This window comes from Falco rusticolus, chromosome 7 (genome assembly GCF_015220075.1).
Source record: "Falco rusticolus isolate bFalRus1 chromosome 7, bFalRus1.pri, whole genome shotgun sequence".
Taxonomy (NCBI): Eukaryota; Metazoa; Chordata; class Aves; order Falconiformes; family Falconidae; genus Falco; species Falco rusticolus.
Window position 1 is genome coordinate 12,930,521 of NC_051193.1, and position 144,179 is coordinate 13,074,699.

At 39.8% G+C, this 144,179-nt stretch overlaps 3 protein-coding genes across 3 annotated transcripts; 1 reads left to right on the forward strand and 2 right to left on the reverse strand.

The window, feature by feature from the left end:
• Positions 1-22,344: 22,344 nt before the first annotated feature.
• IL16 (interleukin 16) lies at positions 22,345-54,476 on the forward strand. Its single transcript, XM_037395190.1, has 20 exons — positions 22,345-22,800; positions 32,362-32,498; positions 33,165-33,297; positions 35,005-35,074; positions 35,531-35,673; positions 37,783-37,893; positions 39,260-39,374; positions 39,585-39,658; positions 39,762-39,975; positions 41,069-41,186; positions 42,368-42,500; positions 43,326-43,413; positions 44,146-44,621; positions 47,053-47,194; positions 48,363-49,452; positions 49,925-50,102; positions 51,675-51,776; positions 52,486-52,738; positions 53,625-53,750; positions 54,003-54,476. Exons 1-20 carry the CDS (start codon positions 22,432-22,434, stop codon positions 54,194-54,196), a joined length of 4,266 nt encoding a protein of 1,421 aa, XP_037251087.1. The 5' UTR covers positions 22,345-22,431; the 3' UTR covers positions 54,197-54,476.
• A 2,478-nt stretch (positions 54,477-56,954) lies between these two features.
• Positions 56,955-62,141, reverse strand: STARD5 (StAR related lipid transfer domain containing 5). The gene is made up of 6 exons (XM_037395191.1): positions 61,879-62,141; positions 61,751-61,800; positions 61,513-61,645; positions 60,072-60,189; positions 59,002-59,095; positions 56,955-58,436 (listed from the first exon to the last, which is right to left on the reverse strand). Exons 1-6 carry the CDS (start codon positions 61,966-61,968, stop codon positions 58,289-58,291), a joined length of 633 nt encoding a protein of 210 aa, XP_037251088.1. The 5' UTR covers positions 61,969-62,141; the 3' UTR covers positions 56,955-58,288.
• Positions 62,142-62,362: 221 nt separating this feature from the next.
• Positions 62,363-84,958, reverse strand: TMC3 (transmembrane channel like 3). Its single transcript, XM_037395192.1, has 22 exons — positions 84,708-84,958; positions 83,385-83,528; positions 82,015-82,090; positions 78,964-79,045; positions 78,154-78,260; positions 77,031-77,129; positions 76,796-76,938; positions 75,182-75,329; positions 74,373-74,416; positions 74,069-74,216; positions 73,198-73,307; positions 72,929-73,007; positions 72,198-72,443; positions 70,456-70,584; positions 69,710-69,777; positions 69,341-69,469; positions 68,418-68,528; positions 67,776-67,901; positions 66,307-66,385; positions 66,067-66,109; positions 64,662-64,959; positions 62,363-63,933 (listed from the first exon to the last, which is right to left on the reverse strand). Exons 1-22 carry the CDS (start codon positions 84,815-84,817, stop codon positions 63,093-63,095), a joined length of 3,360 nt encoding a protein of 1,119 aa, XP_037251089.1. The 5' UTR covers positions 84,818-84,958; the 3' UTR covers positions 62,363-63,092.
• Between the last annotated feature and the right edge of the window lie 59,221 nt (positions 84,959-144,179).

Consider the following 144,179-nt stretch of genomic DNA (forward strand, 5'->3'; position numbering starts at 1 on the left):
TGCCAAAAGGGCAGGTGAAATTTGGTCTTCAAAACTTCCTTATGGAAACTCCAGCTTTGGATCAAACCAGGCATTCTGGCAGAAATTACCATATTCTACAGGATATTTATGACCAATAAAATATTTGTAGACCCTGAAAAAATGTTAAAAATTTGAGCAGGTTTCTGTCATATTGGCAAAACATTTTTGGGGAGTCTCAAGCAGGCATAGTTGAATCCATCAAACATTCAAACTCTTTAACGGAATGGGCAACTTGAGAGGTAACTAGAGTGCCTCCTGCCTTATTTCCTGGAGAAGGGAAGCCAACCAGCATAAAGGGGAAGGGCTGAACATGAAACTGCAAACCTTATAGACTTAGTGCAGTTAACTGGCCTAGCAAGTTCTCAGAGAAAGTGGTCTGCTATGGTAAGCACCAAGACACACATCAGAGGGTGAGGCAGTCACCCAGTGATCAGGCGGTCACATAGCTGTGTAGCATTACAAATTCATGCTTATCCCTATGGTGAAGTAAAATGTATACTAGATCATAATTACAAAAATAGGGGGTGGGCTAATTTCTTATGTACGTGGTAAATTCATGAGCTCAGGTGAGGGACAGTAACTATGTCTTTTGTTTTCATGATAGCAACGATCGGTGGTCATAGTAGACAGAGGTAAAGAGCAAAGAGACTAGCCAGGCCAAAAATCCCCTGCATTGAGCCTTCTGTCTCTGGTCGCTGTTTCAAACAAAACTCCTTCCATTTCCCTAGGTAATACAGGCAATGGTATTCTATTCTGCGCTTTCTCATACACGTATCATGTGCCTTTTCATCCCTCATTTACCGTATCTGTGCATCAGCATCCATCTCTGTTAAATAGGCATATCTCTTTCCTAAAGAAAGATATAGGAAGTATTTTGTGGGTGTTTATTAGATGCTCTAAGAAAAACACAGAAATATTACAAAGAAAATATTATCATTGCTCTTAAGTGTCTTCGCATTCTAGGATTTACCATAAAATTTGTCTGCATGTATTTGCTCTCAAATGGCACCAGATTTCACAGGTTGAATAATAAAGCTACCATTTTGATTAAATTATCAATTTATCCAGAAAAAAATTCTCTGGACTCTATCTCTTTTCTCCACATCCCTTTTTCAGAACAAAAAACGACAATTTGTTTAAAGGGATCCATGTAGCTATCCTCAGTAATTAGAATATACGACAACATGTGACCTGTGATACAACACAGCTTATTGTTCTCACTGCTCATTGGAAATTTTGATGCTTCCAGAAGTACTTGTAATTCAAACGTTTTCCTCTGTCCCATGCTAATTAATATCTACTATTCATCAGCTGATTGTACCACGTTAGGCGGTTAGGAATTTTGTCCTTAATGTGAACTGATTTAAACAGTGTCACACTTTGGGACTTGTGAATGGTTTTCTACTGAACACTAGCGTTATACAGTATTCAGAAACACCAACACAAATTCCTGCTTCCTATGAAAATTAGCTTAACAAGGATTGGGGAATAACTATTTGCCTATATGGCTGATGTGTGCAACATTTAATCTAAGCAATTATTTCTGAGAACAGAATGTTCATTCATCACAGAAAGAATTGAGGCAAAGGTTGATTTACCACCAAATATTTAGCCTATTACATGACACAACCATTAGCTGTTTGGCTTTAGAAGTTAAGCATTACATATAAGCCAACAAGTGATGAAGGGGTTTTGGTCAGCCCATGTAACCTATAGTAATTTTAAGTTTTCTGCAATAACACAAGGTTCATATTGTAAAGAAAGGTGGTGTCAGAATTGGTATAAACACACAATAATGATTTTTCAAACATATTTGAAGCTCTTCTACAATTTTTTCCAAATTTGCAGCAATTTTCCCAAATAAACAGTGCAATTAAGTGAGCACAATCCTGCTGTGTAACTGTCATGAAGAGGGTATTCATCACCTAGAGTTCTTGTGCCTGCCACACAACAGCATTGTTGGCTTAGACAGGCTTCCTGAGGGTGGAACAATGAAGCTAAATCTAAACTGACAGGCAATGAGTTAAAAAATGCACCCGTGAAAACAAAGTTACAGAGAAAAAGAACACAAACTAAACCTGTTCAAAATAGAAGCAATCTTGTAGAGTTATCTGTCCCTGGGGAGAGTCCAATATGACATTAAGCTTCTGAGGTGAACATAGGTTATTTTCCCCACAGGAATAAACAATGATCACCTTTACAATTTAGTAGTCAAAAATAGCCATAGTTATATTCTTCAACAACAGTCTATGAAGTTTTGGATTGATACTTTTCTCTCTTGTTGATCAAAGTTTACAAAGTTCACTTGAAAGAGAGTTTTAGAGATAAAAAAACCCAAACCCAAACAACCCTTTTTCACAGTTAAAACCAGTTTGCCCCATATGGTTCCTCTACTGCAAAAAGATCATGGTATGTCAAAACCACTGGTTATGAGATAAAAAGCGTATTGGGTTTGCATCTCAAAAAACATTAATCTATGTAATGTTTGCATGCTGAGTACAATCAGGGCAACACCTAATTAGTTATAATAGCTTCACTTAGTTAAACAAACCATTGCGAGGTGAATCTATTTTACCTGATTTTGCCAATTGCTACATTACATTCTTCCAATCCAGGAGAATAGTAATGCAAAATATGAATGGCTGAGCAGGCTTTTGAAAAAAGAACTAAACAGAAATGTAGCTCTCAAAGTTGGTTATGAGAGCATTGCTGTTGAAATGTGATTAGCCACTATGCCCAAAACAGTACATCAATATGGTGGTAAATTGCATAGAGCAGAATAAGCATTCCAGGAAGTTCTAATTATTGATGAACTTTCATTCAACTGTATTTCTGCCTTCACAAATGCATCTGCCTTCACAACCCAGTCCTCTAAATTCTGTCTAACAAAGGTCACACAGACAGCAAAGAAATCACATTGCAACAATCTGCTGGAAGAAAACAAAATACATTCTTCAGTCTCTTACTGCAAAGCACACTCCTCAGACTTCTTATAATTGCTTTCTGAACTCTTCCCACCTTGTTAACATCTGTGCTAAAAAGAGCAGATGCCAGAATTTGACATAGAGTAGCTTGTTTAATGCTTTATTCAGTAGTAAGGATGCTGTTAGTCCTTGATGCTTTTTGGCACATGCATCCATTTTCAAGGCTACATCCAAGGCCACAGTGAGGGTGGGTGGCCTGAGGGTAGCTAAAATCTTGCATCCTCCACCCCCTTCCTATTCTCACTTCTTTTTGCTTGAGCAGTCGGAGACCAGCATCAAGGAAGCAGAGAGGGGAAGGTGGAGAAGTGAGATGCATTAGGTATGTGCTTGGGCTCAATAGGCTAAGGACACCTGGGAGGTGCTTTACTGAATTCAGCTGTTAGTGAATTGCTCCACACTGCTCTTGGGAGACCAGAAGGGACTCTGCTTACACACTGAGATTACAATTTTCTCCCCTCACCACTCTGCTGCTCTTAGGTAGATGCCAGCTTTGCCTATAACTACTCTGGCTGTACTTGTCCGTACAGGCTTTTAACTGCCAATTACCATTGAACTCTTTAAGAAAGAAATTAAGATAATGGATGAAAGTATAAAGGGGTATAACCTACCCGTATATTTTGAATGGCATAAAATGCTTAAAGGTAAAGAATAACTGAGGACTAAGAAAAATACTATGATTCTAAAAGTAGTGAAGACCAAATTAAAAATACAAGTTAATGGCTGTTTTCAGCTGGGAAAGATTAACAAGCAGAGATCCCAAGACCTACACCAAAACTGGGATTAATTTAGCAAATTTACTACTCATCTGAAAAGTAAGCATGCAATAGCAGAGACAGCATACTTGGGAAATTATATGTGATCATTTAGAAAAGCCACAGCTTTAAAAGAAAAACACAGCCCTGAAGGAAGGGATTGGACAAGATGGCAGCTGAAACTTAGCGTAGGTAGGTGTGAGGTAACACGTATTGAAAGGAACAATTTGAACTATTCATACACACTGATGGTTTGCAAAATCACTCAAGAAAAAGTTCTAGGCGTTACTGTGGACTGCTTAGTGGAAACTTCTGCTCAGTGCACAGTAGTGGTCAAAAAAGCAAACAAGATGTCAGGCTGTATTAAAGATGGATTGGAGAATAATACTGGAAATAACACCACCACCATCAAATATATCAATAAAGTATTCTTCATTTTAAGATTAGCTTATTTTGCTTTCATTATGTGAAAAGAAATAGGAATCACCCAGGAAGATAATTAAAAGGGATTCAGGGACACAGATAAACTTCTATAAAGTGAAAGATTTTTAAAGGGTGTCAGAATCATGACTTTTTTTTTTTTTTTTCTCTAAACTTCTCTGCTCCTCAGTTCATCAGTTTGTAAACAAGGATACCGGGAGCCACTGACCTTTGTCATATCTACTGAGATGAATGGATGAAGTGTGGCATACAGACTGTGGATGAACCTCTTTTGAGCACAAGGGCTGAATATCATTTCCCTGCAGTTCCAGAAAAAAAAAAAAAAAAAAAAAAAGGAAAAGGTAAGTTCCACCCCAGACCTCTTCCCTGCTCTCATCTGAGCTCAGCTGGCAGGGCCCAATCCAGCACCATGTCTTACCCAGCTCAGGCTGAGCTGATGTCTATATCCAGCACCTTCTACTCTGTCTTTACCCACTTCCTCAGATTCAGTTTAGCACCCTAGCTTGAGAACTTTCCTCCTTTAATCCCTTCCTTCCCCTCATGCCCTGCCCTTACATATCTGAACTACCCTCTGCTGCTTCTACAGTCTCACACCAGTTACCCCACTGCTCCCCACATGGCTTTTTAGCCCACTCTCCCCTCACAGCAGGCACAGCTCACCAGTTTAGTTCCTTCAGTGTCTGCTGTCAGGATTATCAGCACTGTCGGACACCCATTAATTTGCCTCCCTTGCAGCACCCACGCAGCAGGCCACTTCCCCATGTTCTGCAGATCACTGATAGAAGCGCATGATTCTGTTGGCGTTATGCATCACTATTCATGGTCAATGAGAAAAAGTAAAATCAAAGGTTAATTTACAGCAGAGGAACACCCACACACACATGCACACCACCCAGCTTAGGACTATAGAATGTCTCAGGGCATATATTGCTTAGATATTAATCAAGGCAGGAGGTTTCTCTCCTAATTACTTGACATGCCAGGCTGAAAGCTGTCCTGTGGATTACAGACAATTATATACACCAACCTCTGTGGTTCCTAGGGTAGAGTGCTTGCTATAAATAGATGTCAGATTTGTAAATTTAACATTGTTTAGTCTGAGGATAAGTGAGGAAAATGGGAAACTCATTTGCTCAGCAGTGGAAGGGTGTGGAGTGTTGTTTTCTGCTGAGGGATTTTTATTTTTATACTAAACTCTTGAAAGCCTAGGGATGTCACAAGGTCCTTTGCTGTTCTGGGCTGTGAAACCAGGAGGGGAAAATAGAACTGATGCAGTTTTATATAACTTACAAATGCATTTAGCATTTCTGTGACAGTGAATGCAGTTAGAAAATTAACTGTTTCTTTGTGAACTTTGTTTTGTTTGTTTGGAAGTTTTCTCTGTTCCAGAAGAGCTGTCAATAGCCTTGTCTAGAGCAGAGGCAGTACATTTCCTTCCATAAGCAAAATACATTCTAATTACAATAAAAAGGGGAGGAAAAAAGAAAAAATTGAGTTATGCTGTGAAATGGCATTATTACCTCTCTAACAGGAAGCATATGGAATAGTAGCATGCACATAGGTCTGAAAGCCAGGAATAAATCAGTGCTAGTCTAGACATGCTGATTCCAGCTGTGGTCCTGAAACAAACTGTTAGGGCTAGAATTTGATTAAGTCTAATCCATCTGGAGAGGATGATCAACAAAGGCAGAATAACGCTGTCCCATCAGAGTTGTGCTAGAGGTACTTATATTATGGCTGGGACACAGGCAGCGTTACCCATTGTAATTCCCACTTTCTAACAGGGACTGGATTCACAACCAGTATCAGAAATCAGGGTGTACATCCTATGGAATGGTAACTTATCACATAGCCCAATTCTCTCCAGTATAGAAAAATTAGCAGAGGAAATGTCTTTACTCAGTCCTGTCTTCCACTTCTTAGAATGGCCATCACTCATTATTTCAGTTGTGCTTTCCCCCCTGTGGCTATAACATTTAGTTAACTAATATTTATAAGCACCAGAAGATGGAAAAGCCTGCATATTATCTATTTAGGGTGGGTAATCACAAAAAGACATAAATAAATCTTGACTGATGATGTAATTTCAGAGAGAAAAGCACCTAGCAGAGTCTTACAACTCTCACAAAAACACCTCCTCTCTCATCCTGCCTCCCCTCACTTCCCCACAACAATGAATCTGTCTCAAGTGATCTGATATGAATAACAATTGCACCTCTTTACTATCTCTTGTTTTCACACAGCAAAAGGATCCTAGTTTGTGTCTGTTTGCTTTAGTTTGATTTCTGCCCTGCTCAGACAAACTCCTCCTCCACTACACAGGCTTTATTCACCAAGAAAAACCTCTCAAAGCCCTTGCAGACCTTATGAAAGGCGTTTTGACTCACTTGGGTTAAGAGCACTGTGTGTTTTCTTTCTTCTTCCTTTTTTTTTTTTTTTTTTTTTTTTGTGTGTGTGTGTTTGTAAAAATTAATAAATTAATCATTTCAACTTTGGGTGAGAAGTTAGGTGTTGTATTTGTACCATGCAACTACATAAACACAGAACGAGCCAGTTAACCAATGAATTGCAGGAATGAGAAGTGATGAGATGATCTAAAACATTTTAACACATTTTTCCATATATTAGCCCTTGAACTAGCTGTGTTTTGCTTTCTTACAACAGACACAAGTCAGTAAAAGTCCAAAAGGAAAGTCTGAGGTTTTATATTTCTGTTTGTGGTACAGGAAAAGGGTTACGATCTCAGTGGTTGATTCAGTGAAATAACATCTCTTTTATACACATCTGCCTAGCAAGTAGGGCGGTAGTTGGAAATACCCAATCTAAAGCATTAAGATTTGCTGGCAAATAGCAGGCATTTTCTGCAGAGGAAAAGTTGTTATACTGAGGTAGTCACTTTGAATGCTTAGGAGTTACAGTCAAATATCCAAACACTGTGGAGTTACACTGCATTATTATTTTGTCAAGTATTTAACACACTGGGAATTGACTCTGCTGCATGTTTCATATCCAAGAAGGCATGATAATAGTGGACTTAATAAGAAGATACTTGGCAATGGTACAGTGTATTTTTATAGCACGTTATTAGGCATCATACAGTCAGCTCTTTTTCTATGTTAGTATGCATCATTTTCAGCTGTTTTAATTTCAGAATTTGAAAAAGAAAACAGAAAAAGGGTATTAAACCAGAGATGTTTCACAAACTATGTTTTTGTCTGCCTATTCACTGTCATCACTGTTGTGTTTTTAAATTAGATAAGAAATTGAAGGTAAATTATTGTTTTTCTATAATCAGCATTATGACTTAAAACAGATGCTCTACACGGAAGTACCTTTATTTAGGACACTTTTAGTTTGCTGTGTAGTATTTCTCCTGTTTCTCATGACACATATAAAAGCCAGCAGAGTGGACCAGGGACTTTTGTGTCTTGGTAGCTATCTTCAGTTTTGAAGGCCTTTCTAAACCTGTGATATTATAAGAGGCAAAAGAGAGACAAAATCACAAACCAAATGTTTCATTACTCAAAAACATTTTAAATCTACAAAACCTCTCTCACTGGCAATTAATATTCATATATAAGATAAATGAATTAATTTCAAAACCAGATGAAAAGGAGAGGAAATTAGATTATTAATATTTTTTTTAGCTTTTGCGAAGTCCATTTTTTTCCAGAATTGTTTCTAACCCTTTCTACTCATTTCACATCTGCCGTGTAACTGCAGACAATATTCTTTATATATTTTATTATCCTTTAAAGAAACAATGCAGAAAAATGCATTTCTTCATGGGAACTGGATAGGGGTAGTATCTAATCCTCTGAAAACATATATACATTTCCAAACCCTTTTAAAGCTAAACATTAATATGATTAACTACTACAGTTTCAGAGCACAGTTCCAAGCAAGACATCCAAATGCACTATTTACTTGAATCTCTGTATGAACTAGCCTATACAGGAAATCAGTAAATTGCTCCAGAGTCTCAGCCTCAAAGGGGATATGTATTTGTTTAGTCATATACTATAAATAACATCTGTAGACTTGAAACCTTGCCAGCATTATTAATGTAGTGTTCATTCAATAGTATCCTTTATTATGAGCCTCATTAGTAACTGATTCATACAGTACGAGCCTACAGAAAAAACATACAGGACACACATATTGATGATATATTATCCATACTGCCAGTGTAACCTCATTTGCTGTAGAGCTGGTATGCTCTGAGCTGAGCATACACCTCCTGGCAAGCAGCCCCTTGGGAGACAGTCAGCATGGGAGCTTTGGAGCACCCCTTGCTGCTCCTTTGCAGAGGGATTGTTGTCAGGATGGAGTTTGGGACAAAACACTCCCCTCTTCCCCCACTGTACCACCCTGTGGCTGTGAACAGATGACAAAGCTGTGGGGCTGTCAAATTGCTTCAATTTATGCTGAAGGGCTGACCTAACAGAAGATGGCCTTTTCATCACTTTTAAAGCTCTTTGCTATTAATGAGCACCAGTGAAGTGTTCTGCTGCTATTATTTGCCTAGGGCTGCTATGACATAATATTTGTGCTGTCAATATTACAGTACGACACATACTGTACACTGTAAAATAACTTGCATGCTTTATCATATGCAATAAGCTTTGTACGCAATAGATTCTGCATATGAGATGGGTTGGTGTAGGATGTCATTACTTACCACCAGCAAATTCTTATTGTTTTCTAAGAGTAGTTAATTGTTTCATTCATTGTCCTATTAAAAAAAAAAAACACCACCCACATTTAATTATCTCATAGTACTTTTCATCAGAGAAATCCCCACTCCACACATCCAAGAAGGAAGATGACAGCCACAACTCATTTTCATTGAGGAAGACAAGGATTCAGAACTGCAGGAAAGTAAACCTACCTCAGATCAAACAGAATGTCACTATCAGAACTGGAAGGAGATCTCCAGACTCAGTAGAGTGTTCTGTCAGAAACTGAGCAGATTGTTACTTATTTATAGCGAGTGGTGTATATTAGGAGTGGTTGGTAAGATTCAGTTATAGGTAGTTTATGCCTTTGCCCAAGATTAATGCGGAGCCTAAACTGATACTGTCAAAGTCTTAACATTTTTCCTCTACTGTTTTATGCATTTAGGGTCCTCTGTTTTGGCCAAAAATAGTTAAAAAACAACTTTAAAACCTCCTGTTCTTGTATGCAACCTTCAAAAGTCCGGGTATTCTTACCTTTTGAACATTTAAGTCAAGTCTTTTAAAATTCACTCCACAAATTAAAAGTAAAAAGTCAGTTCAAAGGATGTTGAAGAAAAAGGAAAGAAGAAGAACAGAAATCCTGGGTTATGGATGAGAAGCTCAACATGGCCCAGCAGTGTATGCTTGCAGCCCGGAAAGCCGGCCCTATATCCTGGGCTGCATCACAAGGAGTGTGACTGGCAGGTCAAAGGAGGTGATTGCCCCCTCTTTTCTGCTTTCACGACACCCCACCTCCAGTGCTGCATCCAGCCCTGGGCCCCCAACATAAGGAGGACATGGACCTGTTGGAGTGAGTCCAGAGGAGGGTCACAAAATTGATCAGAGGACTGGAGCATCTCTTCCATGAAGAGAGCCTGAGGGAGTTGGGGTCATTCAGCCTGGAGAAAAAAAAAGGCTCTGGGGAGACCTTACATCACCTTCCAGTACCTAAAGGGGCCTGCAAGAGAGCTGGAGAGGGGCTTTCTGGTAGGGCATGTAGTGACAGGACAAGAGGTAACGGCTTTAAACCAAAAGAGGAAAGATTTAGATCAGATATAAGGAAGACATTCTTCACTGTGAGGTTGGTGAGGTGCTGGCACAGGTTGCCCAGAGACGTTGTGGATGCCCTGTCCCTGAAGTGTCCAAGGCCAGGCTGGATGGGTCTGGGAGAAACCTGGGCTGGTGGAAGATGTCCCTGCCCATGGCAGGGGGGTTGGAACTAGCTGGTCTTTAAGGTCCCTTCCAACACAAACCATTCTATGATTCTATGTGTGGTCATCTTGGAACATGACTGCAGACAAGTACTTGGGACCTCAGAAGAGGCTGCTTCTTTTGGTAAATCCATACTGAGACAAAGGATATAGTTAGTACTAATTCTTTGGGAGAGATGGCTAGATGTTCTTTGGATCAAAAATGAGCATACATAAGGAAAGGCCACTGGAAAATCTGACCTCCCTGAGCACATCTCTGGTCCAGAGTCAGGGTCATTCAGTGGCTGCCCTCAGGAATAAGCCTATACTGTAGTACCTGGCATTGTGTAAGCCTCAACACACTGTTTTACACATTCACAGACATACCAGCTTTGTGTACATACCCAGACAGACTTTCCATATAGTCTACTCACAAGACAGACTCAGTCTGGAGGCAGACAATTTGTCACACAATCCAGTCATATAGCTGCTCTTGTCCCCTCCATCAGCTGCAGAATAAATATAGTACCTGTGATCTGAGTTATGCCAATTTGTTACGGATTAAGGTATCCCTTCCACTCCCTAATGCTATGGAGCTTAATTACTATCTGGTAGCCCTGGACTACAGACACTATGGACCTAACAGTTATTTTTCCGATGTTTAAACTGAGGTCATCACAAAAACCCCAAAGCAATCAAATATTAGGTCATGCAATAAAGTTCCATGAAAGCTCCCACCCCATGGTCCCTCTTATCTTCACAAAAAATGCTGGGGAAGTGATCATGTGCCTTTACTGTGCCATAACAGTAATAGTCAGGCTCTTTTGGAGAAAGACAGAAACAAAAGCAAATGAGCATCAGGATGCAGCAATGTTTGAAAGAAACAGTAACTAACCAGCGTAACAATCTATCTAAAGGCATATCAAGTTTTCAAGACTGGCGGATAATGTCTTTACATTCAGATTTGGTGCTTATTTTAAAAGATACGCTTTATCTGGAGCAGAAGTTACTGCCATCAGCACAAGAGTTATAGGTTAAATTTTTCTCTTTGACAGGTCAATTAGACTAGCTATTTAGAATAACTTTTTCTGGGCTTGAAACCTGTGAATCTGTAGGAAAAACACAAGATCAGGAATTTACCTTTGGCCTCTTCAAGGACCTACTTGGTGGAATCCCGTGGATTAAGGCTCTAGAATGTAGGGGGGTCAAGAGGATGGTGTCAGGCCCTTTTCAGTAGTGCCAAGTGACAAGGGGCAACAGGCACAAACCACAGCACAGGAGGTTCCATCTGAACATGAGGAAAAACTTTGTTACTGTGAGGGTGACAGAGCACTGGAATAGGCTGCCCAGAGAGGTTGTGATGTTTCCTTCTCTGGAGACATTCTAAACCCACCTGGATGCGACTCTGTGCAACCTGCTCTAGGTGAACCTGCTCTAGCAGGGGGTTGGACTAGATCTCCAGAGGTCGCTTCCAACCCTGGCCATCCTAATTAGATTCTGTGAATCCTCAGCTGAGAGCTACTCAGTCACTAGCTCCAAGCTGTTTAACATTAGATACCACTCTGAAGGTGCAGGCCAATTTCAAAACAGAAGTCAAGTCATCTCCCAAAGACACTAGATCCTAGGCTGTTTAGGATGCTATAGCTGACTCCAGCACCATCTATTGCATTTATGAGCAGGTTGTAATCAGATCTCATGAAGCACCAGCAGCATTATATTTTATGCCTTACCAGGGAGCTATTTATGTGACAGATTATACTGTTTCACTCATGAGATACCTGTAAAATAATCTAGTCTCACTTTGCTGTCAACAATAATGCTAGTGAGTAACATACGTGAGTAACATTATGACTAAAGTTAGTATTAAAAGCTACAGTATCACAGAAGTTAAGAGCAAGAGAGCTGCTATTGGAGCTTTATACTGTTATCTTCAACACCACAAATAAAAAACATCCGCTTAGCTTCATTCTGATTGTCACTGCCTTAGAGATAAAGTAAAGCAGCAGAACTGTGAAGGGTCCTCAAGACCCATTTAATGCAGAGTTAAGCAGCAGCCTGTATTAAGTAGCTTTGCCTCTGCCAGGCACCAGGAATGACAAATACTCAGAAGTAGCTACTGCTAAAGCCTTGCAGTTGAAATGACATCTCTACTTATAAATGTGGTAAAGTCATCATATTCAGGCATAGATATCCAAGAGAAGAGATTGCATAATTTCTCATCAATCACTGACAATGCTAATTAAAAAAACCCAAAAAACAAAAGACATCCCCCCCCAAACTCAAAAAATTCCACAACTTTTTCCCCCTCAAAGAAATGGCCAGACCAACAAACAAAAAACCCCACCAAAGAAACCAAACCAACAAACCCAGGAACCAAGACAGGATCATGCATACTGCCTGTGAAATCTGAAGGATAACAAGCCCCTGACTTCAGTGAGACTGAGATCAGGCTGCTGTGGAAAGTGGTGCCTGTACCAGAGTGTAAAATATGGAGCAAATTCTGCCACTGGCACTCAGATGGACTAAATATATTCACCTTTCAGTACTTCCATTCAGGGAGAAAGTGGTAGCAATGAATATGACAGAATCCAACACAGACTCGCTATAAAATGTAAAACCAGACAGGTCTAAATACACCTTTTATACTGAAGTCATGAAAAATACAGAGAAATTTTTTGTATGATTTTTGTATGTAGAGTAAGTTCATATTTCTTTTGCCTTTTAGTTTTTTTCCTGATAAATCATAGTTTTAGCAATTGATAATTCTCCTTTCATTCCACCTAAAGGGCCCCTTATGTCAGCCTACAGTTCAGGGGAATATAAATCAAAAGGAATGCAGTCAGATGAAAAAGGAACATTATGTGACTGAAAATGTGGAAAGAAGAGGTAAAGTCATAACTTTTTAAAATATTTGTTTTAAATTAGAATGACACCATACAGGGGAGCTCACATAATGTTTTTACTACTCTGGTGCTGCAGTAAGTTACAAACGGTGTATGGACCAATGGCTTTAAAAAAATCGATGGACCTTTTCTTCAGTACCAGGTATTTAGCAACTTCATAGCTGACACAAATATTCTGTAGTGTTTCTCTAAGCCCAACGTAATCTCTTACACAGTCTATATACCCAGTACAAAAATATTAAAATAACAAACACAACCCACAACACTTCATTAAAAGGGTACCATTCTCCCTATGCCTCATATACCACACCATGGCTACAGTCAATGCTCTTTACATTGAGAATGCTGTAATTTTTCAGTCACATACTCTTAACACAATACTTTTATAGATCACATAGGCTACCTTTTTCTGTCAACAAAATATTGTATGTATACAGTAACACATTTTTTATAAAGTTCCAGAATACATTATCAAGATGAGGTAAAAATCCTTTTTGATGGGTGTACATTTGGTATTAGACCCTCTTCCATGGAATTATATAAGCAATATTTTACAGCTATGTCTAAGGCAGTGCAACAAGTAAGAATACTAGAATAAGGTTAGTAACCATGCAGAGTGTGAATGCATGTCATGCAACACAAAAGTTTTTGGGAAGACAAGGCCAAGGAACTTTTATTAAGTCACAGTAAGGCAGTTCACTGGAAAACAGACTAGAAGGCTGCAGAGCTGCACACCATCATGAAAGAGTCAGTTCACAAAAGCAAGTGGATTTTTTAAAAAGGATCTGAAGAAAAATGAGGAGATCCAAACATATGAAAGAGGCATGCAGGTGAGAGAAAGGAGGGGCAGAAGAAGAAAAGACAGAAGTTTCTAGAAGACAGAGGATGACATCAGTATAGAGATCAATGAGAAAACGATCCTACAGACTTGAAGATCAGTATACTTTTCCTAGTACAAGAACTGAACAAATCTTAGAGGAAATAAATTTAAAACAATTACAAGTACTTTTTTATTTAACACATGAAACGCATTGCCTCTGGATATTCTTGAAATTAAAAGCTTAATGGGAGCCAGAAATGGATAAATTACAGTTACATTACACAGGATTCATTTCTTCTGTAGAAGAACAAAAATTTCTTTGTGCTTCCTGGCAAAAGTTAGGTACTAAGTGATGAAAGGAATTAGAAAAAGATTTACCTAATTTGATATAATGCAATACTTATCCGTTATGGGGAAGCCATAGCTTCTGCTAAAACGAGACTAGCCAATCATAATGTAAAAAGCTCCAACAATTTTGGAATACATGGAAAACTCAGAGTGCCAGCCTAACTCTTAGCAATAAGGTAATCAAAAAGAAACTCTTACTGAAAGTGAGCTCTCGCTGGATTATTATTTTTTTTTTAAGGTAATCCCTTTGAAGCAGTTGCTACTAGCTATTGCTGAAGAAGGATACCGGATTAACTGCATTTATAGGGTGACTCAACATGCCATGTTGCTATGTTTTGATGGATGGAAGGATAGAGAGAAAGTTGCAAAACCCAAAACAGAGATGACTAATCCAGTCCTGGCTTAGCAGCAATAAGGAGACAGATTGTACTGTGCAACATAACTGTTATCCAGAACATGGCAAAAGGTGAAAATTGTAACTGTGTTTAAGGCAAAAGTAATTAATCAGTTTGCTAAGCAATGTAAGGACAGGGCAAAAACTGGAATACTCCAAAGTATTGGCTTTCTTTCCTGTTAACACAAGCAGTCTTTGGAGTTGGGTGGAGATCAGGACTGAGGCTAGGTTCTATCATTACTTAGATTTGCTTTGCCCAGTACTAATGTTCTGTTTAAATTTATATGCTCTTTTTTGGAAAAGGTTATCACCAGTAGCAACAGGCAAAATATTTAGTACTGAATAGTCTGCATATTTGTCCTTCAGAATCCAAAACTTTGGATATGGAAAATAATTTGGGGAAAAGAGGGATCATTTCTTGTATCTGCTATGGTTCCAAAGACATCCTGATTTTAGTCAGGCAAAAGAGAAGAACTGTCATAAAAAATAAATTCAATGGCTTCTCTATTTCCTTTTCCCACCTCCAATAGACACTAACTCCATATGTCAGAAAAGTCACTCTGTTTTATGGTAACTAGGACCTTATCCCACAGCAGAAGTATCACTCTGCCTGTGAGTGGTACTTTGACTTTTCTTCTGAAGCAAGAGTTGCTGCCCCTTCTGCATGGATAAAACTACAGATATTATCATCATCAATTCAATTCTTGGGGTGAAATCTCTGTACCACTGAAATCAAAGGCAAAACAGCTACTAACTTCAAAGTGCTCATGATTTCTGCTATCTTCTTGTTCCACACATTAATTATGCTTTAGGGTTTAAGTACTTCCTTTTATTTGTCTGAACTCTCTTCATTTTAGTGCATTCTTCTTTCCTGTCCCTCACATGAGAAGGTGGTAAAGAAACAGCTGATTTTGCTTACAGTACCTATTATTTCATAAACCTTTACCAATGCAGCTCCTTTCTGCAAAGGAGCGCCCACATAATTCCAATCTCCTAATACAAAATTCCAGCCTCTGATCAGTGTTCCTTGCCCTTTTTCTCATACAATACCTTTGAGCTAAATAATGAAGATTGACCACAGTATTCAATATCAAAGCATACCGTTAATGCAACACAGCACACACAGCAGAGGTTCTCCCTCTCTCCTTTTCCTTATGGCTTCTAAAAACCTGCTTTTCTGTTCACCACTAGGCACTGAACAATTACTGTACAGAGAAGATGGAAAAAACTGCAAAAGGTTAGAGTGAAACAACATGAAAAACCAGCCCCTCCTTGTGATATTTATGTTTCTGCTGCTGGCCCTGGCAGAAGTCCAGATTCTGAATGAACAAAACTCCCAGTGGTTTAGGGACTGGAGTATTCAGCCCATAGTCAGGAAATGCAACAGCATGTGACAATGGGAAGAAATAAAAAAAGCTTTCCAATGCTTTTGAGCTTCTAGCTCAACTCGTTTGGATCAAAACTCAGGGGCTGTTGAGATTTTGTGTGAATGAGCTCTCTATTACTAAACAAAAACATATGTGTGTTACAGTGTAAGACAGTTAAGTGGTAAACAGTATGTGGCTTTGCTTCCTCATTGATATTTCATTTTTATAGCACTAACACTATAAAACCCCATTTTATGTACAGGGCCACTGTCCTCGCTATTCAAATACAGTGAGGAACTCTTTCCCAAAACACAAAGTCAGCTGCCTATTTCTCCTCCTTTCCAGGGAAGCTACTTGTATTGTACTGTTGTACAGTATTCAAGTGTCAAATCTTGGGTCTTCTACAAGATTAGAATTTAAAAGATTCGGGTAATGTTCCATGTTTATTGTCATCCAGTGATCCAGGTTACCGATGTCTTTATAAAAGATTTCCTTTGGGGAACTAATACCCTAAAAACTTAATTGTTGGGAAAAGAGCATCAAATTATCTTCTTTTTGTAAACATTTAAAATATAAATTAGCTACTTTTGTATTATCAGGGACAGAGTGCTTTGGGGCTCCTTTAGACACTGTACAGAGCAGAGTTTTCATCTTCACTTTTTCTCCTCATACGTACATGATTCTCATGGGGTAGATGCTTGTCTTCACAGGCCATGTTTAATCTAGAAGTCAGAGGACCACTAAACATGATACCATATCAGTGCAGTATTTTAAATCTGGTTTTATAATTTCTCTCTCTTTTGTGAGTTTAGTGACAGACCAATAAAACCAGGGCCTCCAAGCCACAGAACACAGAGGGCAGCAGGTGTCTAAGCATTCTCTTGTTTGACCATTTCCATGACCAGACAGGGCCACATGTAAAATTCAGGTTTATGTTTACATTTTCCTGAAAAGTATAGGATTTATAGTTTGTGAAAACATTCCAAAGAGGCCTCAGGAATTCAATAAACTAAAATTAACTGCTTCAGAGACAATTCTTTCTTTTATGGAACTTTTTTTTTAATTTATAAACTTCCTATATATCTTATCACAGAAATTCATCGAGAGAAAGTAGGTTTCTACAGCAAGATTACTATTTGTCAGTGTGTGCAGAACTGAGGATTGGCAGGTAGGATCTGTGTGATCAATGAAAAACAGCTAAACATGCCTAGGGACATGGCAGAAAGCTGGCTGCCTCTTCCCACAACTGACGGTGGATGCAACTCAAGCAGTGTTTTGTGGAGGGAGTTGCCACAATAGTAGAATAGACTGTGAACAATTTACTTTGCAGCAAATGGAAGGTGTAATAGAGGCAGTTTGGCATCCATGACATAGTTCTCATTTCCCAGATGCTCTATCAAAAAAAGCAACAATTATACCGAGTCCTTGATCAGGTTGTATCACAAAGATCAGTCTAGCCCGTAAAGAGGAGAGTATTTAAGAACTGGTAGGTTAAAGGGACAGTGCCACATCATGATGAACAATACAAGGGCTTGGCATTCAAGAGTGGATCCTATCATGTTTTGTTCCTGGGGCAGAAGTGGCCTATGAAATTCTTACTAGCTTAATGTTTAAAATATCTGCTAAAAATTACAAGAAACACGTTTGCCATCTCAGCCTCCAGCAGGAAATCCTGCACTTGATTAGCACAGATTATGGCTGCCCCCTTGCCTCCACCCAAGTAGGTTTAATACGCCTGAACCCTATCAATCCTAGGACGAGAGCGATGGGTAAAAACAAATGACAAACTCCTTAAATGGTCTTGCCTTCTCTGGGTAGCTGGGAGCCTGCTGGAAACAGTTTCCCCAATACTGCATCCCATTGCTTTTGTTTATCTATCCTTGCTGACATTTTCTTCAATTAGGAAACAATAGCTCCGTTCCAATGTACTGAGCAGAATTACTGAAACTGAGTCACGTGACACCATGAGAGTGTGTTTTCAATTATTCACTCTGTCTTTTTTTGCCAGGCCTATGAAGAGGAACAGCCTTCTGCAGGAGTCAGGTTTGTCTGCCTCGCTGTTGTAAGTTCCTCCTTTTGACTTTTTATTTTACAATTAAGTATTTTTTATTTTTTTTAAAAATTTAACAGTAAATTCTACTGTCCAAGAGTTTCTTACTCTTTATTAGAAAACTTCCAAATGTCTAGCTCTTCCTAATGCCTGGAAATCCTAGACATCTGCAATAGTTCAGTGCTAATAGTACTGCTCAGTAATGAATCTGACAAAGATCACAAGATCTAGATTAAAATGGGATGCAAGATATCGTGCTGTTAGCACTTGGTAATGTAAAACTCATCTTGTTCTTGCTAGTAAAGAAAAGTTCTGTCTTTCCTACTGTCTGGTTAACAGCAGAGCATTTGCATTCAGCCTGGGAGCTACACCAATTTATTTGCATCTTGTAAATGCTCAGTTTAATATCCAACCAAAAATTTGAACCAAATGGGCACAGCTCAAATCATGTATTTTCTTTGCAGAAGACAGGCTGAGTTAGGGCTTTTTAGACTTAAAGCTGGAAAAATAAAGCTGGGGACGGGGGATGGGAAAGAAACAGAGAAGGAACATTTGGTTTGCATTACAAACCACAGACAACTTCCATCAGGCATGCTGGAGGTATAAGAATGGCAAGAGAAAATGACAAGCAGTGAGTGCACTGGAGGAAAAGATGAATGGTCTAGGGAATTGTCTTTGAAGTAATTGTCCATGCCACCAATACCTTGAATTAAATTTGGTGGGAGACAGCAATGAATCATAAAACTTCCCTGGACTTCTGATATTATTATCTGTGTAAAATAAAATTTCTGGATATTTTTATCGGAAAACTTATAGACTATGTTTTTGGTATCTCCTATATTTTTGTCACTTATGCAACCTGAGCAGCAGCTCTGGAAAGGATGTTGCCTTGGTTAAGACTTGGGCTGTGATCTAATGTTTAGAGCAAGAGCAAGGATTTAGCTGGAAGTCTTCAGGTCTACTGGGTTTATTTTCACCTCAGCCAATGGCTTGCTTTGAGATATTAGGTAAGTCATTTAGAGTTAAACTTGGTCTTTGAGCTGATGGAGCTCTGATGGGGTTGTGGGGGAGGAGGAAATAGCTGATGCAGCAGGGCAAAAGAGATGTTTTCTCTGCATAATGTAAAATTCCTCAGGAGTGTTGCAGGGGAGTGGGATGGAGAATGCACTTAGAGCAATGTTTCCTTCACTGTTTCAACAGGTGCTTCTATGTGCTCCCTGCATCCCAGATGCTTAGCATAGAAAGGCAGCTCTTGGAGCATTTAATACTGATGGCAGTGCTCCCTTCTTAAGCTCAGCAGCTTTAGGCAGAGTGCGAAAGGGCTCCTGCTTCTCTCCAACCCTCATTCTAGTATGTCAGTCTCTAGAGAGCTGTATTTTGACCGTTAAGCTATCAAATCCTCTGCTTACCCAGGTGCTTAATAGCTCTTTTTTTACTTCTTTCTCTTTGGGGAAGTAAAAGTGCAATTAAAGTTTGTACAGCATTGAAATCCTTGAATGAAAAGTGTTATTTCTTCTAATTTCCCTCCATAGGCAAGATTGTTTAGGTCTGAATGTGCAACATGGGCTCATTTCTGACATTCTTATTGCTAGTGCCTAACAGCAATTGCCAGAATTACTAGGAGCACCAATCCCTATTGCAGCATTTCAGGTGATGTGTATTCCACATACCTTCAGCAAGCAGCTCAGTTGCTTCCTACCCAAGTGCTGACAGGAGGTACTTGCAGAAGCTCCCCTCATCCTACCCATCTTTTTCAATGCTACATTCTGGTCTAATGGGCCAGACTACATTTTTACCTGCCTTGAAACAAACAAACAAAATCTCCAAAACTTGAAAATCTTTACATATTAGTAGGGATAAATGTCAGTCAGCCTTTAACAACAAAAAAGCATACTAAAAATTGCTAACTTGTGATGCTGAATTACATGACCAACAATGACTTATTTCAGTTCTCAAAATTATATTGTTTTAACATAATTCATAGCACTTTTCATCTCTGTGCTCCAAAATAAATTACCACATATAGGGTCTAAAAACTAGGTTCTTTCAATAGTGCAGGAGGGAAGATTAATCCTAGAGAAATAAGACCCCATGTCAGCCATAAAGCCCATGTGTTAAAGCTGAGCTTCATCTATGTCATACCTTTCCCCGTCCCCTCTGGCCTCTGTGTCCTTACACATAGACTTAGATGCCCTTTTATTCAGTGTGTGCTCTGCATCATAGGAAGGGAGCGTGGCTGTGCTGTTGGCCAGTAGTCCTGCATCCACACCAGGGCTCCATTCAGCCATGATTGAAAATCTTGTTATTCATAAGAAGAGAAGCTACTCTGAAAAAAGAAAAAAGTAGAACATTTTATGTACTGAAGAGAATGGAGAATATGCTAGTTCAGTTTGACCCCGAAAGCTTCCTCCATGCGAGTGTGGGAAGGCTAGGAGCCCAGTGATTTTGGTTCCAGTGTTCCTGTCCAGTGGGATCAGACTCTCCCACAGGAGCAGAGAGGACAGGGGAGAGAGACAGAAAACATACCAGCTTTGGAACGTGACATGTTCTCTAGATACTTTCAGACTTAAACTTTGCTCTGGAATACTGTCCTGTTTAGAAATCCAATGAGTTCCAGTGCTCATGGCACAAGTTTCTGAAGTCTAGGGTTTTTTTTTTTTTTTTTTTTTTTTGAAAAGAGACATCAGAGAGCAGAGCAATATTAGGGCTAGTATGATGGAAAATAAGGTATGATGGAAAGCTACAGGAGCATTACCTATTAAAAATACCAGAGAGGACTGCACAAATAAACATCCTTCTCCCTGAGAGATGCAGGGACCTCTTTGCTGATCCTGAAAAAGCTACATGCAAATTTCTTTTTCAAATCCAAACAATTCAGATACACACTGAATTGTATATTTATCCAGCAATGCCATATAGCTCCTTCAGACAGGTATTCAATGGCATAGTGTTTATAATCTGGTTTTTTCTCTGCTTTTTTTGTAGGGGAGGGGGGGGGGAAATAAAAATAATCCTGTTGATTTATTGTAAGGCTGGCTTGGATTTATTATATGAATCTGGCTTGGTCAGAACTTGCAGGCCTGTGTTGATTGTTGTGGCTGTCATGAGCCTTTGGAAAATCTGCCTTTTTATATTTCTGCATCACCAGTGGCATTTCAGGTACAAAGTGCATACGTACCTACCTAATCCTGCATAAAAGCGACGGGGGCGGGGGGGAAGGAACAACCCAAAATAAACACAACCACCCAGTTTAGAGCACAATGTACACATTTTTTCTCCCAATAATATACTTGAGAAGTGCTTTTCAAGTAACATTGATTTTCAGTTTTGTGTATAATACCTACAGCATCTTTGATTTATCCAAATTCTTTAGTTCAATAGGTATTTTCTCTAGAATTGCAGCATACAGTCTCAGGTACCGTGAAGAGAATAGAAAAGTTTGTGCAATAAATATAATAAAAATTAAGTGAGAAAGTCAAAGTAACTAATTTAGACTTGCTTTTGTTGAATTCTCAGCACTGGTACATACCTACCAAAATATTTCCAGAAAACTTTTTCTGATATAAAAAGGAAACAGTTTTACAAAGCTCCCTTTTGTTATCTTAACATGCTGATCACTTTACTCATTTTACAAAAGCTCCAACTTATGCCACATTTTGATTGTATAGTATTTCTTTCATTTTCTCTTACTTGTGTATGCTGAATCATATGCTGAAACAAACCATTTCTTTAATAGGACACTTTTTCATTGATATATTGGAGCTGTATTCCTTTATAGAGTTAAATTCCTAATCAGATATTCACATCTTAAGTGCTCCACTGGATCTCTCTATTACTGTTAAATGCATGGTCTTAAGTGAGTTCTGATCTGCAAAGGTAGGCGTTTTATAGCAGCCTGACATTCCTTATTCTCTACTTTTGCTAAACCACTTACAAATCAGATCTGCCAGGCGGAGAACCTAACCTCGACAATTTGATTAATCTTTTTTGAATTATAGTGGTTTCATGAATCAAACTTCAGAAGGAGCTTCCTCTTTCCAAATAGTGTTAGGAGGATAGAATAATGCTTCTAAAGTATCTTCCTTTTCAATTTGGGATTTCAACATGCAAATTCAGCAGAAGCCCAAAGGAAGCAGCACAATGGAAGCATCAAAAACATTTATTAAAAGCACTCCATTGTGCTTGGGGAGCATGAGAAGAGAATAAAAAGGTGAAGGAGAATTTAGTAGAGCACTGCACAGAGACAGAATTAGCAAGTCATGAGATACCACGTGGCTGTTAGCAGACTGAAAGGCTCTGTTGATTCAATTTATTCATTAGGGCTTTTCAGTAGTGTAGGTTATTAAGTGGGAGAAAGTGGGGTATATTACAACATACTTTTTATATTTCCTTTCCTGGAGGATATTTAGCACCAGAGAAGCAGAGAAAGTTACTGAAAGTAACATGCCGCATAAATGGGAGAACGACAGGAAAAAGAGCAGCACCACCAGCTCTCTGAAGATGGATCGAAAGAGCGATGCTGGGAACAGGAAGTCAAGAAAGTTTCGCTCCATTTCAAGATCACTTATACTTTGCAATGCCAAAAACAGTGATGACGGGTCAAGTCCTGATGAGAAGTGCCCAGATCCCTTTGAGATCTCTACCAGTTGGGGTCAAGAGGATTTTGACTGCTGTCCTAGAACACAACTACCATGCACACCAGAGACAGAAGACAGCCCACCTGATCCTCCACTTGTGATCACCAACATGGTCCAGTCCAAAGCTGCGGCAAATGAGAACTGCAACAACATGAGAAGAAAGCTAATCATCAAGGTAGGCAGCTTGGTGCAGTATATCGTAATGTTTCCCATTGCAGTAGTTCCTAAATGGATTAATTCATATTTCTCAGAAACATAGGATTCTACTTGGCTTTTTCAGAGCCTATGAGCCTGCAGTGCTCCTGCTCTGTATAAACAGCATGAAAATGTATTAGCTTCCCTGCTGTGCTGTTGCATCCTGCTGATTGACGTTCTGCTGAAATCAGTGACTGCTAGGCCACTTTCAAGTGTATTCAGACTAGCACAGCTGGTGCTTTCTACCTGCAGTATAGTATTCAGCTCAAAATATAAAACTGTCGCTATGGTATAGTGCATTTGTAAAGTGTGATAGCATGAGATCTATCGAGCTATGCAAGTATGAATTATATTAATACGATGAAAGACCTAGGAGATTCAGCAGGCAGATTGTTCTTTCCTTCTGATTCAGGAAGGAGGTAGTGATGGCTCTAAACCTACTAGAGATATCACTTTTTCCTAGGGATGTAAGAAGTCTTAACAGCCTCATATTGCAACATTATTCTTTAATCAAGAAGTAAGTACGTTAACTCTACTGTTCTGAACAATTTTTCAGTCTGAGCAATATACTTTAGATTCCTTTAGAAAGTTCCTTTTCAGTGACATATCCTAATTTTCCCACTTCCACTCTACCTGTTGGCATGACGTGTAGAAGGGACCTCACTGCAAGTATGACGTGTTTTAATACAGTTTGTGTACTTCTGGCACTTTACTTATTATATGCCTTTTACCTGCGCAAATAGTGGCTTATGTGAAAGAACTGATCCTTTCACCTAGAATATTTTTCTTGTATATTCTATTTTATTTTGCATACATTCAATAGAAACTGGCTAAAACTAGACCTCTACAGCTAAACATACAGTGGTACTGAAAATGAGAATCTCCCCTTACCCTTGGAGTTTCATGCTAATGAACACAGTGTGCAGCCCAATATTGCAAAGACTGCAGCAGAACAGAGCTCTGGATGTGAAGTGTTTCAGCCCCTGGCAAAGTCCCAGCATGAGGACAAAAACAAGCCAACATTCTATTACATTCTGACAGAAAATATAAATAGCTGACACTGACCCAAGTCCCATAATACACTCAGTCACCTGCAAAACCATCCACCTCCTTCCTTTTGGAAACAGTCCATATGCACTCTGCTGATTTCCTTCTGCAAGCAAAGTAGCTGGCCTCTGTGGACTCCCCCCTCTCTTAACAAAGCTGAAGCACTTTAAGTGTGTGTCAGATGCCACATTCTACTTGATTCCATACCTTCAAAATACGCAGGGCTCCAATAATTGTTGTGATACATATATGAAACTACTCAGTATCTGTAAGTTTAGGTCATTTGCTTCTATAGTTGGCAAGCAGCTCAAACAGGCATCTGGGGAGCAGAGTAAGTCTCATAACTAATGCTATTGCACAGATAAAATATAACTGCTAAGGGCATAAATCCACTGTTAGGCTGGAGTGTTAGTGTCCCTGAACAGGATGGGTCAAGACCCTGGATGGACGGTGACATATAATTATTCAGCAACTGGTTGATTACAGCAGCATTTGGGTTGCTTAGTGCCATTGTAGACACTGGGTACATAAAATTCCCTCTCTGGCTGTCATACCAATGGCTAATCTTCCATACCTCTCAGTGTCATGGATCAGTGAGTGATTCTAAAAAGTCTTATAACTTGCTAAACAGGATGAAATTTGGTAACAGCTACAATGACCTTATCTTGTACAACTGTTGCTGAGGCTTTGCTGTGTATTAGGAAAGCAGTGATCTCTGTCTTCCATATGGCATAAGCCTGTCAGAACAACCTTCCTGTACAACGTGTCTTAGAGAGCTTAAGCTTAAAACCTCTCTCTTTAAAAAAGGAGTCAACAACCATTTTTCAAGTCCCAGTGTGACATTCACTCTCTCCACGTGACACTTCCAAAATTCACGATGTGTGACTCAGAGCTGAAGGATCCTTGTCTTTGTTCAAGAAAATTGATTCCATTCTTTCTGTGGTGTTGCTGAGGATATTCCACTAATATTCTGCTTTCCAGTGCCTGCAGCCCTAAGCATGACTCTGAAGGTGCTAATAACTCCCACAGAACTGAACAACTTAATTTTTGCTGTCACATTGTAAGGAGAGAAGAATGTTTAAAAGTGCTGCGTGATTTAATGTTCCCCATGCATTTCTTCTCCAGACCTAAGGGGGAACCTGGAACATCAGTATTCCAAACACTAGTCCTCTGTTCTGTTCAAAAACTTAAGTATCTCTCTGAGCCATGCTGTGCCAATTGCATGGGACTGACTGTAAGCAATAAGCCATGAACATATCAGTGTTTCAGGACTTCTGCAAGTGCATGAGAGGCATGTTTTGCTGATTCCAAAATCTTTAGGACCCCAAAGAATAGTCCTATGTCCCATTACTAACAGTATGAGAAACTGGATGCTACTTACAATCAGGATAGGAGAGGTAAGAGGAGGATTTTTGAAGAAAGGGCATCTATCCATCATGACATCAATTCCTTTCATTTCAGTCTTCAATAGAAAATGTTGCTGTAGCCACTGAGGGAAGCACAGCAGCATGAGCACAACCTATATCAAACTACAGAGAATCCCCACAGAAAGACTTCGTTCTCATTGCACTACCTGTAGAAAAGACTTTGAGCTGGAACTCAGACCTTATTATATATACACCAGAGAATTACAGAAGGCTTAAATTCTGTTGATACCAGGTTTTACTCATTCTTCTTTTCAACAAAATATGCACAAGTTTTGGTGGCAATAGTACTACACTGATTGAGGTGGGACTACAAGTTGACGTTTCTCTATCATCTGACTCACAGCACAGTGCTAGCATGTGTATGTGAAGGGACCACAACCTTGCATCTCAGGTAAATTGGGCTCATATAAGGAGTATTGCAAAGATTGGCCCGAAATGCAAAAAAAACGACTTGTACCCTGTGCAGGTATTTTTGTTTTTAACTGAAGCATCCATAGCCTGCATTTATGCCACTAATGCCCCAACAGGGCAGAGGATGGAAAGTATTTAACTGTAATGCTGCCTACCACTTTTACTGTGATGATATGTGGGCAGCACCAGAAGGGGTTTTGGTTCATAACTGCATCTTCTAGGCAACTTCTTTCCAAGAGTATATGGCACAGTGGCACAGTCAACATGTGAAGCTGCAAGCACTGACCTTTCATCTTCCGGTTTAACCCCAGCCAGCAACTAAGTACCATCCAGCTGCTCACTTTGTAACAGGTGGAAGGAAATAAGGTTGAAACAAGACTTAAATAGGAGCCCATCAACAACTCTTCAGTGGTTCATTACATTCAGGGCAAAAACCTCAGTCAGTGCTGTGTCCATGTGAACTATGCAGTTACCTCAGGCATTTGGGTGACCAGATGGTCATTCACATCCTGCCAAGACATGGCACTATATGTCGCATAGCCTCCCCCACCGTGTAACAGTCCTTAGCAGTTATATCCTTCTTTGACCTCAGCCTACCCTACTGTCACAGATTTCTCACTTTGCTGCTGGAGTCCTATTTCCAGTCATTTTTTTGTCACAGAAAAGCCACTGCCATGATGTGCAGAGAATGGGAGAAAAGAGGAGATAATGTGGGAAAAGGGAAATGGAGCAGGAAGAGAGAGTGTGGAAATGAGGAAACAGTTGACCATGGAGCACTTTGTGAAGCAGGGGAGGAGAAAGCAACAGTCAGGAGCAGTGAAGGAATCATCCGTGCAGCAAAGCATATCAACTATCTGCTCCCCGATTCCTATCAGATGACACATTCTTCCTTCTTCTCTGTGTCCTCAGCACATTTTGTGCATTGCAACAACAGCTTCATTCATCTATATATTGCTCAACAGAAAGGCAAGTAGAGACGTTCCCACAAGGGCTATCATTTCATGAACTTCCAAGCCATATCTCTCCTTCTGCCCAGCTGATTGTACAGACAGCTGTAGGAGCAAATAATACGTCACCATACATACCTAGGCAAAGAAAAGCTGTATCAAAATCCTACAGCACATCACAGTTTATGGTTTGTGAGATAGCACCTCACAATCTCAGTTTGATCCATTAATCTCTACACTCTCTTCAAAGTATCTCCTTTCATTACATATTCTAAATAACATATATTCCCCCCTCCCTTCTCTAATGTACTATCAGCAACAATAAAATAAAAGTCTTTTAAGTAATTTGTTTTCTACGTGCCAATATTAAGTCATATTGACTATTGCTCATTGCATCAAGAGCACCCAGGACCACGTGGGTGTCACTTGTTCAGCTAGCTCCCAGACCACCTAACTTCCAAGATGAGGTGTGCTTGGTCTGGTATGGACAGAGCTGGAAAGCCAGCTTGTCAGTGTAAAACCAAGCAGATCTTTGCAGTTTGCTTCTCACAAAATAAGCAATTTTCAGGTGGCCTGAAAGAAAAAGAAAACAAAAAAAATGTAAGCAGCATCTGATTCCTTGCACACTGATGCTGCAAACCCTGTGGCAGATGGCCTTGCCTGATCAGGCCATTACAAGGTCTGAAACTATGCCAGTTATAGGGAGAATGGACAGGAGTAGCTTCTATCAACTATTCTTCAGAGAACAGCAGTCTGCTGGGTTTGAGAGCTGCTTCAGGAAGCATTCCATTACCTCTTTCCTGCACCACCAACACCGTCGGAAGCACCCAGAGTTACCAGCCAGGGGGGCTGGTAGCAGGGTTAAACATCATCTACAATAAACAATAACAGGGAAGAGCTGACTTTATGCAAACATTGGATCCAAGCTGATCTGACTGCATGGCTTTAGAAACTTCTCTGTCCTTGCTTCCTTTGGTCCTTGTCCCTCTGCTTGGAGGGGAAAAAAGCAAAAGGTCATTTTTTCTCCCTTGGTCATCACCAGAATACATTAACTCGCCTTTATGCAAACACCAGTTAGTTGGCCCTTTGGTACTATGACAAACGTTATGGCAACAGACTGTAATGTCTCAAACACGAGCCTATGGGCAGAATGGAAAAACAAAGCCAGAAGAGGAGACTGCATTTATTTAGACATTTACGTGTTCTCCTCCCTTTTCCTACTTGTTCTATCTTTCTGTCTTCCCAGCCTTCTTGCTTTTGTGACGCCAGGGCCATGTTATCCCCAGAGCAAGTTGGGAAAGAGGTTGTTATTTTAAGATAGTGTGTGCTGCAAAATGCAGGACAGGGCAAAGGCTCACAGGAAAACATAACAAAGGCCAGATGATGGGTGAAAATGTCCCTCTGTAACATCAGATGTGCTGAATCGTCTGTCTAGGGCAGAAACTTCATCTAATGCCCTGCTTCTTGCATCATGCAAAGCTTTCTAGCTTCTGCCATTTTATTAATTGCAAAGGGAATATGCTGCTGGGAAAATGAATCACACCTACTATAAATATTTTGAAGAGACCAAGGCATCAGCTAGGGTAAGTTAGAATCGGTGGAGTCAGGTCAGTTTATGCCAGAGAGACTCTGGCTCTTTCTCTGTTAGAACTGATGCAGAAAAAAATGCTTGTTGAAGAAAATCCTCAGAGACTGTATTCTCTTAATCTTCCACTTGGAAATCCCAGCCATTTCACAGTCAGGAGGTCAGAAAAGCTAAATATTTAAATTCATTATTGTACTGCTGTTCATATTTTTTTTCATTTTATTTTTTTGTCTTTTTTAAAAAAAAGTAGTCAATCACCTCATTGTCATATGCTTGGTTAACTGAGTCAAAGACCTTACTTGAACTAGCCTTGTATAATACTTTACTTCATTTCAGACAATCCAACTACTGTGTCTTACGTTAAGAGTGCACAAAAGTTTTTCAGTTTTCCACAGATGCCATGGTTACCCTTATTTCTAAACAACATCTGGAATTAGATGTTTTGAGATGGGACTCTGGGCTAGCAATATCTAATAAAAGCATGAAGGAAAATGTAATCTTTTAAATGGCAGACAGAAAAACATCCTCAGAAGCTTTGTATTTTGCATGACAAAAAAAGGGGAGCAGGAGGACAGAGCTGGCCTGGACCTGCAAATTACTTTTCCAGAGCTAAACACATGAAAAATTAATCTACTCTCACCTGTGACAAAAATGCATTCAAGAAGGCTCTTGAACTCCACCTTTATTTTTTATCTCTCAGCCAAACAGATAAATTTTAGACAATTTTTGCTTATAATGCACTCCCACAGACTTTCTTAATTTTGTTTTCACAGTGATGAGTGGATATTATGATGCAGATACAAGTTTCCCTGGTGTCTTGAAGTGCTTGGTGGCAAAGAGAGATTTTATTCACTGGCAGCAAACATGCATTTTGTTTTAACATATGTTCTGATAATGAGCAGGTAAGGTTGACCTGGAATCCACCTGCCAAACCTGCCAACCTTATTTTAGCAAATTTTCAGCATTCACTACATTCAGAGCTATAAATCACCTTTCAAAATAAGCAGGACAGTTTAAAACCAAGGAGGATACAAAATAAATACTGTCTTTACTCTTGGAACCATCAACAGTATTTATATGTGTAAAATAATAAGTGAGACAAGAAATAAAAGATACTAAAGAACAAAACCCAAAGCAAATTGACTGCTGGCACATGAATTGGTCAAATATTTATTTTTCTAAAGAACAGCTTTTATGAATTTTCTGTCATGTCGCAATAACTTGGATGTGAATATAGTCTTCTATATCCAGGACCCAAAAAAGTGCAGATGCTGACAACATACAGACATTTTCCACATGTCCCTACAGCCCAATAAAAACTTTTTTTTTTTTAAAGTAATTCACATAAATGAATTGCAGAAACGATTGACACACAGCTTATTTGAAATATAGCCCAACTTGGTAAGACGACTACAGATTTAAACAAAAATTGTTCTCAAGATTGTTCTGCAGTGCACGATAAATTTAACCTCTACTTTCCTTCTGACTAAGTGCATGCAACTTGTTGCTCTTGGAAAGAATATTCGTATCAGTTTTTATTTTGTGTAATTTCACATGTATGTCCCAATACAACCCAGAATTTTCAGCCTGGCGTGTGTCCCATTGTATAAAATACAATGTCTTCCCCAAAGAACTTACATGGTGCTGCAATGCAAAACCTCAGAGCCAAACCCACTGCACTCTGCAGTGTCCTGTGAAACTGTTGAGAGCCATATAACTACTGGACAATTAATTACGAGGATTTTTATAAACACCATGAACGCAGCAGCTATGTACTGTGAACTAGTTATAGGAAGGGCATAAGCATGACTGTAATCTTAACAGAGATGAGTTGGGGACAGTCTGAAATGGCCCACCATTAAGTTAAAATCAAGAACAAAATGAAGCATGGAGAACAGCTGCGCGAAGTTCTCTGTGTGTGCCTCACCAGTATCTGTGAGAAGAAATATAGATATTTCATGGGAGCAGTACACAAGAGTAAGGACTCCTAATGAGATAAATTGGCAAGTCCAAACTTGAATTCTGACTACAGAAAAAAAAAGTTAACAATTCTTTGAAAACACTGACTCTATCATACAATTATTCTTTAACAACAACCTGAATCCACAATCAGCTGCTATCTCAAAATACTTAGCCAACTAGCAGAATAATTTCCTATCTTTAATATCTAGCTTATATTTCTCATGTTTCGGAACAAATACACTACCATACTGGAAATACTGTGAGTTTAATGGATGCTTCATGTATGCAGAATCTGGCCTGTAATTCCTTACTGATACTTAAAACAAAGGACCAATGCAAACAAACAGAAAAGGTAGCTCACATTTTTTGCTCCTCAAGATCTGACAGTTTAAGACATCAGAATTCTAATCTTTATTTTGTTACCATGCCAAAGACTTCAAAGCACTGCCATAAGATAAAAAAAGAACATAACATAGTCCTGGTTTCAAGTATGTATTTCCCAAGATATTTACCTTGGGTGAAAAGTAAATATAGAAGCTCCAAAACTAATATTAGAGTTTGAACAAACTGGTTTAAAATAGAATTCTGTCCATGCTTATACACTTACCCATTACTCACTAGAAGCACTCTTCATGAACAAAAGAATCTTCGTAAAATGCAGACACTCCTCATTAATGGCAGACAATCTGGAATGCAAATAAACCCAGAATTAGCAAGTCAGTCAATACGAGTACAGCTCTTACCCATTACCTACTGAATTCAGCCTGAAGTGAGCCTAGGACTGGTTAAATATTGAAATTAAATATTTCATTTACTCACAGCCTTAGATTTACTCTGGCAGGTTTCAGAATGGGAGCCAGGATTCAACAGTCAGCCTGGAAGATAATGACTTTTATTGACATTGCTGTAAATTTGAAGTTTGCGTTTTCTGTCAGTCAGGTATGATGTGATCCCTATTGATTTGTGGTGAAAGGGCATAATGATTGTAACCCTCAGGGCTAGATGAACTCTGCTTAGGGCAGAAATGAAGCCCTACGGATGGTAAAGAAGGTGGTTACACAGTTTTCCTTGTGCTGTCAGAGAATTACAGACTGCTGGCAATAGTTCATGCCACTCTGACCAGGGGACCCAGAAGCAATGCAGACAGTTGACCACTGCTATATTTTGTGGCCTGTCCTAACATATGAAATTTGCCTCTCCTTCAGAAATCTATACCTCAGTCATACAAATCTCTTGGGAACAAGCCTGGATCCAGGATACACTGAGAGCCCTCTTCACTTTGTGGAGTATGGAGAGGCTGGCGAGGGCAGAGGAGGTGGGTTCAGTTGGGAGCAGAATGAGTGAATATTTGAATCAGGAGATTTACTAAGCAAATAGAAAATAAATTATGTGCTAACTTTCCAGCTTTCCTTGTCTCTTTAGAACATTGAAGTGTCCACATGTTTGTGCTACAGGAGTGTATTTCCTAGACAAATGTGCTGTCCTTCACATGCTTAGTCAATCCATTCTTTGCTTTGCTTACTCATATGACTTAAGAAACTATTTCTCTTTCTGTATGGCCATATGTTAATGATTCATAAATGTGTCAAAAATGTGCTTACAATTAGTCCTCCAGATGCAACACGCAGACTACAGCAACCTCAACCAGTCTGGGGTGGACAAAGAATCCTCCACTGTTGCAGTCCTCTCTGCTTCCCCGCCCCCACTTAACAAAGTCAGCAGCAGGGGTGGAGCTTCTAGTGGTTTTATACACTTATTTTCCATTTAGATCTCTTCTGTTTTCCAGAGTATTTCCTTTTCTGACATATGTTTATTTTCCTCCCTGTCTTTTCTTATAGTAGCTCGCATAGGCAAAATTTATCCAGTTACTATGAAAAGTCTGTTATCTGTTCTCTTCCTCTCTATGCAAAAGGACACTATTCTAATATCTCTTGTAGCCAGAAGCCACTGAAGTCCTAAGGAAAACAACTTTTTTTAAACATTGACTCTATAATACAATCATTCTTTCACAAGTGCACACTGTTAAAGACCTGTTCCTGTTCTACTTGGAGGCAATCTAAGATCATTTTCTGTATTTCATAAAAAGGCTCAGGATGAATGGAAGTAACTTTTAATGTCTTTGTTACATTTTCTTTCATGCAACCTTTCATCTTCTGAATCAGGACAGCTGCATATGCAGGCTGTGTACAACCACAGGGAACAGCAGCTCAGGAATCAAACTCTCCAGGAGTCCGAAAAGTGCATCTCTCTGGAAAGGGTTCACAGGCAGCCACGTGCCTGCCGGAGGCACAGCAAACAGGTACAATGCATATGGAGTCCACAAGCTTATTAGGGAGCCATTTGTCTGCACGGATTTTGCATGACCTGCTTTCTGTGACAAGCTATGCCTAGAAGCTCATTTTCAGAGAAAGGCAACGATGTTTGGGAATCATTTCTTACAATGTTTCCAGTTGGAGAGACAGGTCAAGATTCTAGAAAAATAAAACTGTAACCATTCAGGAATCTAATGCTTCTCAATTACACTAAGAAATAAAACCTGGAAGATGAAAGATTGTACATAACATCAAGTTTCCAGTGTTTTCCTAGTTGCTCTATTGAAGGGCAACGTAGGATGTCACCAGCTTAGCAAGACCACTGGAAAGCAATGTCAGCCAAAGTTCCTGGAAAGAAGTAAAGCGTATAGTCTCTGATCAGTTTGCATATGCAAGATGGTGAGAGGGGAGAAATATTTTGCCTGGATGTAAGACATATGTGGACAAGCAGCCGCTGATCATCAGGACTGAGCAGAAGAGAGCAGCAACAGGGAAAAATCTTAGCAGGCGGCAGGCTTTTTCAAAAGCAAAGGGAGGGTTGCAGCAGACTTCTCAGTTAGTGAGATGTATAGCACAATGGTGCCATATTGTTCTTTGTAAAATGCTATGTGAGCATGTTCTTTTTTTTTTTTTTTTTTTTTTTTTTTTTTAAGGGATGGTTGTCTAAGCCCAAGGGACGAACTGTTAACGCTAAGTGGACAATCACTTAAAAATCTGTCCAGAAAGGAGGCTGAATCTCTCATTCACCCAACAACACGGCTGGTGAACATCATGATGGCTAGCAAAGTAAGCATGAAACTTGTGGTCCCCTCCCACAGCTGTGGGGTGATTTGGCATTTACTTGAGAGAGAAGGGGAATTTGTGCATCAGACATTTAAAGATCATGGTTTTGCTCTTCCTGACAAAACCCCAGACCTCTTGTGGTCAGACTCTGGTGACTTTCAGCATAGCTTTTCCCCAGATAAATAGAGGCTATGGGAAGGCCAAGGCCCTGGGAAATTTTAGCAAGGGCTGTACAACCCTTTCTTTTATACACACATAGCATGCCAATGTTAATACTCCATTTGGAAGCTGAGCAAAGGCAGAGGTGGATTTAAGGGAAGACGCATGAATCCAGAAGCCAGAGAGCAGGCTCTGTACTGAAGTTGTTTCATGGATCTAGGATCTATAGCCAAAAAAGTCCCATGGTGAATGTTACTGGAGTTTGCTACAGAAAGAGAGAAACAGGAGGCAGCATTAACAGGTCAGCAACCCCAGATTATCACCAAATCTTTCAGTGGAAAACCCTTTTGATCTTCCTTTTCACAGAGTCCATTTCATTGGATTAGACACACTTCATTTCAGGCTTCTTGTCCTCTCATCTCCACCAAAACTAGATGACACCAAAGGCTTTTCACTTGCAAATTCTGGAGGAAACTTGAGGATGAGGGCTGGACAGTTAGTCCCCTACCACACATTTACCACTCTGAAGACAATAGAGCTCAGCCAGAGATTTGTTGCAGGCTTCAGACCTTGATATTAATGGAAAAAAGCACTTTCTGCTCATTATCTCCACATGGGTCATACAGAAAGCTCTGCTATAATCCTAGACTGAGAAAACACCCTTGGCCGGAGCGGCTATCAAGTCCGAATGTACCTCTTTCTAGGACAGCAGTGAACTGTCTCACCCAGATGTCTGCTGGATTCTGCCAAAATTTTTGTTTACTTTCTCTCCTTTGAATGCCTAAGTGTCCAGAGATGAACTACATTACATTTTTGCAGCATAGTACCACTCAAGAGGCAGCCAGGTGAACTGTGCATTTAAACATAAGCCGACACCAAATTAATTAAGGGTTAATAGCAAAGGCTTTTCAAGCTAGCTAGCTTTGTAAGAGAAACGCTCCAAAATACTTTTCAAAATGTTTTTTTAAGGATCTTCTCTGCATTTCTTATTCTGAAGTGTTGCCTAGGGCCATGGGACTGGAAAGCCCTAGTATGATTTTGCTACTTGGCAATGCTTCCACCTGCTGTCGAAGAGGAAAATTATCATTCATTAATTCTTGTATCCCCAAATAGCACTACTAAAGTCAGGCTTCTGGAAAAAAGTGTTTGTCTTGGTTGGCTCCAGACAGATTAGAACATACAGAACCTGCTCTGATGCTGCTCTTGTGGCCTTCCTAGTCCCTGCAGAATATTGCTGAGCATAATTCTTACATACATATATATATATATATAAGCCTGTCTGAACCCACTGGGGGTGTGCAATTAATTTCCCATCCATTTTGATTAAAGACCAGAATCTATTTCTATGTTATTACCTTGGCAAGTTATAACCATTTTTATACCAAAGTTTTGAGCTGCATCCTTTATTATCCTATTTACTTTAAATTAATTTTGCTCCATATTTTTTGATTCAGGTTGAAATTTGTGCAAAACAAAACAGGAGAAATTTTGGTTTTAAGCTTAGGTCACTTTTGAAAATTTCTTGCATTGCAATAGTCTTTTTCTTTTTAGGAAAGGCCAATCCAAAACGGTTTTCTGCACAGTAAAGCTGTATGTCAACGGACTCGCAGTAACTCAACCAGTAAGTTGCAAAGAAGTACTTTTTTCTTCTGTAATGCTCAGGGAGTGCACAGCACAGCACATCATCATGCGATGATACTGCACTGTTGAAAGAAACTGCAGCTGTTGTCCCAAGTTAGTCTGGGATCCTGAGCTAAGAATTTCTGATGCATAAAAGCATCAGCTTTTATATTCACAATACCCTACAGTCAGATGTTTTGTGCATAAGCATTCAATTTTACTTTTTTTAAAGTGTATTCTAAGTAGGCCAATGCTCTTTTGGGAAAGAAAGTTTGCTTTTTACTATATTTAACACTGACGGGTATCCCCAAAGTGAGGACTGAAAAGATCACTCCCTCCACAGAGAGATTTACAGCAGGAAAAAGAAATGTCTAAATAACATTTACCTGATAAAACGAATGTGCAGAAACGTTCAACACTTGAGAAATAACCCAGCCTCCGTCCCCACAACTGACAGGTGTCAACCCGTACTGGATCGGGGAGATGGACTGCGCTGCGCCGGGGAGAGCCGTGCCCTTCAGAGACCGCCAGCCCCACACGCTCCACACCAGCCGCAAATCTCTTTCCCAGCAGCTGGACTGCTCCGGAGGGAAAGCCCCAGTAAGTGCTACGGGAACTCATCTGAAAAACAGACAAAACTGTCCCCAGTAAGAATCTCTCAATGACCTTGGCAGTCACTTTCCCGCCAACAGCTACCTTTCCTTGCAGGCCCTGCCAGGGAAGGGGACATTGCCTCCTCGAGCTGGAGAGCGGGAAAAGCTCTGTGCCAGCAACACCCCATTTCTTCAGCAGCTTCTCCCTCCCATTGCCCCAGCAGTTTTTATGGTGTGCGGAAATCCTGCTGTGTGCTTTGCACCTCCTCAGAGCTCACCGCTGGGGAGGCTCTTCCCGGGCATCTCTTGCCGCTGGCCCTGGAGACACTCTGTAGACATGGCTGATAAAACCCCGGCCTGAGCTCTCGGCCCCACTGCCGTGAGCCTCCCAAGTCGCCTCTGCTGGCTCAGCCATGGCCACAGGCAGGTCTGGACTCACCTCAGGGCTGGTAGTGGCTGCCCCTGGCTGCACAAGGCGTCCCGCTTTCTGCCCCACAGTGAAGCAGACATAATTAAAGAACTCATTAGTGTAGGCTAGAGACTGATGGCCTCTTACTTTCCAGATGGATGCCAGCAATTCACCAGTGGCTGGGGGAGTGGAGGCTGGGCAGGGTGGAGAAGGTGTGGGTGTTTATGGCTGAAAGTCCTGTGGCTGAAGCCTGCAGTGAGGAGATGGAGGTGAAGCTCCTCACACTCAGCTGCCACTCCTTGCCCTGCCTGAGGGACTCACTGCTCCTCCCCTGCCTTTTCCCGGCCAGCCCCTCAGGTCAGGGCACCACAGCCCAACCTAGGGCTGTAACAGGGTGTGGAGGTGGCAAACTGCAGTACAAACCCCACCAAACAACACCAGTGCAGACAGATCGACCCTCGGGGATTTGCTGGGCTGCCTCCTGCTTGAAGGTCCTGCATGGCAGACGCTGCCTGTTGGTAGGGGATCTTCAGTGGCATCCTGGGTTTGGGTATAATCACCCGCCACACGTAGAAATACAACATACACCCTCTCACACAGAAGCAAAAGAAACCTGAAAGCTTCCAATTTCAGATTCAGAAGCAACGGAATGAGCAATCACCCTCATCCGTCAGAGGTATACTTTTTGGAGAGGAGGCTTTTGGTATGGCACAGACATTTCCCTCTTAATCACGTTCCCAGTCCCATGTTGAAAAATAATCTTGTTTTCATGTCAAACCTGAGACTTATTTTCTTGCACATACAGAAGCTGAAATTTTGGCTGATGTTTCACATGCTTCAACACCTGTTGGTTTCACTTTGCTGCATTAAAAAAAAATGCGTTGAACTCTCTTGGGCTTGTAATGAGTGCAATTAACTCTGGCCCTGGTGAACCTCATGCATAGTTAGCTTTAGGTAATGACTTTTGCTAGTGCTTAAATTAGTTTGTAATACCCAATTCTGTGTTCAGGTAGGAGGCTTTTATTAAATATTTAATTAAAAGGTTCATTAAAATTAGTCCAATCTCAGGGACTGGAGTTAAGAAATCCACTGTCTGTGGAACGGAGAGAGGAAGAGCACTGAGAAATTGCTTACCTTGGTTATGAAGCAAAAGGGATGTGCTTCATGTCTCTCAGCTGTAGAAAGAAGCCTATGATGTGGCTTAAGAGAGGCAGCGCAGGGTAGTTCACAGTCTGAAGAACATTTTTGAGCACTAATTCATATTTTGGGGGAAATGCTGAAAACAGGTTCTATTTGTCACAAGATTACTTAGTCACAAGGTGAAGGAAGGAGTTAGAATTTCTTGTTCCTTAGTTCAGTTCTTAGAGGCAAATACGATATTTGTTTAGGAACCCTAATGGCCACAAATGGGATTTTGGCATGGAGAATCAAGTGAGAGCAGAAACATATCTACACCATGGCACTACTTCAAGGGCCAACATTCTAGTTTATTTTTAGTTTAGTCACTGTGGGACAATTTCAGTGAGCAGTGATTGTCTGAATAACAAGTGGCTTCTGAAAATTAGAGAGAATTGATTTTTTCAAAAACACAACTTTAGTACCATCAGTCATAAGGAAGACAATTTGAAATAAACAAGTTGTCTTAATGTATGTCCAAGAATTTCTGGTCCTGCATTAAAATGTTACATATTTTTTTTATGTTCACAGGCAATTTCAAGGCCATCTAGATCACTAAGTACAGCACAGCTAGTGCACACATCCTGTGGCTCACAGGCTTCAGTCATCTCAAACATTGTATTAATGAAAGGACAAGGGAAGGTAAGATTGCCTCTGTTGATTTACCAGAGAGTTTTACTTCATTTCACAAATGCAATCTGTAAAGTGCAGAGATGTGACTTCAGGTATTAAGGTTGCTACTTCTGGGTTGCCAATTCACATCCAGGCTTTGCCAGAAGTGATTAGTTTTTGTTCACTTGCTTCTTAACCTTCTGAAGTATCTTTGCTAAAGCAGTCTTCAGGTTCTAAAAACACAACCACATCAAGCTAGCAACACCAACACTGACATTCATTGCTACCCTTTTGGGCAGCTGGAGATAGGCTAGAAATCATAGACTGCGTATCATCCGTAAGCTGCACTAGCACAGTGACCTTAGAGCTTCCTTCAAGTCAGTTTTGAACATAAAAACAGTTTTGTTAGGAAGGAAAGTGAAAGCTACCAGGAACACACAAGACCTCAATAAAAACCAAACATCTGCAAAATCCACAGCAAAGTCTGGAGAAAGACAGAAGATAGTCGTATCTACAAAAGTAATGTCACTGAAGATGCTTAAAAAGAGAATACAGAAACTATGAATTTAAGCACATAGCTTTTGAACTTGATGAATAAGGTTCTGAATTTGTTTGTTAATAACTTTCTCAGTTAAAATATTTAATATTTCATTTATAACTATTTAACCTGTGAGATGACTCTCAGATATAATTCCATGAAGTATGACCATTGCCATCATTTACAAAATAATGATTTGTTGTCTATATTTTGGGAGCCTACGAGGATGCCATCAGCACAGTAATTTCACTTTTCATTTGAGGGATGTTATATGGCTTGAGAGCTGAAATTCAGTCTTGTAACATCTTTCTAAGTGCAGCAGGTGATGTTTGACTTTACAAAAGGGGAGGATGGGCAAAGAATAAGTAGATGAGAAGTTATCTACCTATGAAGGTCTACTGGTGGTGTTTAAACTTACAACACACATTAACTCTGTTTGGTAGAGGGTGAGAGAAAGCTATCTCCATGAGACCTCTGTCTGTGTGTCTGAAATTAGTAGTACTATCAAGATCTTATATGGTGTTTTTTATCAAACTCATATATGGGAAAAAAAATTAAGGAGAAGAACATCTAAATTTATCTTTCAAGGTTGCTTATTGATTCAAGAACAGACACAAAAAGAATAATTTAGACACCTTCCTATGTGTTTATAATAGTGAATGAATTGATTGCAAAAACCAAAAAGCAAATCATGAGGGTATTCTGCTGAAATTTTCATTTACTTTTGCTACTGGCACATGGCTGACTTTTTTCATGGATTATACTACTCTGTTGACTACACTGTCCAGAAGAAACTGTACATGAATCATTATGAGACCTGAACATGGGCTGTCACACCGTTTTTCTTCCATAAATTAGGGTTTGGGCTTCAGTATTGTTGGAGGGAAAGACAGCATTTACGGACCTATAGGCATCTATGTCAAAACCATCTTTCCTGGTGGAGCTGCTGCTGCTGACGGAAGGCTACAAGAAGGTGGGAAATCCCCCTCTCTCCCTTTTCTCATTTCCAAAGAATGATACCTAAAGGCAGATTAAAGTGAAGGTGAAATGAACCATAACTGTCTTTTACAACTGCATCCATTACCGCATTTGCAAGAGTCCTTTTGAGTACGTGTATGTATCATATAACTTACTGCATGATATAGTAATAGTAATATAGTACAATTTTTCTCATTGAAAACAGGTGATGAAATCCTGGAACTGAATGGAGAATCCATGCACGGATTAACACATTATGATGCTTTACAAAAATTCAAGGTTACGTACTCTCCTTCCAAATCAGTATCTGTCTACACACAACATGGGTGTGAACTCAGCCCATTCAATCATTCATTCATTCATTCTCTTTTCTTTCTAGCAGGCCAAAAAGGGTCTTCTGACACTTACAGTCAGGACAAGCTTCAGCACGCCTCATTCTGCTTCCAGCTGTCTGTCACCCCACTTGTGTCAGTCACTGAACTCCAGTACATGCATAACTAAAGAAAACAGCTCTTTCAGTTCAGAAAGTGCAACATTCTCATTAAATGCTACAAAGCCCAATGACAGGGTCATAATGGAAGTTACCCTAAACAAAGGTAAATGCTAAAATTAACTGAGCACTGGGAAACAAATCACTGATTGACAAAACACTGTTCATTTGCTCTCTGAATGTCTTTCCTCACTAACCTGATTCTTTTCCTGAACTCAGTTTTTTTAATACACAAAATCAGATCTTGGTGCCTGTCAGTGCTAACAACTATCTATCAACAGCAGGATTTTGAGGGCCATCTGTCCTCAAGAGCCAATCATTCATTTTCACTCAAGCATTACATTCATATCCTCCATGTGAAAAAGTAAACCTCTTGGCAACAACTACCAATTATTAAGCACATTATGCAACTCTTACCCATAATTATGCAAGCAGTTAATTTAATTCTTGAAAAGCTTAAACCCAAATAAAATACATATTTATACCCTGTGCTTCTTTCACCTCCAAGTGTCATCATCTTCTATTTATAAACAACCACTTGCAGAATGAAATAAACTTTAAAATATGGCAATATCAAAACAACAAACAAAGCAAAGTCTCGATGAGGTAACAGTATGACTTACCAAACACAGAGTATGGGATCTGACATCAGAGTGATTGTCCAGAGCAAAAAAGGGTAAACTCACAAAGATCTTAAACTGTAATATATAAAACAGAAAGGGGATTAACATGATATAGCAAACAATAGCCACATATCCTAATTTTTGTTTGGTTCCCCACTCCCCCACTTAATTTTTGTTCTTCTTTTCTTTTTTTTTTTTTTTTTTTTTTTAATTATGTCTCCTTGTAAAGTCATTTGAATTCTTCTGTAATGACAGATAAGTTTGCAAAATAAACCTGCATTGCATTGTGTCTCTGACACACCAGTAGTGAATTGTAAACCAGATGTGGGAACTCCAGAGGCAATATTCATGTGCACTACTTTAATCGTGCGGTGGGGGAGAAATAGAAAGAAAAAAAAGAAAAACCAAACGAGTAGGAACTGCAGCTAATATTGAACACGAAGCGCTTGTGAACACAAGACTGGTTCTGGTTTGTATAGAAAAAAAATAATAAATCGAAGACAGTTTTTAAAAAGGTCTCTCCAATGGTTTCTTTTGACAGTTTATGTCTTTTTTTATTACTATTAATTCTTTCAGAGCCAGGTGTTGGCCTTGGAATCGGGTTATGTAGCATCCCTTACTTCCAGTGTATTTCAGGGATATTTATTCACACACTCTCGCCAGGCTCAGTGGCACATATGGATGGGAGACTCAGGTAGGATGAGAAAGTGTCTTATGTCACAAGCTTTTCATTGTTCCATTTTATAGGTTTATTTTTGACCTGTTTGGGTAGGAAATCATAGTGCCTTCTGGGAGTTTTGGATTTAAAGCATATGCACTATTTGAGGGTATGAGCATGTGTATTTAGGGTATGTGGGATTTTCAGATATACAGCAACCTGGTGAAATTATTGTCTCTTGTCCAGGCTGGACTAGTCTTGAAGTTCTTAGACAAGCTTATAGTATTCTTCCTGGAGAAGATTTACAGATGAGAAAGTATCTGGAAAAACCCAAACATATGGCATAATCTGGCTCGTTTGAGCCCTAGCTTTTCCTGATACAATCTCCTCTAATTCTATCCCTTCTTGCCCAATAGAAATACAGATTTACTGAAATAAGCTTTAGTGGGAGTGTAGAAATTCACCTTGTAAGATTTATGACCAATTAGTAGTGTTGAACATATTTAGAATTTAACAGAATACAGGATTTTCAATGAAGTCTTTTTGATTTAACTTTAGGTCCTCTGTAACACTCCTCTCTACATGCCTAAGACTTTAGCTGAAAGAACTGTGGTCTTAAACTATTCGAAAAATTGTATTATACGAATCAGTTCCTTCAGTCAGTCTCTTAAAGTATGTGAATATTTGCAGTAGAACAGAGAAAGACAGTCTGAGTTTCCATGTGGGCCAAATTTGGACTTCAACTAAAAAGATTCAGTCTAGCAGGATTACTATAGTTTGTCATCAGAATTTTTCTATTAACAAGTTAGTCACATGTAGCAGAAACATAATGTCCTTTCTGAACTTAAATAACACTAGCAGACTATAAAGATGTGAAAAGTGAAGGGTTAACTTGAAAGGAAGGAAAGATGTAGGTGGAAGCAGCAGCTGAGCTGCATACAACAGAAAGATCAGAGCCACAAAGTGTGCATAGCTGAACATTAAGAAAACTCAAAGGTTGCATGCAACAAGGCAGTTAGATCAAAAAAACCCTTGATGTCCAACTTGTTCCCATTCCATTTTATGTAACAGGAACAGAGACATAGCCACATAATCTGTGATCAAATTAGAGATCGACCACATGAATCTGCTTTTTGTATATTTTCACATGGGTGAGACAAGCTTGGGAGAAAATCTGTTTTGTTTACATCCTCACTTTTTTTTTAATATCTCTGTAGGTGTGGAGATGAAATTATTGAAATTAATGAAGCTTCAGTACAAAATACAACTCTTAATGAAGTTTATGCTGTGCTAAGCCATTGCGATCCTGGTGCAGTGCAGATTATTATTAGCAGGCACCCTGAACCACAGGTAGTACACTTTGTATTCTTTCTGACTTTCAATAAAGCACATATTGAGAACTATGTCTAAGTGAGGAAACAGGTGCTAATTTAAAACAGGTGAGAAAATGTTGATAACAAAGGTGCTGATCTCTTTATAAGCATTGCTGCACACAAATGCGAGACATGCACTATCTTAAATATATTCATGTAAGATTTGCAGATCACAGTCTTGCATGAGTTTCTGTGCTGTGAGCAAGGAAACCACAGAAATACACCAAAAAATATTTCTAATGCAAGAAAAAAATCCCAATAATAAGAAAATAATTTGAAAGAGGGAACATACCCCTGCAAAAAAGAAAGAAATGTTTATACACCCATCTTTCAGTAATTAAAATGTAGGTCTTGCCCAGCCGCTATTTATAATTAAATTAAAGCATATTTTTCTTGCAAGATTTTTCTACAAAACACTTAACACCAAATACCATATAAATGATTATCAAGTCTAAATTGTTGTATAAATTATAATGAAAGTGTGATATTAAATTATCTCACACTGGTAAATCCAGAACTCCACTTCTAGTGAAATATGCAAAAGAACATTTATCTTTGAAAGATCCCATTTAATCTAAACAACCAATATGAACAGCATATCCATTGATGTACTTCACCTTATACTGGAATATATACAAATATTATGGTGTGCACTTAGCTTTAAAATTAACTGATATGTGATATAACTAGGTATATTCATTTCCATTAGAGGACTGAAATCTTTGTGAAAGGAAAAATTTTTATATGTGACTCATCACTCCACAGCAATCTCATGACAGTATAATGCCATGGTATTTCATAGGTGTCTGAGCAACAACTAAAAGAAGCTGTTGCACAAGCTGTAGAAAACAACAGATTTGGAAAGGAGAGACACCAATGGACTACTGAAGGTAAAGGAATAAGTGCATTCACTGAGACATGGTAATTTTGACTTGAAGATCTATAGAATCAGTACATGCTTTATTAAAATCCTTGGTAACAGTTAAGTAACCCAAGGCAGAAAGGAAGAGGAGAAAGCCTTACAGGACAATGCTCCTAACGTGCCTCCTAAGATACATTATCAGAGGGATGAGAAAAGACAGCATCTGTCTGATCACCAGAAAAAAATTTCTGCAAACTTCCTCTCAGTGTTGCTCACCCTTTCCAATTCATAACCCCTGCTTAAAGCTTTTCACAGCTGTCAGTAGGTGACAGGACTATGACACAATGTACGTGATGTCCTGGGGACCGCTTGTTGATCTCCTCATAAAGATCATATGCAGTCATGCTTAGAGCTATTTGCCCAGTTTAGATATGACACCCTTCCACAGTAACATATTGCAATGATACGCCCTTTAAGTGTCCTCATTTCTTCTAAAGAACCAAAGGTAATGGAATCACCATCAACAAAACTGTACTGCTGAGAGTATATAGATAGATAGATAGGTATAGGGAAAATGTAACATCATTTTGCTGTCCAAGAATGTAACTGTTGACTTTTCGATCAACAAGCCTTTAGTGCATAAATTATATCTTTGCATCAACTGATGATGGCATTTAGCTGCAAATTTAATCACCTGATTCTCAGAAGCCAGCCCTTTGAATATATCTGAACAGACATTTTGAACATGTTCCTGACACAGGTGTTAGAAAACTGGAAACCAGTTGGCATGGAAGACACCCGTGTGAAAAACATATTGAAAGGAATGCTGCTCATTGCAACCGCAGGACACAGAAGCTAATGACCCGCTCCATCAGTGACAGCAGCTACAACCCTAGGTCCTCATGTAGTAACGGTGCTGCATACCAACTGACTGACTTGAAAGCAAGAGTACATAGCATTGATGTACCAATTACCAGACAACCTGGCCTGCTGTACTCATTGTCTGGTAATAATTCAGAGAGAAATTCCCCTCCTACTTGTAGTGAGGGAGGTCGATCCTTGCAAAACACTAAGAAATCATCAGAGATCCTCGTTAGGAAACCTAAATCATCAAAGCCCAAACCTCCACCAAGGAAATATTTTAAACAGGACTGCACATGTAATGACCAGTGTAACACAGACAGAAAAGGAAAGCTTGTATCGGAAGTGGCTGTATCACCTTCTGCAAGTGTTCAGGTAAAGCAAAATTTGCAAAATTTGTCTTGTGTTTGCCTGTTGGTGAGGCAGGGGAAGGAGGAAGGCAAAGTGACTTAGTATGACGTCAGGAAGAAGGGCAGGGATGAAAGAAAAAGTGTGTATAGAAGGACTGGGGGAGAGGGATGAGGCTCTTCTGTTTTGAAAATAGCACAATGTTCAAACTAAGGTCAGAAGGCAGAGAAGCATCTGAAGGAAATTTTCTTCCATACCAGGAATCTGAGTTAAAATCTCAGTGAGAACAGCAGCAAGAATGAATTTGAGTCCCTCACTGTCCTTGCTCGTGAACACGTGCCACTGGTGGTATCGAGCACTTTCTGGTTCCGTAGAGACCAGGACAGCTATGTGCTCTGGGCTGGGACTGGATGGGTTTGTACAGCCTCTGAAGTCAGACTGGTATGGTTCGTCCTAACCTCAACACTCACAGAGTCAAATCATTCATGAAGTAGAGAAGTTGTGAAACAATTTCTTTGTTTCAGTAGTGGATTTTCATGGGAAGAAAGCACTAACGTTATATACAGAAGGTAATCTTAGGCTCATAGACATTTCTTGAGACTAGGAGGTACTAAATAAACTAATTTAAATTGTTTGGCACATATATTTGTTGATGAACCTCAGTATTTGAAAATTGAGTGTATATTTGTACCTTACCAAATTTCATTTCCCTCTTTTATATAAAATAAAACAGAAAGTGTTTCACATTTGCATGTGTGAGGGATTGTGAGATCTGCATGTTGAAATAAAGTTGTGGTTTGTTTAAAAATGAAACCTCTTTCCCCTAGGTTTAGTAATAACGCCAGTAGAAATGAACTGATCTCAATGCAGTGCAAAACCCCCAAACCAGCTCCCAAGCTGCAGAGATAAAATGATACAGCTCAGACTGAAGTCCACATATAATGCTAATACCCAAGAAATTTTCAATTCAGCACCTCATGTAAGGTCATTCTTTTACCATCCCCTCAGAAGACAGCAGTAGAAACATTCATCAACAGCTACTAGAAAATCAACTTTCAGAAGTAAAATTCAGGGCAGTAAGTACTTGTACTTACCACTGCATGCAACTTACTATTCTTCAGTTATTTTAAGTTATAAGGAGAAAAAAACCTAAAATTCAAAACAAATAAAGTCTACAAAAAGTCAAGCTCTGTTAATGAAAACAACTTCCTCCAGTAAAACAGTCTTATATCTTGGGGTGATAGCTCCTTTAAGCCCCCAAGAGAGAGGGTTTCTTGCCAGAATGTATTTCAGATCATTAAGAGAAGGTTTTATTACTGCTTTTTAATTTTTTTTAACCTTTATTCCCCAAACATGTTGCATTAGTCAGTTTGAGGCCTGCATACCACAGTTTTATGTGGGGGTTCTGTGGACTGTAAGGTCGCTTTTTCATAATGAAGAATGCTTAACTGATTATTTTCGACTGTGCTTTAAATCACATCAGTTAGACGGTAAGTATAACTGCCATCAGTAAAGAGTAAAATCAAAATGTATCTTCATAGTGCTACCAAATTGTCTACTCCACTTACTGAATGTCTGATGCCCATATCTAACAGCAATAGAACACCAGGGCAACTTTCTAGAAGGACCCTAGTAAACAGGGGATGGAGAATGGAGGAAGGTTCTCCTAGAATAAGAAAGTTGTATAACAAACATGACCCCATTACAGAAAAGCTAAGAAATTGTTAAATTACTCATTTTTTCAGGACAATCTCATTTTTCCAGACCTTCACTCTCTGTCCTGTTTGGTTTTGGTTCCTATTAGTAATCCTGAAGCTTAACTACATAGCAGAAAGCACTTCCAGCGTCACAGCAGAGCAGATGTAACTTGGTGTCATTGCTTACAAGGGAAGCAAGTAATTCCAGAACATGTGTTAATGATGTTGAAAGTGGCATTTACTGCAACTTCAAACTAATCCTCTCACCCTATGTTTCCAACAACAAAAAAAAAAAAAAAAAGGGAGAGCTCTGAAACCACAGTAACAATTTACTTTGCCCAGCTTGTGCTTAAGGTCAAAAGGCTTCAGAAGAAAAGTGTTTCATATGAAGCTAGAGGAAAGTTGCTTGACTAGTTTGCAAAAGTCTACTGAATGGCTAATTTTACAAAAATTGAAAATTATAATAAACTCAAAGACTGCCTATTATAAAGTTCATTACTAATTTTTTGAGATGTTAATTGAATTTTTTCATAGTCTGTTTACAAGTGTAACCATAAAATATCATGCCAGCACTCTTGAAATATAGAACAAATTAAATCCAATGAGGATTACATGCCAAGCAGAAGTGAAAGCTTGATTTCTATTCAATATATCTTATCAGATTAAAACTAAATGAAAATAAGGGTGGTTTTTTTCAGATTCATATATAGCGTGGTTTGTGTAATTACATTCTGACATACTTCTATTTCCTGTTTGTTCAGGAGGAAGCTGAAGAACCAATGCTAGAGGGACATCAAACTGATGTAACCCACCGTGTCTTTACCACTTCTCCTACAGCACATGATACTGAACACATAACTGCTGTTCCACTGGACAGAGATCAAGAAAGAAAAGCAAACTTAGGTATGTTTAATTCCATGAACTTTTCTTTGCAGCTAAATGTAGCATTTAGTCTGGATTCCAAAATGGGTATGAGCTGACTTTTTCTTTTTCTTTCAACATAGACTTCAACACATATCCATAAGTTTCGGGGTGAACAGGTGAAATTTCAAATTATTGATTAATCTTTGAAAAAAGGGAAACTATATTAAAAGCAGCATAACAGATGATTTATTGTAAAAAAGTGTTTATGGACAGGTATACTATTGCTGTATTTTTTTCAGATGAAACTGTTTATTTATATTGAAAAACTGATATTAAAGGTTAGTTTTAGCATTTCTAAAGAACATTTTTATAGTTTCAAGGCTGGAGTATTACCATGGTACAAACCACTGATGATAAGTTAATATTTTGTTGTGCTAGTTAGAATTAAGGAAAATTAGTGTTAAGGGAACTAGAAAATCTCAAGAGGTCTCTTACAACCTCTCTGTAATTCTGTAACACCTGGCTCAGATAATTAAAAAAAAAGCCTTAATATTTTTTTTTATTTACACTAAAGCAGATAACAGTAACTGTGCAACTGTGCACAAAGGTCTGCTGCCATTCAGCACTACCATGTCTAATACTAAAATGCTTAATCAATCTGTAATGTAAAAAATATTCCTACATTAGAATTAAGTTTTTACTTACTAGAAAAATACAACTGGAAACGCCTGAAAAATTTAAGGAAGCATAAATATTAATCAAAGATCTTAATGGGAGAGTCTTTTTAGAGCCGGATATACTTATAAAGTTATGAAAGAAAAAATATTTTTTAAAGAATTTACTGTAACACCAGCTTTTTCAATAGGCTACAAACAACATTGTAATTTTAGCCATTTTAACTGTTATAGCCTGTATCATGACATCAGCACCCAAGAAATTCAGGTTACCTTTAAAAGTTGCAGGTCCTTTAGAAAAGGAATCTTGTATATAAGCACAGAAGAGCCTTGGTTTTCAGTTAATTTCAGTGTCAGGATTTGACAGATCAAGAGTCATGAATTTTAAACAAGTTTAAACTTTTTAGAAACTTAAAAAAATACATATTGGAAGGTTGAATGGAATTCAAATTTAATGAGTTAATAACAACGCATGTATAAGGGATGATGGAGAAGTAGGAGACTTGCTTATAATCAATGTTTCTCCAATACAGGGAATCCACTTTCATCGGTACAAAGGCCTATACTTAAAAGACAAGCACGGGTAGATTATAGTCTTGATACAACAACAGAAGACCCTTGGGTTAAAATTTCTGACTGCATAAAAAGCTTGTTTAATCCTACCATGAGTGAAGACAACGTCCACTTAGATTTGCAAGCTGGCATCGACACAAAGAAGGAGAATGAAAATCGAAGCAGCTCAGAGACAGTTCTGAAGAGATCAGAATCAGAAACAGTCAGTTCAAAAGCGCTAAAATCAGATGAAAATGACAGTGTGAAAAAGGGTCCTCCTGTTGCACCTAAGCCAGCCTGGTTTCGCCAAAGTCTGAAAGGATTGAGGAAAGCAAGTTCAGATCTAAAACCACAGGCAGATCAAAGTCCTCCTGACCTCAACAGCATTTCCAGCAGAGAACTGCAATCCAGCTTATCCCGTATCTCTCCTAGGGGATCATCAATAAAACAAAGAATAAGCTCATTTGAATCTTTGAGTGCTCCACAGTCACCTGAAAAAATACATCGAAGGTTTAGCCTGAAACCATCAGTCCAGAAAGAACACCCTCCCACTGCAACAGGGTCAGAAGCGGCTCCAGCCCATTTAGACCAAGCCTATCTCCAACATTGTGAAACTAGCCAGCACCGGTCACATGTGGTCACGGGTACAAAGAGCCTAGACAGATCCTCCTCTCCCAGGAAGGTCCTGGAGGCTAGTTCAGAGAAAAGCAAGAATGCCAACACTGAAAATTCCTCGTGTCTCTTAACTACAGAAGACATTGCAACTTCCCATCTTGTATCAGCAGCAAAAGCACACAGCCTAAGATCACGAAGCTTCCCACTTACTGATACCCAGTCTTGTGAGATGATGAAGACATATAATGAAAAGTGCAGCAAAATCTATTCCATCAGTAGCCACGTGTCATCTGCTTTAATGAAATCTTTGCTTTGCCTTCCTCAGTCTCCAGCTTCTTCTGGAAACAATGCGTGGGAAACCCTGGACACGCTGTCTCAGTCCTCTGTGGAGGAGGACGGGACTTCTCTCACACCTGCAATTGAGAGTCACCACCTGGATACTGGGTTTTCGCTAAAGTAAGATACCATATTTAAAAATCAGATTTACAGATCAGCATTGGTGAGCATCTGTGCTGATCTGCTGACAGATTAACATTTAAAAGGTAGTAGTACACAATAGCATACCACAGACTAAGTTAAGAACTTTTTAGAGCACAAAAGCTAAATGACTCACACAACAGACTTCTTTTTAATTTGTATTATATAAGCACATGCATATTTCAAACTTTCTCCTACTTAAGGAGTAATATTTTTAGCATTTCCATGATAAAGGAAATTTAAATACATTTTTGCCTGCAGCCAAGAGATTATTCTTATTCTTTTATGTGATGGATCCTGTATTTGTAATACTTATTATAGGAGCTCCCACCTCAATTAAATGCTAATAAGATCAAAAGATGACTGCTCCAAAATTGCCTGTGCTATACTTTTGTAGGTATGTTCTTTCATAACTCAATGTTTCTTTTTTATTCTTGTCACAATGGGACAGCCTCTCCGAGTTGAGAGAATATACTGTCAGCCTAGCAGACAACGAGAAAGAGGAACAGGAACACGGCTCACCTCAAACATCCGGTGTGTCAGGGCAGTCCGTCATCTCTCTGCTCTCCCCTGAGGAGTTAGCAAAGCTTATAGAGGAAGTCAAATCACTAGATGAAGAAACTTTAAAGGTAAAAGCTGCATTTTCTTTTTCTGCATGATTTCAGAAAGCTGTAGAGTGAATGCACCTAGTTAATCTTTGCAACTTGATATCATAATAAAGACATCAGTCGTCTCAATATGTACCAGTAGTAACGTTTAGCTCTTTTGATCAAAATTCTTGAAGAAGTCTTCAAAGATAACTAAGCAAGAGTAATATCCATTTAACTAATGGGGTAACAGTTATTCAGCCAATAAGGTCGGCATATGGAAAAGTAGACACTGATATTTTGGAGGCCTTTCTTTTTATTTGGGTTGCCAGTCTGTGACAATGCCTCATTGTTGGGACCTTTAGTTTTACTGGATTCATATAGAATTGCGATAAAGCTCAAAATAAGTCAAAATCAAGGTTTAAATGTGTGTATTCCAGAACTGTAAAGACTTTCAAAGACAGCTCATGCTCAAAGAAGACAGATAGCATCCAGAGCTCTGCACTGAAAATGGTTCAGCTTCTGCTGGCAGCTATGCACTTGCTGTGTTAAGACACTCCAAGCTGTGCAAAAGCAGCATCACCTGCACCAATGAGCCTAAGCTAATGTAGTTTTTTTCTCTTAGCTAACTGCAGTGGCACATCTCCCTGGTTTGGGTCTGTAAAGCACGGAGCGTGGGTAGTGAATTCATGTCTGCCTATCAGAACACCCGGCAGACACGTTCTCATGTCAAAGACAAATTCTTACAGACATCAAACTTTGCTAGTATGTTACAATCAAAAAAGCAGTTTGACAAGCAGAATTTATGAAAGCCAAGTCTGGTATCAATTTGTGTTTGTTGTCAATATCCCATGTCGATATTTTTGGTCTGATTAGCAGTATAAGCTGTGTTGCAACGTTGCCCTCAACAGGACATTAGCCTCTCTCATATCAAGTGGTCTGTTTTCATGGAATTTTCAGGACAATCTCTGAGCAGCACGTACCCTCTGCATGGTTGCAGCCGGCCAGTGGATTCAGTTGTGAAAGGAAACAAGATACAATATCAAAAGATAAAACTACAAATGCTCACATATTGAACATGATCATGAAATTGTGGTCGAGAAGGCACGTTTCCTTAGGAAACTAGGTTAAACAGGAGTTGTTGCCCTATACAAGAACAACTTTTGGATGACCCAGTCAGAGACAGCTTAGAACACTTAAAAAATAAAAATGAGAAGCAATTTTTAAGCTGTGACACTTGTATCCATGTGAGTTGCATGCCACATTCTTTTGCCACTTTTTTTATGAAAAGGTCCTCTAACATGATTAAACAGTATTTTCTGTTTCTACAGTACATATACTCTTTAATATTACTCAATTTATGGTCCAAAACCAACTGATAGACGGTTTACCAATCCAGAACAATTTCAGACACAGAACAGCATTTTACAAAACAGGTAACTGGTAGGTAAATTTAATCAAAACCAAATACTAAATGTGTCTCAGTATTATGCTTATGCCATGAAGTTTCATTATAAAATGCACAAAGGGCAAAAAAACCCAACATGCTGATTTTCCAGTCATCTTGGCATATATATTGGGAAGTTCTTGACTCCTATTTCTTTCTTTGCCTAGGAATTTGATGATATTCACGTTACAATTTTGCATAAAGAAGAAGATACCGGGCTTGGATTCAGCCTGGCAGGGGGTATTGACCTAGAAAACAAAGTGATAACAGTAAGTAGCGTCTTAAAAAAATACTCCAAAACCAACTACTCTATCTAAAAACATGTAATTTACTGGTTTTCCACTACAACAGTTGGCTTTTGGCATAATCAAAGTAGGCAGCTGTACTGATAGTCAGAAGAATGGTCTTAATGGGTGAAAACAGGATGATTCTGCAGAGAGCTGCCCTCTCCAGGTGACTGGCAGTGGTGTGCTGTCTCCTTGGGTGCTATACTCCCCAACAGCTCGAAAGCCATGGCAGAACAACACACAGCTCTCAGGGGGAAGTAACCAGTACCTAACTGACATGCAGGGTGGTCAGGAGGAATGAGGCGAGCACGTAGACACGAGCAGGTAGACACATAAGGAGTCTCGAAGCTGGAGACTCTCTTTACTCCTTCCTCCCACTAGCAGAGCAGAGAGGGTTGGGAAGTAGCAAACACAAGGTACATACCACAGGCAGTAAGGTTTTGGCCATCTGATTCCAGGGCTAAACGGATTGCCTAGCTGCTTGAGGAGGGCTGTGCACAGGAGAACTTCTCTGTAAAAATCTGTTCAGCCCTCACTCCTGAAAAGTGCTAGAAGCAACTTGTTCCTGGCAAAGAATGGAAAATGCACATGGTGAAGAGTATTAATTGAGTGATTTAATGATTTGTCCTTTTTTTTTCCTCTTTTTTTTTTTGTGTGTGTGTGTGTGTGTGGTGACTGGGCTCTTCAATAGGTTCACAAAGTGTTTCCCAATGGACTAGCATCTCAGGAAGGAACTATTCAGAAAGGAGATGAAGTACTATCCATTAATGGAAAGTCTCTTAAAGGTGCAACTCACAACTATGCCTCAGCAATCATGCGACAGGCTCGACAACCCAGACAAGCTGTTGTTGTCACTAGAAAAGCTACAGATGGGGAAAAAAATCTAAGTGTTTCAATCAGCTCCAGTACATCTTCAGTAACAAGTGATGCCTCCCAAGAGTCTGGTAAGTTCAGTGGCATTACCTTGCAGCCCCCATTTGCTAAGTGTTTACTCATGAAGTGAAGTCCAGGTGTTCATAAAGTAGCTCAGCATTGGCTGTGTAAATCTGTGCGCCATGATTAAAGACAGCATGCTTAAAAGAATATTCCTGAAATAGACATTTGGCATAACTTTGTTGGAAAAGGAAAGAATTAATGCATGACTAAAATAAAACAAGCCTCTGAAAAAAACCATGTGATCCTCTGTAAGAATTTCTGTAAACATACAAGGGTTATTATTGTAGTAACACAACTAATTGAAGCTGTAATAACAACTCTGTGAACATCAATTCCTTAATAGTATGAGATTCCAGTTTATAAGGCTTTTTCTCTGTGAAAGAGAATTTTGGTTTGAACAAACAATGTGCTATTGTTTGATATAGCAGGTGGCTACATCTGAAACATAGCAAGGTCAGATTTTTGCAGAACCTTTCTTTCTTAAGATATTTTTGTGGCTTTTTTCTAAAGTATGATCTGGACATCTGTAGCTTCATTTACATACTGCAATAAACATTAGCAGCTTTGTAGTTGATAACAATTTCTAAACAAACATCAAGTCAAGTATGTTTACCTTAAATTTTGTTCACTGAACAATTTTTGTAATTCTAGTAAATGTCACCAGCTTTCATCTTTATATTTCCATTCTGCTATGAATTCCAGCACAGCTTTCTCTCCCCAGCACCCCAGAGGGCCTTACAATGACAAAAAGAGGAATTAAAGGCTATAGTTTTCTCTTTCGTTTGGCAGTTTATGGTGCCTTTGCAAACAAAACAGAAGTTCATTTTTTGTGGCAGATGTTTTAGCTCTTCAGGCTATGCAGTGCCCATCTGCTAACCTTCCATTTTTTTCCAGCAACTGAAGATACAATCTGCACTGTAAGTCTTGAAAAAACACCTGCCGGTTTAGGATTCAGTCTGGAAGGAGGGAAGGGCTCTATTCATGGAGATAAACCCATCATCATCAATAGGATATTTAGAGGTAAATACACTTAAATATGTACATGGCAGGTTCTTAGCTGACGCAAACTTGAGCAGTTCATAACCAACTGCTGATTTATAGACATGAAAATGGTATTTTTTGTAAATGGAGCATTATTCTGTACAGTGCCAGTAATTTGTTGCCTGCTGAGACCAGGTGGTTTATACCAAACGTGCTGGTGATACTAAGTGAAAGATATATTAAAGCCTCCTCCACCTGCAGAATTAAAGGAAATTCATTTTCTTTCTCCAGGGACTGCATTAGAACAAAGCGGCCTTGTTCAGCCTGGTGATGAGCTATTACAAGTGCACACAACTGCCATGCAAGGACTCACTCGTTTTGAAGCATGGAATATAATCAAGGCATTACCTGATGGCCCCATCACAGCTATCATCAAGAGGAAGAATCCAAGCTCTGTTACCACCAAGTCATCTGAAACTTTGTAAGAGGAGGAATTACACTACTGCCAACATTACAAACAAAAAAGGATTTCATTACTTGCAGCCATTTGGCTAGCATAGCAAGATACTCAGCGCATATGAAAAGTACATGATTGTACTGCCAGTTAACAGAGCAAGCTATCTGGGATAAACTAAGATGTGCACAAAATATGCATGATTCTTATTTCAACATTCAGAAACAGCTGTTACAAAGTGCAGAATTATAAATAACAACTTTATTAATAATATACTGGTTGTAATAAAACACGTGACAGCTACAATACTATCCTATTCTAAGCTATTAACTTAAATACTAGAAGCACATTCTGTGCTAAGTCTCCAGTCCTATTCTACAAGTCTTGCTCCCTGCCTTACCTTCCCAGGAGGAAGAAATAAGTCTACCAGCCTACAGCTAAACATTGCCTCAGAGAATGTGTAAAGCTTTAGAGAATGTGTAGAGGGCAGAGAAAGTGGAATGCAATTTTGAGTGTCAAAACAACAACGTGCCCTAGAAAACTCCAGCTTTTCTATTCAAACCACAGAACATCCAGGACAGCCAAAACCTGTCAAGGTTTGTACTACTAGTTGACAGAACCATCTCAACTCCATCAGGCCAACACAGGGTGGCAGTGGGAAAGGAGTATCTCAGGGTATTGCAAGAGTGAGTTAAGAAGCTTAGGGTAATATAATGGTTTTCCTGACCTTCCTCTGGCCAGAAGTCTCAGAGGACTACAGCAGGAGAGTAACAATTTAGAACCAAGTCTTACCTTCTAACCACACAAATTTTTTGAAATGTCTTTGCGTTCATTTTGTAAGGGAAAGTACTAGTGAGAGTATTTGGGAATCAGAAGTTCTGAAGCCAAATATTTATTTTGGAAATACTAAATAACTTGGCAAGAAATCTGTGCTTCGAATGCTGCTGTTGGCATTTTGGTGGTGCTCTCTAAGCGCTGTATGGAATTCTACCATGCATGCGCATCTATGGCAAGATGGTCTTTTGCATCCATTTGGTCTTCTCTGACACACTCCACACTAAAGGGAGAGATGAAACGTCAGGATGGAAGTAGAGACTCGCCAGCTGAAAGTCAGATGACTGCATTGGTTATTGTTCTTTGGCTGTTCACCTTCCCACAGTTGGGAATTTGCTGCACCCATCTTCGGTTACTTAATTTCACCAAACCATAAACTGCAGGAGTTCAGAAGCTACCTTCTGTGCACTTAACATGATGTCACAGAAACAGCAATTGAAAGAAAGGAAAAGAGGATGGACAGGAGAAGGTATTAATTGAATCCAGGCATACAACTTGCTTTGGCCTTTCCTCCCAAGACAATTCTATATTAATTCTTGAAAGAATATTCTTGACGAGCCATCTACCCCCACACTTCCAAACCCCTTCTCAACTGAGTTGTCTTTTCTGAAAAACAACCAAACAGTCCTCAAAACATTTCTATGAATTGGGTAGCAACCAAAATGGGAGAAAAAAGTTAGAGAGCATCTTTCTTTTTTAACTGGTACTTACATGAAACCTGAAATTTTTTTTAATTATTATTATTGTTTAGATTTTTTTTTTAATTTAACTTAACCTGTGCTATTGGCTTAGGCTTAACGAAGTCTAAAGGCCTGGTGCATATAAAAGATTCTAAGATTTTTCAGCTACTTGCCCATACTACCAATATAGGAAAAACATGATTTCCATACAGAAAAGCAGGTCTGAACTCTAGCACTGTTAAGCTATTTCCTGTGAAAGACAGATCATGCTTTTTAGTTAGTTGCATAACTGCAACACCACAGATGGGACTAACTACAGCCATAGCACAGAACGCCTTAATTACTTCAATGCCATCCGCCGAAGGTGTCCTTACCTGAAAGAGCTATTAAATTTCATCAATTTAAGAAATGACATTGAACCACCAAGACAGGTTTGATCTTGTTTTTTTTTCCAGAGGTGCTCCTCTCACTTCACTTCCAAAGTTTTTCAGGCTTTTTTGCATGCCTCTGCATTTCCTGGCATCTGCCAAGATCAAAAGAAGTCAAAACATACTGTGTGATAGGCAGCATGTCTCACTGGGGAGTCCTCCAAGATCTTACAAGATGATCTTTGCCAAGACATTTCCATCTCCAATTTGGCAGGTCAGAAGGCTGAATGTTAAGGGCTCTTAATTCCTTCTGGATAGAAAGCGTTGAGCACTCAGAAAAAAGGATCCTTAAGTTATTCCAAGGAAGAGCCTCACCTACCACCTGTATTGCTCAGAGCAATAGAACAGAAAATACTAAATATATAGTAAATAGCTAATAAAAAGCCCCATTGTCTGAAAAAGGTTTACTTGGAGGAATAACGAGTGCTGACCTGAGCTCTGCTCCTTGAACATTTTGCTAAATTAATCATAATCCTGCAAAGACTTGCTGGGATAGTACATTTCATGCCTAACAACTTCAGTGCATTTAGATAAATACGTATGAACCTCTATAATATCAGGGCCCAAATCTCTCCTCAGTAGATTTGTTACTCTTCCTAAGTACAGAAAACAGCAATTGGAAATAAAAGACCAACTAAGGGCAAAGAAGCTAGGACGGTGAGTGTTCTCACTAAAACACTTCTATCCTCAGTTAATGGGGAGTGTAAATGGGAGTGAAAGCTTTTCCCTCTCGTTGACTTGAAATTCAGAGAAATGCTGGAAGTCTAAGTCGCTCTTACATTTCCTTGATGGAAAAGCAGGTGCATGAGGAACCATTTTAAAGGATGATACAGGAAAACCAGCAAGATGTAGCAGAAAAATATTTATTTCATCACACTGATAAAAGCTTTTTGTATCTTTGTACACAAAGGACACTACGTTAAAAACCGTTTCCTTGAAAAATCTGTTCCATAGGGTGAGACTGACAGTGGGAAACTTTGTATGCAAGTCCATGCCCTATACCAAATATAAAACAAATACAGGGACAGAAAGCAGAGCGTATTAACCTTGTTAACTAATCAAGTTACAGCATTAAAATCACAACCTGCATTTAAATTCCTAATTCACCAATTATTTTACCTTTTGTAATTATATGTAATCTATAGTAATGTCTGACATTCCTGCAGTAACCAGCACTATAAATATTTTCTAAAGCTAGACACATCACTGCACACAAGATCAGGAGCTGATTTCCCAAGATAGTGCTATGAGGCAAATCAAGTCTTAGGAAAAAAAAAAAGCAACATCCTCACGGCCTGTTAAGACAAAGCTACAGAAAGTTTATTTACCTGTTAATACCTCGCACCGCAAGAGACCAAAAAACATTAAAGCGCAGTTCAAAATAGTCATTTCAAGCACAGTTTAAGAAATGACAAGTAAAGTGCTTCATTTATTGCCACTACAACAGTGCAGTTTGTTTCATGACTTTGTGGGAATCACTGGTTTTGGTACAAAGGGGAGAAAGGAAGAGTGTCTATTTGCCAGCCCACAGACCTAGGAACGAGTTTGCACTGCTAAACCTCAATTTAGGTAAAAAAGCATTAAGGCGTATTTACCATTAGTACTGCTGGAAAAAGCAAGTGGGATCCTCCACACAACCCAGTTTGTTTTGGCTTTTACATTTGCTGGCTTGGACCCACAGAAGCATCTTAGCAGCTATATGAGTGCTGGCAGCACAAGAGCTACCTCTTTTTCTGGGGAAAGAACATTGTTCCGCAGGAGCCTATGGGGAGCTGCAGAGACAAACCAGGACTGACCTGCACCTGGCTAACGCTGTCGTGCTAAGTGGATTTTACTAATGCCCTTCCTCACAGACCCTGACAAGAATATGGCCAAGAACAGATCCAGTATGTGCATCTTCTCCCTGCAGACAGCCACCAGTGCTGCCTCCAGGATTATTCTGGGCTCTGGAGTGGTATTTTTCCAATAATGAAAATGAACAATACATATTAGAAAAGAATGTGCTGGTTTACATAAAGATAGCTAGAAAATGCTGTTTTAAAAGTTTACTCAAGTCGTTGTTCACCTTTCACCTTTCCTAAATATCTTTGCTGGCAGAACGGTCCTGTAGGCCAACTTCCTATTTCTACCCTCAAGCTGCCAGATTTTTTCCTGGGCTGGTGAGATCAGCAATTGGTCTTTTCATGCTTTTAATGCCTTAACAGCTTTGGTCAGGTTACTGTAAAATCCAGCTATGTTGGCTGGAAAGAAGGAATCCACCACCGTCTGGGGAAGATAGCCACCAAGATCAGTCTGAAAGAAACTGAGGAGTTCAGTCCTGTCTGGCTCCCTGCAAAGACAATGCAAGTGTTTTTATAGTCAGCAGTTTAAAAGCATTAAGAACTTTACAATAACTCTCATATGTATAGTCTGAGGATTGATATTTCTAAGTACTTTTTAGTTTTTAAATCAAACAACAGGCATCAATTCCAAATGTCAATGAATGTGGCTATCCCCGCGCATCAAGTTAAACTAGGTACACGAACTAATTAGGTACGTGACTGTTTATAAATTATGGCAGTGTAATAAACAACCAGATACCAGTTTACCAAAAGTTAAAGGCCATACTTCTATGTCCTGCTGAATTTCTGCTTAAGAGGTCAGCAAGAATCCTACCATCATGATGGTTCTTGTAACATTAAAGACTTCTGTCCAGGAAATGGAGACTAATACATTCCACAAAAGAAACAGAACAAAAAGGGCACTCAGTCATAATGATTATCAGTCAAAGGAAGACAGAAACATGCCAATTCCAAGAGCCTAGAGATCACAGGTGGCTACATACGCATTAACACAGCACACAGCAGACAAGAATGGCTTTAGAATACACAACATTGAAATGGATTGTTTCTTACCCTGGAAGAGGTATACAGAAACAGCCACAGGGATAATTAAAACCTCTCACAAAATCTGGTTGAGGAGGACACAGTGGGTGTTCCACATTGGTGGCTATAAGAAAAAGCGTACAAGAAAAGTGTCATTTTCACAGAAGATGGGAAATAGACCTTGGTACCCAAAGCACCACTTGAGAAGCAAACTCACTGTCTGAGAATATATTTAAGAAGAATGACAGCATAACCTTTTCAATGTGGGGCTGTGCCACACAACTGGTCAGAAAAGATCATTAAAAAGAACCACTCTAGTCACTGAATAGGGAAATCAAAGAAGTGTTTAATTCAGAAGCAGTTGTCACTGAGCTCTGTGCTAAGCATCAAGACACTTGAGGGAGTTTCACTGAACCCATGTTGTGTGACAGCACTACTTTTCTTGAAAGGTCATTCTAGCTACTTCCAACAAATCAATGCCACAGAGGTATATGCCACTTGACTACTCAGAAGCTGCACTCCAGCAATTCTTGGCAAGGCACTCCTGAACAGGATAGGAAAATAGGACAGCTAAACAGTGGGGCAATAAAACCACCGACTTGTAACAAACAGGATGAAAGTGAAAAAACAAAAGAAATGTCCTTCCACACAGTGGCAGCCCCTTATATGGTTTCACAAGAACAATTATATCCACATACAGGAGTGGTACATTTATTCAATAGTTTCACCAAAACCTAGAGGCTGTGCAGAAAATGTTAAACCAGGATCTAGCCTAAATGGGACTCCTTTTATGTAAATTCTTAAAACACCACCACCACACACACAAAAAAACAAACCCAGAACTTAGCAGTAAATTAAATACTTACTCAATCTCGAAAGCATAGCAAGGAAAGAAACCATAGATCAACAGTATCATTATTATCTGAACATTAAGATGACTTACACACTCTGACAACAACAATGTAAAGAGACCAGTAGTATTTTATCTTCTGATCAAGATCAGATCAACAAGTACTGAACAACATGTTACTTATTATTACTGGTAGCTGCCGGTTACCTCCTAACATAACATGAACACGTTAAGACCACAAGCATCTTACCAGCAGACAGCATCATCCCATCTTCATACTGTTTGATTAGTACCACATCCACAAATTCTCTTGGGGAAATAATCCTCATGAAAGCTGAAGGTGTTGTGGTTCTGCATACAGAGACAGTCTGGAAATCACAAAACAGTTATGCCAGTTGATGCTTTAAAAAGTACAGCAGAAACCCCCCTGTACTTTCTGGTACTCTTTCAGTTACGCTTTCTACACTTATCAAGGAGTTCTGTTACACCCTTTGTTGAACAAAATGCGAATCAGCACAGTCAAAAGGCACCATGGTACGTTGACCAAAGACAGTTTAATGGAGAAAAACAGAGTGCTGTTGCGTTGCTTCCACGTTGATTAAGAACGGATACCACAAAGGATGCTGAAAATCAAATCTGACACATCTGTGCTCACAGAACAGTTAACAAAGATAACTTCCTGATATCCTATCACAGGGAATACAGCTTGATACACTGGAGAAACCTTAACACTACCATCCCCTTTTGTGAGGCTCTGCGGCGGCAGGCTCCCCAAAACAGAGGTTTCCACTACACTGGTAAAGTGCTGGCAAGCCTAGTAAAGTCTACAAATTTCAAGTGGCGGGCTGCAACATTCATGAAGTTGAAGTTTGTAATTAATACTAAATGCCTGTAAGACTCCCCCAAGAAAAATAATCTTCCCATAACTTCCACTGAACATTCCTGGGACTGGCTGTGTTTGCACCCTGGCTGCCTCTGAGCACCTACATTCACTTCAGAATTTGGGACCTAAATACAATACCCTATCAAGGTTCTGACACGCTGTAAAGAAAAACAGACTGCATAACTGCAGCAGCAGAAACTACTGCATACATAGCATTTTCATCTATAATACTCTGTGTACAGCATCTCCATTTTAACAATAGAGACACTGAGGCAAAGCACTGGGTCCCAAGGTCAGTTTGCCAGTAAAAGGCAGAGTGCGGCATGCGCGGTGCAGAGCATCGCGTGCTGCTGTGGTGAAAGATGGGGCCAGAATTAATGGCTGATGACATGAACGCTTCGCTGCTTATCTAAGTCTACGTATTCAGAAAACCTTCCTTTTCCCTCGCAAACAGCTTGTTAAAAATAATCACGCTTAGCTTGATTTGCAGCATCTACAACAACGTAGATTACACATTCACATATTTTGAGTATGCGGTATTCAGCCAAGAAGGTATTAGTAGCTCCTTTCAGAATGATAAACCATTATTTAGAGAACATATGGAATCTGGGGGGACACGCTAATCATTCCTAATCCCAGTACTGTCAGCTTGATCCAGACAGGTTGTACAGTTTCTTGGACCTTTTTAACTCCCTGCACACACGTTGGCTGCCTCACGCAGCGCTACAACGGGAAGGTCTGTGCAGCACCGGTGCTGCTGAACACAACGCTGCATCCATCGCACCAGAACAGCTTTTACAGAACTTACATCGCTGATGGCTTCGACGACCTCAAAGTCCTTCACGTTTTGGTCCCACTTGGTCCTGAGCCCGCCGGCCACCGGCTTTATGCATTCCCAGACATCCCGGGGGCTAGCAGGCAGGATCCCCTCCGCCCTGTACCTACGGCGGCACGGAACGAAACCGAAACGAGCTGTTCTCCCCTGCCCGGCCCCCGCACCCCGCGGCGCAGGCGGCCCCGCATCCGGCCGCGCCGGGCCTACTCACACGTTGCCAGCGAACTCCACCGAGGGCCTCCAGGACACCGAGACCTCGCTCTGCGGGAAGGGGCAGCGTTCAGCCGCCGCGGCGGGCCGGCCCCCGCCCCGCCCCAGCCCCCCGCCCCGCCCGCTCACCGTGCGCCGGCAGCCCCGCCAACCGCCGGGGTCCCGCCGGTAGCGCCCCATCTTCTCGGCCGCCGCCTCCGCCAGCCCCGCGTAGTCCATGGCCGCGCAGGGCGCAGCCGCCGCTCGGCCACCGCCTATGAGGGCGCCGCGCGCGCACCGCCCCCGTGGGCCGATGGCGGCGCCGCCCCCTCACCTGAGGGGCCGTGCGGGGCGGCGGGCCCGCCTCGCCTCGCCTCACGGCGGGGTGGGGAGGGCTCTCGGACAGCCGGTAGCACCGGGCCTCCCATCCGGGCAGCAGCCTGAGCGGGAACGAGCCGCCGGGCGACGGACAGCTGTGAGAACGCGTTGCTCGGGCCGGCCCAGCCCCCAGGAGCGGCGGGAGCCAGGGCGGTTCCCTCACCTCAGCATGGGGCCGCCGCGCTGCCGCCCCCGGGCCCGGGCCTGCGGGGCACTGCTGCCTCTTACACCCGCTCTAATCCAAATTACATGAGGGAAAGAGAAAAAAAGAACAGCCTTCAGAATTTCAGGGAGGCGTAAAATCGCAACGGTGTGCGAAAAATAGTATAGAATTCCATGAGGAGTAATGAGCCACCTCTTTTAAAGGCCATAGATAGAAAGTTTTCCACAGTGAAGCTCAGGCTGGGCTGAGGAGGCTCACCAGAAAATCCATAGCAGATCCAGGACTTCATCTAGACGTCTGGCATGCTTTATTGTGAACAAATAACACTCTTGCCCAGGCAGCACACTCTAAAGAAACTCACTGTGCTCTGTAATTAACTTATTGCTGATGTGTTTGAGCTGCATCATATTTGAACTAGGCATATCACGATGTCAAAAATTATACTGTAAATAGCAACTCTGTACAAAGCTGACTACCCGCCAAAGAGACAGAGAGCGCCTCATCTGACATTTTTGTACTGGTTTAATTAAAGTGCCCCAAGTACATAGCTTTTACGTTTCCAGTGGGTGGGGTTTTTCTTTTTCAGTAGCATAACATTAAGTAATAAATTGGAATAATTTTCTCTTCCAAATTCCACGGCATATCAGTTGTGATATTAAAGCAAGGTACAATTAACAGTAAAACACAAAGGCTAACTATGCTCTTCCGACCTCGAGCAGCTGCATACACTGCTGTTGCAAAGACTACTCTGACAGGCCTCAAACAGCCAGTACAACAAATGCACGTAGGCCTGCTCAAAACACAGAAAGAATGGAGCGCTTCCTTAGACATTTGAGCATACCAGTTCATTAGGCTCAGACATATTTAGATCAACACTAGCTTTTGATTTCTTTTTGGTGAGTTTTGTCCCAGGTTTTGGATATTTTTCCTTGCTGTGAATGACCTGGATATACTGGTCGTTGCTGCTGTTCTGCGGATCACTGCTGGATTCAATGGAAATGGAATCAGATTCTGTTAGAGATTGCTCCAGCTTTTGTTTTGATTTTGGTTTCACATGTGGCTCAGGGTAGTTCAGGTGCACTTTCTTGTAAGCGTATGGAGGCCTGTCCAGGTCTAACTCAAAACCATCGCCCCAGGATTTGTAATGCACTCTGGCTAGATCTTTGCTCATAAGAATGTGGCCATCGGCACGTTCCCCAATGTAAAATCGTGGTGCTGGGCGAAGATCAGACAGTGAGCGAGGGCGATGGGATCTGTTCATTAACTGTCTCCCAAGTTCCTCTTCATCCTCCTCATCTTCGCTAGGATGAGGGGAATACATCTGGTGTGGTGTTCGAACCACGTATCTTCTGACATTGTGCGGATACAACTCAATAATGTCTCCTGATTCATCCTTTCTTAAGTGCCTTTGGAGTCGGGAGGTAGAAAGGAGCGATTTTTTGCGGGACTCATTTTCATTAACAAGAAAATACCTAGTAGCGTATGGTCTGCGTCCTGCAAAAACAGGAGCCCCTGCCCCAAGGGCATCCAGATTTACCTGCCGAATGCCTTTTCTGAAGAGAGGCTCAGAATGAACATCTTCAGTGCGCTTTTTGAAAGTCACTGGTGTGTAGGGCTTTGTTTTACAGAGCTCGCTAGCACTCCTATGTGCAGCACTTGGGTACCTTTAGGAAGGGGGGGTGGGGGTGGGAAGAAGGAAATGTTAAGACACACAATTAAATTGCTCTGTTCATTGCTCTGGAAGTCAAACCCTAGGATTTTAAGGGTAGAGGTTACAGAATCTCCATTGCTCCAGATTTTTAGGACCAGTTTGAGAAACATACCCTAAACATACCCTAGAAATTAGAAGATATATTTGTTCTGCCCTGGGCAGCTGACAATTGACCTCTCAAGTTATGCTCCCGTTCTGTTTTCTCATTATTCTGAGAACTTTTCTCTATCTGATCACTTGGTAAAAACCCAACTGGTAGCTTAAAGCATCAGTCTGCTGATGTCCAAAAGTGCTTGTCCTACAACCAGACCTGCACAAGCATTCTGCACAGAGTTCCCTCACTCTTACTGTGTTTGTCCTGTTCATGGAAACAGTATTCTGCACAAACTATTTTAGTTACATACCTGAAAAGAAGCTTAGTATTTACCTTTGCTTGAGGTTCATGTAAACTTCATCAACTACATAATTTCAAAAGTTTTATAATCCCATCTCAATTAAGGGAGAGTTAGGGAGGTGGTGTCACCTCCACTGAATAGTACCCAGGAATTAATTTGCTTTTAAAAAATTCATGAACTGTTTTACTGCCCCAGACAGTCTGAATACACAACTGTTTTGTAAATAAAGACAGGTGCGTCATGGAGCTGTAAAAATAATGCCATTTCAAAACCAAAGTAGTCTTGCCTGTTTGTGATATGATCACTTCTTGGTTTCTGTACACTTGATGCTGAGGGAGCTGGCGTTAAAGAAGTTGAAGTTGTGGGAGTTGCGTTGACAGGTCTTGCAACATCAGTTGAGGGCACAGTTTGGGGCACAGACTGGGAAATGGTTTGTATTCTGGTGCCTTTGCTCACGGGAGATTCAAAGTTCAAGACACTGCCATTCTTTCGTGGCGTCGAGGACCGAACAGAAGACTCCTGGCTGATAATATCACTTTCTTGCTCTGGTCTCTTGTCATTCCCATCCAGATTTTGGATTCTGGCTAGAAAACAGAAATTATTACAGGAACTGTCCAGGTCTCTAAATTTAGGAGATGCTGTGTAAATGCAGTGGCTAAAATTCACCCTTCAGTTAGGGGATCCGTTGCTAACTGAACCCCACTGTGTTCAGGAAAGAGAAACTGGTGCCACACTGGGAGACATGGTGATAAAGGGGTGGGACTGGCATACTATGGTACATGGTGGATGTAGTATTGGGGAATATAGAAGAAACACTGGACATTGCACAGTAGGATTCCAAAATGGGCAACAAGCCAATGTATTTTTTTCAAGAGACCCATTTTAGTTCAGAGTGTCCAGCACTTGCAATATTAAGGTGGCTGAATTCAGCAAACCAGCTCCAGTGATGGTGCTTGGTCACAGCCAAAAGCTGAACCTGGGTTCTGTAACAAAGGAAATCCAACTAGGACACATACCTTATTGCCCTCAATAGTCACTCCTGATCACTATATGGCTATACAACAGGTATTTCACCATTTACAGGTCCACCAGAGAGCTCTAAGGGGGTCACAGTAGCATTAACATCTAGCCATAAGGCTACTGAATCATGTCTTCTCTTTGGCTTGGTAAATTTTCACTTGTTCCTTTCACTGGGAGGTATTAGAAGGATGGCATCCTTTCTGTAATTTCTCATTGCTAAAATCTGAGAAGCAGAAGGTGCAGGTCTGGATTCCCTCAGGCACTGTAGATCATGAAGTCTGAAATCTTTTCATTGCTGGTGAAATATTCAACCATATCAGTTCAAAGAGTAGGGCCATTCCCGTCCTCCTCTTCTGCCTACTAGTCTCTGAATTTTATGCAAGGTCTGACATCAGAGATGTCAGATGCTCTGTATCATCAGAGGTGCCTCCCAGGTTCTGCCCTGTTGGTGATAAAACGATGCCAGCAGAATGCAGATGTAAACTATGGACCTCATCTTTCAGTGCTGCCAAGATTAAGTCAAGCTGAGCTCAGAAATCATCTAAAAGGAGGACTCTGCAGGAAACAGTTTTTAAAATGTAGCTGAACTTCCCTATGTGTATGAGAAATCAAATTGGGTTTGCATCCAAATGCTTTATCAATAGTGACACCTCTACAGCTCACCAACTTACCTACTGCCATCTGAACCACCTTTTTCTTATCTTCAGTTCTCTCCTAAAATACATTCAGAAGAAGGAGAAGCAGTATGTTATTATGGATTAGAGAGTAAATCCACTGCTGTGTAAGGATGAAAAATACAGGATTGGTTTTACACTGTCAAACACTGACAGTGACTTTAGAGATTTAATTAGGCTTGTACTTTACTAATGATCCACCAAATTGCATGTAGAAGTGCTTTGTGCTGTACTTACTGTTTGGATCTTCATTCTCAGTTGATTGTTGGTGAATTTTAATGATCTTGCAATACTTTGTAGGTAATAGATTAGCATGCTAAAAGTGAAAGAGGCAATTATGAGTCACTTCAAACATTCTTGTTTGTTTTCTCTTTGAGGGTTTATAGGTCATCAAAATGGTGTACACGTTCACCACAAAGTTGCTGCTTTGTAGCATTTCCTTTATACTGTGATAATGGATCCCAGCCTTCTTACAAGCAAACATACATAGAAGAAATAAATAGCACTGAAAACAGATGTAACAGCAGTTCTAATTGTGCTTGTGTTTTTTTGCAGGTCTTTTCATAGTGCACGTAACCCCGGGTGCATTACTAGCTTTTTTTTTTTGTTTAAACTCTGAACATGCTCAAAATAAAAATTTTGATAAATATTTACTTGTCTTTTATTTCCCAATCCATGGTTACAGAACAGAGACACCAGAACTACAGCCGAGTTTGCACACTCATACCTATGTAATTTTGCTGACTGACTGGAATAACACCTTGTTTACTCTGGCCCAGCTGAGATCAGATCTGGCCTGACATAATGGATTGCACTGGCTTTCAGGTGAAGTCAAGCCTTATAGCTAGACTTCATGCCACAAACATTTACCTATGTGCTTAACCATAAGTTTGAAGCAGTCAACAGATCTACTTAAATTTGTAAATATGTTCGTGTTTACATGGCTGGGATTTTAGAGGAAAAAGTTACAAATAAGAATTTTTTATTTGGTCTTTGATTCATCTGAAAAGCCCAATGGTGGCACAAACTCTGCATTCATCTGTAGTTTGTGGGGGGTGGGGGTGTGTGGGGGTGGGGAATGATACAAAGGTACATGCGAGACAAATGATACTTCATAGAAGCAAAGTGAATTTCAATGGCTCAAAGTAAATATTAATTCCCAGCTGTGAACAATTACTTAGAAACTAGAGTAAGAAAGGACTTCCACTGGAAAGTCTGCAGCAAGTTATATTACATTAACACTTAAGAGCAGACCTCCATAATTGATTTATCTTGCCAGAAATCAGGATGACTGAGTAGCTTCTTTGAATGATAGACTGAGCCCTGTTCACAGTCATAAACTGAACTAATGACCATGGGGAAATGGAAAATTAATTTCTGTGGAGCTCAAGAGGGAAGAAGGATCTTAAACTTCCTGGAAGCAGCCGCACTGCAAGCCTGGGCACGATATAGCGAATTTGCTCTAACACAGTATCCCAGAACAAGAAATTCCTTTTGAAAACGTGATGACAGTCATTTTAACATACTCTCATTCCTGTCTGATCTGTATACCATATATTCAATAAGGTGATTTCTTTTTCAGATATGCTTAATAAAATTACAATAATGCAAGTGTTTGCTCTTCAGTATCATTACTTGACCCTCCAGAGATAAGGCCAGTATTAATACAATCAGTTTACCCTGCCTGTGAAAGCCAGAGTACTTACAATAAAAGTAGCAGTGCAGGGAGGACAACCACAGGACTGCTGATATAAGTAATCACCGTGTTGAACCATGCAGGAAAATCATTCTGAATTGTTTCAGAAACAATATCGTATATTTTTTCTTGTCCACTATAAGAGGGAGGAAGAAGGCAAAATTATGTTGTACGAAATCCTAAGTACCTCAATTTGTTAAGCAGTGTTGCACTGAGTAAACAAGGAGTTTCAACAAGGAGTTTCATTCAAAACTGCTTTGCAGCAGTATAGCGAAAGGGGGAAAAAAATGATAATAGTAATTTGTTCATTATTTGCTTTTTGACAATTTTTCCAAAGCACAAAGGCATTGGCCAGGCTTGGAGGGTGCTTGAACTGAGACACAAGATGGTGACACGTGCTAGATTGCTTGGTGGCACATTACATTATGTAAACATAAAGTAAATGAACCATGTATATAAAGCAAAATGTTGAGCCTCACTTAGAATACTGACACGTTCATCTAATTAAATCTTGAACTGGAAAACACTGGCAGCAAAAAAACATTGTCCTGTCTATCAACTTTTCTATTTTAGTTGGTAATTTGTGTGATTAATTTATTGTGAGAGGGTGAGATAAAATCTTTGCAATTTTCATTGGTCTGTTGTAACTTACCTGAAGGGTCCACAGCTTAAAGATGGCTTGTATCGGGCAATAGCAAAAATTGTTGGTAACATGCATAAGAACAACATGAACAGCAACATGGCCAAGTAGAAATTATTGGATCTGCAAGAAGGTGTAACATGTTTCAGATTATACTAATGAGAGAGAAAAACAGAGGCAACATAAAAGGTGCAAGTCTGTATCTACCTAACAAGTTCAAGATCGACATTTCTAAAGATCAAAATCATTCTGCTATGAATAGAAAGTCTGAACAGAGCCAGTTTAAACAGACTTTTAATGATCAAAATCCTATTTGCACGGCTTTCCAGATACCAGTGTTGCAGCCAGATAACTGTTTACAGCACCCTTCTGTAAAACTGATCTTACTGCCTGGTTGTGTTGGGGGAGAAAAAAGAACAGTGGCAGAAGCTAATTAATCTTCAAAACATGTTAGAAATAACTGATTCTTAAGAATTAAAAACGCCCTAAATTATTTTCGTTTTGAGTAAACAATTGAAATATTCATCATAATAGAAGAAAAATGGGGAAATCTGTTGTGTGATGCAGCAGACAAAACCAGATATGTCCTCGCTTTCAAAGAAAGAAACATCAGGAAACAGGACTTGCAACAGTTAACACACGTAGGTTATTGCGCTCAATCAGATTTCTATGGAAATAAAGCATTTCTGTTAGGCCACATGTATTGGTCTAGGAATATTCCCTAACATATTTTTCAGTTCTTGCATATCTTTAACTACCCCGCCTCACAAACCCTCCAGTTTCTCAGTAACTACATTTTTTTCACAGAAGTTTGATAGCAAATTTGATTGTCAACTTTCAGAAGAAAAATCTGTCATTTTATTCCTACACACAGAATACATTTCCATTGTCTGCATTTGATTTATTCTTTATCTTTTGTTCTCATTTTGACTAACCGAGATGCTCTGAAAACCTGCTGATGTGGTACATTACACGTTAACACAGCCCAGCTCCTCAGGTACATGAGTCCAATCAACTTGAGAACATTGAATGCTGGCAAGCAAGGTGAAAAGAAAGCTCCCATCCTGGAAAAATATCATCTTGTCAGTGCTCAGTGTTGCCAGAAACAATTTGAAAAGCAAAAGAACGTACAAAAAAACCCAGGTAAACAACAGCTCACTATCAATGGAGAATCTCTTATTATAATAAAGTATAAAAATCTGCATTACTAATATTCTACTTGAATAGGTTTCACTGGAAATCATCAGATTGACTTAGATAATCAGCCAGCAAAGAACAAGAAGAATCGCTTATGGACTGCATACCAGATCATTCCTTGGTTGTAGACCAAATGCAATACGTTCTCTGCAATTTTGAATTCTCCATATTCTGGCTACAAGAAACACAGTGTAGGATTAATACTTTGTCTTAATCTTGTCTTCAGACCATTTATTAGAAGCATTTGACTGAATCAGTTTGCAGACAGCACGTAGCCTGAAACATCCAAATCAAGTACCAACTTCTGGCAGGCAGCAGGAACACAGTAAAACCTACCCTGCAGCAGGGGATTAAATAAACTAATTCCTCTCTGGTTTACTGCACTTCTTTAGTTAAGGACAAAGAACAGTCCTCAGCCTTTCATGCCAACAGCTTCTTGCTAACCTAATATTACTCACTGTAATTTTCTTAGAGGGCTATATGCTTTTGGTGATTGTTTCTTGGACCGCTGTCTACGTTATGGATAGACATTACAGCTACAGAGAAGAGGATGTGGGGAGCAACTCCATGCCCTCTGTCTCATCTTTGACTCTGGGACTACTCCATGATCTCGTTTTGGGAAAAGACAAAGATTTCTGCACCACAGCCATGGGAGTAGTCTTGAGAAAAACACCCCATTCTCAGCACTTACCCTGTGTCCTCCGATTTAAACTCTCTATGAGCTGTGCCTTTATAGATGTGTGCTATCAAGAAATTACTTATCTGTTGAAAGGCTTTAAGGACATTCAGTACTAAGGGAAGGAGCCTACCCATCCCCAGCATCTTAGTTTGATAAAATAAAGACTGTACTTACAAACTTGCTTTCTAGATCCCAGCACCAGCAATCGCTTAAGTATCGGACACACAGTCCACGGAAAAAATCAATTAGCAGGATGCTTGCAACTGTGAAAATCATGTCGATAATTGAAAGCTTTAGCATCTCCTGAAATACATATTGTTCACACATACTGAGTCATTCTGGAAGCAAATGAACTGCATATAGATTTTTTGCATTTGCACTTGTATTTTGGCTCAAGCTCAGTATCCTGATAAAACATGATTTCACTACATCAGTTATTCCCTTTTAAGCTTTTCCTGTTTGACTTTTTCCTTACTTGTCTTTATTCTAACAAATAGAACAAATATAATCAAGCTTCCAGTGTGCCTTCTATTGCTTGCAGCAATAAAACTCTGGTCATGATGGCTTCAAGCTTTTTTATAACGACTGTTCTGAACATTTATCTAGATAAACTGAAACAGTTTGTTTTTAATACTGTACCCAATCCTTTATTATATTGATTGTTGTAATAGATACTTGCTAAGTGCTTCACAATGAGAAATGTTTATTTATTCATACAAAACCAAAACCCAATGGCAGTAGGATCTTCAAGCCATAAAAGAGACCTGTTTAATGTTTACAAATGAATGGCATTATCCTATATTTAATTGAGCTTTAAAAAGCATACAGATATATAGAAAAGATTCAATTCCAAACATCTCCAGCCTATCCTGGGGAAAAAACAAGCAATCAAAAAAGCCCATGAACACTGATTTTAAAATTTTCCTGATTGTGCTACAGGGAGAGGGGCCTACAAGAATAGAAGTCAGGTTAATAAACCTGGGAGGGCCTTTTGCTCCAGATGGTCAAACACCATCTTTAATGTTGCTCATTCTGGAACAAGGAGGTCAGCAAGTCAGAGGCATGGTGGCATCATCCTTAACGCAGTGACCTAGACGTAAGTGCAACATGACAGAGGCCAAAGTACATTGGGATCAAGTGAGGTCTTTTGAATTTTGTGTAGTTACCATTTCACCCTGCATGTGCTAGTGCCACCGCTAGTCACTCAAAATAAAAACCACAAATGGTGTATGCTTCACACGCAGGGAAGCAAAAAGTGTCGTATTAAGTCTGCAGATTTTCTGCAACCTAGCTGTGGGAACATGCATACATGGCACTGCCACCCAGCTGGCTCCATTACGAACTGACATCATTTTGAAACCTTTTGTTGTTGACCTCTTTCTTTCTGGAGAAGTGAAGAACACTTGATTCTCCAGTGATTTACCAAGGCAGAATGAATAGAGACTCCAGAGGTATTGTACAAATGACCAAGGGCACACTCTCATGCTTGGCTTGGGTCTGCAACACCATCTATCCAGGCAGCAATCTGACCCTGCGCAGGGTGCATGCTGCTACTAATACATTTTTACAGTCATGTTTCTCTGTATGAGTTTAATAGGATGTATGCTATTAAAATAGGATCTGTATCACACACCTGTAGAGATCTGCCTGTGCAGAGCTGACGACAGAGACCAAAGCCTGGCAAAAGAACATCTGTACAACACTAAACACATTGTAGGTACTGAACAACACCCAAAACTTGTATCTTTGGCCATATCACTTTGCGCAGTCTTTACTCTTTCTGCACAATCCTTAGCTAGATACTGGAATTTATACAAAGAAAAGCTCTAAAATGCAACACAGAACAACATGATTTTAATTTTTTTGTCAAATGTGGGGTAGGAATAACTTGATGATCTAATAAAACAATTACGTACTTGACCAACGTATGTCTCCCAGCACTGATCCTGCGGGTTCTGGGTGTTATGGTTAAAGGAAAATGTCTTGTTAACCAGCGTGTCAGAGACTGTCAAGCCTTGAGCATGACTCCCTTCCGATATGACAATGCTGTTTCTCTTAGTTTGTACATCAGGAACAGTTGTAGATAAATTGTCTTCTTTAGAAAGAGTTTTGGTTGCCAACAAGGTGGTAGAATTACTTGCATTGCTGTTAACATCAGAGTCCTGAAATAATAAATGTCCCAAAAGCTACTTTTTCAACCATACATACATGCAGATGCCTGTACCTTCTACAACATACACACATAGAGGCATTCATGTATTTTCAAGCCACAGTTAGGTGACTGTTAATTAGCTGTCAATGTATGGAGTCTGATGGACCTTTTTAAGGACAGTATTGAAAGCTGATTTTAGGTAGCTGGAAGTATTTGACCTAAAGTGATGGGTGGGGTTTTTTCTTTGATTAGTTAAGCAATGCACAGAAATCTATTTATGATGTTACATCAGCGATCAAATGAACACAGTCATCCTAAAAACCTACAAGTAGTTATAAATGAACATTACAAACTTAACTTTACAGTTGTATGAAACTGTAATATTTTTTAATCAATCTCAAATTTTTATTTGACTTCATATATGTTATAATAAATAGAATTGTGTCTATAAAATCTACTAGCTTTATATATCAGAAATCATCAAGTTAAACTTACAGTGACACTCATACTGTCCACTTTATCCAGGAGAGCAATGATTAAACTGTAGAGGTTTCCCAGGTATAGAACAAGAACCCTAAAAACAATAATAAAAATAATAATAATAATAATTAAAAAATAAAAAGAATAATAAGATACAGGTTATTTACATTAGTATCCCACTGACTTCTCATACATTCTCTGGTTAGGCTGGACTAAAACATGCGACTAGAACACATCTCTCCTCTTCCTCCCTACATATGGTCTACACTGCATAATGCCCATACCTGGCAAGCTGGAAGCGAAGGGTGGTCCTTGGATGATACATCTCCAGAGCTGCCACAAGTTCAAAAGCAGAGGGGGCAATCATTGTGATCAGTGACACAACTACACTTACCTATAGAACAGAAAGACATGGCATTTTTATAGCTTTTCATGTAGATCTCCTGTGGTACCTTGGGTGCTGACCAAAATACTGGTGACGCACGTGCTTTGGCGATTGTTTTTCTTGGATTGCTTTAAAAAGTTATTATTGATGTTAGTAATTATAGTAGTTCTAATCCAAAATTATAGATCTAGAATACCACTCGGGAATCTTTACTCCAAACGCTGTAGATTTGAAATTACTACTTTATTAGGGGGGGGAGGGGCTGATGTAGGAGACCAACATCTTTCTCTGAAATGAATGAGTAGCTTCTGCATACCTGTTCACTTCCTACTCTCAGTATCCACTCATTCCTGTGAACAGGAACTTTCACAGACCATTCAGCATCCCCCGGCAGAAATCAACAGCTGTTGTCAAAGCTGATCCCTTTCTAGTCCACCGTTTGTTCAGCTCAGTTGCGGGTGCAAAAGTAGATTTGTAAGTGATGGGAGAGTTTGTTGTCCCCACAAAGCAGTGGCCAGCTAGAGCTGCAGTCTCGGCAGAGGGAGGACCTGCAGCGTCCCCCTGGCCATTGCACTCTGCTAACACCTTGCTGCAGAGCAGAGGGAGCAAGCGTGTGAAGACGGATCCAGATAACCGCCACTCTGCCCTCTCGTTCCTCATTTCTCATGGCTAATGTCTCATGATTTACACCTCAGCACACACTATTGCTACAGACAGCCCCAAGACGATAACCCCCCTTCTAACACAGAGGTAGCATAAAGACAGCGTACCTCATTTTTTTCCCAAAGAGTCAATTCCTTTTTAGTGCGCTCTAACCTTTGGGATCGATCCACAACAAAGTATATGATGTAAATACTTCCAGCAAGTGAGAGAAGTACAAGGATGTTTGCAATAATTCTTAAACTTATAGTCACTGCCCTAGAGGGAAAAAAAGACAGAGCCAATACGGTGGGTTGTCTTATGACACCAGGGTCTTTTCTAACGTGGTGTTTAGGAGTATGAGACAAGCAGATTAGCACTGCTATCGGCATTGAAACAGTGCTTTGAAAAGTATCTCTGCTCTTATATACATACAAGTTTTTGCTTTTCTTCTTTTCCTGCTCTTCCAATATAGCTTCCTTGAAAGAAACACAGCATTATCATTATAATAGTGTTCAGCAAAAACAATGCACATCTCTTTCACAGAAGGTATCAAGTATACTAATCAAAAACTTCACATCCTGAGCATGCAAGCATATAAGTACCTTTCTGCCCTGCATAGCTTTTTATAATACAGAACTGTCAAAAGTTATCCTCAGTCATTAAAATAAATAAATACCATAGATTATTAATTCATCCTTGACACAATTTGAAGTATTTTTGTTCAATGACTTAATGAGAATACACCACATTTGGGAAATAAATTACTTTTGATGAAAACCACATCTGTTCTTAAATTCTAAATGGAAATCATCTGTATTTAAAGCAATTTTCTAATATTGAGAGCTATAAGATGTCTCTGGACCATTTGTTATGGAGAGATGAAATAAACTGAGTGTTTTCACATTGTTAACATGAATTTGGTTCTACTACTCAATGAAATTGCATAACAAATTTTTTTTCTAGCTATCGAACTTCTTGTCACACAGACAGTGGCATCAAACAGAACTCTTCTAAAGAGAAGCCTTACTGGGCCTTATACTGGGACAGAATGAGTGTCAGCAAGCGTGATGTGACTGCAATACCACACAGAGATGTGACATCAGCCCTCCCCTAGGCAAACAGATCTGTAAACAAGTACCGAACAAACAATAGGAAACGCAAGGGAATGAGAGGAAAGACTTGCATAGCTTACAGCTTAACAAACAAAGCAACTCTAAATAATTTGAAGGTCAGTTGCTCACCCTAATGCTATTAACTATGGCAGCAGCTTTGCTCTCTGCAGCCTCTGGGTTTCCTATTAAATAGTCCCAAGCACAGAACAGTCTCCAACAGAAAGTGTAATTTTCATCAGAGGCACTTGCTAAACTCATTCTTGAGTTCTTTGCCATTCTGTAAAAAAATAAATAAATACATATTCAGCTGTTGTTAATATGTGAAGATAAACATGAAGGAGATCACTGGTTTGGTTCATGGTTTTCAGATGTCTACACCTTTAGAACTACCAAAAATTTGCAGCAATTGGTGTTGGCAGCTTTCTGAAGAAAACAGACCAGGGTGAGGTTCAGAGCGTGAACTTCACTTTTGTTCTAGTAAAGAAGTGACTCACTGTGGAAGGGCATTCTGTTTTGGTATTTACATTCTTTATAGCTGACAAATAAAGCAAATAAATCTCACTAGAGCTGTAGACTTAAACATATTTCAGTTTTACGATCTCCGGGTAGGATCCAGCTGGAAGATACCATCACTAAGACAACTATTATTGTGATTACAAGCTAGTTTGGCAAAACTAGTGATTATGCACAAGATCTGTTTGTTTTCTGTATTGTTTTCACCCTCAAAATCGGTGTTTTTGTCAAAGAGAAACCCAGTGCCATTTTACAGACCTTGGGAGAAAGAAAGAAAACCCTACCCACTCATCTCTGATAGGCAAGATGGCAGAATATTACAAAGTGTAAGAAATTAAATTAAAATTAGTAGCTTAAGAAAGAAAGGGCATCCAAAAGGACAATGTTAAAAGGGGAACTGTAAGCAGCTAAGCAAAGATCAGTGAGCTAAGGCAGAAGAAGAGCTAATCATATCTGGAAACTGCAGATGCGTAGATCAGTGTCAAACATCAGTGACCCCTGGCACAAACCAGCAGATAGAATAAAAATAAATGGAAAGGGAAGGTTTGGCTTCAAAACTGGGAATTATTACAGGCAGTGCTAAAAACATCCCTTGACTTCACTGTGCTGGATAAATAGGTATCCAGAAGGGAAGGGAAAGCAAATCAGGCGAGGATAGAGTGACCTTGCCTCTCTCAAAGCATTGCACATTCCTGGATTTATGGTCAGTGCTAGCAGCCTTGCTCTCTCTGCTAAGTAACTCCTACTCCTGGCCCTTCAACAGCAAAAAAATTAAGCTTAGATTTGAATGGGATGCCACATACCGGCTGAAACACTGCAAATGGTATTACATCTAGGATGGAATTTTTGTATTTGTATTTCAATAGATGGCAATAATAATGCTGAAAGCATTACACTTAAAATACAAATTTCTGTCCTAGCGATATTTATACCAGAAAAAAGGAAAACAGAAAGAACTTCCATGAGTGTCAGACCTTACACTATACAAACACAAAGCACACAGATCATCTTCTGTGCTGCCCTTCTTTTATAGGCTGTGCAATTGAAGAGAGATCAAAGATAAATGATAGCAAGATGAAGAGCAAGCTAGAATGAAACTCAGTCTGCCTCCTTAATATTAGCAGACGAACAGATTAATAGAACTACGCTGAATAAACACAGAGGAACTAGGACAATTAGCGATTGCCTGAACACACAAGCTTATGAACAGCAATAAACGGGAAGTCTCACTTTTTTAAGAGAATGATGAAGCTGTAAGCAAACACTGCCATTCCGACAAGGAAGTAGGCGAGAGGCAGCCGATACCCAGCTTTCCCAATCTTCCTGTCACGACCGTAGTAGCCATAAAACAAAACAGAGTACTGGAGGTAGCCCTGCAAAGACCAGAGCCCATAAGTAAGAGCAGTAACTAATGGTTACAACAGAACAGCCACAGCAAAACAATAAAGAGTGGTTTTAGTCTTGCCCCCAGTGACCAGATGGTGTCCAGGTCTTGAGCAGATGCAATATGCTCCTTGGGAATGGTCTTGCTGACTGTGCTGCCGAACGGTGCTCCGGCCAGTAGCTGGGGGAGAGAGAGAAGGTCTCAGCAGCCGTGCGAGCCCGACTGACCTGGGGCTGCGCAGCAGAGCCCACCGGGAGCTGCCTGCGCAGGTGGTGCTGTCAGGACAGCGGGTATTGGGTCATTCACATCCTGAACTAGATACTCCATGAGAAATCCTGCATTAGTGTTCCACTGAACTCGAGGGGCTGGTGGGTTTTTTTGCTACCTGTGGTCTAGCTACGAGAAAATTTAGTGCTCTGCAGACATCTTCAAAATGTCTGAGAAATGAAAAGAGAGATCAACTGTAAGCATTAACAAAATAGCTTTAAAAGTTATGTGTTTTTTTTTTAATTTAAGCATTTTAAAATTAAGTATGACAGTGTTTGATCTCAAAATGGTATTCCAAGATTAAATCTACTTTTCCTTAAAAAAGTAAAAAATGTGAATACTTTTTTATTTCAGTTTACTTTTTTGTTTGTTTGAGGGCACTGACGTTTTTTCTGTCTAGCCAATGGGAAAAAAGATCAGATATTCCCATGTTTTCTGATAACGTTATTAAGCACAGGCTAGATGAGGCAAAATAATATGAGGAATTTAACAAGGTTAAATAGCCTTACTTGTGTGCAAGAACAAAACAAAGTTGTGGCTGTTCAGAAATTCTGGAAAATGGTTTCTAATGGACAATAATCCAGAGTCTGGAGAGGGATGTTATTTTTTTTTCTGCCTGTAAATGACACTAACAAGACTTGAGCGTACTCAACACCAACTACAGCTTTTAGGATTTGGTTCTCCGTTTTAGTAATCTGATACAAACATACTCTGTAAAAGCATTAGTACCACATTGACAAAGTATCGTCTCTAACACTAATAACAAAAATCTCTTATCCTTTGACAGAAAATAACCCCCTCTTAATAGAAGAATTTATTTTAAATAATTTTAAACTGTACATTTCAAATTTACATATACCTTTAAGTGTGGCATTTGTTTAGTTCAGAAAGTGCAACAGCAAGCATTTTTCTGTAAACATAAAGAACATGTTCTTACCTCTGGTAAGACTACAAATGCTCCTGTCATTATGGTAAGTACAATATTGATTCCAAATAGCCATCTCAAGAAGATGAAGTAAGATGCAACTCCAGACCCAAAATGACCTTAAACCACAGAAAATACTTATCTGAGCTACACAGTCTATAAAAGCCCATGTAATTTATTCATGAAGCATTATTTGAACAATAAAACAAAAGAAAACCCTCTCTCATTCACACTGGGCATACAGCAAACTATAGAAAATGTTAACATGTCACTGAGGAAAATACAACTAACGCAAACGCTGTTGGGCAAGTCTCGATTGCCGGCAGCATTTGCACAAGAAGCTGTAAGCCAGGTGATGGTGTGCACCCATCCTTCCTTTACCACTGAACCGGCAGGACGACCTGACTGCTGAAGTAACGTTAAGGGCTGCTTTAATCCAGCTGAAAGACCCAAGGGCTGGTGATGCAGGTTCCAACCACACTGAACTCTGGGCAGCTGTGAGGATGTTGGCCCAAGGATGCTGCCCCATGGATTGTGATAAACTCTATAAGCAAATCCTGCTGAGTTTTCAGAGCCACAATGGGACAAATTTGACTTTTTAAAAGTTATCCCCCACTAAGACCATAAATGAGATGTGTGACGTGTCTAAGGCACCAGAAAAAGAAGAAAATGCAAAGTTTTAAATGAAGATGTCACGGCTGAAAGTTTGCATTTAACTCTTTCCCACATACTATTTAATTAAGTAAATTCAAAAATAAACCCTAAGACTCAGCATTTTAGCAAGTGCCTTACTGTTCAATGTCGTTAAATATTTATACTTACTCTCTATTTTCTTTATTCTCATTTCCCAAGGAATAAAGATTACCACAAAATTATATGCAAGCCGAATAAACTTCCTCCAAAGCTGAGAAAAAAGCAGAGAAATGAGAAATATGACTGTTAGACATGTAAAAAAATTAAAAGGAAAATGCAGAGTATTTTGCTCACGTCTCTTTCATCTTCTATGACAAGAAATATTACAAACATTAATTGCTAAGATTTTAGAGCACGTCTGTGAGTAAGGTGGGTAAAGCCAACCATGGTGGGGTTTAGAACCACACGAAAGGGGGGGGGTGCAGGAATGCTTGGCTCTGCTTACCAGCCCAATGCCACCAAAGGTGAGACTGAGCACCCTTCGTACACCTCTGAGGGTACAGTCAGGAGCCACCCATCTACATCTTTTACACAAAGAGGCCATGAGGAACCAACAGATGCCATTCCCTGTTGCCTTCTCCATGGCTGGGGGCTGCGTGCGGAGGGCAGGAACGGCAGAGCTGGGCCAGGCAGCGCTCCGGCAGCAGGACTCCATGGCATTTGTGAGGGAATCTGGCTGCACTACACGTAACAAATCTGATTTCCAGGACAAACAGATAACTAACTTCAAATTCAAGAGAAATGTAATACCTTAAAGCAAATTTTCTCAGAGGAAGAATAAGCTTTTGTATTCAGCAGCAGCAGATTCAACTACTATATTCTCAGCTCTGTGTATTACAGCTGACGCCTACAGAAAACCTGTGTTATTTCCTGGAGTCTTTACTCAGCCTCCATTTTTTGCATGGTCAGAGGTAAGCATCTTCCTGCACAGAGTGGGGTGCACATACACATATGGGAGAAGAAACAAAATCTGTGTTTGCAAAACTGAGTGAATTTTTTTATTTGTTGAATTACAGCTGTAACTTTGTGGTATCAACAGAAGGATAATATTGGTATATCATGCATTATATGGTATTTTTAGTACAGCTAGATAATAAAAATACCCTATATTTTAGGCAGCAGCAGTATCGATGTTATATCTTATAATTTAATCTACTAAACCCAAAGAGGAGTAAATAACACTTTAATTACAGGACATATCATTCATCTCTTTGGCCAAAGTTAATTAATTTTTATGGTGGTATGGGTATTTTATTGCATGAATGGGAAGTATTTTAATTAAACAACAAAACTGTGGATTATCTGAATTGCGTGGGAATTGCCGGGATTTCTACTTTCATTTGAAAACAGGGTTCACAAGACTGAGAAAGGAATCAAGCAGTTTGTGCCAGTTGTATTGCAGATTTATAAAATACACAAAGGTGTTCATTTGGGAACAGTATTTTTTTAAATTGTAATTAGATAGCTATCACCTCTTTTCCTGCCTACTGCATACCTGAAAAGATAATTTGTACTCTTAGAATCCAGAGTATGAGCCTCTGGTATTAATCTCACATGTAAAAAAATGAAATGCAAACGTAAAACAACTGAACCAAAAAGGAAAAACACTTTCAGTGTCCAAACAGTAAAAGGTATTTTAACTTCAATTTTCATAAATAGCAGCATGAATGGATTGTCCAAATATAAACAGTGGGTATCTCGCCAATTTTAAAAACAGACACACTTACAGCTGCATTTTGATCATCACACATACTAAAATCACGCTTAGAACTTTGAGTTCCTAATTTGGATGTTGTAGTGCTTGTTTTGCTGTGCTACAGGTTGTGTCTTCTTGGTCACTGTGCTATTTTCTGAGAAAATACGTGAAAATGAAACCCTTCCAATTCAAACAAAAAAAGTGCAGCTCATTCTGTTGCATTTGCTGATTTTAGCCCTGAGGTAAAGGCTATATTCCCCAATTTGTAATTAGCAGCATTCATTACGTGTAAGGGAACTGTATTCTTTTTTCCTAGAATACAGTTCCCTTACACGTAACGAACGCTGCTAGTTAACTGCTGAGTTATATCTCTGTGCTGAATATCTTCAAGCAAATACACACAACAGAGACAATTAGATTAATTACAAACTTTTACTCACTGTGAACTCTAAGATGAAAGCCTCTGTTCTTTAATAGGAAGAGGAATATGAACAAGTAATGAGCCCAGCCTCTGATCTACTGACATGTACTGCAGACCCTTAGCGCTTCTCTTTCTGGGTAACGTCTAGTTCCACTTAAGTCAAAGGCAAAACCCAGTATTTAGATTAACAGCATTTCTTACTTCCACTGCATTTGGCACACACACGAAGGCTGAACAAGGAAAAATTACTCTCTCCTACTTTGGGCAGTAGTACTTTTAACCTTTGCTGTGGGAGGGTGTAAGAGAACAACAGATAGATGCGCAGCCTTCCACTTGGTCAGGTGAATACAATACATGGTATCTTATTTTGTTACAACCCTGCCTTTTTGAATCAAGATAAGTTGCTCATTAAATGACTACTCATTACCATGCCAAAAATATTCTTGACTGCTTAGATGACTAAAGATATCATCTCTGTTGGTTGCATATTAGGAACAGTTTCCTACATATTATTCATTTCCCGAAATCAGGGCCAGGATCTATTTTCAGTGGTGTAAATCAATTTGCTAAAATTAGATTTAAATTCTTTGGATATTATGCAAGCAAAAACCTTCTTTAACAATGTATTTACCATAAGCTATTATAGGATTGTCTTCTGAACTAAAAGCTAGACGCATTTTTCATACTAGACTATTGAACTATGGCCCCAGTGTCTGTGAAATAGCTCTTCAGGGAATATTGGCATGTGGTTGGTATCCCATTCCCATCACCCCCTCTAGCAGCATCAATATTTGTAGATTATTTGAGAAGGAAGCTTGTACTGCATTAATAGACATTCATGCCTCAACACATCAAATTAGTCTGCAAAAATGTAATTACTAAGGTCACAATAGGAAAAAAAAGAAAAAAAAAATCCACCAGCTTTTAACTGCTTTTTCATCCCTCTAACAGAGTCCTGAGATGGAGATCAGGACTACATAGCAAACACAAGCTTCTGGGGATGGAAACTGTAGATGACTATTGGTATAAAAGTGAGCTGTAACTTAAGAAAAAGCAGCCGTACCTCTGCACCAGCAGCTTGGTAACCTCTCGTTCTAGTGAGCCTCCCTTCGTACTTCAGCACGATCTCCTTCGCCTGTCTGCACAAGAAGGTGGAAGCTCATTCTACATGGATTCCAACACTGGGAGCCCCTTACTCTGCACAAACAGCAACTAGCAAAGTTGTCAAATGCTCTGAAGTACAATCATAGACTGCAAAAACCTTATCCAGGCAAAGCTTTTTTCTTTTCCTATTGAGGTTTTTACTGACGCTTTAAAACCACTGAGACTTCTATCTGAGAAAACTCCACGTTCAAAAGTTTGACTGCAGGGAGTGTTTTCTATTCCTCTGATTCTGTTCTCTGTCCTTTTGATTCACATTCCTCCTTTTCAAATGACACAACCCAAATGAGTAAAACAAAAAGCTCCCCATTACAGTTTGGCTAATCTCATGCGGATACTAACAACTCTTCGGCAAATTTGGTGCAGCACTGGTGAGGTGCAAAGAGGTGTATGTTCTTCGGGACATACTCAGTCTTTGGCCTCAGTGGGTGGTGGGGACCACCAAAATCTCATCAACAGGAGCAGGAGGGCAGCAGGTCACAGGCTCTGCCTAAGATGGAAAAATCTCTCTTTGCTTCCGAGATTACACAGGGGCTCTGTTGCTGGTAGGGACCCTCATGATGAAAATGCCATCCTAGCTTCACGTAGGGTTGGTTTTAAGAGAAAGTTGCTAGACAAAAAGCAGAAATAAAGCAAGCCCCAAACAGATCATGCTGTGAAAGACCTGACAACTTAGACAGGTGGTCCAAAGAGTCAGGCACCCACTCTTTCATTGTAAATTTGGAATTACTAATATAATAATTGCAATCTTAAGACGTAAAACATTGTCACTATGCTGAACATACCTTTTAAACCTACAAGTGTAGAGTATTTACTGCCATTTACAATATATTAGCCGAAGATTATGACCAGCTTCTGTTCTCATACCATGCAATCACCTTGAAAATGGCAGATTGTTTTTCCTTTTGGGAATAGAGTGAAATTTAGCTTAAAAATGTATTACTGAGCATTATCAACTGCCTTTCCTTAGATCACTTAACAGCTGACACACTGTTTTCATAGTTAACAGCCAAAGTGTGATTTCTTGTTCTCTCTTCTGCACTGTGACTGTCTACAGGCGTGCACAGGAGCCAGCTTCACCTGCGCGCTTTCCACCCTGCGGCTGCTGCCTTCAGCCAGCTCTCAGACCTTGTCAGAGCACCCTCATGGCATGCTTTCCTACAGCTCAACCGTTTCAGTGCTTCATCCCTTCCAGTTTACACTGGAATACTTCTGAGGCTGGAAGCACCGCCACAGGCAGTGAGCCCGAAGCTTTCATGCAAACACCTTTACCTCAGCGCCCTCAGCTTCTGCCTCATCGGCCACGGCCGGCAGCGGATATTGGACATGATCTCCTTCTGATACTGGATGTTCTGAAAGATCTGCTCTGGGTCATGGCTCTCAGCCTTTTCTTCACCGATATCATCGTCCGAGTTGCTGGCAGCCAGGCACACACCCCACAAGAAGAAAAACAATACAAATTACACCTGCTCAGATCCCCAGCAAGCTGTTGACTTGCACAGAATCCAACCTATTAGAGCAAGAGCACAGCAGCGAGCTAGGGAACTTGCATGGCCTTATTGTTTTAAAGTGGATGAATGATTCTGATGATTTCCCCATCTCCAGGATGTGCCTCTTTTCCTCCCCACCGCTTGCTGCTCAGTCATAAATTACCCCAGCTCTCCACCACGAGTCCCAGGCTTTCCTCTCCGAGCATTTCCAGACATACAGCTTGTACATCACGCTAGCAAGACACTGTATATTTTCCTGGAACAAAGTGCTGTCTAAACATTTTCATCGAAAGCATTTAACGTTCATTTACCCACCACGTGGTATCAGCCTTTTGTTTTGATCGCAATAATGATAAAATGTTTTCTTAGAAGGGGGGGAAGAGATGCTTAGATCACAGTCACCCTTTGTTCCTGTTCCCTGCTGAGGAGGACGGGAGCGTCACCACATTTGCTAGCTGACAGCTCTCATAATTCCCTGCTTGAAACAGGATATTGAATATGAAACAGCAGCAACACTCATTCTTGCAGAGGCTTAGGTCTAAAAAGCTGTGGCGACTGTTTCCCCCTGAATAAAACGAAGGGATCTGAAGTACTGCAACAGCCACCAGCTAGGAAGTTTTCTAATTGTATTGCTCCGCACTTCTTGGGAAAGTTCCTTGCAATTTTGCTGAAAAAGCAGCACTTTTTAATCACTTAGAAAGAAATCATAACCTAAGCCATGCCTTGTAAGAACAGTTCAAAAGACATACTTCATCAGACCACGGATTCATCGGTCCCGTCCCCTCGGTCAGGGGGACCTTCAAGGGAAATGTATAATTACACTGGAGAAATGTCGAGATCTGTGACCCCGCTGCACCCTGAACTCACCGGAGTTACCCTGTTTTACGCACAGTGTTCGCGGCTTTTGTGAAAACAAGAAACAAAGAGGTTTGAAATACATCTAAACACAGAGAGGAGTGATTTTTTTTTTTTTTTTTTTCCTTTTCCTCACGCTCCTTTCCCCGCTACCACGCTCTTGTCTAAACCGCAAGCGAAGAGGCACGACCCCCCCTCGGGGCTGGATCCGGCGGCTCCGCACCCCGGGCAGGGGGTGGGGGTCCCTCACCTGTGGGGTGGCTCCTGGTAGGTGAAGGTGCCGACGTGCCGCTTCACCGTCCGCGACTTTTTGCAGGACTTGGCGGGTTTCGGCGCGGCAGCGCCCGTCGCCGCGGCCATGGTGGCTGGCAGGGACCCTTCGGCCGGGCGGGCGGGCGGCTCCGCAGCAGCCAGATGTCACCGGGAGCAGGGAACGCCGGCGGGGTTGCAGCCCGCCCGATGCTGCAGCCCGGCAGAGGACCGGCCGCCGCGCCGTGCCTGCGCGCCTTAAAGCGGCAGCGCACCGCACCGCAGGCAGCGCACCGCGCGGGAGCGGGGGGGCAGAGCCCGGGGGGGGTGGGCAGCTGCAGGCCTGAATCCAGAGCCAAGTTTCCCTCGTCATGGGTGAAGTATTCCCTCAAAGCACCATCCCACCGCACCACGGTGGCCCGCTCTGGGTGATGTTTCCAGTGGGTGCACTGTGCGTGCTGCTGGTAGCTCCGCTTCATGCGCTTAAGAGAACGTTGTTGCTCAGGTAAAGTAAATTAAAAGAATGCAACTTGCATTTTGGCCCTTACTAACAGAGAAAGGTGCAATGTCGTTCTCCTGGGAGACTTCCAGATCCCCTCCTGGAGGACGGCCCTGACAGAACATGATGCTGCGGCTTCCCTGACCCCGACCTCTCAGCATGACCTCCGTGCCGCCTGCCTCTTTATGGCTTTTCTCTTGGAATGCCATAAAGAGGTAGGTGGAATGAATGAATGAAAACCCAAAATGCTGCCTATTCAGACAAGTACACGTTATCAAGCACTTGGCTTTTTCTTGACAGTTGGAATATTTAGATTATGCTCAATTCCACTAATTACTGTATCACCTTTAACATTCCCAATAAGCACTGACTAGATAATTGATAATAATGGTTACTCCTAGAGCTAAAACGCTGGAGAACATCATCATCTGATGCTCATTTCCCAGTTCTTCAGTTCTACTACTTAACTAAATTTATTACAAAATTGATTTAACAGATACTAAAATTATTTTTAACACAGAGAATAACTTTAAAAGACAACAAATCAACTGGTGCTGTGGGCTTGAGGACCTTGTATTAAATAACTATTCTCTTTCTCACTTTCTGTATGCCCTATGTATCTCACTCTTGCACTTTTATGCCTCGTTTTCCATCCTTAAATAAGGACAGCATTTCTGCATTTCACAGGAATGATGCAGTTAGCACCTATTGTATAATGCTTATGTATTATTACATCATTAACTGGCATCATATGGGCATCAGCTTCCTAATTCACTCAAAGTATTCATGTATATGATAAAACTGACAGAAAATACCAGTTTTCAGTTTTGAATGTCTCAGTCAAAATACAGTAGCAGTACCTTTGACTCAGTTTACATCTACTCAAAAAGTAATCCATCCATTTAATCCAAGATTAACTGCGGGGCAGCTAACATACTGTACTTGCCAGCAGTCACATTTTCATGGTGGAGAGTCCCCTGACGCCATTCCTATAGTCAGCACCAGCACCACCTCTCTGACAGCATCTCTGCAATACTAGGTTGGGTTGTCAGGACAAAACAGGCTGCCCCAGGCTTTGCTGGAACCAGGGCAGCTGAAGAACTTGACACATGGTCAAGTGAATTTCCAGTGCCTTTCTCCATCATCAAAGTTGAAGGTATTCTGGGTCGCATTATTAAAACAGAGCAAAACAGATCAGGAAAACTTGATATGAATAGTTTCTATGGCCGTAATTCGATGCTCAGAATGTAGGAGACAAAGGAAAAGTTTACAGATAGTTTTCACTTGTTCCTAACTTGGTATTTTCTCTCCTTAATAGCAATGCAGCAAAGATTTTAGTTACATAAATCAATAGTCTGTTGTAGTTAACCTTTATTTACAGCGTCTGAGAAGAAAGAACATTAAGTTCTCTCTGCTAGATTTCCTGTAAAGAATAGCACAGGCTGCTTTTTCGCCTCTGTCCTGAGTTAATCTAAAATACTGCCACTTGTTGAGAAATTTTACTTTTCCATCATCATGGTTCTGTCCATTGTATGATACTTATTTAGTTAAATAACTAAAGGGCTACGTACTCACAGGCTTTATTATTTGTAGTCTGAGTTACATGCATTGTTTTACAGTCCATTTGGTGTAATTCACTCCACACTTTCTAGATGACAAGGAAGGACTAGATAAAGATGACGCTGCATTTCCAAAACATAGCCAACAGTAAAGCCCAGAGCCCATTTGGTCAATCTTGTTTGAAGCTTCCCCAGAAATCTGGGAATTCCATTAGCACAAAGCAGAACAACCCCAGAATTGTAAAGAAATACCCTTATTTAGAGTTCACTAAAGTCAGGCAGCTGTATTCTGCACCACCCTTTTCACTCCCCCTTTTGTCACACATGCATGACTTTAAAACCTAGTAAAAAACATCCGTGGAAACATCACTTGGCCATGTTCTACTTAAGACATGTTTTTTTCCGTGAACCAAACTCTCTAGTCCCAAATCCATTCGGAGTATCTCGTGTACACCTTCCTTTAGCCACAATAGAGACTAAAAGCTGTGGACTCCAGTTTCTGCTTTCCCAAGGACGGACCACAACAATTTACCTTTTTGTGTGCTGCATTTTATTATGTTTCATAGTGAAGTCTGTAAAATAAACACTGTTAGAGCTTTGACATATCACACTATCTGTACTATACTTAAATCTGCCAGCCTTTTGAATGGCTTTCCTATTTGGCTGCTAGTGCATGGGACAGAAGAAACATTCTACTGTCTTCTGTACGTGTCAGACCGTTCATCAAGTGAAAGCAAACAGCCAAAAGGAACGAGTATCAGCCCAGAAAAACGTCTGCATTAAAAGGCTTATCGCCTCTTTCCAGCTGGAAAAACAGAGGAACTATTCTAAATGCCAGGAACGCCCTTTCAAGCTTTGATGCTCAGAGTACTGCAAACACACCCACTTCACCACTTTTTTTTTTTGACCTGCTACAAGATATGTTTTCAATTTTATAATTTAAAAGCAATAATATGTCAGTTCAAATGTATTTCCTTGGTAGTAGTCAGTTATTTTCCTTTGCATCTTAGCCAGTGGCACAGCACTGGGGGACAGATTCTGCTGCCTTACGAGAATAAGCACCTCTGTAGTCACGCCGATCTACTGAAGTCCATTAGCTGCCTGCTCATTCCAGTTATGTACAGAAACGTTAGACTCAGAAACTAAACATAAACTAAGGAAAATTCCCCTGCACCAGAAAGTAGGTTTTGACACAGTAACATCCTGAATCCCCAAGAGAACATAAACTAGATATCCAAAAACTACAGGTGAGAAATATAGCAATGTCTCCCTCTGTATTACCGTTCCTGCTTCATACTTTCCCCTGAACTTTCAGATGCCCTAGTTTTTATTTGAAGGAACCCCAGCAGAGAATTTAAAACTTTACATCATGGGTAGTTCCCACGGATTACTAAATTTCACAGATAAATAAAGCAGTATTCTTTAATATGATAGCAGTACAGCACTACCAAAAACATTAAAACACTAACATTAATGATATACATAATTAGCTAATATATCGTTAAGATATATTAAAGCAAAAAAGGAAGATAAATTTTGTTTCCCTTTGTTAGAAGAAAGCCTAAAGTCTAAAAAGCAAAGGGACAATTTAAGCCTGACATTTATATAGCTGTAATACTGCCAGTGCTGGAGTCACATATTTAATACGAAGTTACTACCAAACACTGAAAGCACAACGAGCAGCAAGAGAGTAATGAATTCAGAGTCCATCTGACAGAAGGATGCAGTGTGCTTTGTGAGAGGTAATAGAAAGCAGCCTTCAGGAGTTTATCCCTGAAGTTGCTGGCATCCCCCATCACTTACGATCCCTGCAATAGCCTCTTTAAAGAACTCAAGCATTTACTCAGATCGCAAAGAGGGTTTTGGTTTTGCTTCTCAACTCAGCAAGCAGTTCAGCAACCAGAACACCCAGCTGCCCATTTCAATATGCTCTATTGAATCCAGAAACCTACTGGGGTTTGTTTTATTCTGAATGAATACTACAGGGGTTATAGATTTGATTTCAATTGCCATTAACTGGATGTAAAACAGGACATCAACCTTTTACTGCAAATCCTATAGCGGCAGCTCTCCGTGCGTAATAGGAAGCCTCACATTTGATCCTTAGGATCATTTTGCATTTTCAAACACTTATCCAGGAAAAAGCTGGGTTGGTGAATTCTACTTACTGAAAATTCAGACAAAAAGTAGGCTATATTCTCCATGCTTGTCCATTCCCATTGAATTTCAGTGTAAATTTTACCCATCTTCCCAGTTCTGCAGTTAAACTCTGGGACCTTTTCAAAATCTCCCTCCTTGGGAGGTTCGCAGCGCTGCTAGTCCCAACTCCAAGGTAAAAATTCAGAAAGTAGTGAGGTTTTCAGTCCTTTCTGTAAACAGAGAACATTATGCCTCCAGATCCTTAAGTACGTAAAGCAGATGGGGAAAAAATTATTTGGAAACACTGAAAAAAGACTTGTGCATCTTTAAGTGAATTAATTACATGAAGTGCTAAAAACATTCAACCTTATAGAAACCACTGATAGGTAACGATGCTGTACAGCATCCAAGTTTGTGTGAAATCACCGAAACTCAGCTTGAGGACCTTTAGAGCAGAAAGAACTAAGATCAACAGCCATCCCAGCTGGACTTCACAGACAGACATTCCATTCTCAAATTACAATCTCGGTTCACCTGTTCAGTCCCCAGAGATGGTGCAGATGGGCAGCTGGAGAGAAGGGCAGTTACGGGATTTCCAGGGTGACAATGCCAAAGCCATCATCTTCACTTACTGAGACTAAAATTGATCTACTGAACTCTGTTAAATTATTGCCTACCCGTGAGATTGTTTGGGCAGTTTTTTCATACAGTAGGTTTTGCTTTTGAATTTCAGCATGTTCATAACTCTTGCTCACATTTATTAGACTTGGATCAAGGGGAATACTCCCATTCCAGTTCAATTTTCTTTGTGAATTCACATCCCACATAAAAAAAATACTCTATTTCAAAAACTCCTCCTGCAGTTAACTGATTTTACATCATCATAAGATGACTATTAAAATATACATCTCTGTGATAGTACAATCCACAACAGAATATACTGAATTCAGAAAATTGTTAAAACCATTTTAGAGCTTAATGCTAAGATAGCGGCTAAGGACAAACAGAAGGGAGCAGAGAAGAGCTAACTACAAACAAAGGCAGCCACAGGCTGAGCCCAGCACCCATGGTGGGGCAGGGCGGGCCCCAACAGCTTTTGCAGCCAGTTCAACTGATGCACATGGCTTGCAGCACTGCCCTGGTCCGCATAACACGCTGCCCCTGTGACTTGCCGCCCTCTCTACTTTCAGGTGCCAAGAAAGCACTTAGTCACCATAAGCAAACTTGTTTTCAAAGTATCATAGGCTGTATCTGCTTCTGCTACGAGGGAATCTGTATTTTGAGCAGCTTTGTCTGTCTAGCAGTATGATGTGCATCCTACAGACGTGCACATTTCACCAGAGACCTTTTTGAAAGCACTGTAACCAAATTATTTTCCAGACTTACGTGAGTCATTACAAGCCAGACCTAGGAATCAGTAAAAATGAAGAAGACAATTTTAGAACATTTAATAAATAAATAAAAAGAAACATCACGTTTTAGAAGAAAAGAGGAAGAGTTCAAGGAATTGACAATAGCACAAAGTAACTGAATACATCAGGGTTTGGGGCTGTTTTTGCATTTTTGACTGAGATGAAAACCTTGAATTTGCACAACTGCTTTTAAGGGTCCTTTGAGAACACATTCTTTCATAAAGCTGTCTCATTTTTCCCAGGGTGAAGAAGAAAAGAGCTGTCAACATCTGAAATGCTTAAAGTTTGGATCTGGTTCAATTCAAGTTGGTTTTCATTGTCCTTCAAACATTAGGATGCTGTTTTGCACCATTTCTGATATTCACCAAAAACATACCTTCAGTAAGAGCTTAGCGTCACTTTGAAATGCATGTGATGAAGTTCTTCAGCCAAGGAGAAATGAAACGGAGCAGTCAGGAGTTTATTCAGCCCAGGCAAGGGCTCCTGATCACCAACAGCCAAGCCTCTTAACTTCCTCCCGATGTCAGAGAGCTTGACTTTGCATTGTCCCAGTCCTTCAGGCAGTCCTTGTTCTTCCCCAGATCTTCTACCATCTATGAGAGTTGAGGTGCTACATGTTTATGTTGTGTCTAAGTCCACGCAGAGTTTTACCCCATATGCCTACCATGGATCAACATGATTGAGCTTCATACAGAGTTACCACAAACACCTTCATTTAAAGGAATATGAAGAAGATTATGATTATTTTGTTCAGCATCCTAAAGTTGAAAGTATGCACTGAGGAAGTACAAGACATGAATTCTGTCTCTGTCTCAAACTAAAAGGATTCAGAAAAATCACACTTTCCTCCTTCTCTAAGAATGCTTAGGCTATATCAACTAGTTAGAGAGTGAGAAGAAACAAGCAACCCTATCACTTAGTATAAAAGTGCATTAAAAATACAAGAAACAGTTTTGATTGACCAAGGACTTCTAGAGCAATGATACTTGGGAAAGTCTTAAAAGTCAAAAGCCTGGGAGAGTTGGAGTGTGGCTGGAGCCGACATCCGCAAAAGTCTGTGTTTAAGTATCCTTGCTTTTCATAACATCCACTCAATTTTACAGCCTCAGATTGCACTCCAATTTTAGAGGGCCTTTGGCATTGAAACTGTAAGATTAGTCCACCTGTGCTTTTTTTTTTGTCTAACCTCTTCACAAACCAGATGTTCACAAAAAATGGGAGAGGAAATCCAGATCAGCTTAATTCATTGCATAAGGAATATTATTAATTCTATTACTGCATCACCTAGGAGGTTGTTTAGATACACAACATTTAACTCTTTAGCAAACAACAGTCATCATTTGTCCAAGGAAAAACCCCAAACACAGCTATTCAGATTATTGTCCGTAAAGAGACAGGCTTGTTCCACTTGCTGTCCAGGATATTGCATCAACACAGTACTTGGAAAAGCCAGCTGCGGTGGGCTGAGCTTACATGCTCACCTAATTCAACACCTCTGCGTATTACTTCTGACGATCCCCTGCCTTCCCCCACTTCTGAGGTTGGCTTTCAGCACATCCGTTCTTTGATTCAGCTACTATTCAGCGGCACAATCCTTCCTGTGTGCAGGAGAGGTGGTGGGAATGAACCAGGAGGATGCAGTGAGCCGGATGGGCTCATGCCTTTTGACAGCCACAGGGATTGATGTCAGAGGTGCCCGAGGCTGCTCGAGAGTCTAAGGGCCACGGGACCCCTGGCAGCAGGTCATTCACAGCCTGTAGCTCTTACAGGCTGTTTCCTTCAAACTCCGACCTTCTCCCTTCCTCAGACATATACCTGCTCTCTCTGTTAAACTTCTCATTTCCTTATTCAGTCCCCAAACGCCTTTAGTCTTCCCAATATCAGACTTTAAAGGCTTCACTGAAATCCCTCTCTCTGTTCTTTGGGGAAAGCTGTTCCCTGTAGTTTTCCCAGAGGGATTTTGGAGCGAAATTTCTCTCTCTTTAGACCAAGGAGGTGAACCAAACATCAAAATGCTCATTAGCATGGTCTTGCAGCCCATTTCTGTTTCTTAGCCCATGAAATATTTTGTAAGAACACAATGAAAGGCACCCAAGCATATACAGAGTTTGCAGTATTAAAAGAGGATTCAGAAATTATAGCGAGACAAAGTCCACAAACACCCAGCATTAACAGTGTATAATGAAGATACACAATATCCTTAGCCTGGAAAACTAATCCAGCTGGTTATCTCTAGATGAAATGTAGACCAGGCTGGTGATGGGAGGAACTGGCAGTATAACTATTTAGTCACAAGAGTTTTCTAAAGGGGTGGGGACTGGCCTTAGAAGCCACATTATAGTCAAAAAATACATTTAGTACCATCAAGAAACTGCCAAGGGGGAAACTTTGAAAGTGTAACAAAACAAAATACCAAAGCTTTGGAGACTGCAAAATGTTATGCCCTGGCACAAAACTATTCTGAATATTCCTCACAGAAAGACAGCATGCTAGTAACTAAATACCCCAGTAACTCAACCCAATAAGATTTGGCATTTCTTCTTACTCTACCCTTAAGACACATATTCCTTTTTCTATATATTTCTACACATGAGACGGAATAATGATGTTAAGATTGATGTTCATTAAAAGTAGCAAAATGCTTTTATTTTATGCAGCCTCAAAAGCACTGTGCTCCTGAGCTCACTACATATTGGATGACCTTGAAAGCGCCCGTGTCATGGGCAGTTTGAGCTGCAATCTAAACAACCATCTTAAATCTCATATGTTGTCATGTTCTCATTATCTGGACTTTGTACTTTCCTACCATGAAAGGATTTTCACATAAATTATACAGGAAATGAAGCAAAATGTAATTACAGTGTCCAACAGCTCCAAGGCAGATAGATAGCGCAAGCCATGGAACACAGTTCAAGAGTCAGCTTTCAATAAATGTCACCTATTAGGCAGAATCTAAATGAAACATATATCAACAAGCCACCCGCTTCTAAATTATATCATTATCTCATTGCTGGAATAAGCAGTTATAAGGTTACAGCAATTTCAAATAATCAGTTTTCAAGCAGATTTCTCAAAGGGACTTTCATCTTTGCTTTTACACATCACCATTTGGACTTTAACATATACTAGAAAATTTTGTTATACTGTATTAAATTGAGTTATCCCAATGAAAACATCTCTAGTAAGGTTAACCCAGACATTTAATAATCCGTTAACACCCTCACTTTTTCAGCATAACTTTTCCCATAATAGTTTTTTAGTCTCAAAAGGAAGACACAGAGCTACAGAGCTTTGGAGTATTTGGAACTGATGTGATTCAGCTGAACAGAAGGAAAATACAATGATGAATAAGATGACATTTTTGCCTCAGATTTCAGTAGGTGGTAAGTCAGACCCATAGCCTTTGCGTTAACCTGTCACAGCCTAGTGTTTAGAAGGGCGTGCATAACATACACCTTCAAGGCAAGATCCTTTCTTAACCCATTTTTGCAGAGTGAGGATCTTGGATTTTTTTGCTTGTTTGGATTTGAGGAGCTTTTGTGTGTGCTGTCCCCAGTGCAAGAAATACAAAATATAGTTACTATTTTAACATGAAGTAAATGTTAACAAGATCTTAATAGTCCTTTCCTCCAAGGACCTCACGACGTAAATACGTAAGCCTTATCCTGCTGCTGGATTAAATGTTATCATCGAGGTTATGGAGGTTGACTGTTTGAGCCTGAAAGTTAGAAGGAAAACTTTGAGTCATGTAAGCAGTGTAGAGACTCTCTCAGACACTGTGGTAATGAACCTCCTTCAGGCAGCACACGTTAAACACAGGCTGGTTCTTGTGGGTTTGCCTATGGTGTTCATAGGTTGTTTTGGTGTTGTGTTTTGTTTTTCCCATATGCTTCATAGGTGGCATGTTTTGAGAAAGCCCTATAATAGACAGCACGGGCTTAGCTAAATGAACTCATCTAAGATTTGGGATGTGCTATAAAGATGCACAGGGACAGCCTCTAAGGCTCAGCTCATGCAAAGCCATTTAAGTCTTGGTAATAGGATTGTGGCTCACAACCTATCCTCAATACCTAGTTTTTCTTTGACGTTGCACAACAAAATTAGTCCCATCAGCTTCATTTTGCTCCCCTTTCTTGTCTTTTCCTGCTAATGGCATAATTATGAAGTTTTCTCCTAATCACAAAATTTAATTTTCACGCTTCTTTTAAAAAACAGATTCTTCTCAAGTTTTTAAGATAAGTGGTTCTCTTCACAATTTAAAAATGTTTCCAAGGTGAAACCTCAATGCAGAAATTATATCGATAGAATTAAATACATTTTTTGGAGGTTTAATTAAATGAGTACAATCTCTTTGTATACTAGTAAATCATCTTAGCTGTAACCAATACTGATTTGTTTAATTGCGTAACTGGTTTAAATGCCTAAAGAATTAAACTGAACCAGGTCTGAATTAGGAAGTTATTTAATTCAGCCTGTGCAAGTTGTACATATAGTCAGACCTTTACATTTGTCTTCAAATTCAAAGCACACAAGTGATTGAAAGAAGAGAACCACTGTAAGTATTGGAGTACAATCTAATTAGTTCTTTCAAGATCAGAGCTCATTTCTAGAGAGATAGTATGTCTACCAATAGCTAAAGAAAGATGATGAGAATAAAGAAATCTGGGGGAGGAAAAAAAAAAAGAACAGAAAACCAGTACAAAAATAAAACCAGACACCCCCCCTACACCAAACTTCAGTGAAAATTAGTTCATAAAAGAGTCTTACTTTTATCAGCAAAAGGATTTTCCTTTGAGGCTTCATTCCTATTATCACACAACGAATCTTCTGCCATCACAAACACAGCTGTTTCCTTAAGTTTGCACAAATGCCAAAAGCTCTTTGGCTTAATATCCACTCTGGAAGGACTTTTTTGTTGATGGGGATAGATTAGCAATTTATTAAGTAACGTTCCTGCATCTGCTTGCTCGTCCTTAGCCTTTCCTTTCAATATGATCCAAATCAAGTATTATACAAGATGAACCTGGAGGAAGGCAAGGCATATAACGAGTTCCTTGTAGGCAGAAGTCCAGTGACAAAACAGTGTGAAAATAGTATACCCCTTTTATTTGTGAAATAAGTGTGTATCGATGATGAATTTGATGCACCTAGGTACGATGAATATGCTGAGGATCCCTTCATATGCATGTGACAGTATAATGCTGAAAGTAAACTGGAATTTGCTGGCCTGAATTCACTGTATTAACAATTAATTTCACCATTAGACGCAGTTTCCAGACTTGGGGGAAAAAGCGCAAAGCTACCCACACCTCTCATTACACATATTAGCATACATGAACATAAAGAACGGTATTTCTAGGAGAACTTACAGGACTTAATATCTCCCTCTTTGCTGTAGGATTCTGGCAGTCAGGCAGCTCTTTTGACCGTTTTTTTCCTGCAGAGCGAGCAGAAAGCTCCACCATGTGGGCAAGTTGCTTCCTTGTGTATTGCTTGTGATCAGAGTTGAGGGTTCATCTGGTAAATGTGTTTTCTCTTTAATAAAATTCAGATTAGCTCTTGGGAAAGCAAAAAAATAAAAAAATAAAATTGAAAAGAAGATATTTTCAGCTAAACAAGAAAAAAGGTGGATGGTTTATTAGGACATATTCTGACCTGAAAAATTCTTTTCAATTATAACAATTTTGTTTGGAAGGCTTGACGTGTTTTCTTTGGCCATTTGACTAGCAGCTCTGCCACAATTACAGTTCTTGAACTAGTAATTGGCACAATTTGGGACTTCAGCTATATCGTCCATTCAAATAGTAATAATCTTAACTCACACCATTATTCAGTGTTTTGGATTTTTTATTATTCCCCCTTCTTTTTCTTTCAGCTAACTCACTTGCAGTACACTTGTGACAGGACACTTCTAGCTGAAAAACAACTCCAGACACAGTTGTGTGTATCTGGTGAAATTGCACAGTGTTAAGATGGCACTGGGAAGCTGAGATAAGCCCAAGAATACTGAGGTCACAGGAAATTGATGTGGAAGTCCAGAAACAGTTAAATCCCCATTTAAAATCCAGATCAACCTTTAAAACTCAAAGACCATTCTTTGAATTCATTAATAATAGTGAGCAATTAACTAGGAACAAAAAAAAGAGAACCTATGTAACATGCAAGATATTTTTATTATTCTTTCTTGCTCTCCGAGATATATGGACTGCATCACTTTTTCTCTAGGGCTGCTTTTTTTAATTTTAATACCAGAAACATTAAGAATAGAATGTTTTTTACTTTACCCTTTTTGCTGAAGTCTTCAGTGAACTTTTTAGGCACTACTTCTGTATGGCATAAACATTCAATGCCACATTAAATGCTTAATATCTGCAGATGACTAGAGAAATGAGTATTACTGTTATTAACACTTCTTGACAGCAAACCTAAATGAAGGGATATTCAGAATCTGATTCAAAGCCTGCTGAAGGTTCTTGGCAGTTTTTCCAGTGCTTTCTAAGGGCTTTGAAAATGCTCTGGTGGGACCAAAGATTCCAGCCATAAAGACCTTGAAAACACTGTTTGTATACGATGAAGACATCATCTTAGTTAATTGTCCATCATGGAGCAGCTGGAGATGTGGGAATGCGATACAGCCTTCTTCAAAGTCTGGTCCCATACTATCTGACCTAGAATAAACTCATACATTTACAGAAACAACACCTGCTGAAAGGTGAAGCTCTCATAAGTAATTAGATATTTTTGATACAAAAGAGAACATCCGATTCACGTGAGTAATGTGTTTCCTAGAAGTGTGACTCCCTTGTCTGTCATAGAACAAATCTATTTCTTCTTGTAATGATGAATAATAAAATCAATATTTTGTAAATGCCAGATCATAAAACAACGTTGGAGTGCAGACTCCGTGATATGTCACGTTCACATGAGTTTCTGAAGAAGGTAAATGCAACTTGCTGGGAACAGCAGTGACATTTCAACTGCCAGAGCATTCTTCTGAAAACCACTTTCTCAAGCTATTAGTATAATCCACTGCTTGCTTACTACATAAACTCTCCTTGAAATACAATTAAGGGAGTGATGCATCCAATACTGAATGCTCTGCTCCCCCCTGCACACCCAAAGTAGACAAATTCTGTAAAATATGAATTTTTAAGTACCAGGCCCAGACATTTAAGCTGTTCTGTTTAAGAACAAGGAACTAATCTGATTTTGTTGTAACCTGATTTGGAATTTGCAACATGACCTAATATGAAGAAACCAGATCAATGAGATTAGGAACCTGCACTTCTCTGAGGAAAAAAAAGCCAACAATAAATCCACAGACATATGCAGAGACAAAACAAATGGAATCTGAGACAAATGTAGCTAAGCAAGATTCTATCATTTGAGATGACATGCAGTAATTTCCTGCAACATTTAACATTAATGTGATTTGCTATAGATCAATTCGGAACCAAGAATACCTGAAAAGGAAAGCTTCAAGGCAGTGGATCACCGATCTCCATTTCAGAAGGTGAAAATTCTCCTGTATTCATCCTTGATGGTAATATTCTCACTCTGGCCAGCGCAGCACCTAGCAGGAAATTCCATAATGGAAAGAAAATGCATCAAAACAATGCTTAAAGCCATTGTCTCCTGATTAGGGGTAGTGTCCGCAGATGCAGTTTTACAGAAGTGGGAAACAGCAGTGCATCAGCTACCAGACGGTAACAGGAAGAATCAGAGGGGAACAGGTTGCACCAGACCTGATGCTGGAGCTGTTATCCAGGATGCTATGACTCATACCGTATCCAAACCGATCTGAAAGGAATTCCTCTGTGAGACTGGTATGATAAACAGCACATTGTCATCTCTAATTGTGCCACAAAGTCTAGATCTCAGAATATCTAAAAGACCAAATAGCAATGAGTTTCACTGGTGGTTCGTGAACCGCCCATGTTTCAGCAAATAACACAAGTGACATATGAAGATGAATTACCAGGTTAGGACAGACTCTTGAGAGATTACAGGGGAAATGTTGAGATGTCTGAAAATTTCCTTTTAGTAACAAACGTCTTTCAAAACCCAAATAGCCACATCTATAATTATTACACTCTTGGTAATTACACTTTGATTTAGCTCTCATCTGATCCCACATCTCAGATCCGGTTGACAACTGCTTAATCAATTTATGTTGCTTTTTTACGCAAACGTAGGTGGTTCAGCTGTTTAATCCTTTTCATCGCAAGATCAGCTGTTGGGGATAATAGTTTCTGAGCATTCATACGAGTGCTACAGTAAACTGCAATTCCCTCCGACAGCAAGAAAATGTCTGTCTTAAAAAAAAATCTTTTTTTCTGTGTACATATCTCTGAAGCGCAGTTGACAGCTACCTTCAGTGGTGGACCAAAGCCAGAGGAACCTTAGGAGCAAGTAGAGGCCACAGCCTCTCCAACTACTTGGCTCTTCACAAAGCTTTGGATGTGAGCTTCTTGTGGCAGTCTTTTGCCATGGCCTCCCAAAAGGGTGCACAGATAATCTTGGTTTCCAGTTCCAAAATTTACCCGTAATAAACAAGGTATACATTTAGAACAAAAATCATGAGCCATCACCAGGGAACCATAGTCACACTGCCCACCATATCAAGGAAACAAGGTCATTAGGAGACAAACCTGAGGACTGGAATCCTCCTATTGGGAAGCGGATGGTTAAACACAGCCAGCTCATATGGGGTTGGTAGTGGTGTTGGTAGTTGATGGTAGGTCAACTTGCTAGAGATCTTCAGGAAGTTCCCTTAAGGAATTCAAAGAAAAATTCAGTGTTACAAACATATTTCTGCCTGGTTGGGTTAACAGCCTCCAGCTACCTTTCCGACCCAAAGTGCCAACAAAGCACTACAAGCAGAAAGGGAAGCTTGGACTGGAGCACATGACGGCACATGCTGTGGCAAAAGGCTGACTGCTGGCAGCAGGACAGACAGACGCGGGACACAGGGATAAGCATCATCAAAAAGCATTAAGGGTCCTTAGAGAAGTATTTGAATGGCCTGTACTTCCATCACTTGATCCTGCCAGGACAAATTTGTTTCTGAAGGAAGGAGCTTCCTTGGGCTCTGCCTTCCTATAAGCTGAATCCACAAGATCCTCAGGAGAACGAGTGCTATTTGTGGTGAAGTGAGCATCCTTTGTTTCACCGATTCTCAGCGTGAGGAACTGCCAAGATGACCGGGGGGGAGGCAGTACAGTGGTTATGAAGGGAAAGGAAACGCCGTCCCCAAGTGGGATTGGGCTGGTTCCGTTGGCAGGGTGGGAACAGTAAGGGTACGGTCAGAGAGCTCAAGAAAACAGAAGGCATCGAAGTGGATGGAAGAAGAAAACAGTAATGCACCGTTCTGCCTTTCGGCACTGCTGTCACACAGCTAACCCTGCCAGGGCTCCTCCGGGGAGCCGACAGCAGCTGGGGATTGCAGAGACTAAAGAGACAGATGTAGCTTCAGCGTGAAAGGGACCTCCAGCTGCTCTGCAGCCAGTGCCCCAAACTCCACGTACTTTTGTAGTAAGTCTGTGCTGACTGGGGACACACAGAGAGGATTTAAACGTAAAGGAGAAATTATCTACCACCGTCTACAGCCTCTACTCACTGACATGTGCCGTAGGACACTGGCTCACTCTGACCCAGTAAAAATTAATTGTCAAGGAAGTAAAGCTGAGGAGTTTAGACTTCATGAGCAAGGCTACGTGCCGTTCACCCCGTGAGTGTCCCTCTCCGGCTGCGCCTCAGCGAACACGCACGGGCTCCCCGCGAGGTGGCTGCAGAGACTGTGGCATCGCCGCCGGAGGCGGGACCTCAGCCAAAGGGCTCCAAGTATTTCAGTTGCACATCGACACTCCAAGAAGTTGCTTCTTCCCAAAACGCAAATCCCAGTGAGATTTGTCAAGACCTCATTAAAAAAGGATAAAAAGAAAAAAAAAAAAGAATTAAACAATTTTCCCTTTTTCTGAGGTCTTTTTTTTTTTCTTCCTTTTAAAAAGTTTATTCTCATTTACCTTTTTGTTATATGCTGCACATGATTCAAATCATCAGCATCAGATTTTTTTTTTCCTGCTTTTTTTGGAGATAAATGTTTTTTGGAAGGCCTTTTGAAGCCACTATGTTGCCGTCTTCTGCAATTAGGCTTTTTGTGTTGATCACACTGACTGTCAAACCTTTCGTCTTTCCTGTGTTTGGGTGTCATTTGTCTGTTTTTATTACTGTTCACAGTGCCTGGTTGCTGTACCACCTACCCCTTTTCATTTTGTTGGGGTTTTTTTTGATAATTGGCCATTCCATGCCCTAGCTTGACACTGGCTGTGAGTCTGAAGCTCTAAGCCAGCCAAGGAACATATGCATAAATCCCCACGTAAGGCTGAGAATGAAAAGCTTGGCAAGTCACCTAGCCCTGAAAACCTTGCCCTGACGAGGAAGATCAACACCACCTAAAGAGAAATGTAAGCCAAGGGCTCCTACTCAGTCTGTCTTAATGTGAACAGCTGCAATCCAAATTCTGCCTTATCCTACCTGAGTTTTAGCATGAATATCACAAAAACTTTAGTTTAGGAATTGCCCTTACCCTAACTATAATTTTCTGATGTCTGAAGGACATAACATCAATTTTAGTCTGGGAACATCTTCTGTAACAGATATTCAATGTCAACACAGCCCAAGGTCCCCTTTTTTAGCTTGTACCTAATTACAGCCTTAGTTTGGAAAATCCCACAGAGAAAAGCTCCAGACTTCTACAAAATGCATCCTTTATACCTCTCTTGGTTGAAATGTAGCTGTTACCAGGTTTCTCTGCCATTCAGAGTTCTCACGCTTATTCAAATCCGTTTGATATGCCTATACTGGAGCAAACTTTTGGCTAAACAGTAAACCAAAGCCTACCTATTTCTACCCAGTCAGGCTTTAGGCACGATTACTTACAGATTGACATCCCCTTCTTACCATGCACCCATTTTTCAGACTGATTCTTCTAAATTTTAGCCAAAGTACTGATGCCAACCTCAGCCACAACCTTAGCATGGAAGCCAGCTACTGTTGCCGACTTTGATTTTCATCTCGGTCTGACGAGAAACCCCATTGTTATCCTTTCAATGTGCCCAACCATCAGCCCCCCCAAAATCTACCCTTACACACATATTTAGTGCCTTTGGGGCTTTATATCCCTCTTCCTGTCCTAGCAGTGAACAAAATGATTCAGTGTCAGACTTCCACAGACCTCGTTCATCAGAAAAAAACCCAACTGATCCAACTTTCCAACATGAATCAAACTTCATGGCCTCATCTAAACCCAGCCCCCTAATTTTCATGATTACAGTGTATGCAGAGTAATGTGAGTCACACAGATATCCTTTTGGATAAGGCCATACAGACTTTGTTCTCTAAGCCCTGAATGTGCACATTTAACCTTCTGAAATCAATTCATATAGCCATTACAAGCTGTTGTTTCATGCTTGTGGATTTGAGGCTTGGCTCTTATTGAAGAGTTGATTGATTAATTTCAGCATTGCAGAAACCTCATTTAGCTAGGGGGACATTTCTAAATAAAAAACAACCATAAGAGTACATTAAAATTATCTAATTTTGAAACTTTGAACCTTTGCATGAGAATTTGCATTTGGACATATTTCTCATTTGTGTTTCAAAAATGCTTTCAGTCATTGCGTCATTGAAATTAGATGTTTTTATCTTTTTCCCTATTTCTTATTATAGAATCTGAAGGAGATTCTCTTGTAGCCTGCTTGAAATTGAGAACCTCTAAAAAGTGTGAGAATTAAGAGAGATAAGACATGCCAAAACAAGGTCCAGAACATACCATGTATAGGTTGAGGTCCTAGACCTGTGCATAACTACATAAGAGAAATGCTAAAGCAGGCAAAACTATAGTTTAGACTTATCTCATTACTAATGCAAAAAAGACAGTTAATTATTTTGTTTCTGTTTCCATGGGAAACTGTTCCATTAATGGAATTTCCCACCAAGAAAAATTAATACTTTGTTAATGTTTTATTTGAAATGAAATCAGATTGTGATCGTTTGAAGAAAGTCATATAATTGCAATTTAATTTCTTTTCCATTTCCCTTTGAATTTAACTCAATGTGATAAAGAATGTGAAAATGAGAGGGAGCATCTTTTTTATATCTACACTTCATAGCTGTGAGAAAAGAGCTGGTACTAGGAAATATTTGGGAAAACTTTAAATCTTCAAAAAACAACGTGAAAACATTGAACACTTTCTTGTACATTTCACAAACAAGCCTTTGAGGTGAAAGAACACACACTGCAATATTATGAGATTTTTAAAAATAGTGATAAATTTTATCTAGGCTTGGGAAGAAAAGAAGTTGCAAAAGAAAGATTCCTCAGTGAACGCACAAAGATGAAGAAACCATACCATCAGATGAAGAATGAGAAGAAAGTTACTTTGGACAACAAATTACTGTTGCCCCCCTTTCACAGAAGTCCTACAAGGGCTCACTGGAGACGCTAAAAAAAATGCTGGTAAGAGACACTTTTATAATATATATCAATTAATAAATAGCAAGCATTGCTATCAGGATGAACTCTGATTTCTGGAATTTTTTATGTTCTGAACTAGGATTTTTTCAAATGATGATGCATGAATTCCAAATGTTGGTATTAAATTATTATTAAACTATATTCTGAATATAAACACTACCTTTATATCCATTTGTTTTAAATTACAACCTATCCTGCATGTGTTTCATTTTTCTGAAAGTGATACATACGGATGAATACGTATATATAACTTACAAAATTACGAAAACAAATGGAATGCTAAAATTACTATGAAATTATATGTCTTCAGACAACTTACATCTGCTGTCTGAAAAGGCCATATCAGATATATCTGGTAAAGTACTAAAGTTCTGTAGGCTTTGTTTTTATGCAGCAAAACAAATGACACAAAGAACAAGTATACTTTAAATGTTATTATGATATCTAATATTAATGGATTTGTGGATGCCACCTACTCCACTCCAGAACTCATTTGCTTTTTTCACTCTGCTGATCCTACAGTTGATCAATACCACACAGTTTTTCTCTGTTGAGAGACTCACCTTTTCTTTATGTCAAATGCCCTTCTCTGTGGTCTTATGATTCTACATGTTTAAGCAACCTCAGTGCGTGTTTAACTTACTCTCACCTTTCAGGAGGCACAAAACCACTGAAGAATTCTTACAGGTGCCAGTGAAAAAACATCCTTTACAGAAAGGTCACTTCATGCCCCAGAGAGACTTATTTGTCCATCCATACCCCTGAGGTTATAGACAAAATGCTGAGATCTCTTGGTAAAAGCCTAGCTACTTGAGAGAACACTAAGCAGTGAACAAAAGACACAGTGCTTCGACTGGAAATAAATCATGTCTAGCTGGGAAAATGTACCCATTGAGAGTAATTTCTTCCCAGGATGGAAAGGTAAACTAACTTCCAGACAACAAGCTGCCTCAGGAACCCCGATCTTGGGGCGATTCTGGTAGGGTAGCTGTGCTGTGGGTGAGGAGTATGGGATGTCCTCTACAGCAACTATCTCCTGTCAAGGTTGTTTAAGAAACCAACATCTAGCTCTTCCTCTTGCATGGAGAGCAGTGCCCTAGAGGTGGCTAACTCATTCTTACATGATCCAAGAAAGTTCATGAAAAAGAAGCACAGCCCATCCCTTATTTGGCTAATTAAGCAGAAAGCCAGTATCAGCAGCTTTGAGAAAATCCAAGGCAAATTTAAGCATCTGGTATTTTCCACCCGTCTCTTAACTTGGGCTTTCTTGGCATATGAGCTGTCTTTTGGCTGATTTCCACTACAAGCAGAGAGCTTGCATTACAGGAGAAGTCAAGAAGAGTCCTCACTTTCCCACCATCCGTCCTCACTCTTTTCCAACAAAACAGTGATAAGGCCAAAGTAATCTCTTTGGGCATCCCAGGCATAGTGGACAGTGTGATTCCCTCCTAAAAAAAAATTTAGTATAGGTAGTTATAATATTTTTAACATATTTTCCCTACATGCCAAATTACCTGGGGATTCTTGATGGCCTTTTTGGCAACTTCTTTTCTTGCTGCCTCCTCTGCTACAAAAGTCTGTTTTCCTTATCAATCCTAGGTGTATTTGGGGTGAGGCGAGGGGGAAAAAAAAAAACCAAAACACCAGGGAAAAAAACACCAACCAAAACAAGATTGCCAACAAATCAGCAAAAGAAGAAAACCCTTTGAACTCTCTTTCCCCCTCAAATATTTTAACGTACCTACATTCTGTAAAAGCTATACGTTCCCATATTTACTAGGGGTTGCAATCATTACTGAAAAAGAAAAATTTCACGTTACTCATCTTTAAAATGATAGTGCTGGAAAAACATTCAGTCTTAACTGAGTTTATTTGTCTTCCCTTTAACTGGAACACAAGTTTACAATAGCTGATGCCCAACATAATTAAAACCGGTTTCTTGCACATGATGAGCACAAGTCTCGCACACATTCCCTCTAAACAGTTCCAGCTTTGGTTCAACCAAGACTACAGTGAAATGTAGTTTGGGGGCTCATGTATAACACCAGAAAAAAAAAATCACAGCAATATAAATTACAATTTGATCTCTAACATAGACAGTTTAACAGGCCATGGTTTAGCAAAGCATTTAAGCAAATGTTTAAATCCCATTGATTTAAGTGGGATTTAAGTACATATTAAGTACTTCGTTGAATTTGGGCCATACTGTGAAGGGACTCTTAGAACAAGGAAAGCACAGTAGGCTTAGGGATCTTTATTTACAGCTCAGATGTTTAACTTAGCAAATTTGGCTTAGGAACCTGTATAATGCAAAAGGAGCCAAGGACAGACTGCAAGAACATTTGGCTGCCCAGGGTCACTTCAGGATAATGCAACATACCAATATGGGATGGATTTAGTTTCTAAAATACTTTTATCTTGTAATTTAGCACATGTAATTTATAATTAAGGTGGTTCGCCTTAATGCGTCATTCAGCACTTCATTGTACATAGTGGCTTCTGGTGCTGCCAAATTTCTTGTGCTCTCATTTATTCCTCTTCTGTTCTTCCCTCCCACTTTTTACCCCAGCCTTCTGGTTACAGGGTGAGGAGGAGGCATATGACATTTGCTGTTTGTCAGTCAACTCTCGCTGCATAACTAGAAACATAAAAAGCTAAGAGCAACAAGTGCATCATCCTGGAATACGACAACGTGGTTCTCCAAAGAGGGGATCAAACCAAGCATTTCATTGCAGTTGAAGTTCTGTTAAAATTATGTAATTTCTCTCGTAGGTGTCCTGGAGTGATATCAAAACTATGTTTAGTCTATATGTACTTTCCTAAATATTGTAGCTGTCACAAAGTATGATATTGCCTATAGTATGGCTTTTAATTATTTTCTTATCTTCTCTTCTTGACTCCAGATATTATATAAGTTATCTATCTCTACTGACACTGTTGCAGATGGTTGAACTATTTCTGTTTATCTTGCAGAGTAGGAGTTAGCTTTTGGGGACATTAATAATACTAGTTGTCAACTTTTCTTTTTGGGAATAAGCCTATTTCCAGGGAAGTCTGGGAGGCTTGGTTATCTCGATTAATAATAGCACAACAAGCAGAACTTGATATCAAGTCCAAGCACTGCCTTTGGTAGTGAAATTAAGACACAAGGTTTTATGAAATCACCTAATCGTATTTTAAAAAAGATTACTTTTAAGACAAGTTCTTATTTATCAGTACACTCTGAGACTTATTAGAAACCTTTTTCTCGGTACTATCTTTATGACAAGTCCAAATTAAAACATGACCAAATTCTAGACATCTAAAAAAGTTTAATCCCTTAATTTCATTGCTCAGGCTTATTTCTAATAAAGATTTAGTTATACAGATAATGCTGTATAAATCATTAATATCCATAATTCCATAAATAAATAACACTAATTATTTTCTATTAGATAAGAATTATAGATAGAGCAAGGTTTTTCAGGCATTTAATTTGGTATTGGGGAAGGATCCTAACAAAGCTAACCTCTGATTTATAGATATATATTTATTTTCAGATTTGTGCTGAACAAATTTGTGATAGTGCCAGAAGTTAATCTCACCTGTCCTGACTGCTGCCAAGTGGTTCATTTTCAGAAAGCCATGTTCCATTCCAGGGAAGATTCATGAATCCATTTACTGTACAGCCACTACAATGGAAGTACATACAATTATTCACCCAGCTCAATAACATCTCTCTAAAACAGTGCAAGACCAATTTAATTACATGATAAACAGCCTCTTCTGTCATTGCATGCAATTTTTTTTCCGGTAATTAAACACTGCTAAGGAAGTTGCCTTAACCAGTGAAAATCCTGACCTTTACGGGTGCAGGTGGAGAGGGTACAGACGACCCATACAATCAGCCCTATTTGTTCCCACCCGAGTGTGTGCAAAATACCCTAATTCCATTGCATAGACTTGTTTTGGATTTCTCAGTACTGTGTTAATCCCAGCTTGAAACTGAGGACACAGCAGTCGCTGAACTGAGGCCAAATGGGCTTCTAATGATTAGCAGATAAATCATGAAAATACTTAACCTATTAAAATGAACATGCTCAGAAATGAAATTGGATAGGGAATGAAATCACGCCTTTCACACTGATTGAAACAATAAAGTGGGAAGATAGTTCATCCTCTGGAAGTGTGTTACCTGACATTTCATACAGTCTGTCAGAAAACAAAGAGTAGCTGTTTTAGCAACAATGTTCAGAACATTATGAGTACTTAAAATGGTCAGTGTTTCCACTGTGAGCACAAAACCTGAATTTTTGCACTGCCTAACATGTAAGTTTCTGATACTTTTTGTTTTCACTTGCAGACTCTCCAATCAGTCTAAACTCCCAAACAGCAGATAGCATGCAAAGTGCAATAATACAGTGGGTTTGTGCTGGAGGGCAAGAAGTTAAAGATTTTTCAGTAAACTTTCTGTTCGGTATATTACTACATTCAGCTGATGTCAGGTTTATTCAGAATTTCTGTTGCAGGTTGTCTGACTTAACAAAATAAATGCTGAAGAGGTGTTGTTCTCATTCAGTAAATACAAATCCATCTCCCATTCCAAACAATTGTGAAGTAGGAAACTTGGGCATCACGGTGGGTCTGAGAACCTCCTGCCTGTGGAGTTAGAATGTACACAGCAGACGCACCCCAAGTGCTGTTTGGGGTGGGGGTTTTTTGTTGTTGTTTTTTTTAAATCACCATGAAGGTGCTTAATGCTTTAGGACAACTGTCAGCATGTCTGTTCTAAAAAGGGTAAAGTCTGGGACTGATGAGCTATAACCAGGGCAACTGTACTTGGTTTAAGTCCTTCTGAAAGGCTCAGTAATGCCGCCACTGAGGTCTGCCACCACGTTCTGTCCTCTGCCTCATTAAAGAGCATCCAGCACCATGAATAAAGAACTATAGCAGCGTTTCTAGATTATGTCTTTTTTTCAGACCGCAGGAATCCTGAAGTACTTGAGCTAATGCCACATAGGCTTGCTAGAGTCTTGGAAACCATCCAGCAGTTGCAATGGAGAGATCAGGAGAGATTCATTTCATCTACTTTTCAAGTAAAATATCCTGCTTTAGGGCAAAATAGCACTTTTTGACCTCATCCTGGTAAGATGAGACTGTTCCTGGTACCAGAGTTACTTTAACACAGCAAAGGACTTATTGCAGCTTTTGGAGAAGGCAGGCTGCTCTTTTCATTTCCTTGGGTTTGTGACTATGAGTTTAAAACAGTATTCATACATCCTACAGTACCATCTATGGGGAAGGCACAAGGTAGGAGCATCAGCAAAGGCTCCTGGCAAGCCACTGTCAACAGCACAGCACAAGTGAGGAGACGGCGCTTTCCCTGGCAAGCGAGGATGCAGTTTCACCACCCAACACTTCACTCGACTGAGACATCTCTTGGGACTCAGCCAGTGATGAGACTTTAAAGGAATGTAGTGAAAACCCAACTTGGCCTGGGGGATTTATTGAGGAATCATCCCGGATGAGGAGGGAATTTACTGAAGGAATTATCCAAATGAGGCTGGAAGGCTTTAAACAATGTAATAAGTCTTGTTTATTGCTAGCATCTAGGGGATAAATTATCCCTTAGATGGAAACTAAATTCATAAGAGGGGAAAGTTGTTTGGTGAATTCAACACAATAAACTGGAGTCGTCATATCTTCCAAAGCAAAGCTATACTCAAGCCAACAAAGACATAACGATTTTGAATTCTCAGCTATAAATATTCCAAATCTTCCAAGAAGCACTTTGAGATCCCCTTAGTCATGGCCAAAAGCACAGACTTTGCAGCTATTCCTGTTTCTGTGACACTGACATTGGGTGATTTTCTATAATTTTCCACTGAAATATTTGTCTTGTCCCCCACAGCCCATGACCCCTGTAAGGCTACCGAGGAACAACGCTACAGACAACAGTTTTCCCTGTAGTTTTCCTCCATTTTTATAGGTTACCCTTTATGGTTTGAATATACCAAGGTAGACTTAAAAGGCAATTACTTATTCCATGTCCTACAAATTTTATATCAGAGCTATGACTCTATTATACAGACATTTCTGCTGCACCTTAGTGCAAGCTGTAACTTACTTGCAAATATCAGCGTGTCCACGTGAATTCCTGCTAATAGTTACTTAGGAATGTGAAACAACTAAATTAACTATCCCTATAATCAAAACTACAATAATCTCCACAATTACTTATTTTTCTCTTCTTCCAGGTTCTGTTTTTTTCGGGTTTTTTTGTTTTGTTTTTTTTTTTTGTTTTGTTTTGTTTTGTTTTGTTTTTCCATAATAAACCAGCAAAAGGCCAGGGCTTCTAGCATGCAAACAAGAATCAAGAACAGAGAATTAGATCAGCTATCTTTGTTTTACCAACAATTTTTAGGCTGAGTCTAGCAAGTCCATGGAAAAGTCAATACACAGAACTTGTGGGCACCATTATATCATTTCCTGTTGTTTTTCCAAGAATCCCACGATCATTTCATGTGGCACTTGCAGGAAATACATAAAAAGGAGCATTGAAAGCAGCACATCAGCTGTGTGGTAACACCGGTACAAATGCAAATACACACCATCCTAAGATTATCTCCAAGAATGTTAATAAAAATAATCAGCTCTATGAATGAGAACTTAAAATGGGTGTGCCAAAGTGCTTTGCTGGAAGACCATTACCAGCAGTCAGATTACAGAAGGCAGGATCCGATAAATCAGGCTATTGGAGAAATGCAAAGGCTGATACATAACCAGAGTCTGAAGAACCATACAAATCCTAAGGCGGCAACACAAGTACTTAAATGCGTACACAACCACAAAAAAGTAGTGAATTGATGTTTCCAGAGAATTGAGGAATCACTTGTTCAGCTGCGGCAGGCAACTTACTTTTTTTTTCCTCCCCCACTTTGTGCCAGTTATTCCATAGAGTAATGGTCTTAAGGCTTAACACTTTCAAAATTTTACTTCCATTTGGGCATTAATGAATGTCACGTCCGTATCTCACCACAACGTATCCCCTGCAGCAGTCAGGAGGGTCTGGAAGCTGGTTGTGCCAGCTTGGCACACACCGCAGCAACTCCCAGGCCAACAAGCGGAGGGAGAGGACCAGTATTTGCTGTGGTACAGCAGCAGAAAGCCAGGTGGAAAATCCAGCTCAGGCTGTTTTCATCAGGGTTTAAAATTTAACCCTGTGTTCGCACGGTTTAAAGTGTGTGTCAGCTTCTGCTATGAGATTTATTAACAAGGAGTGTAAATGGCACCTTAAAACGGTATCCTCTGTTTGGAAGAAAGTACTTGGGATTGCTAATACCATGCGCAAATACACTCCAGAATCTAAAACAGGCTACTATGGACAGTAGATTTTATTAGCATCAAATTTTAGCAGCTTATTTTTAGTCTATGTCAAGCACTCAGTGGAGGGGAAAAGATCCCCCACCAAGTATTCAATTAGCAACAGTGATCTCAGAGTCGTATTCCTGCTGCCTGGGACAGTGATTACTCATAAAATACTGAGTTCTGAATACTGACTGAAAATACTGTCATCAAGTGTGAAATAAGGCAATGGGAGACAATGGGGAATAATAAGAAAAAAAAAAAAGACTTTAAAAATTATAAAACTATAAAAAGAAGTCTGAACACTACAAAGTAGAAAGCAGGAGGTGGAGAAATGCCCTTATAGGAAGGTCTCGGGCTTCTGCTCTGTATGTCATCTATCCCAAGGGACTTGGAAATCTGTAGAATTTTTTTTAGTATGTAGTTAGAATCACGGGAACCACAACACCCAGTCTGTCCTATCTCACTGATTTTCAGAGGAAGGTGAAAAATTGTGAAGAGCAGTTTAGGAAAAAGAGAATGGTATCAAACCACCTGCATAACGGGTAAGACAGTGCTTCCAGTATTTCTCTATCCCCCTGCAATACACTGAACTCTGGCAGCCACTGCCAGCAGTGCCTTGTACGCACCTATCCAGGAATTCCACATCGGGCCTGAGCTCAGCTGCTTTCCAAGAACTTTATTCTGCCACTCCTTACAATAAATTTCCACTAATATCACGCTGCCCCTGCATTCTGCTCCAACTCTTTGCTATAGTTTGTCACGATGTGTATAATCTCAATTAAACTAAATAACATTGTTCCTCTTGTAGTTGATGACTTACACCTGACGACTAGAGAGGGCTACGGTCATCAGGACTGGGGATCTATTTTCCCTTTGTCTCTATACATGTCACGCCCCAACCTAGATTTTCTTTCAAAGCCAGCAAGAGACTCAAGATGGCAATATAGAGCTGGGAAAAGAAAATGCTATAAATATCCCTTTTGTTGCTTAATGTGCTGATAAACCTCTTGCTAGAGAGGCCTCTAGTGTTAATCTGCCCATCAGTCTCAACAATTCCCATCTAAAATTATCAACAAATAGTTTTGTCAGTAGAGAATGTTTATTTGCAGTTGCACAGCTCTCAGATTGTAGAATATTAGCTGCTTAAAACAAAAGCGAACAGCCACTGTTTAGAAAAGCGAGTACTGTGAAAATTAATTCATAACCTTATTTTGCAGTAACTTTAGCGTATGAAGATTTAGCAACATTTAGCATACTTTGGACATATAAAGTGCCTTAAGGGCAAATATTTTTTTAATTTTTCTTTGCATGGCTATCACTATAAAAATGTGATTTTTAAGATGATTTTAGAAAATAAACACGCAATTTTTTAAAAAAGAGGTTTCTACTTCCCCTTGCATGGAATCACCCTACAGTGCAAACTGGATGCAGCATTGCTGAACACGCCCTCAGACTGCTGTGCAGCGCTGCTGTGTGCTCCTTGACAGCTGCTGCCTTCCATCTCAGGGGTGGCAGCCTCTAAATGATGAATGAACTTATTCATACAGTCTGTAGCTATCTGAGAGCTATACCTAATATGCATTACATACGTCTGTCTAGATACATGTACACGCAAACTGAATATGGTTTAGTAGCATTGAAAAGCCTCCCAAAACCAAGGAATTGTAGAATTACCACTTACCAGTATTCCCCATGCTAAATATGTCAAAAAAAGTAACATTTTTTAACAAGATTAACCTTAATTAGTATTTGTCCCTTGAAGATCTTGTAATAGTACACCTCTTTCAACCTAAGTGACTCTCCTGGCCAAAGAACTTGCTGTGTTAAGGGCTGAGCCAGAGCTGATAAGGGTTTATCCTTTTACTTCTGCAGACTTCATATCAAGCCTACAGCTCCTGCCAGGGAAGCAAAAAATGTTTTTTTATAAATAGGAAGGACTAATTCCTGCCTAAGCTCCTGTTTCTGATCACAGTAAACGTTGAAGGCTTTAAAGCTGATTACAAATTAAAATTTCTGTGTCCCCAAAATGCTTGCCTAACTTCAAACAATTGTCTGCCACTGCCTGCAGAGCTGGAGCTGCAGGGACAGGTGTGCAGAGCTCTGACACCTATTTCAAAAACAGAAGAGGGCACTAGGGTTTAAGCTATGTTCAGAATAATCCCAGACAAAGTGGGGAAAAAACCCCGGTGAAATGTGTTAGAAATAGTCTTTTGTTATTCTGCTGGTTCTCTCATATAAAGCGAGAAAACCCGGGCAGGGCTGGAGCCAGTGGGACCAAGTGCCATGGCAGCTCCATCACAGCTCGAGGAGCATGTTCGGTCCCCAGCATTGACAACTGGTGCCTCCAAACCGCGGTAGCCTCCCGCCACCTCCCACAGTCCTCCCTCCTCCGTCCCAACTTGCACGGGCAAATCTTTGCACGTTGCTTCTCTGTGGGGCTCTCTGCTTGCGGCAGCAAAGGGATACACCGCCAGAAGGACAGCTATGCACAGGCACGCTGAGCTGCCCGCTCCACCATGCTGAGAGACAGTCAGAAGGGTCAAGAGATGTCCCCTCAGGGGCTTGAGAGATACAGTAGATTTTACACTGCAGCTTAAAATAAATGTAGTGATAAAAAGCCACACGTATCCAACAAAAAGCCCCATCGTGTCTTGTGCTCCTTGTAGCTATGAAATAGAGTAATTGCATTATGATTGTGATTCTTGGTTAAATCTGATGTGGTATTTTGATACAGTGCAACACAGATTTTTGTTACACAGTGCTTGCCACAGATTGTGCATGTTCTGTGTTAAGGGAATACATTCAGCGGTGATGGACAGGCTGGGGTCAGGAGAAACCACTCAACACTGTGCAGCTTATATCAGCCAGCTCAACTGTTTTATCTCCCCCTGCTATCAGTGGACAGAGGATTACCTGGAGAAAGAGAACCCAAGCTAGGCTTTCTCTCTGGAACACCTTCTGCAGGAATATTTCACTCCCCACTGGCTCTACAGGGGATTTAGAAAGAACTATACCACAACCTAGCTAAAATAGATGTGTAAATATCCACTATGTATCAAAAAAAATCCATATAAATCTGAGTGTAAAACATAAGAACAGCTGTACCAGGTTAAGGCAAATTACCTTGTGTGATAGAAAGTAAATATAGAAGACTGTAATAGGAGAGTAAGCGGTACTTTCCCAGGTGTCCTCTCCCAGCTTCCAGCAATTTCTGGCTCAGGGACTTCAAGTCAGATGATGTCCTTTTTTTAAAATATCTCTTGGTGGATTTTTCCTGCACGGGTTTCCTCCATCTTCCTCCAGAGATGAAACAAAGGCCTAGAAGACAACACAGTGAATTAATTTTCCTGACATTCATTTATGTTGTCAACAACCTTAAGATCCATCCTTATCCCACACAGAAGTGAGTCCTATGCAAGGCTGCTAAAGAAGTACCTGTTGGTTACAACTGGCTTAGAGGTGTAAGCAAAACACTTTGTCCGTGACACCTGTCTACTTGTTAGGTCCATTCCTTAGTGCCGAATGTGAAGTACGTGTGAATGTCCCTCCTGAAAGTCCACATTCACCTAAACCAGTCTAACAGAAGCATTTAGCCTTAAGTTTCCAGAACTTGGAGAAATCAGAGGCCAGAAAGCCCTTCAAGGGAAGGGAAAACCCTTTAAAGAAGCCCCTCAAATGCAATTACTGTTTAAAACCCCATCTTGCTAAAAAGGAAAAGTCAGGTACAGCAGCAATGTTGGGAAACAGTGTTTGTAAAACCAGCAGGATAGATAGGTATGTGTAGCAACTGTCACACCACAGATATCCTATAAGCAATGTAGAATCACTACATTGTACTCTTAACAACATGAACTGTAACGTATATTGAAGTACTGCAGGATGTGTTGGCTAGGAAGTTGCATCCCAAGAAATTTTTCTGTCATTTTTTAATTGTAAAAGAGTTATTTCAATTATATACGCTAAAATACCAGAATAATCTACATGAGTATCCAGTGTAGATTGTATTAAGGTTTCTTACAGTTAGCTTGCAATATGCATACATATATACAATTTGCATATTTAAAAGGCATCTCGCAGTGAGCAAAAAATAATGCATTAAGTATTGCATTATCTAGCATATATTTCTCTGTGAGCTAGAGGGGGGGAAAATTTGGCTTATGCCTAGAAAAAAGATGTTCCAAATCAACTGAGAGTAATTCAAACTGCATTTTATAACACGGAATTTTGGATACAAGAGGCCATCAGTCTTTGGTATTTTAAATGTTGCCCGTCAAAATGCAAGACCCCTAGCATGAGTTTTCTTCTTAAAAAGAAATGTTTTTGTGTTCTACTGAAAAGTGAGTGAGGAAAAATGAAATCTCTCATCTGCTTTTAAGACAGACAGGAACAGAAGGGGACTGGCCCATTTATGTGTAAATTAGGGAGTAACTGTAGCAAAGGAATTAATACATTGAATGAAAAAAAAATCAGGGAACATCACATTTGGGTTTGAGGCAGCCTATGTTCAGAGAGTGGCTCTACCAGCTAATACTGTACAGCACCTCCTCACAGACTGACCCTATAAAAGCTTATTAATATGCAGTTTTCCAATATATTTCAGTAAAGCATGTCTTTTGTAGCAGAAGTCAAATCTTCTGGGATGACTTGATACTGCTCTAGCCTTTCCCTTGGGCCAAGACTTTGCAATATTATTCTGCAGCTTTTACATCATCTTCCCAACCTGTTGTTACGCAGACCGGTGTCTCAGCTCCAGCGGGAAGGTGCTAACACTACTCCTTCAAAAGCCTTAGAAAAAGACACACATCATTAGCACAAATATCAGCACACAAGGAATCCATGTGAACGTGAGAAGAAAGGAATGAAAAGACTAAATTACAGTGAGGTAAAGCTGTTGTACGTGCTGTACAAATGTGCTTTGTTTGAACCTCTGCTGTTAACCTGGTAAAAATATGTGCGTGTGTATCATATCAATTACAAATTGACAACAGAATATACAGAAATCGTAACACACAAACTTTGTTAACAGGGAAAATCTTGTCAGACTTTCTTTTAAGCCCTTACAATTGACTCATGATGCCACTGAAGTTTTTTTAACTAATATCACAGACTGGCTAGCACTTGTCTCCAAAACTATCTCCTTTTGGTTTTGTCTTCCCTTTTCAAACTCCAGCAGCTGACTGAATAAGCTAAAAATGCAGATTATCAGATGAACACAAACAATATTTTCTTCCATACAGCCCATCACGTGTTTACAGAAGGCATGCCATTTTTATCTAGGACCAAAATAAGAACCTGTATCTTGCCAGATTCTTCTTGTAGTCAGTAATCACACCTCCAAATTAGAAAAGTCACAAGTATACATCACCGAGCTGTATTATGTTACTGGGTAGCTATTCTTTTCGTGCACAGTCACAGACATGACAGAGGGGAGTCTGACTCCATGGATTAAAGATATGATGTACCACAGAGAGCCAAAAGGGCAGTAACACCCACAAAAATTTACTACAGTTACAATTCAGATTCATGCCACCGTTGTCTTGGAATGTCAGGATATTTTAGCACAGACTGTGCAGGAGACATACTCTATCAGAAATATCCAAAGGATTTCTGTTAAGCAAGAAAGGGTAAGAAAATACTTAAGGAGGAGATATTCTTGACTGTAAACAAGATTATACTGAACTGCAGCTCTTAAAATGTTGAAATTGGTCTCCTTGCTCCTCTGGCTAGGAGAGAAGGATTCTTGACAGTACCTTAGGAGAACAGGGAGCTGAATTTGAGCTGAAGTAGATACTTTATGGCTAATGCCAGCCAGCGGTAGCAGCAAATGTGCACGTTTATCACCAACATCGCAAACTTCGAAGACAGCTATTACAAAGGTGAGAGTCAATGATGCCTTAATAAAGCTGAAAGGAAAGGGACGTAAATGAGTATTAATATTATTTTAAAAAGGGAGAAGACCAAAGTTATATTAATGCAGATATTGAATAAGAAGAACTCACAGCAAATGGAAAAATAATTAGGATAAAAACTGTGGCAGTTTAAGGGATTGATTTGCTCTTCGAAATTTACTAACGGAAGGACTTGCCTCAAAAAACAAGTTGACTTAGAGGTAAATATTCTTTACTGTTATAAATAAAACCCCCTGCAAAGTAACAAGGAAAAGTTAAAAGCTAGGGATGTATTTTGGGGGAATATAGTATGCCTTAGAATTTGAACGGGAATAAAGACCAAACAGCAGCAAAGTGATTTCAGAGCAAGACTTTTAGAAAGATGAGAGATATATTATAGGAATTGCCCCTTTTTCTTGGAAAGGGGACAGTGATTTTACAGATCCTCCTTTAAATTTAGACCTTTGGTATTTCCAAGTATTGAATGTACTATCAGGAAGGGTTAGGAGCAATATGCCAGTTTCACTGATATCATCCATTTCTATCTGATAAAGCCAGTAACAGATTGGACCCAGATTGATCGGGATAAATTTGTACAGAAATCAGCTCTCCCTGGAAGAAAGTGCTACATGAAGTTAAACATGGTTTCATGGTATTACGAAAAAATTATGAAAAGCACAAAAAGCAGAGAAATACTTTGAGACACTCAGAATTTGTAAATGAAGGGACTTCTAAAGAAAACAACAAAAATTATGCAGGAATTGTCCTAACACCCAATACTGAGCCTTTTGAACCTCATGTGAGGGTATTCTACGTTGATTGTGGTAGGATAGCTGAGCATGCACATAATATTATTCCCTATGAAATCCTCCAGCTTTTATTAAGACAGGCAAAGGAGACACGAGAACATGTCACACTCCTTTTTGTATCATCCTCCTCTCTGAGCCCAGCAGGGATTTGCACTGAGGGTTTAGTTTTGTTCCAGCTTGTGCACAGCTCTCCCTAATAACCGTTCAAGTGACCAGAGCATCCCAGGACTGTGGTCTTTTGATTGTAAAAGGTGCTTTTTTTAAGACAAAAGAACCATCACCACCCACCTACTTCTAAATCCAAAACAGACTAAAACCTTTGAGACTGTACAAATTTACAATAAAGTAAAACCATAGCTAGTTTCTAGTTTCAGTGCCCTATCTTTTCAAGTTTTGTCTAGCAACACATCATCCACTTCACTTTAATTTTACTATGACATTATAGATTGCACCAGTAATTACCTCTCTGAACAGAGATCCCCAAAAGATTCAGAAAGGTGCCCATTATTGCGGCCATTTACATAATGTGTTGATTGTGCTTATTTATGTGATTAGAGTAGTAGAATAATTTGCATGACAGCTATTAAGATATTCTACAGCCAATTTATAATCTTCTATTTTCATGGCATTTCTAAAAAAAAAAATCTTAATGAAAGAAGGCTGACTTATTTCACCACAAGGATTTTTAGATTGGAGGATGATCTTACTTTTTAAAGTCACAGATGAAGACATCTGAAGACCTCAAGAAAGATTCTTTAGCATGTATCTGCATCTTCTATATTCCCGCTTTTAATGGAGCTGTATATAAAAAGCCCCAAGTGTGAAAATGCTTAAGGAAACAAAGTGCTTTCCCTGAGTGTGTATCGCATCAAGCATTGACTATGACTGCCTGCCCATGGCCTCCTGCGTACAGAGCTGAACAAAGTGCCGAAACGCTGATACCCAGCGACCCCGTGGGAATCGCTCAGACGTACCCAGTGACAGCATGTGTTCTTACCTCTTCTGCATTTGTATTTTTGGAGAGGAAAACTCTCCCAACTTCTGCTTCTCTTGGTAGATGTTGAGAAATATAACATTTACACTGTGACGATCACAAGTGTGCAGGTCTGTTCCCCAAGCTCAGCACACACGAAATAGCATTTTACGCTACTGAAGAGTACACAGTGTCTTGCTCAAAATGCTTCCTCCTTAACTGCAGAATTTGCTGCACATTACAACAGCTAACAAAATTTTAAATTGTGGTTTTACTGAAGGGTACAGCTAACTAACAATTCCCCTGTAAGAAAAACTGATTACCTAAAGCATGGCAGCATAACAACGCACACGTTGAAGAGCTAAACATTTTCCGAGAAATTAGTAATTAGGAAATATCAACAAGACTTTAGTGGAATTAAGACAATATTTTAATAAACTGAGGAGCCAGCCCTGAGACTGGAACAGAGTTTGTCCAGAGAGAAGGGAGTAGGCAGAGTTAGCTTTGTAAGGCGATGCTCATCCATCGTTTGGTGAGCCTCACAGGGCAGAGACAGCTCCATTCATCCTCCAGGCTAAAATTCTGGAGTTTCACACACAGCTCACAATGACCATAAAGGACACTATATTATATTATTATTATTATTATTAACAACAACAATAATAATGCTGTATTTTCCCACCCCATAGACTCCTGCAGTGATCTCCACAGTTCTGAATGCATGGAAGAAGTGGTAGTTTCCTACAGGAGAAAAGCAGTTACAAGAACATTATGAGCTAAATTGGTGTAACACGAATAAGGACAATTTACTCCATAACTAAATGCTGACATTACCCTGCGGCCCCATGAGATGTTGGCAACGCCTGTGCAAGTTAAACATCAAAACTTAAAGTCACCATATGCTTGTTCCCTAGAAGGGTCACCTTTAAAAAAAAATGTAAGTGTGCTTTCTTTACTGTGGTTCTCTTTGATGCTGGTAAACAGAACATGAAAAATACCCCAGCAATGTAAATGTCCTGAAGGTGAAAACCACTGCCACACTAAACCTTACCCTGCCTGCGTGGCGCTTTGTTTTATGTTTGTAATGAGATACTGTGAAAATGCAAGCGAACTTGACCTCACCCTCATCTTTGGACTTGTAAAATGATCTCTGCTTGAAACTTCCTCACGTTTCCTTTGATGTGCCAGATCAAGACCGAGACCAATCAGATAAAGCAGCATGTCTTGAAGGCGTGACTCCCAGCTGTCCAGACAGCTAACCTTAGCCACGGAAAAAAATAATAATCAAACAATCTGTTTTCCTTGCAGACTTACAACTGCTGTATCACATGATGTGCCACTAATTTCCCAACAGTGTATACTTTGAAGCTGACAAGTGTTAAGCCATGATTAAAAATTCCATATGAAAGTAAGTACCTGTCACTCACATGGGTCCCTGGGTTGCATTGGTGACCACAGACAAACAACCAGGCATCCATCTGCCCATTTCTGTAGGAGGAAGGTGCTGCAGAGACCTAATTATAGGGTGAATCAGTTTGCTTTCTCAGCAGCTGTAGATCACATAGAGAGTTGACTCACAATCAGCCTAAATTAAAGGCAGTTAAGTTTTTATCCAACCATTAGCACCCAGGATAATACAGTAGACCAAAAATACCAAACCCCCAAACCCCCTCAAAAAAATATTACGGAAATTTCTGCATACCTACTTCCAAATACCCACAGGTCTATTGTGATCAGGTTTAGTAACTGGTTCAGAAAAAACAGTTGTTTTATTAATTAATTAAAATATGTATCCATGAAACAGCTGTACCAAGAATGCACTAAGTGTAATAAATAAGAAGTGTAATTGGATAACTTCAGTTCCTGCAGGGCAAATTGCGACTTTTAAAGTAACCTCATGTCAGACAAAAATGACAGCTTTTTACAGACAGTATGTCTTCGGTAAGTATACTACAGTTTATTGTATATGCTTTGAATATGCATTTACAATTAATCAAACATGCAGTGCCTTGTTGGCAGGTCAGAAGTTTGAGCTCTTTTTGCTTCTTCGATAAATCACTCATTCCAGAACCTTTTTAGAGTAATAAATTCACTTTCCATAAAATGCAGCTAGCTGTAGAGATTGTTCAGTTGTAATAAACAGATATTCTAAACATTAAATATCAAATGAACACACCAAGTAGAAACATTACATATGATTTAAATCAAGAACTAAAAGCTAGAAAAGGAACAGAAAAATTGAAAGCATTTCCAATAATTAACAGTTACAGCAGATACGCAAAGTAGTTGTTTAATCTAGATTAAATTCTTATTTGGGACATATGAGACTAAAAATGCCTTCTAGTGTTCATGTGCTGGCTTGCTTTCATGGAGGAACAGGAGGAATGTGGGAGAGGAACACTGACATTTAGCTCTCAAACACTCACGTGAATAATTTTACCGCATGAAGAGTCCTGTTGTGTACACCTGGACTATTCGTGTGAGTTCATGGCCATGATTGTTCAACAGAATTTGAACCATTAAAGGCTACTAACTCTCCTCCCTGGTAATAATATTATTTACACATTTCTTCTCAATGAACAGGGCCACTCATTAAGAGAAAATAAGGAAAAGATCTCACTGGATAATATATTTCTCAAAAGTACAATTATTTAAATTATGGATGGTCAGAAATGCTATCAAACAACGAGTTGCCTAAAAGCTCATCAGAAGTTTAGAAATCAGCTTCGACTTAGAACTTTTTTCTATTTTTAAACACTTTTTTTTTTTTTAAATAAACTCCCCAAAAGAGAGAGGAAAAAAGTATCCAGTAAACTTCTGCAACTTGTGAACATCCTTCTTGGACTATAGCACAGAAGCTTTCAGTGCAAAACAATCCCTTCTCCATTACCTGTGTTGGGAAAAGCGGCACTCAGGAAAATGTTACCAAACAGACTCTGCTCCCTTGTTTTGGCTTACAAAAGTCCACATTAATTTTTGGTGAAAGTAATTTTGACAAAAGCAGGAGCTAAATAGCATAGCAGTTTGCCCTTAAATTCGTAGAAAATAGGAGCCCTTTTCACTACCACAACTATTTTCTCAATCACTCTAAATATCCACGGTGACGTGTTCACATGTTTCTCTAAGGAGAATCTCTGCATTGCACATGTGCAGTGGTAAATTCCAGGACTCTCATACAGCAGCGGAAAAAATGGTGATTTAAAGCCCTTGTAAAAACCCTGTCCCATGGTTTTCTATGCATTATACACATCAGGTCTCCTCTTCTGAAAATTTTCATTTCTCCCCACCCCTTTTCATTTAAGCTGGGAGAAGTCAGCGTTAGCACTGGGTGCCTCCTCGGAGTCTCGCTTCCCTGTGCAATCGCTACAACTGTTTTCAGAAGAGGAGTAGCGATGGCAGCTGCTCTGGGAGGGAGGTCACTATGGACTCACAGTTATCTCATGTGCACATCCACCTGCGGTAACTTCTCTTGCCTTCATGAATCTTTCTTGCCACTGAAAGTGGTATTTGCCTCCCCCATGAGCAATGGGCTTTAAGATACACGGTTATACCAATTCACAAACCATTTGCAACAAGAAATTAATATCTTGTTAGAAACATGACACTGAAATGATGGCATTATAATCACTGAAAGATTTAAGCGGACACGATTACAGTAATTTGTATCTTGATGTGATTACAGTAATTTGTATCTATTAATTAACACCCATTTTCAATCTCTTGCCATGTTAACTTTTAAGGAAATGATACACTTCATGACATGAAATTCACCCCAAACACGTAACTTATTTCTTTTCAATTTTGTTACTCAACTATTACACAATCACAGAAGTACCAGCTACAGAAGTATTAAGTTACCTAAAAGTGATCAGAACAGGCATTTCTAGCGGTGTCAGCGAAGACCTTTTTTTGAAGGGTCTTCTGCATAAGTGACATAACTGTTCTCTTCTCTTGACTTCACCTGTCATAAAAATACAACATTAAAGGAGGATGTATCAGTATATCTTCTATCCATTTCAGTATATCCCAAGTCAGATTTTGCTTGCATGTCATTTGGATCCATCTGCATTTCCAAACTACAGGGAAGAGAGGATTTCTGAGGAATAACATACTGAGCAATTAAAATGAACATCTACAGTGGAATCTTGCTAGGATGATAACAGATAAGTAACAATACCTTGTATTTTATGTGTTGAATGGAATTTGAAAATATGAATCACTCACTTGAGCAGCAGCTAGGTGAACATGCTATTGCTATTTTACAGCTGAGGAAGGTCCAAGGCAGCAACAGAAACATCTGGAAGAAGAATGAAATTGATAAAAGGAAAGAGTAAGAGTAAGTGCAGTTTTTCAGACAGTGAAGTGACACTCTCAACAAGGTCCTCTTCCTTCTTTTCTTTCATGTCTCCCTGTGATGTGAAGGCTCTGCAAGCTGCCACTTAACCATCTTCAAAAACTGGAAAAAAAGCTGGTGCTGATCAACCCTTTAGTCTACTCACTTTTAACCCACCAGCTGATGCTTAGCTCTTAACGCTGGCTAAGCATTTTCTCCTGTATTTGGATTATGATCTCTACCTTTGGAGAAGGATGTGTAAGCTGTGGCAGGCACCCAGATTAGATGATGAGGATAATGAAAGAAAGTAACTAACAAACCCCAGAAGGAAGTTAGATTTGTCACAGACAAAACAGTGCCAAAGTAAAGTGAATTTGGCAGATAGGAAAAGAGAGGGGAGGAAAACCAGTGCCAAATCCAAGTTACCGCTCGTTAGCACCACCCAGAGCAATCCCTTCCTTCCTAGGGCATGCAATCAAACGCTATCGATCTTCCTTAACTTCTAGCAGATTCCAGGCAGAGTCAAGTTTCAAGAAAACAAATCGGCCCTCAAAATCAACCATGACAGATATTTCTGCCTCCTTTCCCTGTTCGGTTTTTGAATTTCCAGGGCAGGATTAAGTTCCATCAATTTCTCATTAATCATCATTTTAATGTTTTACATTTACAGTAGCAAGCCAGAGCGAGCAGCATGTTTGCTTGTCTCTTAAACGGGCATAGTTTCAAAACATGGTGCCATAATTTCACAAAACAGGCTGGGGACATGCTTTATTTGTATTTACTGTTGACAGCAGGTTATACCAAAGCGACGCTGTGTCAGGACACTTTGAAAATCCAGGAGTGCTCTGTGCAGCAAACTTTGTACTTGTATAAAAAAAATTGTAGGTAGTCTCAAGCAACCCATGTATAACACTGTTACAATGCTGTCTTGTAGGAACTGAACAACAGTTTCTGAGCTTTGTTATAGGCCTGCCTGAGTATGACTCATGAATATTGTATTTTTAACTTAAAAGCTAAATCAGAAGGAGTATTTGACTCCAGATACAATATTTAAATAAATCTGCATCACTCCTAAAACCCATTCCAGAAATTATGTGAGGCCATGCAAGGAGGAAAGTGCAAAAGTTAGTTTATATTAAAATCAGTGATAAATTTGCTCTTGTTTTAATTTAAAAAAAATACAAAGTTCTCCATTTGTCAATTTGATAAAATACAGGTTTTAAAACCCCGAGTCCTACCAGATATTGTTTTTATATGGGTTACTTTGTACAGTTCAAATAAAACACATGTGTGGTTTATATAATTATTTCTGGAAGCCTTCATGGATTTCAGAAAACCTTTTAACAATTTGTCAAAAAAATTGTTAGCCCCTTTAGAAGAAAGAGCAGATAACACATTCATGAATTACTAGATACTGGTTCAATATCCAACACACCCCAACTTTCTTTGCGAAAATAGGCATGTTATTTATCTGTGTTCCAGCTGCCCAGCTTCCCCTAATTCACCCTAGAATTTCTTGCTACCTCTGCCTACATTATTTATGAAGGTAATGCCTTCCCTGAAGCAGACTTTGATTTCTTATAAATGTATACAATAACTAGAACAAAGGGGACCTAAACTAATAACAGAAGATTTAATCACAGTAAATCAAGTAAATATTATGGAACACATTTTACAGCTAGGTAAACCGATCTGAATTGACCAAGGTGATGGATCAAAGTAACAGCAGACTTGGAAATCAAAGCACGAAATCTTATCTTGCTATTTATTTTAACTAAACCCAGCAGATATAAGCAATACACTTAGGACACGCTCTCTGTTGCATGCCTTCCCCACGCAGCAGATGTTTCTTGGAGAGAGAGGCTCATTGCTGTCCAGAGCACTACTTGTTGCTTAATGTCAACTGCCAACACAAAAGTCACTTCCCTTTCTGGAAATGATGAATATGTAACAGATAACATATCTAACAGACGAGGGACATGTATAGGTGCTTTTTTCTCATCTTTTTGGAGAAGAAAATGTTGCATTATCTTCGAGATTTAGATAGAACATGCCTGTATGGTGAGAGATAACCTCACCAAAGAGGTTGCTTCGATAATTTTTCTATTTTGTCATCTGTTCAGCTATTAAATGGCCATACTACAGTATGTCTCAGAATTTTCAAAACAAAAAATTCCAAGAAGCCTGTAAAACTGCAATAAGTATTTTCTTTCCTTTTTTTAAAAAAAACAACAACTGACCACTGCTAAGTCTTGAAAGAGCAGTACATAACATCAGACAAGGAGTTACCACAAGCTTCATGTTTTTCAGGGTGTCTCCCTCTCCCAGCTCTCTCAACTCAACTGTGCTGCATCACTTACAAATTCTTTACAAAGGTGATACTGGGACCCCATTCTCCTCCCCCTTACAGACCCTGTGAGACCAATTAATGCCAATAGAGTTATTATACTAATGGTTGACAAAAGGTTCAGAGTCTGTCCCTAACAGAAAAATTGAACAAACAAAGACAAAGAAAAAAATTCTATGACATTACACTCACTTTCCCCCAAAAGGCCACATTGGAAGGAAGAAAGGAAGACTGCTGGACTTGATACACTAAGGAATGCACTTAAATTAAAACCTGATTATTGTCATAATGCATTTGCACTTAGGAAACCAAATGATTAACTGAAGTCAAATGACATGAAGTGCGGCCTACAACGGAGCTGTGGAGGCAGCGTTCTTTAGTTGACTAAAACTGCAGATATCTTTATGTAAAACTGCTAGCAGGTTTTGTTTGATTGTGTTTATTTTGCTGTGTTTGTTTTATGTTTTGGATTTTTCAAAAGACTTCATGTGAAATCTAATTTCTCTGCCAATTAGTTTCTGTAGCTTAATGGAAAAATATACCCATAGTAATGCAGATTTCATCTGTTTAAATTTCATTTGACTATCTAATGAAGAAAATGCAGACAAAGAAAAAGATTATGCTTTTCCAGATTGAATGGAAATCAGCTAATGTTACTGTAACAGAATTTGTTGCTGGACAGATTTTGTAGACATTTCTAATTTATCTGCAACTTCCTGAGCAGGTGGAATGTGTTTGAAATAGGAGCACTACTAGCTCTGCAGTGCTAACTCTATGAATATGAAATGTAGGCATTTTCCCTGGTAATTTGCAGGTATCTGAATCACTACTGTCCTGCTTTCAGCTGAGAGAGAGTTAATTTTCTTTTAGTAGCTGGTGCAGTGCTGTGTTTTGGAGTTGGTGCAAGAACACTGATAACACTGATGGTTTTGGTTGTTGCTGGGTGATGTTTGTACCAAGACAAGGACTCCAGTTTCTCTGGCCCTGCCAACAAGCGGGCTGGAGGGGCATGGGAATCTGGGAGGGGACACAGCCAGGAGAGCTGTCCTGAACTAGCCAAAGGGACATTCCATACCATTGAACATCACACTGAGTACATAAGCTCGGGGAAGAAGGAGGAAGGGGGGACATTTGGCATCATAGTGTTTGTCTTCCCAAGTAACTGTTATGCGTGATGAAGCCAGGTTTTCCTGGAGATGGTTGAACGCCTGCCTGCCCATGGGCAGCAGCGAATGAATTCCTTGGTTTGCTTTGCTTCTGTGCACAGCTTTTACTTTACCTATTAAACTGTCTTTATCGCAGCCCACGAGTCTTCTCACTTTTACTCTTCCGATTCTCTCTCTCATCCCACTGTGGGGGGAGTGAGCAAGCGGCTGCGTGGGGCTTGGTTGCTGGCGGGGGTTAAACCCCAGCAGCCACCAGTGACACCAAGCATTTTGACTAAAACAATAATATATTTGTCAGTGTTATATTAATATTATCTTATCTTAAAATAGAATTCATTCATTTTGTTTAATTTTGTGTTTGTTTGTTTGTTTGTTTAAAAAAACAGCCTATACTTGGAAATTTTGTAATTAATTCCTCTTCCAGGTGAGGCTGACTAATATTTCTCACTGTCACTGCAAATGAGAAATAGCAACTCAAATCAAAACTGAGTCTCTAGAAAGATGAAATGATCAAGACAGAAGTACTAAAAGTCTGGAGCTGAAAAATAAGTGGCAGGATAACTTCTCAGCTGTACACAAAATATAGTGAAAGAGTTAAATGATGGAAGAAATTCTAGTTGCTGTAATAACACACAACCTTCATGACATGTTTTCAAATCCAAAAAGTGTTTTCTTTGATGGGATTATGAACAGCCATTATGGTTTTCTTACTTCCTATCCTTAAACTAATGGACATATTACAATACACTAACATATCTACATTTTACTATACATTATAAACCCCCAAGATTTTGTTGGAACAGGCTAAGAAAAGATGCGGCACAAGAAAGAACAAAGAGAAATGGAAACAGATCCCACTCTTGTTCCAATTAACAAACATTCTGTGAGCCAAGCACATCATTCATGTGGAGACAGACCATGCTTCTCTCACCTAAAAACTTGCAATGTTGGTGGTGATTTAATACTCCTAGCCTTGACAGAGCTAGCCTAGCTCAGCAATGTGCTTCTTTAAAAGAAAACCACAGCCCAGACTGAAGATGTTTCATGGAAGTCTCATGAAACCCACACAGCAGCCAAGACTCCAGGAAGGCTTCCTTCACTGCTGCCCTCACGGGACTACTCATGTGGGTTTGAAGGCTTGGGTAGATGGGGACACTACGTCTTAACCGTTACAATCTGGGAAGGAGTTTAAAAAAATAAAGATCATCTAAACCTCAAGATTCACGAGGTGGAAAAGCAACAACTCAATGTTCCTCAAACATCAGCACAAAATTCTTGACTTCAGGTGTGGTAATAGTTGCATGGAAGGCACACAGAAGAAGCACTAAAAGCTGCAATTGAAGCTACGATAATAGTAGCCAAATGTCACCACTGTCATTTCTTAAGATGTAATTTGTCATATTTTTCCTCTAAGATCATGCAATACTACATACCTTACCTATATTTTTTTTACTCTGTATCCTTCCCAATATATAAGAAAAACCTCAAAGCTTAGTATATTTTTGTATTAAACATTCTGATGTTTTAAGCCTGCAGTCAATAGCCTACATGATGAATACTAGCAATGAAAAGACTTTGATTTATTAGTGTTTTATCATTAAATGATAAGAAGCTCTGAGGGCTTTCTTAAAAAATAACAATTAATAAAGCAGTGGCAAAGAAAAATTGAGCATCAACATACTACTGAATTTGTAAAGTCTAAAAAAAGTTAGTAAAATATCCTTATTCCTGTACTGCTGCTAAGGGTCATTCCAGACATTTGGCCCTTGTGGAGAAGAGACCCTCTTTCAGTGCGTCAGCGCTCACTGACTTCCAACACGCTCTTCCAGATCCTTTATCACTCTTCTCACATTTTCATGTTTTCTTTCCCTGACTTGGAAAGCGCAGCCTCAGTCTACCCTGAAAGGTGGAGAAAACAAAGGGACCCTGTTCACACATCATGTCTCAGGAACTCCCATGGCCACTGTGGTTTGGGCTTCCATGGTGAAACCAGGAACATTGTGGGGGCAGAGTTTGATATCCTGTTTGTATATTGAAAAAAATCTGCTCTTTTCTGCAACAACAAACAGGACTGGTAGATTTTTAACATGAGCAAGCAACCCTAGGAACCTCAGACAACCTGGGAAGCCTAGTAACACCTCTGTGAAATCCTATGATGTAAAAATTAAGTCCTGCAGCCTCTACAGTGAAGAGACAGGAGGGAAACTAAGTAATAAAGCCCTAACCTTTTCCTTTACTGTCAATGTCTTAAATGGCATTTTGTCCACCTGCATGAAGAAAAATTCTCCAATATCAACGGATATGTTACAGTTCAAGAATAGTTATTGTTCAGTTAAAGTCTCATTAATATTGCATATAATTACAGCGTAATCCTCTGATTCCCGTTGCCTTCACAAAAAGGACAGTAAAAAGTATGCAGCAAGGTAATAAAACAAACATCTTGCAGAGGAAGTAGAGATTCACATGTTTAATACTATTATTTCCTCCTTGGAAATGACTGTCCTCTGCCTTTTTAATAAAAAGCAGAAGTGTTATAAAACATATATGAAAGAAATCAGCACTGCCAGATGAAAAGGATTCCAGGTAAGTAGCACTCCCAGATTTGCAAGTTATAAAGGCATAGAGCTGTTTCAAGTTGGAGACCCGTGCAGATGATGAGCTGCCTTCAAGCGCCGGTATTAGCCCATCTCCTCACTCCCCGGCTGCCCTTTTTGGGACTATTTCTATAAATGTGACAACATATTAGCTTACCAAGATCACAGATGAGAAGATTTCGGGTCCTGCCACCCACTAGGAGAATCATTTGGCCACAAAGTTTCATCGTTTTAGATGTTTTCATCATAAAGTCATGGGTAGCATCACCCTGGGATCTTGTTTATAGCTTTTATACTTTATTGTCAGGTCTCAAATTAAAGGTAAAAGATTACTCCTGTTCTTTTATACACAGAAGAAAGCTTATTGAAATAAAGTCACTTCAGCTGAATTTTTAGAGCAAAAGGAAATCAAGCATTCACAGTGCTGCCTTTGAAGAGTAAAAGGAGCTTCTATTCTTTTTATAAATATCATATTTTATATGAGGTTTATAAATATACTTGGCAAAGAAGTTTCATCCAAATGTTAGCAATTTCACATCTTTCATTTACAGGATATTGACCCAGTTGATTTGTAATTAATTGCAGACCTTTTTCTCATTAGCTTATCGATTGAGGAGTCTGCAATGCATTCTTGACTGTATTATAAATCGCAGCCTTCGTTCCAGGGTACATTTGGTCGCAGTTAATTCCGGTTGTCTACATTTTTCACATTGTAAGAGTTACCTGCTGTACATCTTGCCAAACTATATCCTTTACAGTGGAGAACTGCAGGTCCTTTGTTATTGTAGATCCACTTCTGAGTAATAAACGCAATTTTCTACTTATTCAGGTTTAAGAAATCAACAGTGAAAACCAAAAAAGCCTTTATTCTCATGCTCTCAAAAAAGGCCTTAGCCAAAGCTCATGAAACCTGCTGGAGGTTTTCCATTGATTTCAGAGAGCTTTGGATCAGTCTCCCAAGTGAGTAGGTAGTTGCAAAAGCAGGCTGGAAGATGATACTTCTTTAAAAATAACTAAAACTATAACATGAGGAAAAAAACCCCAACACACCTTCAAATCAGTACTTTAAAAAAAATCCTTTCCTGTAAGCCCAGTAAACCTAGCAACATTGTAAACCTTAAAACCTTAGGTAAAATAAAAGCAAAAAAATGTCCAGGAAAGGGGTAAATTCTAGATTCATTCAAATAGATGCAGGCATTAAATAATAGCATTTGTAAATGCTTGTTTTTCAGTAGAAGTACCTTCTCTTGTTAAAAATCCCAAATAAACAAACCCTGTGCTTAAGGAGCACTTACCTTTTTTTTTTTTTTTCTCCTCACAATAGTGGAGTTCAGCAATATCCATTAAAGTCAGCATCTAATCAACATTCTGGACCATCCTTAGTACCTATACAAGAAAAAAAGCAGCACAGTAAGAAATTAATTTTAAAAAAAAAACTAATTTAGTCTAGACTGTGGCAGAGGAGAACAATGTCACACTCTAAATTTCATTTAAAATATGCAAGCCTAGAGCAGCTCTCACTGCCAAAATCAGAGCCGTTTCTTTTTCTGTTCCAAAGGTGCAGTTCTGGATGTCGGCTCCAGCAGAAGATGTGCACCCGGGTCAGCACCGCTGCCGGGTACCGACTCAGCCCTATTCCCCCCTTCCAGTATTGGAGGGTCTAGGCTGGAGGCTGCTTTCCCCCAGATGCGTCTCCTTGGCACTACAAACACAACATCCTGAAAATGAAATGAATCTTCCGTTTCTTAAGTGCCTAAATGACGTGCTCAAGTCATTACTAAGAAGAAACGGTCCTTAGGATAGTGGAATTATGAACTGTTCTGGCAAACACTGAAGCACTGCGTTTCCACCAAAAATGGGAAGGCCTCTGAGGCCAGTGATATTTAGAGGTCCATCTCCTCTTGATCTTCACAGCAGGCTTTCTACTGACTGAAAACCCAACTACAGGGGAGAAACCAACGTCTTGATTTTCTATAAAAGAAAAATTTTATTTATTACATATTTATATATTTTATAATATATAAAAATATTTATATATTATAAAATATATATAATATTTAGATATTATAAAATATATAAATTATAGAAAAATATATTTTTCTATAAAGTTTTTTCATCAAGTGAGATAGAATTAAACTATAGAGGATAAACCCATTCCAGCTGAAAAACAAGCCTGCCTCAGCAAGAGGTTCTGTGCCAGTACAGGCTAAAGCAGTTGCCAAACCTGAAAATCGTTTAACACCAGGGTTATTTTACCACGTTTCTTTCAGGGTCTTTGCCAACAGAACTGCACCAGCCTTTGCCCCAGCTGCTGCGCCTCCTGTGCAGCACAGCCGCAGCAGCGAGAACCTCCGAGCAGGGGCTGGGGTCGTGCTAGCACTGCTGCGGGCAGGTGGCTCAAGGTCTCCTAAGGGCAAACGCCTTTTAAACCGACAAAACTGCACTTGCACCACTACGGATACTCAGGCCCATTTATTGCTCACTCCCACCAAGCAAGTGCACGCAGCGTAGCCAGAAAAACTGCGTCTGCTCCAAGGGTTTCTCCATATGCAGATCTGCCGGACTGGGATCAAACTCATTCTCAAACTGGGCTTGACACAGCCCTGCCAGCACACATCTGCAGCAGAGGCATGCCCTGAAAGCCGCTGCTGTAAAAGGAAAGGCCACCAGCTGAGTCTTACTTTCTCTTTGATCTCTTTGAATGTTTTTATCAAAGTAACCCAAAGGGCCTCTGCTGAAGTGGTTGCTGCTGGACTGATAAGCCAAAAAATGGAGACACAAGAGGAGGAAAGAGATGCTGTACACACAAAAACCCTAAAACCAACAACAGATTTTCAAAGTGGGGTCTTGGCAATATTAGCTTTATTGCAGAGGCCTGTAACTGGGTATCTAAAGACCTACCATGCTGCTTATATAAAAAACCCCACAACCAAATCATGTCTGAATGCATCTGGCTACAGATTACAAGTCCATATGTGCAACCAAATCATGTATTAACTAACTTATTTCTCTTCTGCCACTCATCAAATTTCTTTCAGAACAGTATCAGTTATAATGTTTGCACAGATGGAGGCTTGCAGCAGCAAAGACTAAATATCACATACTCAAGACATGCAACCTAAAACTACCGTGGCAGCGCGTTATTTTAATCTATGCACCTAATTGTTTCAAGCTCTTGAAAAAGGTTACTGTTAAAACCATAATTTATGGATAGTCTCAGAGTAATCAGTGACTGCAGCCAGCATGAAGCCATTGATCAGCCCCAACCCATTCGCCTGGTTTTGACAGAGGTTGACGTACTGCGTGATGGGCTGGTGGGCAGCTTCTTCCTCCCCAGCTGGAAATTCCAGACCTGCTCAAGTGTCCGTTCCCTTTCTAGCGTACTAGCTGAGATCGAACAAAGATACATTCAGGCATGTTCTCACAGAGCCTAAAGCAACTTGAAATATGGCCTCTGAATACGTGCAAACACAAGCTCGCTGTCACACAGGGGTTTTTGGTTACTGAAGAGAACTTCACCCCTTTCTGCAAGGCAAGCCAGCCAGCTAGCCCAAGGGATGGTGACACCTTAACCCACATTAATTTGACAGAGCTACTGTCCCTGCCGTATCCCCTGGAGGAGCCAGATGGTACTGACTACAGTTCCTCAGGGGATGGTGGGTGTGGGTGTCTCAGTAGTGCCCTTGGAAAGCAAAAGATTGTGACTGCCAAAATAGTGTGGGGAAAAAAGCTCTTCAGAAAGCCAAAAAGCGGACTGATTGGATAATTTCTCTTCCCCTCCACAACACACTGGAGGATGAGGCAAACTCCAACTGTCTCACTAGGGGAGAGTAGAAACTCATAATCCTTTAAAGCAAATAGTTAGAAAAACAGAAATCCCCAAAGGCGTTCTCTTGTACACATTTATTAGCAAGACTAATCCCCAACCTCTTAGCTCCCTGATTGTGCTTTCGAAGGCTGAGGAAGAGGGGTTTAGCTTTCCTGGCAGCCCCACTGAAAACTGCCAAGATGAGGAACGACTAAGAAAGGCCATTTTAATACCTAAAGCAAATGACAGAGGCAGACTTTTTGAAAAGACAGAGATATCATCACGGAATCACAGGATGGTCAGGGTTGGAAGGGACCTCTGGAGATTGTGCAACCTGGTCTAGGTGAACCTGCTCTAGCAGGGCGTTGAACTAGACAGAGTTGTGTCCAGGTGGGTTTTGAATGTCTCCAGAGAAGGAGACTGCAAAACATCCTTGGGCAGCCTGTTCCAGTGCTCTGTCACTCCCAAGGTAAAGTTCTTCCTCCTGTTCAGAAGGGACTTCATATAAAATGTGCTGGAGAGAGCTCATTCCCTCAGTAAACAACAAAAGAAGGCTGGTCCAGACCCAGCTCTGAGTCTATTTGCATCAGATCCATCCCATGCTGCCTTCTATCTTTGTTCCTCATCGGTCTAGTATTGTCTCTGTCTCTGCTCTTGGCCATTCCCATTGAGCCACACCTGCCTCTGAAGCCTAGATACACACATCCACATGCATCCACATGAACACATCTCAGAAAACAGCTGAAGACATCTGCACTGCCAGCCACCCACCTTGCTCTGATCTACTGACTCTGGCATGTCCTCCATACCACACTCTTCAAATTGGCTTTGTAACGTGGACTTGTGCACATCACAGAAACCGAAGCAGGCTTACATAGTCCTAGACATCCTAGCTTCAACAAAGCACTAGAGGCTAACTTAACTCATGCTTGAGAATGGCATGCCCTTAGATACCTCATGAATGGTTATTTTTGTAATGAGCTTTTTATTTACAGTATCCCTACTGAAATCCTCAATGTTGCACTCCTGTGTACAAACAGTGGATTATTTTTCTTTACTCACTTTTTCTATGCAGACGAGCTGGCTACCGATTAGCAACATTAAGCCAGGCTTCTCAGTGGTGTAATATGTATTAAGATGAAACACAGCTGCATGGGTTTTGATTTACAGTTATCCTCCATTGGGTGAGGGGAAGGAGGAATTAGACTTCAAGCGGCATTAATTGAAAGGATTGCAAACAGTGCATCAGGTCAAATACACAAGTACTAAGTAGAAAGTAAGTGCTTATACCTTCTGTGTGCTCACAAAAATCAGTCTAATGGGCTGCTTCAGTGGCACAGAGTGCACCGCAAAGGACACTCTTATATTGCCTGGTTTTGATGGAAGAGAGCCTCAAAAAAGATTGGATATGCAGACTGTTTACAGATGGCTTACAGTGATGTAGCTTGTGCTGGTCGATCACAAAAGCATAAACTGTAATAAAACTTCCTTCAGCAGTTTACCTTAATCTAGTATCTGCATGAGTTGCCCTAAAATATTTATCAGCTGGGTTTACTGCATCTACAAGAACAAAGATTTAAACATGCTACATTGGTTTAACAATGGATTTTATGCAAAATTTTAGTGAAATTCACGCCTCTGGACAGGATGTTTCTATTTGCAACTGTGATCCAAAGACAGTACGATTCAGCGTTCCCTAATAAAGTGATTTAAGTCTCTTCCATTCTAATTTCTCATTTTATCAGACAGAGAAATCAAACAACAGGGCGGAAAGGAAGAAAAAGGGAAGGAGTGGGGGAAAAAGGAAGCCTCTTTCAGACAATGGAGCACAATTTATGTTTTGGTCCTATTAACCTAGACATATGATTAAGCTACAGCCAGTAGAGCTGGAAAGTCAACACACAGCATTCATATCACCAGCGATACGTGCCTCACTTCTCCAATGGATGATTAAATGGGTGTAAATATCCACTGGGAAATTTTTCACTGTGACATTTCTGCCATGACTTTATCCAAAACACAGAGTATCAGCTATCAGGAAACATGCCATGTTCTAAGACAAAGGCTTCAGAAAGACTCTGTGGCATTCCAGATAGAGCAGGAGTTTCAGCAGCAGTCCGAGCATGTAGCTTGCTCCATAGGATTTTCTTTCCCCAGAACTGTATCGCCAGAGAATGGTGTCGAAGTTGAACATGTTGCAAAAGATAGAGCCAGTCTACAAATATAGACTGATTTCAGCTTTTCCTTGCACATGCCCCGCACAGATAGTATATTAAATCAGAGGAAAATATAAGTGGCTGAATGCAGTCAGATCCCTTCTTACTGCAGAAGGGGGAAAAAATATTAGCAAAGCAGCTGAAGCTGAGGGATTTGAGTTCATTAGATCTGTATTATTGTATTTTTTAATTATTCCCAGACAAGCGGAAAACTGGGCAAAATTATGATAAGGAAAGCCTGATTGCCACGCACAGAAATCTAAAAGCCAGTTTAACTACATCTGACCTATCTGACATGGTTTTTTTTGGCAACAGGTATCAATAAGTCATCTTAATGCCAGGAGTGGGTGTTTTTTTCAGATGAGTGGATTAATTGCTTGAATTGGATTATGCTTCTGTTAAGAAAACCTATAGTCTATAAAAAGATTAATTAACGTGACTAATGTCAACAAGCTTGAGAGCCTATGTGTCAAAGGCAAGCTGATCATGCCTTCCTTTGCCCTATAACATATTTATGGTCTTGTGCAGAGGAGGAAAATATTCAGTAAAGCAGAAAACTATAAATACTCATGAGCAAGCAACCATAGCAATTTCTTTTTTACCATGGTAAAATAAGAGTTTTTGCTGTTAATACTGGAATTAGCCCATATGTTTTAAAAGAAAGAAAAAAAAAAGAGAAAAAGAAAAAAAAGAGGAGAGAAAAAAAAGGCACTTCTCAACCCCCACTTTATCATGAGCAAATCTGACCTCTTGGGAGAAAATGTTGCTTCTCTTAGAAGGGAACCAGCCCAGAATCTTACCAAACCATTGGCGTTAGTGGTTTTTTTCCTATGGTAAACCACTGGGATTTTAAAAACAAAATCCTGCTGTTACATCACAACAGCCCTTCTTAGACAGATGTTCTTAAAATTATTTTTCGCATTAGAAGGCCTCACTGATAAATGGTGTAAGAATGATCACGATTTGCTGTGCTACCAAATTCAGTCTTATTGGGATCAAACCACAGCATGCTTTGCAAACATACTTCTGCCGCAAAATCATCTAATGGAGTAAAATTGATACCCCAAGCACATAGTTTGACCCTCCTTGCAAAGCAAAATGGTGCTGTCATTTCTTAATGGCATGCCTTTGCCCAAGTCCTGTAAGAACACAGGACATGGCAAGAGCTCAAACCCAGCAGCGTTTGAATTTTTAAAGGATTAGAACTTGATGTTGGCTGTGTAGTGGCAACCTGTTAGTCATGCAATGCTCTTTTTGCAATCCATGCCTCGTTGCACTGTATATTCCTGAAAAAAAAGAAAAAAGGACAAGAATTTGGACACTAGAATACAAAACACCACAGTAAAACATTCACACATACTGTTTAGTCAGGAACAGCGCAGAAAATTTAAATAAGCAGCATTTTGGTAGGGTGGTGACTGCAGCTGAAAACCTTATTAAAACTCAGCAAAGAAGAGTTTTGTGCAGTGCTCAGAGCTAAAAGCCCCTAATGGTGTCTACCTCTAGAGCAGAATATTTCCACAAAGGTAGCTGAAAATACTGTCCCCAAAAAGGCTCTTTTCCGAGTCCTGACATCTCAGAAATCTCACTGCTACTTGAGGACAATTTGTAGCTGGGAGGACCATGCCTCTACAAGAAGCTATTAAACAAAGAGCTTTTATATCAGCCTCACAGAAGCATATGACATGTTCTCATCATGCAGATGAACAAACAGGAAAGAACAGATTTCTTGTGAACTGGGATTTTTTGCTATAAATTAAAAGGCTATTCCCTTTTATATGTCATGTGTATTTAATTTCACTCCATAGGGTAATCCACTGAGAATTCAGAGAGTGCCAAGATCTACTTTCCCCATTCCTTTTATTTCCTTAGGCAAATATCTAGAATTAGAGACAGAGAAAAGATGAAAAAAAGGGAAGGCCAAGGGAAATACAGAGGTCCAAGTAAGAAAGTAAGACCAGTCTAAACAAGGATTTTTCCTGGTCTATGCAAGCAGCACTGATTATTTATAACAGGCAAAAGCATCTGTCTTTGATTATGATTTCATGTATACTGTGGATGGTGGTGAGCTTACTGTGTGCCAGAGAAGGCTGTCATCCTGCAGGATGAAATTCCAGTGAGAAAAGCTAATCTCTCTCTCAGGGAGAGACTTCTACCTTTTACTAACTGAAGAACAGATGAAAAGAGCTTTCATTCCAGAAAAAATAAAACTGCAAGGTATTACAGAATGTAAAGAAATAAGATTTAATTTACCAACAAAAGAGTCAAAGCACATACATTTTAAGTAAGTATACTTGAAAGTGTAATTGTTCAAAGGCATTTCAACCACTTCAAATTTTGCAAACCTTAAGATTCCGTATGCTGGAAAAGATCAACTTACTTTTCTACAAACCTTTAGTTGGTAGGTTACAATCAGCCTTTAGTTTTGTGTTATTTGAGATGCATACGCACAGTGACCTTGGGGAATAAAAGCAGGTTATGGGCCCAGAAAGGCACTGGGTAAGAGCAGCACCAGGATGCATACAAGGCATGTGTAAATCTGCACAGTTAACTGAGAAAGGCACTCTACGGTCTCTCAACTCATGATACGATCCTTCAGTCTTAACAATCTATTATTAAGCTGGCATGTAAAACATTAAGTGTGCTGAATCTGTGCCTTATAGTCTCTTTCAATGACGACTAGAAGCAGGTGAACCTCTCCAGCCAAGCCAACCCAGAAGAAGTGGAGATAATGGCAAGCAGAAGTACCTTGCAAGCAGAGGATTTTCTCAGACTGGGAAATGGGTGCTATTTCACTGCTGTCCCTCTGGAAACGGTAGAAAAATTACACACAACAATGACAGCAGTAAGAATCATCAAGACATGTGATGCTTCACAGCTGGAACAAACGCTCTAAGCATTTGTTTCCTTTTCTAGGGCTGAGGGAAACAACTTCCAATTAGCCATTCTTATCATTCAGGGCACCCCATCCCTGTCTGAAATCAAATGAGCAAAGCGTGAAAGTCTTCAGGGCTTTCTGCTTCTCATTGCCAGATACATCAGAAAGAAGCTTTGGTTGCTCATGTCTACTCAATTAAGACCAGCTCTTAGGCCTCAGTTACAATCAGAATCTCTTTCCTGCCTTTTTCAAAGAGCCACAAACCAACCTAACTGCACTACCGATAGTGCCAAAAAGGATATCTGCTGATTTGATGGACAAGCTCTGGTTCAGAGCAGTCTGAAATCTGTACAGCTTGTCAAGAGGCAAGGAGCTGACAGCATTTTGTTGACACATTTCCTCAAAGTAATGTGCAGACTTACAGATTTGATTTTGAAATATTCTGCATTTGAACGTTGCCAAGTGATAACAACATGTCACAGGCACTAAAACTCCGTCTTATCAGTATTTCATCAGCTTGAACAAACTAGAAGGAGGAAGTGTAGATATTTTTTTAATTGTGGTGGCAGGATAATTATGGAAGTTTATCCACTGGAGCGGAAAGCTGTCCAAGAAAAGCTGTTTTACTGATTGAGTGGCTGCATCTGGTAACATATCAAAACTCTAAAATCACGTTAAATTATTTTTCTCATAGTAGCGACTATTTTACAGGTCCTCATTTAACACACTCCATTAAAAACCAGAACATAAATCCCAGGTACAATAAGAGAGCTACAGTCACTAATCACCACTGGATTTCTTAAAATAATGGAGCTTCAGACCTAAGCCTATATTGTTGATGTGACTGGGATTTTTGCCATTTCAGTGCCACTGGAGTGGGATCAGACTTGGACTTGGTTAGTTGTAATAATAATAATGAAAATTAATGATAATTTCTAGCAGACAGCCTGAGTTAGGAGGCAAGGCTGTCACATTTCTTTATGTGCCTGACATTGTGCTGAGAAATTACTATCGCTGCACGAGCTGATGGAGGGCAAGTATTATAAAAGAAAATGTCAAACTGAATCCAAACTATTTTCTTATTTTCCTACTTCACCTCCCTCTTTAAAAGCGTACTTAAGCCCCCTGATTTTATTTTCAGACCACAGCATTTCCTAGCCCAAACAACCCTGCCATTTTCCAAACCACTCCCAACAGTTCTGTCACTTCTGAAAGCAGAGGAGGAAACTGCTTAGAGAATTCATGAAGGACGGGGCATAAATACTGGAGCCAGTATTTATTCCTTGATTATTACCAGTGATTTCTGTGAAGGATGTGACACACCCAGAACCCCCAGTTTGTCAAGAAAGGCTGTTCAGCATTTTAAGACTATTGAGTCCCTCTCAAAGTGCCCCAGATAGGGCACATCAAGACTAAGGCCAAAAAATCGCTAACGGCCTTCAAGTATTTTAAAGAATGCCCAGTGTAAGTGCATGAGTTTGCTTTGCACATTTTCAAAATCTTGACTTTATATTACTACTTCATTGATTTCTGTGTGATAAGAGAAACCAAACGAAACATCTGTTCCCTTCTTTAATACAAGGTCCCAGCAGGAGGAATACAGCATTCATTTTTTGGAAGACCTTAGCTGAAAGGTTTTATCCCTTTGGGTATATAAAAAGATCCTTTCTCAGAGGACATAGATAAAATTTCAAAAGCAGCAGCATTTCCTTCTCAGACAATAACGAACATCCCCAGCTACCCCAGGAATTCACAACCTGCTACAGACTTGCTGTGTGTGGCAAATCCAAGTACAAACACAGCTTCCAGATCTAAAACCTGTGGCTGAACAACTCTGAGGTTAAATGTCGGTCTCTAGAGAAAGCAAAAGGCTTAACAGTGGTGGAGTATCTCACGCTATGTCAATGCACAAATATAAGGCTGCTGAAAAAAGGAGAAATACTGAGCAACATCACCAAGTGCAGCCCCATTTAATGAACAGCAGGCAGAGAAAGTTTCTCACACTTGTTATTTTACCTTGATAATCCCTTTATTTATTTGTTCCCTCGTAATCTCTGATACTCAAAAATGTTTAAGACTCAATAACGTGGTGAAGCAAACATGACAAAACCTGGGAAGTTCAAACCTGATATTTGGGAAGATGGGTTAAACACCTTTAACTTTTCAGCCAAGTCCAAGAATCAGTCCTGGCTTAGGTCTCTAGGGAAAACTTATTTGTAGTGTCTAAGGGTACAAATGCACGTTTCAGAGTCCTGTGCCACAAGGCAATGGTAGTAGTCCTGGGGGAACGAGAGCTCAGGGAACAGAGTACCAAGAGCATCGTGGGTCAGGATGGTGGCAAGAGCAAAGAGAACATGTTGAGAGTTGTAGAGGACATCCCCAGCCACAGGCTCAGCTAGCCGCTGGTGCCCAGACACCACGAACAAAGGCTTTGCTGGTAGCCAGACTCCACTGCTCTGCTTCCCCATAACTGCAACCCCTTCAGCGACATGCCAAGCAATTTGTTACCTGGTGTGGCTATAAAAGCCTGCAGCTGGGCCCCAGAGCAGCTGCAGCTCACTGCTTGCTCACCCTGCCTATGCAGTTCCCTGGGGAGAACCGGGAACTCCAGTCTCTGCTCCGATTCTGCCACTGCCTCCAGGCTACACCTGTGGACATCCGTGCTCATCACCAGTGACCATAAGGCAAATTCTGTGACCAGGAATAAAAACCAGAGCAAAACCCAACCTCAGAGACCACGTGAGGAGATAAAAGTGTTTCCAGTCACCACCAGTCTAATCTAGATCAGAAACTGTGACCCCACACTTTCTGTCTCCACCATCCTGTTCCTGCAGGTTTCTCTGTACTATGCTACGTTAATGATGGGTCTGGTGCACCTTTACTTTTATGACTAGTGATCCCACTCATGAAAATTTGTGCCTGGCAAGAGAGGTATGGTTGTCACTCAAAAAATTAGACGCTCCCCCAGGTGCTTCTCTCAGGTAGAGTTACCTAAGTGAAGTCCCTCAGTGAAAATACTACATATTTTCTTAAATGCGGAAGTTTGGAGATATTTTATGGGCAAATGCAAAATAAATACGAACTCTGGTTCAAAACTAATATTCATTGTTACTCATAAGAATTTAAATAAAAACCCCACATCTTTTTCTATCTTTTTTTTTTTTTTGCATGAGCAGGAATGTCACCAGACTCAACTAGAGTTAACTAGTCTATCTGAAGTGATGCTTTTGAAGACTGTAGCTTTAAAGAGTGTGTTTGCATTCCAGCTCAACTGAACACTTAAGAAAAACTATTTTTTAAAAATGTTGGTTGCTATGCCAGTCTTGCTAGAATGGGAACTACAGCGATAAAATTTCCATTATGCTTAGAGTCATCTGCAATCAGTCAACAGGACAGAAGAACTTGGAACGGCAGTTTTAAGGAACATATCTTAGTTATTTCTCATTGTCTTTAATGGAGACTTTGTGCAAGAGAAGTAACAAGGGATATGTGGTTTCAGCATCACAGACAAGCCTGGATTTACAGAAATTCAAAATAAACATCTAGTCAGTCAATCATTTTTAAACTATGTAAGCCCACATCTTTTAAAAATTGCTAACTGCATTTAGCAAAATACCATTCCCATTTGAATCTACTATAACATTCAAAATTGGGTGATTTTTTCTAAAATTGGGTGAATATTTATGCACAAATGATAAAGCCCTGCAAAACTAAAGCTAGCTGCAGAAACAGTGACATCGCTACACCAGCATTTCAGTTTTGCCACTACCATAATGAGAGCTTTAATTATGTAATTATTTCACACTTCAGCTGATTTGCACATGTTGTTCACAATCCTAGCAGCCATAAGTAGTAACATATGAGGAATGATAAGGCTCCGTCCTCAAAGCTAGACCTCTGCAAGTAGGAGGAACAACAGAAAATCCTTAGGAATCTTGTCAGAGTTGAAACATCATTTTCCTGTAAAATCATACCAACTATTAACAGGTTCAGTTTTGCACTTTCTGGATATTCTTTTCGAATAAGATGCACCCCTGCTGAGGCCTAAGCTGGATTAGTTTTTCCACACTAAGATTTACTGAACTGTTAGGATTAAAATTGGTGTTACTGAAAGCTGGAAGCACACAGACAGCAGAACCCAATTTGAGGTTTAAGAATGAATAGAAAACAAGGAGGAGATGCTTTTCATTGCATTAGGCATATTGAAGACTGAAGATTTACTGCATACACATCCTCTCTGGAAACGATCAGTTATTCTACTTAGGTTTAAAAAATTGCAAAATTGTCTTTGCAAAACAAATCATTAGATTTGCATACAATCATACTGTGTAGCCACATGAAAAAAAATTACATTTTCTGCTTGCATTTCTGTTGCAGATTTAATTGATGTAACAGTGCAGAAAACTGAGACAAAATTTTATTTCTTCTGCCTTTTAATTACCATCTGCTAACATAAGATTACATTTCTTAAAGTGACTGGGTCTACCTGCCAGCTGAATTTTTCGCCTGATTTCCTCAAGCTCTGGCAGCTGCCTTCATTATTGGTGAAAATGGCATGGCAAAGCTAGCATGAAAAATGAGGCTAAGCACCTGTCACTTCATTTTTCTGCAAAGAAACAAAGAAAACACATGAAACTATGCTCTGCACCATCTATACTCAGCAACAATTTGCTGCAAAAAGAATAAAGCATCAGTTTGTTCTTGCATAGCGTAAGACGCATGACATATAAAAGCACTTATAGCAACCTACATATTTATGATAATCAGAAAAGATAAATCTCCAAATAAGCAATTCAAGGAAATACATAAAAAAAAGTGGGCATAAAAGCTTCCCTCATCATCATCGAGTTTCTTCTATAAATAGAATCATGCCCTAAATACAGGCTGTTTGGGCATAAGAGTGTTAGCAGTGAACTTCACCTAACAAGCGATAGAGTCAAGCCCCTTATTAATTTCCTCTGCAGTACAAAAAGCCTCCTATTAAAGCATGAATCAGCCAGGTACTAAGCTAGTTAAACCCATGAGTAATCTCACTGCAGTCTCAAGTATTTGGATGCCTTGATGTTTTCTAGAATTGAGCCCTTGATCCCTATGGAAGATAGCTAAGATTTGGTGCATTTCACACCAATGCCTGCTGGAAAAAGTAACCACCTTATCAGAAGCAGCTATGTGAGCATCCTTTGAAACCTTTCAGCTTTCATGAGTGGAAGAACTCACCTGAAGGGAACCCAAGAATGGAAGCTATGTAGAGGGACAAGGAAAAAGGCATAAAAAGCACATTATAACAGGTCATTTCTACCGAATCTGCTTCGTCACAAAATAAAAATGGTTATGTCAGCTGATATTTTCCCAAAGCAAAATAACCAGTTCAGGACACCTTAAGCAGTACTGATGTAGTTAAGCTGAAACCAGGACAAGACTAGAACCTAAGTCCCTATTTACCCAGGATCCCCACGCTCAGGGTGGACATTTTGCCTAATTTCACCAGGATCTCCTGTGCGTTCTCCTCAAACTACAGAACTACAGCAGAAGCTCTGAGTGCCTGGGAGGGACAGAGTGGATCCATGAGATCATCCCTTTAAATGACTGCAAAAATAAGGTGAAGAAACATGGGTAGATACTGTTATGGCTGGGTCATGACCTGCATTGTCCAATGTATGGAATATCTAGAACCACCTGCCACCCAGAATAACTTTCAATTCTACTTCAAGTACACCAATTGCAAACTGCGATGGCTCTTAAAAAAGACACTGCACAATAAAAAGGAGCATATAACTACTGAAGCACTGCAAATTTTCTGGGCAAGAGTTCCCAGTATTGCTAGACCATAGACGTAGCCAAACTGCGACACAAGATCTTGCTGATTTTGCTTGGAGATAATTTTCTGTCGGGCTGGATGCACAGAGCAGCGCTGCCTACATCGCACAGTGACAGTTAAATTCTGCCAATGTAAAAAATAAAATAAAATAGCAGAACATAGCTTTGCTGCTTCTGCAGCTGTTTTCTCTACATGTTCTTCCCCCGTCCCCTTTCATGCCCGTTATCTTATTTTCAGCCAGTTTTGAGGGAGTGTCTGCAGAAGATTTTGCTGAAGTGCGACAGGAACTATGAACAAACTTAATTTTACAAATAGTCCAGCAGCTGCCTAAAGGAAAGACCTCAAGTTGTCAGATGCAGAAGTTTGCTTATACAAGGTTACAGAGGGACTGTGATGCAAGTCTAAGCAAATACTTTTGAGGAATTCACAAAATATTTTTTTCTGATCAGAAAGACCCTAATTGCTCATATTTTAATCTTTATCTCAGCATCTCTTTTTTTTTTCTAGCAGAGCCATATAAAACATAAAGCCTTATATTCTGGAGATACTTGGGTTAGTTCCATGAAGTTACTACAGTCATCCTCTAATCCAAACGATCCATGAGAAGCCAAATTACCAACTTTGAACAAAAGTTTGAAGTTCTATCTGAAAGGCATCCAATATACTAATTCTGTGAGATTCAGTTTTTGTACAGAATTGAAGCTGTCCCATTTTCCTTTGGAAATGAACATGCACATGTCCAAAGATGGACTTTTTTCCCCCTGCACTTTGCCAAAAGAAAGATTTTAGAAGGAAAAACAGAGAGATCTGCAATTTCAGTCATGCTGGAATGAATAGAAGAGTTTATGGGATAAATATATACTTTATTTCATCCATATTTATGGAAGGATAATTGAAATTTTTTGCATGAGAGACTTTGATGAAACGCACTTGAGCATCTAGTGGGAAGCATGAAGTGTTATTGGTTTAATTCTATTTAAAGACATTTCTAATTTTTATGAGACTAAGACTAAAATATAACATCAATTATTAGTGTATATCCAAAGAAACCATTAGCAGTATATTTTAGCAGTTATAGCAGCAAGGAGTTCAATTCAGGGTCAGATAATAGTAATGCTATGTGGGCTGTTGTTAACTTCACTTTTATTG

Bases quoted from the DNA above. Each gene is read 5' to 3' on its own strand.
- STARD5 (XM_037395191.1), bottom strand. From the start codon at position 61,968: ATGGACTACGCGGGGCTGGCGGAGGCGGCGGCCGAGAAGATGGGGCGC. The intron at 60,190-61,512 runs GTAAGTTCTGTA...TGTGATTTCCAG, and splicing joins TCGTCGAAGCCATCAGCGAT to ACTGTCTCTGTATGCAGAAC. The intron at 58,437-59,001 runs GTAAGAAACAAT...TTGTCTTTGCAG, and splicing joins TTCTGTATACCTCTTCCAGG to GGAGCCAGACAGGACTGAAC.
- IL16 (XM_037395190.1), top strand. From the start codon at position 22,432: ATGCCGCATAAATGGGAGAACGACAGGAAAAAGAGCAGCACCACCAGC. The intron at 47,195-48,362 runs GTATGTTTAATT...TCTCCAATACAG, and splicing joins AGAAAGAAAAGCAAACTTAG to GGAATCCACTTTCATCGGTA. The intron at 53,751-54,002 runs GTAAATACACTT...TTCTTTCTCCAG, and splicing joins CATCAATAGGATATTTAGAG to GGACTGCATTAGAACAAAGC.
- TMC3 (XM_037395192.1), bottom strand. From the start codon at position 84,817: ATGGCCGCGGCGACGGGCGCTGCCGCGCCGAAACCCGCCAAGTCCTGC. The intron at 78,261-78,963 runs GTAAGTATAAAT...CTGTGGTTTAAG, and splicing joins GAGAATAAAGAAAATAGAGA to GTCATTTTGGGTCTGGAGTT. The intron at 69,470-69,709 runs GTATGCAGTCCA...ATATTTTTCCAG, and splicing joins TACAACCAAGGAATGATCTG to GATGGGAGCTTTCTTTTCAC.